This window comes from Cydia amplana, chromosome 11 (genome assembly GCF_948474715.1).
Source record: "Cydia amplana chromosome 11, ilCydAmpl1.1, whole genome shotgun sequence".
Lineage (NCBI taxonomy): Eukaryota > Metazoa > Arthropoda > Insecta > Lepidoptera > Tortricidae > Cydia > Cydia amplana.
In genome coordinates, this window is record NC_086079.1 from 18482288 (window position 1) to 18605246 (window position 122959).

The window sequence follows — 122959 nt, forward strand, 5'->3', positions numbered from 1 at the left end:
TTCATGGAAAAATAGTTTTCAGAAAACCGAAAACCCGTTTTCACTAAAATGGGGTTTTACGGAAACATAACGCGACTGTTTTGTTTATATTAAAACAACACGATTCGTATCGTGTTCGATGCAAATTACAACAGAGGGATTTGTTTTATCCTCGGTATTTTCAAAACTCCATATCTTTTTTCTCGTGTTGGTGTTCTGAGCCTTATTGACACAGTCTAAAGTTACTTTTACAATGAAAGCATGCGAGAGATATCAGATACTGAAAAATTACCAGGTTTTGGTTCGCTTTTCCGGTGTGTTACACTGACAAAATATTTTGTTACAACTTACAAACATCACACATACTCATACATACACACACACACACACACACACACACACATACATACACATACGCGCCCGACAAAAGAAGATACATAGATATGTATAAAATCAATAGCCTTATAATTATTATTTATTCATTGTTGAATTTTTATGTTTTGGTCCTGCCACCATATACCTAGTTTTAGTTTTAGCTTTAGTCTTTTACCAGGCCTCACTGAAAATCAGCGTCACGTTGTGTGTCCTAGGATACACAACGTGACAAAAAGCTGAGTGGGGACCTTTTGGCACAAATATTTATGTAATTGAATCTTAGTTTTGTGTTATTTTATCTTGTGTTATTAATTATTATTTGTGCTAATAAACATTTCTTATTCTTATTCTTACACAAAAACTGGGACTTGTGAATTGCGGGTTCGTAACAATAAAATCGGTTTTAGGTTATTTAACTGATGCTAGTTTTTCATTGAAATTCAAGTATGGGCAACTAAAATATGTATGTACCTATATATTAAAAAACTTGTGTGACCACATATTAGCCTTGATATTTCTACATACATAATTAAGAAAAGTTGTAGACCTGTTAACCGCTTGAGACATAATTTGGAGGAATAAATACCTATTTGTGATAAACACAAATAATTGCCCTCACCAAGATTCGAACACATGGCCTGCTGCTTCGTAGGCAGGGTCCATACCGACTATGCTTGGCGGGTGTAGTAATATACATATACGAGAGTGATGCATTTATTGGCATCAGATATTTAAAAGCACTGAATACGGTTCACAGGTTTTACGATTAAAACTGTGCTGACATACTCTTATTTGTGGTTTTACCTTTTTACAGCGCGTGTTCGGAGATTGCTGCTCACGGTTCTGACAGCTTTTGTGCAGAGATAAACTTTTCAAATCTATTGTTACAATTTTATATAATAGTTTTTGCTGAAAGTGATTCAATAACGTACTATTGCAGTGCATCGTGGTATAAGTGGTATAAAATAGTAACAGTATCTACATACCAACTCGCCACCATAATATATCTAATGTGTTTTCTTTTTCACAACTATGTTCACAATTTAAGTTGGCGTACAAAAATAATCATGATAACTACCTTTGTTTTAAATTCACAGAGACAGATTACATCCACGTACCAAAATTAATAGCCCCCCACTCTGACCTTCACCAACCAATGAACAGGTGCCAGGCACCCAGATATCTTGAGGAGTTTCGTTGCTTTTATAGGTAAATAAGTATAATTATCTTTTTCCGGGGCTTCTAAACCAACATTTTCGTAACATGTAGAGTGCAACGCAACGCAACCCAATTCCTACAAATTAAGTGAATTTAAATAACAAATACCAGGTATCACGTATACTAGTAGGTAGGTACATACTAGAAATTACGTTACAACTCCATCGAATTATGACATTTATTATTAACTCAAACAACGCCAGTATCATGCGCGATGACAATCTAAATGACGTGCCACTCTATTCCGCTCATGCCACGCCACGCCATCGTCATCATCATCATTAACTTAAGAGTTATTCTCTTGTCGGTGGAGTATCTTCCAGCATTCACTGTCTTGCGCCAGCTCTTTGACTTTCTGACTTTCTGATCTTTGACTTTCTGACGCCATCGTATGTAACACATAATATGGAGGCGTATCCTGATTGGAAAAACAGGTTATACACACTACGAAGTGTGAGTCCAGACCGAACATCACTTATGAGTACAAATGCCCTCCCACGCAATCTCGACGCCCAACATGAGAGGGGATGTTCCCTAGAACCGCTTGAAGGATCAATATACTCAGAAAAAAGTATCACGACCACATCACGACCTTTCTTTTAACCGACTCCAAAATATAAAAGTTTCGATTTGATTTATTTCTTTGGTTTTGGCTCTTTTATTTTAACTCCGCAATTATCACCGGATTTTAATGAATTTGACAGTTTGTCAAAGTAATTTTTATAGCTCATGTGACAGCTACAAATGCTACATTTTTTTAACACCTCCGCTAACCTCTCCCAATAAACAGATGCCAGGCACCCCAATCAAGATTCTTCGAAGACGGTTTTTCTATAAATATAGGTCAACAGCCTGAGGTATAATTTAGTCATAGGTAATCATTAATTGTATTTGGGATTTTTTAATAAAACAAACAGATACAAACATTGTTTAAATACAGTATTAGGTAAAAGGTGGTTACAAAAGATTATAATGTAAGTAGATAAATACAATGACAGTTACCTTTGCAAGGTGACATGAATCAAAATTAATAGGTATATAGTAAGCTTACAGATTATTCAATTTAGGTACAAGTTAATAGTATAAATAAATCCAAGAATACACTAGGCGATAAATTTCACTCGACATGCCGGGCAACATCGCGCGACGAGTGTCGCCACTGTCGCCAGTGTATATCATAAGCTCGTCATAAGCATAGGTCTACTACAGTGTGCAAGATATATGTACCTACCAACCAAATATCAAAAGTGTGACCAAAATTGGAATGATGTCATTCTTAGTATTGAATTCAGAAATAATAATTAATTTACGCAATAATATTATGTAATTGTTGCATTTGTATCAGTATATTCCGAGATATGATCAACCACCATATCTCGTGAATATTTACAAAGTATTTTATATTATTATTTATTTATTTGCATAATCATTTACACGGATGGTATTTGCAAAGTAAGAGGTACTGCATGGTACCCTGGTCATATTTCAATATTTTTTATTTCATTCAAAAATATTCAAAATGATAACTGTAGCAAATTTCATACATGCAACATTAAGTTTACATTTTTTTTAACTTATTATTGATATATTTACATATTAGTTCACATATTAAAGTCGAAAGTGGTAGTTTTCCAGTCCGCTAACCTTACGTTTTGGAACATCAGGCACATGCAAAGCATGACATGTTGCCGAGACGTGTCGCGGGTCATTCGTCCCCCAGTGTATCCCTGGCTTTAGAGAACATTTACACAATGAGATTCAATCTCCGAATTGAAGGAAAAAAACAAGCAAATAATGTAGGAAGATTAAGTTTATAATACGCCAAAGAGATTATTGTACCAGTTGTACAGCTACTCTTAAAGGTCTAAAAGAAATGAGCGCAATTGTTATTTGGTCCCATTTCAACAATAATTTTAAATTTTGTCAGAAAAATAATAACAATAGTTTTATTAAAGTTATGATATGGGAGTATAATGATAAAATAACTCTGTATTAGAAGTAGGACAAACATTTAATATTGTTTTAGACTTTATAATATTTACCTACTAGATATTTTTGGCTGTTACGGGCAAAAGAGACTAGTTAGCACATAATTTCTTACTGTGTGGGTGGCAAATAACTACAAGCCTTGCTTGGCAGTAAGCAGTAATCGTAGGTATGTCACGGACGCTTACATCTTTAGGATTTGTACAGTCAAACTTTAAAAAACCGTATTATATACACTTTGTTCTGAAGAAACACATAAATACATACCTAATCCACACGTAGTCCCTTTGTTTCCCATAAAGTTTTAAGTCGTAATGTATAGTCATATTATCATTAGTCATAAAACTGAAACGGTTAACTTTTCAGGATTTTCGTAAGGTTATCCTATAGATAGGTTAGGTTAGGTTTGTTTTATGGCAATCCTGAAAAGTGACGCGTTTCTAAACCAAATGAATTATGACTAACGAAAATGCGGGCAAACAATACATCATGACTTAAAACTTTTTGGGGAAACAATAGAGACCTAATCCACACTCCTATACTCTCTTTTGCCCAGACAACCTTAATTTGTTCCAAAATTTCCAAATTCTAATCTCGTATCCAGAATTACAAAGAGTAAATTGACACCACGAGTAATTGCTACTTTGACGGCCTAGGCCGGAAATGTTGTATGAATATCCATTGCCGACACGTTTCATTAAAGTACCAGGAACATAAGGAGAATACTTTTGCATATATGGAGCCTAAAAATATACCTTCTCCTTCATAATGATTTATACTCGTACATAGGTTCGCCTACTACTAATATACACCAAAAACACTTTCTCAAACTGCCGCCAGTTTACTCTTCCTAATTCTAGACATCAGTATCGCACATTTCGACCTCGACAACAATCAATAATAAACACACACCGTCGCATACCTTATTATAATTATCAAACGGCATTATTAGCAACAAGGCATGTACTGTCTTTACCCTAACAAACCTTCATAATACGTAACAATAGGTACTTAGTATCAACTCGGTTAACATTTCATCAATATATTGGCGGCAGATCGTAAAATCGGGCATATCGAGATATTCCTAGGCATATCATGAAATGCCGCAATTTCATGATCTGACTAGCCACTAATACCAGCCATATCGTTCAAACATCCACGTTGGACGATTAGCCTGGCGACGTTTAGGCATATCAAATAAGTAGGGTGTGATATTCCTAGGCAGATCATGAAATGCCGCCATTTCATGATCTGCCTAGCGCGACCACCAGCCATATCGTGCAAACCTCAACGGGCGATATTCCTAGGCAGATCATTAAACGTTAACAATGCATTGAAAATTACCTGTACCGTGACACGGAGCCAATTTGCCTCTCATCAATTTATAAAGGGGTTATTCAGCTAATGGGGTTTGTACGGGCTATTGTAGTTCGCTCGCACGAACCCTCGTGGGCCGTGATTTCCTAGTAGTCCTAGTACCTATCATTTCATTTTAACTAAAGAGGGCTTGACCGCTTACATTTAATTTCTCCTGACGTTTCGAACGAGACGTAAAGTCTTATTTGCAGGTAAACTGGCTAAATGATGACTGATAAGCAAAAGCGTGAAAAAATATGCCAACCCTAGCGTTATACATATGTGAATAATCAAACCATGCAAGTGCGGGTACTGCGGGTAGTTTGACGCGACGCTGAAGATGTTAATACCTGCCAGTCTTCTCGTGACCAACAACTTGGCGTTAGGTCCAAAACGTAGAAGGGAATAAATAATTATATTTACTAGCGATTAAATCCCGTTTACTTAAAATAATGTGCCAAGATAATAGAAATTAGTGTGAGCACTTCTTTAGGGTAACTTTAGTGAGCCAGTCATTAATTTTTACCTACGTTAAGATAGTCAGGTATCTTCCTTTCTGAATCAATTTATTATATGAACTTCATAGCCATATGTGTGATTTCGATTCTGATTTATTTATTTCTGCAGAAAACTGATATTGATGATCCAGCTTCACCATTTGTTTCCTTATTAAATCTCAATTCAGACATCTGTAATGTACGTATAATAACTGACACATTACAAATATCACTGTACAACGCACGACCTCTTATCATTCTGTCCGCTAGCCCGCACCAGCCGGTTCAGGGTCAGCTTCGGACTCCCACTGGCACTGTCGCTGTCTCCTTTGGCACAAGTCTTGGTTCTCATTATCATAAGGTCTGTCCTGATGCTCGGCCTTCGCACGTTGGGCGCCACAACGCCACAGGCATCCGACAGCCTTCTTTTGATAGATAGTGTACATTTCTTACTCCTATTACTTTGGCTGCTGGTCGGAGGTAAGGTGCATGGGCTGCCGAAGGTTGTGTTGACTCGTTTGTGGTGGTTCGGGGCCATTTCTAGCGGGAGGTTGGCGACGACGAACAGCTCGTAGAAGAGGTCGTCGACGTGGTAGTTCTTCTTGGCGGAAGTCTCCACGAAGACGCAAGAGCCGTCTTGGGTAGCGCAGTAGGCGGTTGCCTCTTCTGGTTGTACAGTCCTGTACAAAAACTGGATTTTAGCAAATTTATACACAACCTGCAACACATTCGAATTCAGATCTTTGGAGGTAACTATAGGTATATATAACCTGTGTTATACCAAAGAGCTAAAAATTTGTTTATTTGTTTATGATAACGGCACTTATAAATAATAAGTGCAAAAACTAAAACCCGACTACTGAAAATCGTGCTCTAAAAACCTGAAGCGCTGAAAGCGCCCGGCATTAGATCGCGTGCAGCGCGCCCTGCGCGCCACGTGCGGCAGGCAATGCCCGCGTCTTTTTGTATAAGAGCGGTGTAGGCGCCTACCGTTAGAATGCACGTAACGCGCCACGTGTACGTCGGGGCCAGTATTAAGATATCACTTTGTATCTCACTCACTTGAGTTCTCTGTCGCACTTGTTGCCCGCGATGGCCATGGGCACCCTGGGCACCTGCCTTCGGCCGCGGCTGCCTCCACTGATGGCGCTGGCTTTGGTGTCCAGGATCTGTTCTCGCAGGCGGATGACCTCCTCGAAAGACTCCCGGCTGTCCATGGCGAACACTAGCACGAACAGATCACCTGGTAAAAGAAATAAATAGATAAGATAGATAAGGTAAACGTATACTAGTGCTCGACATGCCAATGCCCAATAGATGGCACCTTGCTGTCACCTCTATTGACAATGACTTGTTTAAGTTTACTTGCGATATCATTCTTTAAGTTTGGTATGTATAGAAGTACCTATGGCTTTGTGCTAACAGATCATCATGTCGCTGGCGTTATCTCGCCATTTTTCCATGGCCCGCCTGGGAGCCTGGGATAAATCCCTGTGATGGGAGTGAACTCGCAGCCTAGTCCCAAACATCGGCGTGGCACTAATTAACCTTCTAACCCAGAGGGGAAACTAAAGCCTCAGTGGTTAGTTAGGCCGCGGACTGGACACATGCGGCGCGCGGTGCAGCGAACAGCAGATCAAGGCCATTTATCTTCTTTAGGCGGTCCCTCGATACTGAGGTTCGTGACATCATGTCCTTCTGTTAAGACCAGGTTCCTAAATAGTGTTCTGTTCCCCTCCAAGGCCATTTATACACGTACATTAATTGCGCTCGACCCAATGTTTGAACGGCCTTGATATTATGCCGCTTGCCGCGCCGCGCGCCGCTTGCGTCCAGTCCACGGCCCTAAGGTTTCTAAAAAACCCTGATGGCTCCTCTACACGATGGCCCAGCGCCGGCCACTCCAAGGGACGCATTTATGCGTTAGAGGGAGCAAGTGATATTGCTATCTCATTCTACCGCATGGCTTCGTCCTTTGGAGTGGCCGGCGCTAGCCCATCGTGTAGAGGAGCCATGACACTCACCAAGTCCCCTCACAAACCTGACAAAGAACCAAAAATCCTGACTTGTCAGGGGAAATGCTGACGTATGACAACCCTGAGCTTGACACATGTATAGTCTGTCAAGCCATTTCCGTCAGTAGAAAAAAGCGGCAAATTAAAAAAAAAACAAAGGCTGCACTCCGGGAGTGCCGACAGAAGTGAAAACTCAATGACTAGTCCAAAATGTCTGCATGCAGCACTATGTATAATAGACCCATCCTCCTTTCTATTGAAAAACTTTAGTTCCGAAATTGCTGGTCAGTGAACTTGTTTAAAATTCGAAGTTCAAATTTATAGCGTTAATTGTTATAATTCGAATAGAAATTGTAAAGTTACCTTGCAGACCTCGCATCTATTTAAATATATTTGGTCTTGATATTTTGAATTTTATTCACCAGTACCAGAGTTCGCTTTTATTAGCGATTTCATCAAGATGTAGCTTTATTGAATTATATTTGAGTGATATAAAGTTAGAATGTAGCTGTGAGATCCTCGTATTTCAGCCCGTACAAGATTAGAACCTTTTTCATGTAATGTCATTGAGTTTTTCTTTATTGATTTAAATGCCATCTAAATGAGTGGCCATCTAAACCTTACGGTCACGTGATCGCCTTACGGTCACGTGATCGCCTTACGCTGTCTCGAGTTTATAATTTTTTCCCCGCCTCAAAAAGTGCCCAGCGCCGCTAAAGAAGTTTTCACTTCAAAAATAGGCGAGAAGGGTTATCGTCCCATAGCAAATTTGAATTTTGCGCCTTTTTCTACTGAATAAGTTTTTGACAGACTATAGTTAATGTGATTTAAATAATAATCTAGAACATACGATAAGACTACGGGTAAAGGCCAGAGAGACAGCCAACTAACACAAATCATTTAGTATCCGAGTGCTCGCCGCGGGGCTTTGCTTTACCGACCATAATGCATTTACATCGCAGAGGACTCTAGTTGTTCTATGTATATACTATGCACAAAGATGTCGTAAACGAGAAGAAAAACTGGATTTGGCAAAACTCTTTAACCAGTGGAAAAAGGTGTTTGAGATTTGTTGCTAAATATATAGGTCATCGATATTTCATACTGCACCACATTTAATCAATCAATCAATCAATCAATCAATCAATCAATTTATTTTGCTATAATAAGGGATAAAAAAAAACAACGGGTTACACTCCGGGAGTGCCGACAGAAGTGAAAACTCAATGACTAGTCCAAAATGTCTGCAGCACTATGTATAATTGACCCCTCCTCCTTCCTATTGAAAAACTTTAGTTCCGAAATTGCTGGTCAGTGAGCTTAAATTTGTGGCGTTAATTATTTAAAATTCGAATAGAAATTGTAAAGTTACCTTTTGCAGACCTCGCATCTAAATATATTTGGTCATGATATTTTGAGTTTTATTCACCATCAGTACTAGAGTTCACTTTTATTAGCGATTTCATCAAGATGTAGCTTTATTGAATTATATTTGAGTGATATAAAGTTAGAATGTAACTGTGAGATCCTCGTATTTCAGCCCGTACAAGATTAGAACCTTTTTCATGTTTCAATGTCATTGAGTTTTTCTTTATTGATTTAAATGCCATCTAAATAAGTGACCATCTAAACCTTACGGTCACGTGATCGCCTTACGGTCACGTGATCGCCTTACGCTGTCTCGCGTTTATCATTTTTTCCCCACCTCAAAAAGTGCCCAGCACCGCTAAAGAAGTTTTCACTTCAATAATGGCTAATAAGTAGTCATTAGGTATTTAATATTAACAAAAATACTCTGTATCTGTATCTAAATACATGCAGATGTTTTCGAAGCACCTAAGCAGAGATAGGTATACTATATGTCATGCAGGTGCGATAATTAAGAGCATTGAACTAGTATTACTAACGTGTAGAACCGACATCGACACACATAGCCAGTATTTTGCGCAATGTGTTGAGGTTGTTTTGACCACAAACCATAGAAGTGGCCATGAATTTTAGGACGCTTACGACGTTTTGGTCGCGTGATACAGGTTGCGATTGCGACAATTTTATTGTTTAGTATGGCATCTTTATAGTAAAATATCTCAAAGGGTACCTAAGAGAAACCCGGTTTATACCTTATTTTGCTCGGGGCAAGCGGATAGTCCTTCATAAGTATTTTAAAGTTAATTTTAATTAAGTATTTCATTTTTTACACTTTTAAATAAAAGGCTATCAAAAAACTAAACTAAACTTTTCAAGGACAGACTTTCTAATTTGCCGGCTCTGTTGTTAGAGTCCGAGATGTAATAATTTTTCGTCGACATTACGAAACCAGCAAGCGAAGTCAAATCCCAGGCCATCAGAATTCCGCGCGCCGCACTAATGGACTTAGCAAACGGAACGGTTTGCCCCAATTCGGTCATTTTTAACCAAATTCTGATTCCTCGATGAAATTACGTTTCCAAGTCTTTTGAGTTAAATAGGTAGGTAATAGTTTTAATAGCTACGGCCCCTTAACGGCGAAATCGTCATTCTCATTTACATAAGTATTTTTTTTGTTGAGTTTAGTTTTAAGTGTGAATATAGTGAATATAGCGAATATAGGTAGGTACTGGAAGTTTTCTAACTCCAAGTAGCAACTTTGTATGTATTTGATTTCTGTAATTAAGGGTTGTGTAATAGCTGTTATGTAAATAGATGTGTAAAATCAAAATGAACTTAAGCCATCAATGATTCTTTGGAAAAAGTTACTACTCCGAAGTATAAAGGATGTCTGAAGTCCACTGATTAACAGCAGCCTGACACTCGGATCAATTTATAAACAGGCGGCCCGATTCAAATTTTATGATACGTTAAACATTGCTAAAGATACGACTAAAATAGGATATGTCAGTGTCAAAAGTGCCATTTCTTAAAACAAAAACGTCATTAAATACGTAAAATTTTTGACGTATCTTAAAGTTCGAATCAAGCTGATGCTCTTAAAATTATATAACTGCCAGTATAGTAGTACTGCCGGCTATAGCCAGTTCCCCATCTCGTAAAGCTGACACCGAAACCTTTAGAACTAAAAGACGGATATAGTACATTACCACGTACGCCTATACCAAGAAGTCACGTGTAAGCAGGTAATCGTATTACGTAGTGTAACCCAATAATATAATGTGTTCAATAATTTCAGCTCTATCGAACACACGCGCAAAATAGGCTACATTTTACACAATTATGTCTGATTACAGGCCGACAAGTCGTTCAAGTAAGTAGGTATATGCATATAGTCGACCGTACCAATATAAAGCTAGGTACTTATTAGGGATTCGGAGGCATATTCGGAATGTACCTAATAGTCGGTTATGAATTTGAACTTTTTTCGTTACGAGGTTACGAAAAGTTATAACTAAAGGTACGATTTAGGCAAGTTTAGGTACCTTACTCACTTTCAACAACATAAGTAATTATGATTTAAATAGTACAAAATGGTACAACGAAGTCAATGCCAACACGTGAGGGATTTTTGTGTATAATTTTATTTGTGTCGCTACGAGTATAATCGAGTCTGCCGGCGCGGAAGGGTCCCGAGCAGTCCCAACTGTCCCGAGGGACACCTGACTACGGCGCAGTGCCCATGCGGTGTGCGGTGGAGGGACATTTCTCGGGCTATTCCTAGGTATAAAGATTAACAAAAATAGTGCATGGGGAATGGGGATCCGTCTAAGGGCTTATTCGGTATCGTGTTCCGATTAAAAAAAAGGAAAAGAAAAAAATTTGTGTGGGGCTTAAAGGGGCCCACTGATTAACAGTCCGCCGGACGATATCGGCCTGTCAGTTAGAACAAAAAACCGGCCAAGTGCGAGTCGGACTCGCGCACGGAGGGTTCCGCACCATCAACAAAAAATAGTGCAAAACAAGCAAAAAAAAAAACGGTCACCCATCCAAGTACTGACCCCGCCCGACGTTGCTTAACTTCGGTCAAAAATCACGTTTGTTGTATGGGAGCCCCACTTAAATCTTTATTTTATTCTGTTTTTAGTATTTTTTGTTATAGCGGCAACAGAAATACATCATCTGTGAAAATTTCAACTGTCTAGCTATTACGGTTCGTGAGATACAGCCTGGTGACAGACGGACGGACGGACGGACGGACGGACGGACGGACAGACAGACGGACGGACAGCGGAGTCTTAGTAATAGGGTCCCGTTTTTACCCTTTGGGTACGGAACCCTAAAAATTGACAGCTCCGAACAACTGACAGGCCGATATCGTCCGGCGGACTGGTAATCAGTGGTCCCCTTTAGGCTGCCATGAAACCCAGAAAGAAGTAGTTTAGTTGAAGAATTAAATTTAGACAAAAGGTGATTGCAAAAAAAGATTATGAATTAGAAGTACAATGTTCGCGTAAACATTTGGTAGAAGTAAAATATCGACATACCTACATCAGACTTTACACAGCCTCCTAGCCTATTCGGTACCGATCCTGCCTACGAAGCAGGAGGTCCCGGGTTCGAATTCCGATAACGGCATTTATTTGTGCGGTATACATAAGTTTTTATATATGACGACGATAGTATATATCGTCGTATAATACCCACAACACAAACCTTATTGATCTGTGGGACTATTTAGTTCGATCTGTGTAAAATTGTCCTAAAATATTCATTTATTTATATTCTTATGTAATGAATGTGAAATAAAAAAGTTTATATCCATCTAATACTATGGCCACCCTACTGCGAAGGGATATCTAAGCCATTTGGCTTGTTGGGAAGTTTTTGGTCGGACAAGCTTCAGTTTCCCATTTATACCTTCCTCTGATTTTATTGGCTCTTCCAAAAGAAACTATTTGGGGACATCTTAAGGATACTCTTTATTAACTTGATCTTGTTATTGAAAAGGGAATCTACCTAGTTTGCTCTAGCCCACTTCACTCAAATAGAACCGCTGATGTTAACTGTACCAATTACACCTACTTACTAGCTAGAGTAGGTAACTGAAAAGTCTAAAATTAGGAACTAAATTGACCGGGCGAGTTTCGAACTCGCGGCTCTGTGACGTTGGCCTACGTGGTGGCGAACGCATCTTAACTAATGTGAGTGATGCTATCATGTAACGTGTTAATGGCACTCGCCGGGGGCTAGAAGATGACCCCCTCTACTCATTAGTCGGGATCGTCGACCCTGCAACCAATGTAAACAACTAAGATTTATATCTATAAGTATAAATGTATTTACCTACCTACGTAATCACTTAGTGTCGTAAGTTAGAAAATAAGGGTGGAGGTGTTAGGTATTAGATATGGGGTAGATATAGATTTATATAAATGTACTTGAGGGTGGGTTTTAGCTAGGCCGCCCAGTCTGTGAATATACGTACTACTTACCACGCGCCGTCTTTTATTTATCACAGGTAAACTCAACACGCAACCATAGGGCTCCACAAGCATGATTATCATCAAAGCGATGATCGTGTTTGTAATGTTTGTATGCGCCCGGCGCGGCGACGCGCGGCGGCGGCTGCGAGCGAGCTAAACATGGTGCACTTTGACGAGTTTGACGCGGTTAGCTGCAGCTCGGGCGCTCGGGCGGAAGGTTCGTCGACCACAAATTACAGACATATCGCATAGGTACTAGGTACCAGCTGCAGCACTAGAGCTCGTGGGATAAAAAGATCGTGTTTGTGTGCAGGCGGGCGGGGAGCTACATGCTGCACTTTGATGCGATTGCGATGCGATGCGGTTAGATCAAAACCATAACAAGTTGTTAAATCTGATCGGGCTCAAGGTCATGTAGGCTGATTAAATAGAAAGCGTCCACGTGTCGTCCTCTTCGTTAAGGCTTATTGAGGACGTCGCGTCGTTACTCTGCTAGTGTGTAATTATGCTAACTCCATGGCGCCGTAAAACGGGATAACTACGTAAATAACGAGATATCTGAGGAAGATGACGGCAAAATGACTGTCCGCGGTATTCGGAAAACAAGATCATCCGTTCTAGAGAAGAGAACGATACGATTGTACTAGATACCAACCAGTTTAGATTTCAACTAGATATCTTTTGCAGCTCAAATCGGGCAACCAATGTCACTTTTACGTTAAATTATCGTTTTAAGGTGATTTATTAATCTAGACACGCGGTAGCGTGTCCAGCCAAGTTCAAAGAAAAAGGAACTGGCGACGGAGCAACCGAGTGTAATATTACACGAACCATTTCGAGATACTTTTGACCCCTTCACAACTTGAAACCTACTTAACCTACACACATGAAATTTGGCACATGTATTTAAGTCCCTTAGCTTGTACAAAATACAAAATTTCATAAACATAGCTCAAACAGTTATTGATAAATTAACGTTTAAAAACCGGCATTTTTGTGACTGACTGACATATAGATCAAAAACCTAACCCACTTCCAGATGACCTAGAAACTTGAAATTTGGCATCAAGGTAGACTATTAGGTGTATATAGAGAAAAAAATCTGAAAACTGGAAATTATTGATATTTCGATGGAAAAAAATTAATTAATACTTATAGACCAAAAACCTAACCCACTTCTAGATGACTTAGAAACTTGATAGGTATTTGGCATCAAGGTAGACTATTAGGTGCATATAGAGGGAAAAATCTGAAAACTGGAAATTATTGATATTTCGATGGAAAAAAAATATTAATTCTTATAGACCAAAAACCTAACCCTCTTGTAGATGACTTAGAAACTTGATATTTGGCATTAAGGTAGACTATTAGGTGCATAATATATAGAGGAAAAAATCTGAAAACTGGAAATTATTGATATTTCCATGAAAAAAAAAAATATTAATACTTATAGACCAAAAACCTAACTCACTTCTAGATGACTTAGAAACTTGATGTTTGGCATCAAGATAGACTATTAGGTGCATATAGAGGGAAAAATCTGAAAACTGGAAATTATTGATATTTTGATGGAAAAAAATAATAATTAATACTTATAGACCAAAAACCTAACCCACTTCTAGATCACTTACAAACTTGATATTTGGCATGAAGGTAGACTATTAGGCGTATACAACGGAAAAAATCTGAAAACTGAAACTTTTGGACATTTAACCGCGCGTTAGCGAGGATCTCCTTTTCAGCTTAGGCAAACTGCTTTCTTGATAAATACTATAGTAATTTCTGTACAAAAAGTAATTATATCCCAACAAAAACATAAATGTAAAATGAGAGCCAAGTTCAATATTAAGAATGTGTGTCGTTGTTGACTCGCCGACAAAAGAATTGAGATCTATATGGGTGCCGTGTTCTGTGCTGTGTAGAAAATCCTGAAATTATAAAGGATTTGTCTTGGCTAGTTTTTAAAAACTAACCAAATTTTTGAAAAAGTAACATAGATAAATATATATTACCTATATATACGTAAAAACTTAGGTTAGAGCTGCGACCTCCTACAAAAATGAATGGCTGTCAGAAAAATAGGTTAGGTTAGGTTAGAGCTGCGTCCTCCTACAAAAACGAATGGCTGTCAGAAAAATAGATTAGGTTAGATTAGAGCTGCAACCTCCTACAAAAACGAACGGCTACCAGAAAAGTAAGATCAACTGCCATAAAAACAGATTATGTTAGAGCATAACTAGGTACTGCAGCACATTGGTAAGTCAATTAAAACCATTTATAACATCACCTTTAATTAAACTTGATAGCTTTATGCTACCAAAATAGCATGCAAATTGCAATACATTTATCTGCGAAATCAATATTCGTTTAAAATACTATTATCATTATCAACAGTATGCCAAAATATGGTTCTTCTGGATTACAAAACTCTACGAAGTGATTGTATGCTAAATGATACTATGCGAAAGGTAATTCTGCCAAACGACATTTCTGCCAAGTAACATTATGCAATACAAATATATATTATGTCAAAAAACTTTCTGCAACACATTGGTAACTCGGTGTACACACTACACATACATAACACCCTAGTTTGCTCTATTTGTTAAAAATTGCGTGATAAAACGCCTCTCAAAAGCGCAAAAGCGATAGTGATAAATGCACGTGTCCTGACTGACTGACTGAATGATTCATCAACGCAGAGCCAAAACTACAAAACCAAGAAAGTTGAAATTTGCATCAAGTTGCATTTATAAAGTGTAAAGCGATTTTTAGAAATTAAACCCGTAAGGGGGTTAAAAAGGGGTTGAAAGTTTGTATGGGGTTCAAGTTTTATTTTAAGCTAGGAATTTACATTTTTTTATTATGGTGCTGAACCTGCTGTGATACGACCTTGACAGTCGTCTAGGTGATTGAGGCTGAACTTCATTTCGCATGCACCAATCAGCGTGAGCGTATTAAAACAAGATCAAAACCGTACCGAGTTGTTAACTTTGATTGAGGTTTCTTATCCCCCATAGCATCTACATCCAGTTTAATCTAGGTAATACACTTGGATCTCATTCCCACTTAACGTTAAGAAAATGCCAGAACTAAATGCTTCTCGTCGTTAATCTGGCAAAGGAGTCTAGAATACTAAAGAGACTAGACTGCTAAAAATGCTAGAATGCTAAGGAGGTTCCAAGTTGAACGCAATTATTGAGAGAGGTCCTTTGAACACTCGATATAATGAAGTTAAACGCTAATGCATTTTTATGCAGTAGGTTGAAAATATTCTTAGGTACGTATTTTAAAATTCGGTATTTATTAGTCGTAGCTGTTTATGAGCCGCATATGAGCAAAATGGGACGTACGTAAACGCATTTTTTTAACCCTTTTTGACGCTGTCCAAAATACTGGACAAAATCTTTGACCCTCTTTTTTTTGTATTTTTTTCTTAACTACAATCATTAATACGCTCTTGCCTGTCTCACGAGCTTGCCTGATTTTTGCCAAATTAAGGGACCTAAAGCTTAGAATTACGTTCTTACCTGCAAATACTACCTACTTAAATATTATAAAAAATATAGGCTAATTTAGAATGTATAATTGTTTCATTATTTCAATGTATATTCATTTAACAATGTTTTATGGATTTTTTTAATATTCTGAATTTACGATTTTTTTAATTAAATATATTAAGTTCACTCACGTATATAAAGTCGATCCCATCAAAAACATTACATGTAAAGAGATGCAAGTCTCGCAACTCAATTCTTCTACTACAAAAAAGTTTTGAGATGTTATGTGAAACCAAGTCAGTTCCAGGGGGTGTTAATTGTTAAACCGTATCAATAATATATCTTTAATTTTTAATACGTATAATGACTTGGCCATGTCTTGGTCTTACTTTACCTACTATTGTAGGAACTGCAACAGTAACTTTGTAATAGCATATATTTCTATGTGACTACAAACTTACTTATGCAGTTCTTAAATCTATAAAACGTGACTGATATTGCATTATTTTTAGGTTTTCTATGGCTTGATAAGCTATAAACTACTTTTTTAAAATTTGAAGCTTGTGGGTATGCTAGAAGTACCTTAAAATTATGATGATCGTGAGATGAGTGAATGAGTGTGTCAGTGACGAAACTAAGGAACTTTGACGTACAATGTTTTTGAGAATATATCTAAAACATGTTAACCCCTATATGTCACTGAAAATTCAGGGTTCTAGCTTTAAACAGCACAAAATTACAGGACGTCGAAAATGGCCTAAATCGCTTTGAGAAAAGGATGGTACGGCCGTGCGTCTTTGTTTTGACTGTAAGCCAAACGATATCCCCAAAGCCCAACTTGATCCGACTTGTCGGCGGCTCGCGTCACTTTAGTTATAAAGTTATCATAATAATTGGACATTTCGTGAATTTGTTATGAAAGCCAGAGAAGTTGGCATTAGGAGACCATCGAGGAAAGCTGGGTTTAAGAAACTTAAATTAGGCAAAGCCACTTCGGAGACCGTGCCGCACAGTTATCTACGCTCCGATACAAATGCAAAATGCGTAAAAGGGCCTAAGCATTTAGGCTGTATTTTTCTTTTTATTCTAATTCACATCTTAACACAGTAGTATTAAAGTTGTATTTACTATAACTGGCTTTATTTTAAATTATATTTTGGTTTTTGACATAAAAGTTTGATAAGTGGGTACATATTTACTGATCATTTATTACTTTTAAAGCAATGTTCTTTCGCAAAGTTTTGCATATAAATTGCAAAAAATTAAGTAGATTTAACTGCATTTTATGATTTCTAAAGACTAGCTAAAACCTAACTCAGGCCCTTCATGAAAAATGCTGTTGATACATCTAAGTATTACCTATATCAAATTCAAAGTTTCATTTTCACCTTTTTAGGGTTCCGTAGCCAAATGGCAAAAAACGGAACCCTTATAGATTCGTCATGTCTGTCTGTCTGTCCGTCTGTCTGTCCGTCTGTCTGTCCGTCCGTATGTCACAGCCACTTTTCTCCGAAACTATAAGAACTATACTGTTGAAACTTGGTAAATAGATGTATTCTGTGAACCGCATTAAGATTTTCACACAAAAATAGAAAAAAAACAATTAATTTTTGGGGTTCCCCATACTTCGAACTGAAACTCAAAATTTTTTTTTTCATCAAACCCATACGTGTGGGGTATCTATGGATAGGTCTTCAAAAATGATATTGAGGTTCCTAATATCATTTTTTTCTAAACTGAATAGTTTGCGCGAGAGACACTTCCAAAGTGGTAAAATGTGTGTCCCCCCCCCCCCTAACTTCTAAAATAAGAGAATGATAAAACTAAAAAAAATATATGATGTACATTACCATGTAAACTTCCACCGAAAATTGGTTTGAACGAGATCTAGCAAGTAGTTTTTTTTAATACGTCATAAATCGCCTAAATACGGAACCCTTCATGGGCGAGTCCGACTCGCACTTGGCCGCTTTTTTTAAGATAATAATAGTTTCAGCTCAGCAATCCAAATACATATGTTTTCATGTAGGAAATCCGAAATGTTTCCACGTTATTTCCCGCAGCACTCATCGAGTCCCTGGGGACTGCTTGAGCGGGCAGCGTTGCCGTAAGGCTGCTGATTCTACACTTAAAAGCAATAAATACAGGTCTATGTACAAGTTCAATACAAAGTGCGCCAATTTCCGTAACTAAACCGGGCAACGCAGGGAATAAAACGGTATCGCAGATTATATAATAGTTCTTACGGTATTAGGTATATTAATTTGTTGATAGTTATCGATTCTTACTGAAATGGTTTTAATGTAATAGAATATTGAATGTATTCTGGAATAACATATCTGATTTGAGATTCGGTTTTTTATTTTGAGCGATGAATTTTTTTATATACTTATATATTCTTAAAAACGAAATGATTATGCGGTACCATTAAAATATGCTTTGATATGTCTACACTACATGCTCTGCACCAAGTCAAACGTTACCTAAATTATACTTTGTCAACCAGATCTTGACAGTAGAAAAAGGCGGCAAATTTGAAAAATGTAGGCGCGAAGGGATATCGTCCCATAGAAAATTTGAATTTCGCGCCTTTTTTTACTGACAAGATTTGGTTGACCAGCTATATTACTACGGCTTACAAATAAAACCTAAGGACAAAAATACTATTAGGACGCTAATTCGAACCTACCAATTTCATGTTAATTTATTTAATGTAGTTGTTATTCACGTACCTACTCATATAATGTTGTGCGAACGTGATACCTAATAAAATAGAAATAACAAATAAAAATCTTTTAAAACCAAATGTCGCTATAGGCTAAAACAGACAATAAATAAGACAAACGAGCAGCCCCCGAGACCTTTCCGCCATAACCTTTAATTAATATCATTAATTAATATATAATAATTTACGATAAACTCGCCACTTCTTGTTTTGCCTGACTTGATAACGGTCGACAGCAGGTTATTGGGTTGCGAACATGATATTATATTGTCAGTTAATTAGGAGCATGTATTGGATTTAAGTCTCGTGTCGCTAAGAGCAAAGACCTCTCTTGTTTTTTCCACGTGCCCCGTTATTCAGCATCTCATAGTTAAATAGGTATCTAAATCGCAAGGAAAAGCGTCGAGATAGTCTTATTATCTCCTATTTTAGTTACATCAGTGATACTAAATTTTTTTTAAATTATCGGCATAGGAATATTTAGGTTTAATTACGAAGTTCCAGAAGTATTTGCGGTAAATTCGGGGAACGAAAATTCGAGCCAGTCAAGTTGGAATACCTATGTAAATGATTGGAGATGGCGTATTAAGAATAAGAATAAGAAACCATTTATTGCAACACAAAAAGCATACAGGTTACAAAACATAAGGATTGAAAAAATAAGAATAATTGTGCGGCAAAAGGAACGGGCTCAGCATACGCTGCGTCAGTCATTTCATTACAAATTGCCTGCGCAGCGCTGATTTTTAGTCCGTCCCCTTCACTGAACCACATTGACATTTATGCGGGTTAAAAAAAAATCTAAACAAAAAACAACTACAAAGATAATAACATCTCTAGTTAAAGTTAAATCTCATCATAAAGTTAAATCATCTCTAGTTAAATTAGTGACCTAATGGAGATATCGAATGCCTACCTATTTCGTGACACTTTATTTTCACTATGTTCTTTTTGTGTAATTATGTGTATTGTCTGTGTGCTTACGAATAAAAACTATTCTATTCTATTGATAAGAAAAACCTAAACTCTTAGGAAGGGGCCTTCTCAGCTTGGCAGCATGGGTATTTGGTTAATTAGGTGTAGTTCAGAATGCGTACCTGTTAAGAAGGAGAGCCTCCTCATGGCCGGGAAGGGGTGGTTACCCGAAGTGTCCAGCAGGTCCAACTGGTACACCTCTCCCCTGATCCGGTACAGCTTGCGGTGGAAGTCCTCGATGGTGGGCGTGTAGCTGTCCTCGAACCTGGTGCCGAGGAAGCGCGCCACCAGCGACGTCTTGCCCACGCGAGCTGATCTGGGGAAGAGCGAGCTGAATGAGAAATTGAAAGATTTATAGAAGAAAGTGTTGAACTCAAACTTAACTAAACTTGAGTTAAATAAGATATGGCAATGAATGTAGGTAGATAAAAGATACGTACACAAATAATTATGGCTGTAATGTGAATAACTTACATAAATTGAAATATTTAGTGCAAGTGTAATAGGTAGAGGTGTATAGGTACGTTTATATTCATAGCGTTGGTTACGGAAAATAGCTTTGAGTAAATCCTGTCCTTTAGCTTTCAAGATATTCTCGTTAATACTAAACAGACAAGCTTAGCGTATAGTAGTAAACGAAAAGAAAATTAGAACTGCCAGTGCGTGGGTCGCAGTGTGGCTCCTCGTGTAAAAGGAAGTCTCGTAAAAGGCAGAGAAAGAGCAGCTTATAAAAGACGAGAAAAGGGAAGAAAGGTTGTCAACAGGTAGTCATCCCACTGATTAATCTGAACTTCAAAATAATTAGAAAATATTCGAGTCGGTATTGAGTAGCATTTTATTATTTTTCTGTATATCGAGATTTGCTGGCAGACAATTTAACATAACTATATACATCCTTTTAAGAGTCTCACGAACCCTCCGCCAAAATGCCGCTCACGTTTAATCGTAGTTACACTCTCATTGTAAAACGACAAGCTGAAATAACATGAAACTTAGCAAAAACATTTAAATAAAAATATATGGAATAATTAGTTTTTGTTTCTAAAAATAACAAACTATAATTGCTGTAACTAGACGCACTAGCTGAACTATAACTATTTATAACTACATATATACTACATACATATACATACATATATATACTACTATATTTTATTTGCTGAACTATTTATAACTACATTTATAAGTACCTACTCGTGCTTATACTTTATATGACGGCTTTTTCAATCTACATTGTCTAAGGGGCCGCGACCGAGCCGGTGCGAGGGGGGTCGTTGGCTGATCCACTTGCTCATCCCCACTCCCCGTATCCCTTCCGGGCGTGGAATAGCATTCTATGCCCTCTTCCTCCCCTTCCGCCATACTGAGCGCCGGCGAGGCATCGAACGTCGGCGTCGAAGGTCCCGCCGTCTCGCTCCTGAGCCCACTGGTACTCGCTCGCGGCGTTGTAGGCTCAACCCTGGGTTCCGGTGGCAAGTTTGGAGATGGGTTCGTGGCCATTGTCTCACTACTTTCCTCGCTACCTTTTGGACAGACTATAGAACTCCTCGCTCTCCGTTTCAATTGGTCGATATGGCGGTGAATAATGTTACCCTGACAGTCGGTTATGTTATAATCCGTATCACCTAAAACCCCGGACACCTTACCCGGTTGCCATTTCTCTCCTTTCAGATATCTACGATACCAAACGCCCTCACCTATTTCCATTTTTCGTTCCGACCCTCCAGCCAAGCGAGTTTGCCGCTGTTGGTTTTTAGTCACCTTCAAACTTACATCCGGTTTTAACAAATCTAAACGCGTCCGCAATTGCCTACCGGTCATGAGCATCGCGGGGCTCTCGCCTGTGGAACAGTGCGCCGTATTGCGATAGTAAATTAAATATGTGTTGATAGCGTTTAGAATGTCGTTTTTTTCTATGACTGCTTTTTTTATAACTTGCTTTATTACTTTAACCGAATTTTCTGCCGCTCCGTTAGAGGCCGGGTGATAAGGAGCCGTAAAAATATGTTCTACCCCGTCTAAGGCTAAAGAGTTCGAAAATTCTTTACTTGAAAACGGCGGGCCGTTATCGCTTATCAATTGTTTAGGTATTCCCCACCTAGCCCACAATTCGGTTAATTTTTCAATGGTTGAAACGGCGGCCGTGCTAGGAACCTGGAATACTTCGACCCATTTTGACATAGCGTCCACTACTATTAAATAAGTCTTTCCGTGAAAAGGGCCCAAGAAATCTACATGTATCCGAGTCCATGCTCGCGTTGGCCACGGCCAGCAGCGCGGCGGATGTCGCGGCGGGGCGCTCGCCACCGAGGCGCACGGCGCGCACTCGCGACACGCCGCCTCCACCGCCTCGTCGAGTCCCGGCCACCACACATAGCTACGGGCCAACGCTTTGGTCTTAACTATACCCATGTGAGGTTCATGTAGAATTCCTAAAACCTTATCGCGGCACTTCTCCGGTATTACTACCCGGTGCCCCCACATGACACACCCTAGCTCGTCATATAGTTCCGACTTTCTATTAAAGTATGGCTTCAGCGTATCAAAATCACAACTATCCGGCCAGCCCTCGCGAATAAAAGTTAAGACTCTAGCCAAAACTGGATCGCGCATAGTGTAGCACTTTATCTTATTATAATCTAACAGCAACGCGTCTTGCGCGAAATGTAGATATGTTTGCTCGGGAATAGCATCACCTGAATTATTCCGTGTCTCATTGGCATTAGGTAATCTAGACAACCCGTCCGCACAGTTATCCTTTGTATTCACATATTCGATTTCGTAATCATAAGCCGATAATATTATTGCCCACCGCTGCATCCTGCTAGCTGTCATTGTCGGTATACCCGTATTCGGTCCAAATATTGAAACTAGTGGTTTATGATCTGTGCGCAATGTGAAATGACGTCCGTAAAGGTACTGGTGGAATTTCTTTACACAAAAAATAATACCTAAAGCTTCGCGGTGTATCTGCGAATAATTCGCCTCCGCGCTGTTTAAAGTACGAGATGCGTATGCGACCGGGCGTTCGCCGTCCGGTCCAATTTGGGTCAAAACCGCCCCCACCCCCCGTGGTGACGCATCACAAGTCGCTATCAATCGTTTACTTGGATCATAATGCCTTAATACTTTAGCGCTCGACAGCAATTGCTTTACTTGCACGAAAGATTCCCCGCACTCCTTACTCCAGTGCCACTCCGCCTCCTTTTTTAATAGTTTATAAAGAGGTGACAATATTAAACTGAGATTTTTAATAAACCTACCGAAAAAATTTACTGTTCCTAAAAATGACCTTAACTCCGATACGTTACGAGGTTGTGACATTTGCAGAATCGCCTTAATCTTTGTTGTATCTGGTTTGATGCCCTCCCTAGACACTACATACCCTAAGTATGTAACTTCCTTAGCAAAAAAAACACATTTATTTTTCCTTAACTTCAAACCGTTAGTAAGTAAACGCTGAAAAACCGCTTCTAAAGCCTGTAGATGTTCCGATTTAGTTTTGCCCCCGATAATAACATCGTCTAAAAATATTTGTACATTAGGTATGTTACCCAATAAATTCATCATAATACGCTGAAATATCCCTACACTGGATGATAAGCCGTACACCAGTCTATTATACTGAAACAACCCTCGGTGGGTGTTTATAACCGTATAACGTTTAGACTCGTCCAATTCAATCTGGTTGTACGCTTGTGAAAGATCAATTTTACTAAAGTACATATTGCCATTTAAATTTACAAGTACATCTTCTATTTTAGGGAGAGGATACCGGTCGACCAACAAATACGGGTTTAAGGTAGTCTTATAGTCTGCACAAATTCTAAGGGAACCGTCCGGCTTATTAATAGGTACCAGTGGTGATGCCCAGTCCGAGCAGTCGACGGGCTCGACGACGCCGGCGCTCAGCATGGCGTCCAGTTCGGCGTCCACGCGCTCGCGCAGCGCGTACGGCATCGGGCGTGCGCGATGGAACACCGGTGCTGCACCTTCCCGCACCCTCAAAGTCGCCTTGCCGCCCTTGTACCGGCCCAGTCCGTCGCTGAACAACGCCTCATATCTGCCGAGCAAATTCACAATGTCTTGTTTACCTTTTCCGCTAGCCTCATCTATTACGTAATTACATCTTAACTTAGGTATTTTTATGTTTAGTTCGACCAACCACCGCCTGCCCAACAAAGAAGTCGCACCACCCTCAATAATGTACAATTCCAATTGTTTACTACACTCACTGTAGCTCACTATGGGTCTAATAATACCTAAAGGTCTAATAGGTGGCCCAGTGTAATAATTGAACACAGTTCTATCGGGTTCTATATTTATATAGGAAAAGTATCGGTCATATGTGGCCTTACTAATACAAGAAATAGCAGTACCCGTATCCACTTCCATATTGATAACTGTATTGTCTATACATATCGGTAAACTCACCGCCGGGTAGTTATTTAAACATAGGTGATGTAATTCTTCCTCGATGTCTCCGCCGTAATCCTCACTCTGCTCGTGATCGGCCACCCCATAATGCATGGCACTCCGCGCCGGCGCCGCCGCCGCTGCCCCTCCGCGCCGGGCCGGCGCCCGCGCTCCGCCACGGCCCGCGGTGCCCGGTGCCGCGCCCCAGTCCGGGCACACCCGCCGCAAGTGGCCTGTACGCTGGCACTTGCTACACACATAGTCCCGGAACTTGCAAGTCGCGTAATTATGGTTGCGCGCGCCACAGGCCTCGCAGTGCCTCTCTTGCCGGCCATTAAAATTTGCGTTTCGCCGCTGTTGCGTAACTACCGGCGCCCGCGATTGTCCTCCGCTGAATGTACTCGATGTCGCCCGACTCGCAAACATCACGGCCTGCGCATCTCCCGTCCCGCTCGAACTCGTTACCTTTGCCTGCTCCACTAACGCCGCGTCCCGCTCTGCTGCCTCCAATGAGGTTGCAAGTTTGACTGCAGCTGCGAAGGTTATGTTGTCGTCCTCCGCAAAAAGCCGTTGCCTAATTAAGTCGCTCATTAAGCCACAAATGAATTGATCCCTTAGATTTCCATTTAGCTCCGTGCCAAATTTACAATGCTTTGACAGCTTTTTCAACTCCGCCACATACGTAGATACATTTTCACCTGCATTTTGCCGCCTTTGTCGAAACCGGTATCTTTCCGCTAGCGACGACGGTGTTGGCTGCAAATGATTTGACATTAACGTCTTTATTTGAGCTAAGGTTAGCTCCGATGGCTTTGTAGGACTGGCCAAATTCTCCAGCAGCTCATACGCCTCATCTCCCATCGCTGCAATTAATACCGGCACTTTCATGTCGTCTTGCACTTTGTTGACCTTGTAGTACATTTCCACTCGATCCATGTACGACGACCACGCGCCATTGCTGACGTTAAATTCTTGTAACTTGCCGATAGACATTTAAGTTTATTATAACTTATTTCACACGCGAAATGATCACTACCTGTCGCCACTGTAGTATCCTGAAGGGACCAGGGAGCAGATATAGGGATATATAATAATAGGCACCTTACTATTCGAGAGTTTATTCCGGACTGTCACGAGTACCTGGATGACACACGTCAATCGTTAAGTCTATATCTACCTACATACATCACAGTTAACATATAAAATGATTGACACAGCTGATCGGTCTTTAATATTTTCATAAACCTAAAACTTCAATTATTATGTACAAATTTTAATTAAAATAAATACATACAAGTAAATATAATGTATGCATTCAGTAAATTATTTTTAACTAAAAGTAAAATATTCACACGAGAAATCCAAACAACAAACAAAAACTTTAACTAAATCATGTTTCGTAAAGGGCCATAAATTAGAAAAAGTGATTGGCTAAACCAAAGAGGATAGATTGGAATAGAGGGTTGTTGACATGGTGAGTTTGTAGTCACCGTAACTTGGTTGTCATTTGTTGATGTAGCATTGAAACTAAAAACGAAAATGTATAGAAATATCAAAAGAATGTTTATATATGGTTAAATTATTTATATTTGTCTTTATTATTATTATTCTGAATGATTTTGATCTATGTCCTTTCATTGATATGTGTTGGGATTGTTAAATATCAAACGGTATCTTCAACACTTACCAGCCGAGTATAAATTAGGGAGGTGTGAAGCCATCTATTCGAGAATAACTTTTTCTAGATTACCGAAGCACGTATTTCCTTAGACTTTGCGTATCTATTCCGAGTTGCATTGCATCTTTGCTAAAAATACTCAAGAATGGTGCTCGAGTTCAAAGGTAATAAATTACAAAAATCTTATTCTGGAACCACTTCAAGTGCGTCTAACGCGTCAAACACGTCTGCTTAATGGCCTGTTAGGTTATATAAACCCCAAGTTGAAGCTGGGACGGGGGATTCTATTTTTATCCGTCGGATTGTCACGACCTCTGGCTCACCCGTAGACGTTAAAACAAAGGTGATATTTTGACAGTTGAATGTTTGACGTTACGTAGTTACTATGCTGCTTTTTGTCAGACTGTTCAATTGTTAGTTTAGTGTAAATACTTACGTGTGTTTTGGTGATTTTTGTGTTTTAGAGCCAGATTAGTGTCTGATTGCATGGTCAATCAACCGGAAACGCCTAACCTAGCGGATGTTAAACGGGCTTTTCCGGGAATCCAGTAGAGTGTTAGTACCAGGTCGGGAGAAGGGCCTGGCGTCAACCTTTTTACCAACACAGGTGACGAACATACTTCTTACGTTCTCTTCAAGGTCTGACAGAGGGATGTGAGGATCTCGCATGTGGATCATTAGGAGTAATCCTTACTCACTGAAATTTGTTAGTAATTGAAGAAGCGTGGTCTTGTTATATATATTTATATATTCACATCATATATTTGGATAGGGCGCCTTATTCGTCTGCACCCTTGGCTACGGCCTACACAACGGAGGGAGGCAATTACACAGACACTAGGGTTTGCAATACCTCGGTTTTGTCGGCCGAACGCTTACAGCTTAAAATTAGGGTTCCTCTCACACACACTCCTCCCTGTAAAGATAGAGGTTCGCCTCTAGATTTACACATTAGAATAGGTGAAATTGGGGTAGAGTAAGGGTAGAGTCATTATTTGGGTGTTAGGCTTATTTATTTTTCTTTTCACATGTAATTTCATTGCATATGGTATTAAAATCAGTAGAGTGTTAATTGTTTTAAAGTACAAAATATATTAAAATCTAGTTTCAGTAGCATATGGATGGGTTGCTGGGACTCGTACGTTAAATATGATTTAAAGGTAACATATTTTTATATTGGGAAAGATAGGGGAACAAAGTTATTTGAGGACATACTAAATAATTTTGTTATAGGGAGCTAGTGACAGGCGGAGCAGTTCACTAGTGACAATTGAGCTTTTCTATTATTGGGGTAAATAAGGGTAATTAAGTCATATTTGATATACGATTGTTTCAGTAATTCATACATTAAAAATATATTCAGATGAGTTTCTTGGCGTTTCTTCTCGTCTGAATTTAGATAACGAAACGCTATTAAGTATATTTTACATAGTGTTTAGGAATACCTATTAAAAATAAAACAAAATAAAATGGGTATTATTTAGTCTAGGGACCTGTCTTCATCCGGGCGTGACAGTAGCTAAAGTATGTTTGTACGTAATTATTAAAATTTGCCATGTTTACATAAACTTATTTTCCTTTAGCGAAGGGATATATGGAAGGAAAATATACAATTTAAATTACAAACAGCAAGGGCTTACTACTGTTCACGGTAACTGGTCACGGTAGGGCCCGGTAGGAGATAAATTCTAAAAAAAAATATATAATTTATTATTTATTAATCTTATGATAGTATTGCCTTTTATAAGGAGATGTTTTACAGTAGCTATATTTATAATTACATAGGGTATTTATTTATGTAGGGTTAATATTTCAAAATCCAAATCTAATCAGTCTGCACATAAAAGACGATGGGTACTAAGGTTCACAACGTATTTAATACACTAGACGATCACATGGCCAAATTAATTTATGTTTCTTAATTTTTTTTAAATAATTCTGGTTCATTTTTATTAAAGTAGTTTAAATAGTAGAGGGTTAAGGTACATTGCAAAAAGTGTGGAAGTTTTGCGATACGTTTACTGGCTCTATTTTCTTTGTATTACAATTCCTAGCAACTAAATAAACTAGTACCAGACATATGTAGATACATATATGTCATTTCAGCAAGTCGTTTTAAAATGAGCTACGATTGTATGTTGTTCGTGTGACTCTTACGTTTAAAATCTTACGAATGTTAAAATTATGAAAGCGAGTCTAATAAAATATCAGATACTCATTTGCATGAAATTACATAAGAAATCTAATATATCTGTAATTTTCCCAAAAGATAAGCGCTATTTATTTAATAGGACTTCAAAAGAAGCAATTTAAACACCCTTTTCACATTAATTGAGAGCGAGTTTTCTCCAAAAGTCGGGACCCAAACATTAACGGGCAGTTAAACATTTCGTCGAATTAAGGTGTTCCGTCAAACACAGTTCCCTTACCCTGAGTTTCTCGAAGCCATAATAGCCGGTTTTATTCTAAGGTTACCATCACGAGTGAGACGCAGTCGTTAGCGAATTGGCTGTGTTAAAAACTCATGGTAAGGGCACTTGTATTATTTGTTTAGGATCCGCCAAGTTTTTAGCATCGGCTGAATGTTTACAGGAAAAACATGAATCTCGACAAGTATGTTAAACGTGTTTTTATATTGGCATTATGTGTTTAACTACGTCCATGTTTAGGTATGTGTATTTTTTATGTCAATTCGGAAGATTACTATGAGCTGGATAGAAAGGCTACGCGTCTACTGCGTTACTTAGGTAAGTGGCTAAAGCAGCCTACGGACGCCAGGGAGTATTAGTTTATATATTATTTCTAAAATAGAAAATTAGAACCCAGAATATCATCAAATCATTCAAAGAAGCCTCTCAAATTCCATTAGGTGAACCGAAAGTTCAACTGACCCCGAGAATGACTCGCGATTCGAGTCACCAAGTCTAGGAAATTCACCAGCCACACGAATATTCACAATTAACAATGCTATATTGAAATGATCTATTACTGTGTTATAGGTAGCACATTGGCGTGATCGAACATGTAATCGTAAAACATAGGTATATTAGGTTGAAGGAACGAGAGTTGAAGTTACGCACTGTTGAGTGCGTTAACAAGAAAATCATCTAATGACAGCTAGATTTAGAAATTAGTATTCTTTTTTCGTACCCATAGCAAGATGATCCGCCAACTGCAAGATGGACCCAAGAGTTTCTACAAAGTTTTTATTTGAAGTGAAAACTTCTTTAGCGGCGCTGCCGCTGGGCACTTTTAGAGGTGGGAAAAAAATGATAAACTCGATACTGCGTAAGGCGATCACGTAACCGTAAGCCCCGTAAGGTGGCCACTCATAATTTACATGGCATTTAAATCAATAAAGAAAAACTGAATGTTATTTGACATTTATGTTGCGGACTCCTTTTCAAAACCTATACTTACCTTTTTACACACTCTTTACCTATGTTCAAATAATTTGACGTTATCATGGCAGTATGTAAATAAACATGTCAATGAAAAAGTGTGATCTTATTTGAGATAATAATATATAAGAAATAAATAGAATACCTCCGCTAAACGTATGTATCGTGTTACCGGACGTCGGTAACATAGTGAGGTAAGTTTTCACTTCTATCGGCACTCCCGGAGTGCAACCCGTTGTTAGGGTTCCGTAGCCAAATGGCAAAAAACGGAACCCTTATGGATTCGTCATGTACATATGTATAATCATTATCAGAGTACTGCTGCTGTCGCTGTTGCACTGACATCAGATGCAGTAAGCCGCTTACGAGGCCTGCCGCCGTGTCGAGTCGAACATAAGCCCGGCCTGCTTCATTACCAAGATAGTAAAGTCAAATTATCGGTTTTTCACTAATTAGTGTTTTTGGGAATTTAGCACGTATTTCCACTTAAATCCGACATTGCGGTCGTTTCCTATGTACCTAGTACTGGTAAAAAAGATAAGACGCAACTTTGTCTTATAAACTCATGCAAGTTTTAAAATTTTTATAAGTAAAGTTAACTAGATAGAAAATGTATTTCCATAAATTGGCGATAATCTTAGACGGTTATTTGTCTGCGTGTAAGCAGGGTCTCAAATAAAAAATAATATGTTGACATTAGATAAAAAGAGGAATCTTTTTATCTAATGTCAACATATTATTTTTTAACTTGGATAACTCTGATAATGCGGGACTGGCTTGTCTATTAGACCGCTTCATTTAAAACCGCTCCGTAGTCGGATTCATAATTCGTGTTTATACATATAGCCGGAGTGGCGAGATTGGCAAACTTGAGCAGCGATTTGTCGTCGTCAACGAAACTAGAGACGGAAACCATTCAATATTACATACCAAACTTATCCGTTTCTATTAGATAGCTGAAAATATGTATAATTTACATAATAACCTGATTTAGTTACTAAGAGCCAACAGGAGTGGTCATTTCTCCATACAAACGTACTCGACTGTTTCCTCCGTGGGTTTTGAAGCTAGAGCAATGATTTTTTCAACACAGATTAATAATATTAATATTGTCAATATCTGTGTCGGACCGTTTTGCTTTTTTTGATATTTTTGTTTTTTAAGGCGCTAGAGCCCTAATGCCAAAATGGCCTAATTGACTATGCCGCAATGAGAGGCGTGCTATTCAAAACTGACATCAATTAGTCAAAATGTCAAAATGATCTAAAGATTTCCAAATTTGGTTACGATTGGTTAAGTTTTGGAGGAGGAAACAGTCGAGTACGAAACCTCGATTTTTGATATTTTTACGCAGGTTTTTTCGCCTTGTCCTTATCGCACTAGTTTTAGGAGCCGCTTCCGTTAGCGAGACGGGTATATTTACCTAAAATATTTAAATCTTAGCTCCTGTTGGCTCTTAACATACTTTTTTATACCACGTCATCAGTAAACAAGCATACAGCCCGCCTAATGCTAAGCGAATCATACTGTAGTACCACCCGTACCACCCTTCCAATTCGTGATACCGTATGTTATTCGCCGATCGTTTACTAATAAAGTCAAATCTTTTTTTCAAAAACCGTAAATTCACCCGACTGTCGGTTTAGTACTACATCTATCATAATGGTCCACATAGGTAATTAGATAAGATACGATAAAAGATAGTTTATTCAAGTAGGCATAATTACAATGCGCCTTTGAACGTCAAATAAAGTTACACCGGCTCCAACCCTACACCTCTGCCCCGAGAAGATTTAAATCCCCCTCAATTGGAGGAGGGTATCCCATAATGGGACCGGCAACAAACTCGGCGGGACACATCTTTATAAAAAAAAACATCTTATAATTAACATGCATTACGAGAAAATAAGGAAAAAATACAATTTAAATTACTATAGAATTCATGCAATTACGTATACACATAAGGTGTAATAGAAATTTGGTTTAAAAAATATTATACATATGTACATGGAATCATACAAATACGTAGCTCTTTCAGAAAACATATAAAATTCTTACAAAAGGAAAAGAAAATAAAGTTATTAAAAGAAATGGGAAAACATATTATACAACCAACCAGCGTCCAGTACAACAATGGGTTCAGGATGCTGTTGGGACTGCCTCGTTTTTGCAGCGCGTCCGGTATGTTCGCGGAGGCGCACACTGACAGCTTCGGTGCGATAATACGCAAAAGAACTGCCTCATTGATGCGTCGCGTGCGTGACAGTTCTAACAGCCTCTTGCGCCTAGTGTTAGAGTCACCTGCTTGCGCCTTCTGGAAACACTGGGACGAGGTGCATATGGCTTCCAGAGGCTTAGTATATAAGTTGTTATAATTTAGTATAATTTGTTAATTTTGTTATAATTTAGTATAGTTTTAAGTAATTAACATAATATTAAGGGAATGTATACTAACACTATGGACATGGTCTGAATTAAATAAGTTGAATTGAATTGAATTGAATAAATCTGATTAATTATTATGAATTACCAACATAAAATATTTGATGTGCTTTCTTACCTGAGCTGTGTCACCTATAATAACATTAATAACGCTATACATAATACAATGTTTTTAATTGCTACTAGTTTTGATTAGTTTCTGGTTTGGACCATATATGTTTGTCTGCATTAGGTATTCAACACGTAATTTAAGTAGGTATCAGTACTATTAGTAATCTAATTTTTGGTGTTTAATTACTTATAGCAGTTATAGCTTTTAATAAGGAACCCTTAGGTTACCGTTCACGTATCGTTAAATATCCATACATCTAATAATCCGAACCGAACCGAATTACATATCTCCCAATATAAATGTCTATTCTTAGAACCCACTGGAACCTTTAATAAAGTTCCATACATAGGTCCAACCCTAATTAATAACAAGTACCTAATAACAACTTTGGTATATTAATTATGTACATTTAAGAATCGAAGAATTATTTATGCAAACACAAGTAAAAGCTAGTATTGACAAACATAATAATAACTTCATCGGTTTTTTAGATATTGTTTTATGGCTTGGCTTTTATATCATTCATAAAATAAATTAACTGACAATATTTAAGATTGGCAACATTGCGAGCTGTTAAAACACAATGTGGAATTGAGCCCCTGGGCGTCTCAAATTGCAAATTGGAGTTGCAAATCGATGTAGAGTTGCGAAGTAAACCGAAGTAGATGCAAATGTCGGACAAATACTTGTTGACGCGCCGCGCCGCGGGACCCGACTGGGGTAAACTTTGCCCACCGCCGGGTATTACGAACTCCGCCAAGTTTAGTTTCAAAATACATTCAACTCTAATACAATAATAAATACTTTTATTATTTAAAGTATTAAATAAATCAATGTTTCCGAAATAACAAACTACTACACTAAGCACAGTGAGCTGCGAAATTGCATGGAGAAATTATGAATGAATTCGATCATTTATAAAGTCGCCGTGCACGTTTGGGGCTGATGGTACCTAAGAAAAGAAGAGAAGTATTCCAGGTGCAACTAAAGTGCGCTTTGTACGAGCTCTTTTCAATATTTCAGTATGTTGCCGAAACGTGGAGCCACAAATAGGTAGACGTGGTAAGGATTGACACTTTAAGATGTAGTGTTGGCGAAGACTCCTTCGTGTACCTTGAACAGCTAGAAGAACCACCAAGCTGTCAATTTTAACAGAGCACAACATTCTACTCGGCTCTCCACAACGTACCATGAGCGAACCCTTAGATTCTTCGGACATGGGTATGCGGTCTCCGACGCAAGATGAACATGTTCCCGTCTGAGATCGTCGAACACTATGGAGAGGTCGGCTGGCGGATCTTCATGCGTGATCCTACTTGTGATGAACATCATTCACAAAGTCCGTTTCGCTTTAAACTTCATTACGTGCAAACCAGATCATTAACTTAAGCAGCCTATAACAAACAGACCTGTTCCAATCCCTACCTAACCGATCAACCAAACCAGTTAAATTCAACATCAGTACCCATAACAAGTATGTGTAAGAAGGGATCAAGGTTATAGTGGGTGGTTAAGCGGTCGGTACGCGTTGGCAATTAGCCTGCAGCGCTGAGGCTCGAGGCTCGAAATTGCCACGTTCCTGCAAGACAAATTAGTCGGCAACAACCTCAGACTGACTAGGGGCGCCATAATAACACTACTATTTTGAGAGACACAATGAAAAGTTAAAAAGAGAACAGCGTCTAATGTATTATTTTTGGAATTTGGAATGAATGGCCTTCCATTGAACAGTGAATGTAAATTGCAGCTTTTGATTTGGAAAAATGAATAAACAATTATTACCTAAGTACACTCAGCATCAAAACTATGGTATCGGACTTCACGTGAAAAGTTTCAAGCATTCTCTTATAACTTAAAAAAATTGGTGAGTCTTTAAATGAAGAACAATTACACACGTCTGTGACAGATACTTTTACACGGGAACTGCAGAGATCATACCTTGGATTATACATTTGGAAAAAGTAATCTAGGATCGCAGACGCTTTTTTTGTTTCACTCGCTACTATTGATGATGACTGTAGGTACCTACTGTAAGACTGTAACTTCATAAAACATTGATTAAGAATTTGCGCATATGTTATTATGAAACCCAAAAACCACCGCCGTATGCTAATAGATTAGATATCAAAAGCTTCAGACTTTGATGTTTATTTTCATCAAATATTCTCTTTACCTCGAGTTTGTATAATTAACAAACATATTTTTTAATATTAGGTTTTACCTATTTCGACTTCGATTACAGCATTCAAATCATATTGCCTGGTTAAATATCACATTTAATATCCATTAGATGCTATTTATTTTCAATAGTAAGTATATAAATATCTAGCAAAATTATTTGATTATGAGACGTCTTATAAAATTTAGGATACCTCATGGTAATCCTAGTCTCAACCGATGCTGTGGACTCCTTAGAGCACCTAAACACACTTTACCTGAAACATGGATACGTTTCGAAACCTAAGTCCGGGGAGCAACGTTCAATATAGGCAACAAATATTCCAGACTGGCAACAACCTATGTTTGGCAACAGCGCTTGAAGTGGCGGCGACGTGGAGAATTAATCAAATTGGAATATGAAAATAGAGGAATACATAGTAACGTAGATCGTTGAGCTTTTGAAATAGCTTATGAAAGTGATACGCAGAATCATTTGGTTTCATAAAAGTAATAATGTTGCCAGGCAGCGTGATGGCAGGTGGACCAAAATGTTAACGGGTTCTGGGTGAAAGAATAAGCGCGTAGCGTCATTTAGCTCTTTGGGTGGACGACATTCGGAAGATCGCGGGGAACTTCTGAATGAGACTAGTCCAGGACAGGGATAAGTGGCGCACACGAAGAGAGGCCTATGCGATAGCAGTGGGCGACAAGAGGCTGAAATGATGATGAAAAGAAAAGTTATAATCAAAAATGCAAAAAACGCCTTCTATCAACTTCTACCTGAATGCCTCTAGACTATTATATACTTAACATTTACCTAGTAAAATGTGCACCAGCAGCTGCCTATTATCGATTTCAACGGGTTGACCCGTACCTACACTTCCTTGCGATCGTGCATTGACTCTAACACCAATTTAGTGTGGCGCGCTTTGATGTGGCTAGCCTAGCCAAACATATGTAAGGTAACTACCGTTATCGCTACACTGTTACCGTCCTCCACATGTTTAAAACAGTGATATAACCCGCTTTGTAATTTGTAAATAGTCAATTTCGAACCCGTATTGATAAGACATAAGGCTCCAATGATGGTCAGTGAAGAGTGTTCCAGTTAGGGCCCCCCACATCTAGCGTTTCCCGAACGTCGACGCCTCACCAACGCCCGCGCGGCGTCGACGCCGCGCTCCCGCAGCGGCGACGCGACGCTGCGGCGCCTCTCGAACGTCAACGCCGCAACAACGGCCGCGCGGCGGCGACCAACGTCCAGTCAGACGCTCCGACGCTCGACAGCCGCCACTGACGTCGAGGAGGCGCGGCGCTAACGCGGCGCCGACGCCGCGCGGACGTCACTGCGACGTCGACGTTCGAGAGGCGCCGCAGCGTCGCGTCGGCGCTGCGGGAGCGCGGCGTCGACACCGCGCGGGCGTTGGTGAGGCGTCGACGTTCGGGAGACGCTAGATGTGGGGGGGGGCCTTAGTAGTATAATATAAAGAGATGCCTTCAGGTGCCTGATAATTCTACCTAAAGACCATTTTCTGTCTTTGCATATAATTCCCGGGGGAACGATTTAGCTACGACTAGGTATATAGGTACTCTAGCTGGAGAGATAATTACAGTACATAGAATATTGTTAGATAATTGTGATGTTAGAGCTATCTACAAATATGTAAAAAACAGTTGTCGAAAAAGTATTTTATTTCCATCGTTCCAAACAACATACAATTTCAGGAATATTTATATTTGTAAGCAAAATAAAGTTTCGTTTTGGTTACCTGTAACCTTTTCCAACTTTCTACTTGGGTAAGGTTATGGTCTGGCAGACGCAGGGGTCCGAATAATTAACATAAATCCGCAGGCATATGGAAGCACACGAGTCGGCCTGTAGTAAAATAATTACTTTCTTTAATTAGTTTGGGTTAATGATCCTTAACTAGCTTTAAAGAGATTCTAAAAAAAAACTAATTTAATTTCTTTTATTTTAGCTTGTACAAATAGATTATTTCTAACATATTATTCTTTGAACATATTAGCGAGCGTGATGGTTACCTTTGCGTCGGGGGCAGCCCGGGACGGGTTTTAGCAGGTAGTTATTTTTTATATATTTAGTTTGTATTTATATTTAAGTTTCTACAATAAATATCAAAGTGTATTAATAATTAAAATATTATTTGATCTTATTTTTATTTTTTATTTTATTTTATTTATTTAGAAACAAACAGTCTCGTATTGCTACATTGGATACAATAGCATTTAGTAATATTGTAGACTTACAGTTTTCTTAATTGGATTATATAAACCTGAACATCAAAATATGAAAATACATAAGAATACATAATACATAATACATAAATCTTATCTTACGTTAACGTTTTATGAAAGATACTAGTCTTAATTAAGGCAAGCATCTCTCAGAATATGTAAACCCCACCAAAACATTTTAATGTAAAATGACGATAACATTTGGCTCGCCCTGTCAAAAAATTATCAGATCTCATGTAGAGCCAAGCTTCTAACTCTTCTACGCCCGTACCTCACAAACTCTACACCTTAGCCAAATTATACGGCTTGGCCGTTTTGTTTCGTTACCTACTACAAGAAAAGAACTATTGTATGTATAACAGAAAAGTAATGAATGAGGTCAATAAAATTTCACCTCACGCCCATGTGACGATTTCAGCTCGTATATCATAAAAAAACCAATGGCTTAAGTTTAAAGATGACATGTGGTGTGTGACGAGGACTGCGACGTCCACCTTACCAATTAAAATATCTAGTTCTAGACCCGATTCTCATTCATGAATGCTTGTTATGTTAGTAACCAAGTGCCATCGTCACCACTTGATTACATGCAGTGGCTGGCCGTAGTGGCCGTTAGTAAACGTATCTATTTCGCGGCTCGCTGATCAAAGGCATGACGGACTAATCCGGTATACCTACTGCCTACCGATACTACTATAGTGTCGCTGCAAATTAGGTGAAATTAGAAGAAGGTTAAGTCTAAAATCAGTTAACATTACGACCCACATACAGCTGTGTGCAATATGTACAACAACAGTCGATGAGAAAATTAAAATTAAGGGAGACCTATTACTTTAGATCCATCACGCTGAAACTAGTTTTATTAGTCTTCTGCTTTACTTATCACTAGTGATCGGTAACAACCTTTTAATTTCAAGGCAGCGAGGTCGAGTAAAGGAAAGTAACAATTTTGAAGCAAACTTTCAAGTAAAGCACACATAAAGGTTATAATAACCTTAATTAATGTATTCAGCTGAGTTTTACTTTGCAGATTCGTTTAACGCAACAATGTCTCCGAAGCTCTGGAGGATTCTGGCCGGAGCCGTACCGCTTCAACCTGGTTCTAATACCTACTTCTAATGAATTACTCAACATTTTGGAACTTGTTCACGGGTACTAAGATTCAAAATGGTTTAATTTTATGTCTCAAGCCGTATTTAGATAGGTTTCTTTCATTCATTTTGTTTATGGGGTTCTTTGAATTATAAAATTTCTCAAATCCTTAAATGTTCCCGCCAGTCGGCTAACAAGTAATATTTAACTATTTTCTAAAAGTAAAATTTATTTTAATACCCAAATTAGGTACTGCTAGTAGGCTGAACAATATTTTTAAATGTAAGGTATTTATATTTTAATATTCAAATAAATGGGTACTTACTTCATAATTAAATTCTTAGCGTAAATTTAATATTAAAATGTGATAATTTGTGTCCAGGATATGTTTTGTAGGGCCATTGAGTGTCTAACGCTAACTGCATTTTTTGGATATCGCAAGTTTCAAATTAAGTTGCCGAGTCAGCGTGTTTATTTCATGCAGCAACGTATAGTTCCTAAATTAATACAGCATCAAAGTAAATAAGTAAGCAAAAATTATTCGAATATCGATCTAGAATTACTACAAGATATGAATAATTTACTTTAGTGGCGTGATTTCAAACTACATTTGTATTTTTTTGGTCGTTATGTGTGTGTATTCTCAACAACTTGTTTCATGTATTATTATGGTGGAAGTGTAGTCGAATGGAAGATTATGCAGCTCGCGTGCACTTATTCATGAAGCGAGTGGTTTCAGCTCGAAGCAGTGCTGCATTAGTTTTTGGTGTCAACACGTACTATTTTATTTATTGAAAAGTATGAAGAGAATTTGTTTTGATTCGAGTTACCTATTTAATATTATTTGTAACAATATAGGTAAGTATTAGAACGGGTTTTTGGGATCTGCAAGGGTTATTCTATTGTTTTAATTAAAGGAATAATGGGCGTACACCCCATAAGGCTATACTTGAATTTACAGCCTTTTAGAGCGATGCGCGATGGTTCAATCGCTCTACTCTTAACCCACTGAGCTACCGAAGAAGCGTGCGAATTATTCGATACTTACCTTCCTTTTGCTTACTCGTCTTCAGGAGGCGCATTATAATAAAATAAAATAAAAAATGTATACCTATCTATATACTTAATTATTCAATTATGTTCGGGGGAGTTAATTAAAACTGATTTCCAGAATTAGAGAAGACATCAAAATTATAAAAGTCTTGATTTAGGTGAGTACTTATATAATATATAAGTACTCACCTAAATCAAGACTTTATATATAATATATTTGTATATTATATTTGTATAAAATGGGATTGAAAAGTATGAAATCTAAACGATAATATGGTAATCTAATTTAATGGTGTACCCTTATTTTACCGGCCAATTCTTTGCCGAATTTTGTTTTAAAGAAAATTATTCATAGAATAATCAAATCAAATCCCACATTTTTGTTACAATTAATTTTGTTTCTTCGATTATTCATTTTAAAGAAACATACTATATGTAACTTTATTAAAATTCAGAATACTGATTGAAAGATTTTAGAATAACTATACATTGAGTAGGTATTATTTGTGCGACACTACAGTTCACAGAATATTTATTTCAATTTCCTACTTGTATTTTACTGCAAGAAAAGGAACTGTTGCCAGATACGAATAATTTTGATGTCATTAAATCTAATTCCAATCATTAATCAATATGAATCATCTTTCTAATTGTTATACATAATATCGATGATTCTGTGAAATGAAATTACATGGATAAATTATCCTTAAAACGAAACTATTTTTTAATTTTTTCTGTGAAATGTAACTAAACCGAACTAAAATTGTTTGAATTAAATATTCTGCGTAATGATTATTTTGAAAAAAAATCTGTGAAACAAAAATCTACAGAAAAAATAGCGACATAACAAAGGTAAACCCTAATTTAATACACCCACCTGTCAGTTTACGCTTTCCGGTCTCGGATTCGAGATTGTCAGTCAAAACGACTTACCCGAGCATAACGAGCCGGAAGCAGTTCTTGGGCGGCGGCGCGGAGTCGTCGCAGCCCTGCGGCGCGCTGGGCCCGGGCTCCGGGTGGGGCGGCGGGCCGGCGCCGGCGCCGCGGCGGCACAGCCAGCCCGCCGCCGCGCCGCACGAGTCGCGAGCCTCCTCCGCCGGCGCCGCGAACTGGCAGCGCCGCGGCGACCGCTGCCGGCCCGCCGCCGCCGCCGCCGGCGACAGCGACGACTTCAGCGGCGACGGCGGCGGCGGAGCCCGCACGCCGCTCGGGGACGCCCGCACGGGCGACGACTGCGGGGACAGCCCCCGCTCCGCCGTCCCGTTTAGCATTGTGTGAGCACTACAGTTTCATTGTTTGAGACACTTTCACTCTATCGAGATCATTTCTGTTTGTGCCCATCACTCCCTGGAATAATAGATTAGATAAGAACAAAAGAGAGAAAGTAAAACAAACAAAAACATTATGCAGGTCATCTTGTCAGACACATTCCTGACACTGTATTTACGACACAGTTCGGTCTTTTTGACTTCTCGTGCGTGACTTTTGGATTTAGTAATGCGCCCACAGTTTTCAGTTGTTATAATATATAATATGTAACTTTGGCGAGGACTTGATTTCCGTTTCCCTTGTATTTTAGATATTAATTCATTAATAAAAGGTTTTTCATATATATGTACTCATACCCCTTTCCAGAAAAATAAACATACTTAAAAGTCGTGTCTACCTTATTCATTTTTGAACTACAAAATGTTGCTGTATGAAATCAAAGCAATTTTTTTTTTGTTTTTACAAATAGGTAAGCATTTGACCACAATCTCACCTGATGGTAAGTGCCGATGCAGTTTAGGATGGAACATACTAACCTAAAAGATGTCTATTCACTCTCGATTTAAAAAGATCCAAGTTATAGTGGACTGGGAATAGATTTGCAGAAAGTGAATTCCATTCCTTAGCCGTTCGCATGATAAAGCTGGATACATAGCGTTTAGTACGAATCAGTGGCAGAGTAACGACGTAAGGGTGAAACGCAAGTCCGCGTCTAGTCCCACGGTGTCAGAACGGAGATGGGGGGATTAGATTATGTAATCCCATCGCACACTCTCCGAAATGTATCCTGTAGAATACCGATAAACAGGCTACCTTTCTACGGTGTTCAAGGCTCTGCAGTCTAGCCTCTACCAATCCCGCATCTCCAATAAGCTTCCTAGCGCGTTTGTCTATGGAATCTAAGCTGATACTTGGCGGATCCATACCAAAGGTGGCTGCAGTACTCCATACACGACCGGGCTTGAGCTACATAAAGCTGAAGGAGCTGCCGCGGTGTGAAGTACCGCTTGGCCTTAGAGAGGACGCCTAATCGTCTAGCTGCAGATTTGGCCAGAGATTCAATGTACGCCCCAAACCTCAGGTTAGATGTATGTAATAATTAAACTCTACTAGACTTGCATGTTATGTTAATGATTTTGGATTGTTTACTAGGTAAAGTTTGACATTGTAATAAAGTGTTTTTTTTTTTTTTAGCTTTAAGTTTGCATGCCATATTTTGGCTAAACATGTGATACTAAATTAATTTACTTTTGTCATCTGTGTGCAATTACCATGTTTAAGCAAATAAATATTTCTATTCTATTTCTAAGAAGAAATACTCGTGCCAAGTAGGTAGCTGAAGATGGTTGGATATCGGTACCTACGGATACATCCCGGAAAGTCGGAGTCAGGTCGAAAGGACTCCGTTTCGCAGATTCATTAATTTATCCCATTTTTAAGCCAAAACCCATCCAAAACCATAATTATCTTAGACAAAGCAAATTGCCCGTACACTTGTACAGCCTATGGCTATAAGCCGTAAGCCTTTCTCGTCGCGGAGTATACTAACAATTCGGGGTTTGCCGAAAATTGTTGGTGCTGGCATAATACATACAAATAAATGCTGCATTTTGAATGAAACACAATATGTATGCCACAATATATGGATATTCCAACAAAGCACACTTGGTTATTTGACAATAACTAACTACAATGAGATTCTTCGGATATGAGTAAATTTTGTATCCTGCTCTAATTAAGTAAGTAAAAGCCTCCTACGGAAGAAAACATAATAATATTCTAAAACATCCTACAGTCGAGTTCATAAATATTTATACATTATTTCACCTTATTGGAATGAATTATGGTGAAGAAACGTAGGTATACATCACATATGACATGAAATCGACTGTACATCTACACATACTCAATACTCGTATAATAGTTGCTAAGTATAATTATGTACCTCTATATTGCTGTAAACGAAAGTAACTACTAACTTCATCTATTATAGATCCAAGTAATCGTTAAATTAAACACGTGGTAGAGACTTCTGAAAATACCTTTATGGGCATCATAATACGTCACCAATTCCATTATAAGCGGACAATGAGTGACTTGTAATGCCCCGCACGAGTAGGTATTGTTATATTTATTTTGTAATTAGTTACAACGCCGGGAGCGGGCAGGTGTTGACGAAACTTCCTAATTCTTTCTCACGAATGTGTTCCTGCCGCCCACGACTATCGAGGTTACTAAACAATACGGTATTGACTTTAAGAGCCCGTAGAGAGACAATAAAATTTTATCATTATTTCTTAAAAGTCACTTCCAACAATATCAGTGATAAAGAATATCACGAATTTTATTGAATTAAGTAATTATTGTAATTAAGGTCTGTAAACTTTTATGAATACTTATAGGGGATTGCTGGGGAGCCGATGCGAAGCGCTTCACACGCGACGGACGTCGACTCAGACAGAAAGGGGAAGGCCGGCTCCGAGTCGTTCCTCGTGCAAAGGCTGTCCGTGGTGATCCAGCGTGGCAATGCTGCGTGCATCATGGGCACCTTTGCACCAGGAACGACTTGAAGCATTTTGTCTTTTTAGGGTTCCGTAGCCAAATGGCAAAAAACGGAACCCTTATAGATTCGTCATGTCTGTCTGTCTGTCCGTCTGTCCGTCTGTCTGTCCGTCCGTATGTCACAGCCACTTTTCTCCGAAACTATAAGAACTATACTGTTGAAACTTGGTAAGTAGATGTATTCTGTAAACCGCATTAAGATTTTCACACAAAAATAGAAAAAAAACAATAAATTTTTGGGGTTCCCCATACTTCTAACTGAAACTCAAAAATTTTTTTTTCATCAAACCCATACGTGTGGGGTATCTATGGATAGGTCTTCAAAAATGATATTGAGGTTTCTAATATAATTTTTTTCTAAACTGAATAGTTTGCGCGAGAGACACTTCCAAAGTGGTAAAATGTGTGTCCCCCCCCCCCTGTAACTTCTAAAATAAGAGAATGATAAAACTAAAAAAAATATATGATGTACATTACCATGTAAACTTCCACCGAAAATTGGTTTGAACGAGATCTAGTAAGTAGTTTTCTTTTTATACGTCATAAATCGCCTAAATACGGAACCCTTCATGGGCGAGTCCGACTCGCACTTGGCCGCTTTTTTTATTTATAATTTTAATTTTAACTAAGTAAATAAATAAAAAAAATATTTGTTGAAAATATGTATAGGGATTATATTTTATTTATGGGCACATAATTATATCGCATTGAGTTCTTTAACGTATGTAAAAAAATTGTTCTACATATTATAAGTATTGTATTTTATGTAATATATTTTCTTAGCTTAAGCGCAAATGCACAACATTTATCAAAATTCCTTTTTTAGCAATGCATTGGAGGCTCGCAACTCGCAAGTAATTTGCAAATTGTTCCGACAGTGAGATCATAGCCTCAACTGTCTATTTATCTGCCAACATTCATGCCAACTCCGGGCCTCAACTGTCAAAAACGTCATATTGTAAAGTATGTAATTCTGAATATGCGAGGAAATGAATGATTTGCACAGAATTTTGGCTTTCTGCGTTTTATTCGTCAATTATTATTATTCAAAGCAAAGTGTTTCTTATGCCTTTTTATCAAGAATTTTTGAAGTGAAAACTTCTTTAGCGGCGCTGTGCACTTTTTGTGATGGGGAAAAAATGTTAAACTCGCGACAGGTAAGATTCGTAAGACGTAAGACGGACACGTGATATGATCGAAAAACTGTTACAATGTCATTGAGTTTTCCTTTATTGATTTAAATGCCATCTAGTGAGTTTCCCTCTAACTGGTACTAATATAACTTGAGTACTAACAGTGATGTGCTTAGGGGTTTCAAGTAATGCGACGAAATAACGCTAGATGGCGTTAACCTCAATTATACATAGTGCTGCAGACATTTTGCACTAGTCATTGACTTTTCACTTCTGCCGGTACTCCCGGAGTGCTTGGCTGGCGTCCTCTTCTCCCACTAACTGATGACATCTGCCTTAACTTAATCCTCAAAGTTTGTTTCATTTGTGATGTTTAATAGTCTTTATAATGTAAAGTTCGTTGCTCGTTATATTGTAATGTTTAGATAGTTATTTCTTCTCTGATATTTTTTACTGTAGCTATAATATGGTGTTAATTAGTTTGTAATATTTCCGCTAAATTGTAAAACGTGCTGTGTACACTTGTTTTGGATCTCGTGCTAGATTTAAGCCATAATGTGCAATTGTATTACCCATGATATTGTACGACAGCGGTTCTCAATCTTTTTTTTTTGACGGAACCCTTTTGGAAAGCGATATACTTGATGGAACCCTACAATAAAACAATAGTTTTTCGAAGTGTATTTTTGAAGTGAGAACTTCTTTAGCGGCGCTAGGCACTTTTTGAGGTGGGGAAAAAATGATAAACTCGAGACAGAGTCGCGGCGATCACGTGACCATAAGGACCGTAAGGGGCCAGTGTTGGCCGTAATGTGTAATTCTAATTAACAATTAATCATTTAATCCGCAATTAGTCAATTGCATTACGCATCAATTTAAATTAAGTTAATTAGAATTGAATTTTGAGACGTTTAATTACATTGATTGTCAATCTAAATTAACGTTCAATGCAATTAAATCAATTTTTTCATAAACTAATAATTAATGTTACTATTGCTTAGAAACTTGGAGCTAGGTATTAAAATTAAAAATAAGCATATGAATACAAGCTTCAGTGAATTATCAGGTCGTGATATTTTAAAATGAGACAACAAAATGACCCTGAAACCTGGCAGTAGGTACCTACTGGAACTCAGGTTTGGTGCAACATAGACATACGCCGTTTAGGCTATTCGACTCGTCACAATGAGCACTTGGGAGAGCAGTACCCAGGATGGAGCTGATGCTGAACCTTGGCTGTACCTAGTGGAACTCAGGTTTGGTGCAACATAGACACACGCCGTTTTGGTCATCCGACTCGTCTTGATGAGCACTTGGGATAGCAGTACCCAAGATAGAGCTGATGCTGAACCCTGGCAATACCTAATGGAACTCAGGTTTGGTGCAACACAGACAAACGCCGTTTTAGTCATCCGACTCGTCTTGATGAGCACTTGGGAGAGCAGTACCCAAGATAGAGCTGATGCTGAACCCTGGCAGTACCTAATGGAACTCAGGTTTGTTGCAACATAGACAAACGCCGTTTTGGTCATCCGACTCGTCTTGATGAGCACTTGGGAGAGCAGTACCCAAGATAGAGCTGATGCTGAACCCTGGCAGTACCTAATGGACCTCAGGTTTGGTGCAACATAGACAAACGCCGTTTTGGTCATCCGACTCGTCTTGATGAGCACTTGGGAGAGCAGTATCCAAGATAGAGCTGATGCTGAACCCTGGCAGTACCTAATGGAACTCAGGTTTGGTGCAACATAGACAAACGCCGGTTTGGTCATCCGACTCGTCTTGATGAGCACTTGGGAGAGCAGTACCCAAGATAGAGCTGATGCTGAACCCTGGCAGTACCTAATGGAACTCAGGTTTGGTGCAACATAGACAAACGCCGTTTTGGTCATCCGACTCGTCTTGATGAGCACTTGGGAGAGTAGTACCCAAGATAGAACTGATGCTGAACCCTGGCAGTATCTAGTGGAACTCAGGTTTGGTGCAACATAGACACACGCCGTTTTGGTCATCCGACTCGTCTTGATGAGCACTTGGGAGAGCAGTACCCAAGATTGAGCTGATGCTGAACCCTGGCAGTACCTAATGGAACTCAGGTTTGGTGCAACATAGACAAACGCCGTTTTGGTCATCCGACTCGTCTTGATGAGCACTTGGGAGAGCAGTGCCCAAGATAGAGCTGATGCTAAACCCTGGCAGTACCTAATGGAACTCAGGTCTGGTGCAACATAGACAAACGCCGTTTTGGTCATCTGACTCGTCTTGATGAGCACTTGGGAGAGCAGTACCCAAGATAGAGCTGATGCTGAACCCTGGCAGTATCTAGTGGAACTCAGGTTTGGTGCAACATAGACAAACGCCGTTTTAGTCATCCGACTCGTCTTGATGAGCACTTGGGAGAGCAGTACCCAAGATAGAGCTGATGCTGAACCCTGGCAGTACCTAATGGAACTCAGGTTTGGTGCAACATAGACAAACGACGTTTTGGTCATCCGACTCGTCTTGATGAGCACTTGGGAGAGCAGTACCCAAGATAGAGCTGATGCTGAACCCTGGCAGTACCTAATGGACCTCAGGTTTGGTGCAACATAGACAAACGCCGTTTTGGTCATCCGACTCGTCTTGATGAGCACTTGGGAGAGCAGTATCCACGATAGAGCTGATGCTGAACCCTGGCAGTACCTAATGGAACTCAGGTTTGGTGCAACATAGACAAACGCCGGTTTGGTCATCCGACTCGTCTTGATGAGCACTTGGGAGAGCAGTACCCAAGATAGAGCTGATGCTGAACCCTGGCAGTACCTAATGGAACTCAGGTTTGGTGCAACATAGACAAACGCCGTTTTGGTCATCCGACTCGTCTTGATGAGCACTTGGGAGAGCAGTACCCAAGATAGAGCTAATGCTGAACCCTGGCAGTACCTAGTGGAACTCAGGTTTGGTGCAACATAGACACACGCCGTTTTGGTCATCCGACTCGTCTTGATGAGCACTTGGGAGAGCAGTACCCAAGATTGAGCTGATGCTGAACCCTGGCAGTACCTAATGGAACTCAGATTTGGTGCAACATAGACAAACGCCGTTTTGGTCATCCGACTCGTCTTGATGAGCACTTGGGAGAGCAGTGCACAAGATAGAGCTGATGCTAAACCCTGGCAGTACCTAATGGAACTCAGGTCTGGTGCAACATAAACAAACGCCGTTTTGGTCATCCGACTCGTCTTGATTAGCACTTGGGAGAGCAGTACCCAAGATAGAGCTAATGCTGAACCCTGGCTGTACTTAGTGGAACTCAGGTTTGGTGCAACATAGACAAACGCCGTTTTGGTCATCCGACTCGTCTTGATTAGCACTTGGGAGAGCAGTACCCAAGATAGAGCTAATGCTGAACCCTGGCTGTACCTAATGGAACTCAGGTTTGGTGCAACATAGACAAACGCCGGTTTGGTCATCCGACTCGTCTTGATGAGCACTTGGGAGAGCAGTACCCAAGATAGAGCTGATGCTGAACCCTGGCAGTACCTAATGGAACTCAGGTTTGGTGCAACATAGACAAACGCCGTTTTGGTCATCCGACTCGTCTTGATGAGCACTTGGGAGAGTAGTACCCAAGATAGAACTGATGCTGAACCCTGGCAGTATCTAGTGGAACTCAGGTTTGGTGCAACATAGACACACGCCGTTTTAGTCATCCGACTCGTCTTGATGAGCACTTGGGAGAGCAGTACCCAAGATTGAGCTGATGCTGAACCCTGGCAGTACCTAATGGAACTCAGGTTTGGTGCAACATAGACAAACGCCGTTTTGGTCATCCGACTCGTCTTGATGAGCACTTGGGAGAGCAGTGCCCAAGATAGAGCTGATGCTAAACCCTGGCAGTACCTAATGGAACTCAGGTCTGGTGCAACATAGACAAACGCCGTTTTGGTCATCTGACTCGTCTTGATGAGCACTTGGGAGAGCAGTACCCAAGATAGAGCTGATGCTGAACCCTGGCAGTACCTAGTGGAACTCAGGTTTGGTGCAACATAGACAAACGCCGTTTTAGTCATCCGACTCGTCTTGATGAGCACTTGGGAGAGCAGTACCCAAGATAGAGCTGATGCTGAACCCTGGCAGTACCTAATGGAACTCAGGTTTGGTGCAACATAGACAAACGCCGTTTTGGTCATCCGACTCGTCTTGATGAGCACTTGGGAGAGCAGTACCCAAGATAGAGCTGATGCTGAACCCTGGCAGTACCTAATGGACCTCAGGTTTGGTGCAACATAGACAAACGCCGTTTTGGTCATCCGACTCGTCTTGATGAGCACTTGAGAGAGCAGTATCCACGATAGAGCTGATGCTGAACCCTGGCAGTACCTAATGGAACTCAGGTTTGGTGCAACATAGACAAACGCCGGTTTGGTCATCCGACTCGTCTTGTGAGCACTTGGGAGAGCAGTACCCAAGATAGAGCTGATGCTGAACCCTGGCAGTACCTAATGGAACTCAGGTTTGGTGCAACATAGACAAACGCCGTTTTGGTCATCCGACTCGTCTTGATGAGCACTTGGGAGAGCAGTACCCAAGATAGAGCTAATGCTGAACCCTGGCAGTACCTAGTGGAACTCAGGTTTGGTGCAACATAGACACACGCCGTTTTGGTCATCCGACTCGTCTTGATGAGCACTTGGGAGAGCAGTACCCAAGATTGAGCTGATGCTGAACCCTGGCAGTACCTAATGGAACTCAGATTTGGTGCAACATAGACAAACGCCGTTTTGGTCATCCGACTCGTCTTGATGAGCACTTGGGAGAGCAGTGCACAAGATAGAGCTGATGCTAAACCCTGGCAGTACCTAATGGAACTCAGGTCTGGTGCAACATAAACAAACGCCGTTTTGGTCATCCGACTCGTCTTGATGAGCACTTGGGAGAGCAGTACCCAAGATAGAGCTGATGCTGAACCCTGGCTGTACTTAGTGGAACTCAGGTTTGGTGCAACATAGACAAACGCCGTTTTGGTCATCCGACTCGTCTTGATTAGCACTTGGGAGAGCAGTACCCAAGATAGAGCTAATGCTGAACCCTGGCTGTACCTAATGGAACTCAGGTTTGGTGCAACATAGACAAAGCCTAAACGGCGTGTACTGCTCTCCCAAGTGCTCATCAAGACGAGTCGGATGACTAAAACGGCATGTGTCTATGTTGCACCAAACCTGAGTTCCACTAGGTATAGCCAGGGTTCAGCATCAGCTCTATCTTGGGTACGGTCTCCCAAGTGCTCATCAAGACGAGTCGGATGACCAAAACGGCGTGTGTCTATGTTGCACCAAACCTGAGTTCCACTAGGTACAGCCAGGGTTCAGCATTAGCTCTATCTTGGGTACTGCTCTCCCAAGTGCTCATCAAGACGAGTCGGATGACCAAAACGGCGTTTGTCTATGTTGCACCAAACCTGAGTTCCACTAAGTACAGCCAGGGTTCAGCATCAGCTCTATCTTGGGTACTGCTCTCCCAAGTGCTCATCAAGACGAGTCGGATGACCAAAACGGCGTGTGTCTATGTTGCACCAAACCTGAGTTCCATTAGGTACAGCCAGGGTTCAGCATTAGCTCTATCTTGGATACTGCTCTCCCAAGTGCTCATCAAGACGAGTCGGATGACCAAAACGGCGTTTGTCTATGTTGCACCAAACCTGAGTTCCACTAAGTACAGCCAGGGTTCAGCATCAGCTCTATCTTGGGTACTGCTCTCCCAAGTGCTCATCAAGACGAGTCGGATGACTAAAACGGCATGTGTCTATGTTGCACCAAACCTGAGTTCCACTAGGTATAGCCAGGGTTCAGCATCAGCTCTATCTTGGGTACGGTCTCCCAAGTGCTCATCAAGACGAGTCGGATGACCAAAACGGCGTGTGTCTATGTTGCACCAAACCCGAGTTCCACTAGGTACAGCCAGGGTTCAGCATTAGCTCTATCTTGGGTACTGCTCTCCCAAGTGCTCATCAAGACGAGTCGGATGACCAAAACGGCGTTTGTCTATGTTGCACCAAACCTGAGTTCCACTAAGTACAGCCAGGGTTCAGCATCAGCTCTATCTTGGGTACTGCTCTCCCAAGTGCTGATCAAGACGAGTCGGATGACTAAAACGGCATGTGTCTATGTTGCACCAAACCTGAGTTCCACTAGGTATAGCCAGGGTTCAGCATCAGCTCTATCTTGGGTACGGTCTCCCAAGTGCTCATCAAGACGAGTCGGATGACCAAAACGGCGTGTTTCTATGTTGCACCAAACCTGAGTTCCACTAGGTACAGCCAGCTGTTCAGCATCAGCTCTATCTTGGGTACTGCTCTCCCAAGTGCTCATCAAGACAAGTCGGATGACCAAAACGGCGTGTGTCTATGTTGCACCAAACCTGTGTTCCACTAGGTACAGCCAGGGTTCAGCATTAGCTCTATCTTGGGTACTGCTCTCCCAAGTGCTCATTAAGACGAGTCGGATGACCAAAACGGCGTTTGTCTATGTTGCACCAAACCTGAGTTACACTAAGTACAGCTAGGGTTCAGCATCAGCTCTATCTTGGGTACTGCTCTCCCATGTGCTCATCAAGACGAGTAGGATGACCAAAACGGCATGTGTCTATGTTGCACCAAACCTGAGTTCCACTAGGTACAGCCAGGGTTCAGCATCAGCTCTATCTTGGGTACTGGTCTCCCAAGTGCTCATCAAGACAAGTCGGATGACCAAAACGGCGTGTGTCTATGTTGCACCAAACCTGTGTTCCACTAGGTACAGCCAGGGTTCAGCATTAGCTCTATCTTGGGTACTGCTCTCCCAAGTGCTCATTAAGACGAGTCGGATGACCAAAACGGCGTTTGTCTATGTTGCACCAAACCTGAGTTCCACTAAGTACAGCCAGGGTTCAGCATCAGCTCTATCTTGGGTACTGCTCTCCCAAGTGCTCATCAAGACGAGTAGGATGACCAAAACGGCATGTGTCTATGTTGCACCAAACCTGAGTTCCACTAGGTACAGCCAGGGTTCAGCATCAGCTCTATCTTGGGTACTGGTCTCCCAAGTGCTCATCAAGACGAGTCGGATGACCAAAACGGCGTTTGTCTATGTTGCACCGAACCTGTGTTCCATTAGGTACTGCCAGGGTTCAGCATCAGCTCTATCTTGGGTACTGCTCTCCCAAGTGCTCATCAAGTCGAGTCGGATGATCAAAACGGCGTTTGTCTATGTTGCACCAAACCTGAGTTCCACTAGGTACTGCCAGGGTCCAGCATCAGCTCTATCTTGGGTACTGCTCTCCCAAGTGCTCATCAAGACGAGTCGGATGACCAAAACGGCGTGTGTGTATGTTGCACCAAACCTGAATTCCACTAGGTACACCCAGGGTTCAGCATCAGCTCTATCTTGGGTACTTGTCTCCCAAGTGCTCATCAAGACAAGTCGGATGACCAAAACGGCGGGTGTCTATGTTGCACCAAACCTGAGTTCCACTAGGTACAGCCAGGGTTCAGCATCAGCTCTATCTTGGGTACTGCTCTCCCAAGTGCTCATCAAGACGAGTCGGATGACCAAAACGGCGTGTGTCTATGTTGCACCAAACCTGAGTTCCACTAAGTACAGCCAGGGTTCAGCATCAGCTCTAACATGGGTACTGCTCTCCCAAGTGCTCATCAAGACGAGTCGGATGACCAAAACGGCGTTTGTCTATGTTGCACCAAACCTGAGTTCCATTAGGTACTGCCAGGGTTCAGCATCAGCTCTATCTTGGGTACGGTCTCCCAAGTGCTCATCAAGACGAGTCGGATGACCAAAACGGCGTGTGTCTATGTTGCACCAAACCTGAGTTCCACTAGGTACTGCCAGGGTTCAGCATTAGCTCTATCTTAGGTACTGCTCTCCAAGTTCTCATCAAGACGAGTCGGATGACCAAAACGGCGTTTGTCTATGTTGCACCAAACCTGAGTTCCATTAGGTACTGCCAGGGTTCAGCATCAGCTCTATCTTGGGTACTTGTCTCCCAAGTGCTCATCAAGACAAGTCGGATGACCAAAACGGCGGGTGTCTATGTTGCACCAAACCTGAGTTCCACTAGGTACAGCCAGGGTTCAGCATCAGCTCTATCTTGGGTACTGCTCTCCCAAGTGCTCATCAAGACGAGTCGGATGACCAAAACGGCGTGTGTCTATGTTGCACCAAACCTGAGTTCCACTAAGTACAGCCAGGGTTCAGCATCAGCTCTAACATGGGTACTGCTCTCCCAAGTGCTCACCAAGACGAGTCGGATGACCAAAACGGCGTTTGTCTATGTTGCACCAAACCTGAGTTCCACTAGGTACAGCCAAGGTTCAGCATCAGCTCCATCTTGGGTACGGTCTCCCAAGTGCTCATCAAGACGAGTCGGATGACCAAAACGGCGTGTTTCTATGTTGCACCAAACCTGAGTTCCACTAGGTACAGCCAGCTGTTCAGCATCAGCTCTATCTTGGGTACTGCTCTCCCAAGTGCTCATCAAGACAAGTCGGATGACCAAAACGGCGTGTGTCTATGTTGCACCAAACCTGTGTTCCACTAGGTACAGCCAGGGTTCAGCATTAGCTCTATCTTGGGTACTGCTCTCCCAAGTGCTCATTAAGACGAGTCGGATGACCAAAACGGCGTTTGTCTATGTTGCACCAAACCTGAGTTACACTAAGTACAGCTAGGGTTCAGCATCAGCTCTATCTTGGGTACTGCTCTCCCATGTGCTCATCAAGACGAGTAGGATGACCAAAACGGCATGTGTCTATGTTGCACCAAACCTGAGTTCCACTAGGTACAGCCAGGGTTCAGCATCAGCTCTATCTTGGGTACTGGTCTCCCAAGTGCTCATCAAGACAAGTCGGATGACCAAAACGGCGTGTGTCTATGTTGCACCAAACCTGTGTTCCACTAGGTACAGCCAGGGTTCAGCATTAGCTCTATCTTGGGTACTGCTCTCCCAAGTGCTCATTAAGACGAGTCGGATGACCAAAACGGCGTTTGTCTATGTTGCACCAAACCTGAGTTCCACTAAGTACAGCCAGGGTTCAGCATCAGCTCTATCTTGGGTACTGCTCTCCCAAGTGCTCATCAAGACGAGTAGGATGACCAAAACGGCATGTGTCTATGTTGCACCAAACCTGAGTTCCACTAGGTACAGCCAGGGTTCAGCATCAGCTCTATCTTGGGTACTGGTCTCCCAAGTGCTCATCAAGACGAGTCGGATGACCAAAACGGCGTTTGTCTATGTTGCACCGAACCTGTGTTCCATTAGGTACTGCCAGGGTTCAGCATCAGCTCTATCTTGGGTACTGCTCTCCCAAGTGCTCATCAAGTCGAGTCGGATGATCAAAACGGCGTTTGTCTATGTTGCACCAAACCTGAGTTCCACTAGGTACTGCCAGGGTCCAGCATCAGCTCTATCTTGGGTACTGCTCTCCCAAGTGCTCATCAAGACGAGTCGGATGACCAAAACGGCGTGTGTGTATGTTGCACCAAACCTGAATTCCACTAGGTACACCCAGGGTTCAGCATCAGCTCTATCTTGGGTACTTGTCTCCCAAGTGCTCATCAAGACAAGTCGGATGACCAAAACGGCGGGTGTCTATGTTGCACCAAACCTGAGTTCCACTAGGTACAGCCAGGGTTCAGCATCAGCTCTATCTTGGGTACTGCTCTCCCAAGTGCTCATCAAGACGAGTCGGATGACCAAAACGGCGTGTGTCTATGTTGCACCAAACCTGAGTTCCACTAAGTACAGCCAGGGTTCAGCATCAGCTCTAACATGGGTACTGCTCTCCCAAGTGCTCATCAAGACGAGTCGGATGACCAAAACGGCGTTTGTCTATGTTGCACCAAACCTGAGTTCCATTAGGTACTGCCAGGGTTCAGCATCAGCTCTATCTTGGGTACGGTCTCCCAAGTGCTCATCAAGACGAGTCGGATGACCAAAACGGCGTGTGTCTATGTTGCACCAAACCTGAGTTCCACTAGGTACTGCCAGGGTTCAGCATTAGCTCTATCTTAGGTACTGCTCTCCAAGTTCTCATCAAGACGAGTCGGATGACCAAAACGGCGTTTGTCTATGTTGCACCAAACCTGAGTTCCATTAGGTACTGCCAGGGTTCAGCATCAGCTCTATCTTGGGTACTTGTCTCCCAAGTGCTCATCAAGACAAGTCGGATGACCAAAACGGCGGGTGTCTATGTTGCACCAAACCTGAGTTCCACTAGGTACAGCCAGGGTTCAGCATCAGCTCTATCTTGGGTACTGCTCTCCCAAGTGCTCATCAAGACGAGTCGGATGACCAAAACGGCGTGTGTCTATGTTGCACCAAACCTGAGTTCCACTAAGTACAGCCAGGGTTCAGCATCAGCTCTAACATGGGTACTGCTCTCCCAAGTGCTCACCAAGACGAGTCGGATGACCAAAACGGCGTTTGTCTATGTTGCACCAAACCTGAGTTCCACTAGGTACAGCCAAGGTTCAGCATCAGCTCCATCTTGGGTACTGCTCTCCCAAGTGCTCATCAAGGCGTGTCGGATGACCAAAACAGCGTGAGCCTATGTTGCACCAAACCTGAGTTCCACTAGGTACAGGCAGGGTTCAGCATCAGCTCTATCTTGGGAACTGCTCTCCTAAGTGCTCACCAAGACGAGTCGGATGACCAAAACGGCGTTTGTCTATGTTGCACCAAACCTGAGTTCCATTAGGTACTGCCAGGGTTCAGCATCAGCTCTACCTTGGGTACTGCTCTCCAAGTGCTCATCAAGACGAGTCGGATGACCAAAACGGCGTTTGTCTATGTTGCACCAAACCTGAGTTCCATTAGGTACTGCCAGGGTTCAGCATGAGCTCTATCTTGGGTACTGCTCTCCCAACTGCTCACCAAGACGAGTCGGATGACCAAAACGGCGTTTGTCTATGTTGCACCAAACCTGAGTTCCACTAGGTACAGCCAAGGTTCAGCATCAGCTCCATCTTGGGTACTGCTCTCCCAAGTGCTCATTGTGACGAGTCAAATAGCCTAAACGGCGTGTGTCTATGTTGCACCAAACCTGAGTTCCACTAGGTACAGCCAGGGTTCAGCATCAGCTCCATCTTGGGTACTGCTCTCCCAAGTGCTCATTGTGACGAGTCGAATAGCCTAAACGGCGTGTGTGTATGTTGCACCAAACCTGAATTCCACTAGGTACACCCAGGGTTCAGCATCAGCTCTATCTTGGGTACTGGTCTCCCAAGTGCTCATCAAGACGAGTCGGATGACCAAACGGCGTGTTTCTATGTTGCACCAAACCTGAGGTCCACTAGCTAGATAAAAATTACGGGCGCCTTTATAAAATTACGATATATTTTTGTTAATTGATAATTATCAATAATATTTTTAATTGTCATTAAAAATTGATTTAATTTTTAATGGTTTGTGAAGCATTAACCATTAATTCTTTTTAATTTTTAATGGTTCGAAATAAATTAATATTAATGCAAATTGATGTTAATGCGAATTGACAATTAATTTTCCTTCAATGGTTAATGGTTAATTCGAATTAACCTTTTCAATGGTTAATTTTTAATGGTAATTGGGATTAACGTTCGGCCAACACTGTAAGGGGCGTAAGGTTAAGATGGCCACTCATAATCGGGGAGCGGTGCTCGGGCCCGGCGCCCTGGCGCGGAGGCGGGCAGCCTCGCGCGCCGCGGTAGGGTGCCGCGCTTCAATAGGATAGGTTTGGTTAGGTTAGGTTAATTTAGATGGCATTTAAATCAATAAAGAAAAACTCAATGTTATTTGACATTTATGTTGCGGATTCCTTTTCGAGACTCTTTACCTATGTTCAAATAATTTGACGTTGTCATGGCAGTATGTAAATAAACATGTCAATGAAAAAGTGTGATCTTATTTGAGAATGATAATAATATATAATAAATAAATAGAATACCTCCGCTAAACGTATATATCGTGTTACCGGGCGTCGGTAACATAGTGAGGTGAGTTTCACTTCTATCGGCACTCCCGGAGTGCAACCGTTGTTGCTTGTTTTATTAATAAGCATAATTCTAAATTCTTGCGGAACCCCTGCAGGGGTGTCGCGGAACCCTAGGGTTCCGCGGAACACACTTTGAGAATGGCTTTTGTACGATGTCTGTTTAGTCTACCTAATAAAGTAAAATAAAATAATAAAAATAAATTATTTCCTTATTTAGACTATTTAGAGTTAACATCATAACATCAAAAGGTTTCGAAAAAAACTTAGGTACTTTAGGCTCTCGACATCCAGTATAAAACGCACACGTAATTCGGCAAACATACAATACAAAACAATACAAAACAATACAAAATTCTTTATTTCATTAAAAACCATTACATATTTTTAACAATGGCTGGTGTCTCCCTGTAAGTTATTCACAAAATAACCTGTGCTAGGAGGCACCGCTCTTCCATATCTAATTTACAATTTATTAAGTATTATACTATTAATTATATACTTAATTATAATGTGTGTGTGTGTGTGTGTGTGTGTGTGTGTGTGTGTGTGTGTGTGTGTGTGTGTGTGTGTGTGTGTGTGTGTGTGTGTGTGTGTGAGTGAGTGTGTACTTGTGTGGCCTGGCTAGGCTACATATCCTAGCAAGTCTTCCACCTGATCGTAATTTTTATCTTCTAACCAATTTATTATCTTATTTTTTACATCGTATTGTAGCTTTGGGTATATATCTAGTGATTTGTTTAAAATATTATATAGGTGCGAAGAACGTTTATTATATTGTCTATTAGCAAAAGTGGTGTTGGTTTTAGGTAGGTGCATGGCAATATCTTTCCTCCGTCTTGTCAAAAGATTGCGATCAAAAGTTGTGGTTTTATGCTTTCTCAGAACAGTAGTTAGTATATATAGTTTTCTAACAGTAAGCAACTTACACATTTGATATAGTTTATCAGTTGAGAACCACATCCTCTTAAAGTACATGATTTTGAGAAGACTACGCTGAGCTCTCTCCACGTCTATAAAGCGAGTCTTAGCAGCGCCACCCCAAACAGGCAAACAATAGGTTAACACAGACTGAACCAACGATGTGTAGATTTCTTTTAAAAGGTCTCTACTGTGGCCATGGGGACCCGTAACGCTTCTTGGCACCACATGTCTTAAATTTTTAAAAATCCAATTAAGCTTTCGTAAACGTAATATAACATATTCGAGATGTTGGTACCAAGACAGTCCCCGATCCACAAAAACACCCAGATATTTGGTGCTATCAACTTTTAGTATAGTGGGACAGGCTTGCTGGGAGCAGTTCAGTACATTCTTACAACAGCTATGTATTTTAATGTCAAAACTATTATCAGGTTGTGTATTGCTGTATATACTATGACATATATAATTTGTTTTGGCAGTATTTAACGTAAGTATATTGTTCTTAAGCCATTCATTAATAATTTCAAGTCCAGTCTCCGTGAATTTCTGAACATCTTCCCATGAAGTCCCAGTGAAGACGATGGCGGTGTCGTCAGCATACGAGAATATATCTGCGTGGGGGATCTTTAAGTCACACAAGTCATTGATATAGATTAGGAATAGCGTTGGACCAAGCACAGATCCTTGTGGTACACCGTACGTCACGTCTTCATCTTCACTGGTACAACTGGAGTCACCCAATTTCACCCTCTGTTTCCTATTTGTTAAATAGTCCTGGAGAAGACAAAACGGAATATCTCTTATCCCCATTCTTTCCAACTTGTGTAACAGTATGGGGACAGAGACGGTGTCAAAGGCCTTTTTGATATCTAAATACACAGACATACATTTCGATCCATTGTCAAGATGGTCAACTATTAGTGAAGTTAGAGCAGATACAGCATCTTCAGTAGATTTTCCAGGTCTGAAGCCGTATTGAGATGGGGAAAGTAAGTCGAATTTATTTAAGTACTTCAGTAATCTGGTATTCAATAACTTCTCCAATATTTTGGAAATTGCTGGTAAAACAGATATGGGTCTGTAATTATTGACATCGTCTCTGTCTCCATTTTTATAAACTGGTGTAATGATTGATTGTTTAAGTGGAGCTGGAAAAATTCCTTTGTCAAAACAAATATTTACTAAATGCGTAATTATTGGGATCACCACTGGCTTTGCAAGCTTAAGAAATTTGTTTGAGATATTATCCCAGCCTGATGCACTATTGTTCTTAAGGCTCGATATTACGGATTGAACTTCATCGTGGTCAGTATGGGACAGTATAAAGGAGTTTGGTTGAGACCGAAGGTTTAGAAGGTATGTTTGTTGTACAGTTTTATCCGGTTTAATATTTGTCGCAAGCTGCTTTCCTATATTGGAGAAGTAGCGATTGATGTAATTTGCAGAAGCAGTAGGAGTTGATTTTAGATGAAGGAGTTCAGAATTTGTGCTATTATTTTTATTAGTGTATGTAATATTTTTTATATTTTTCCACAGCAATTTATTGTTTTTAAAAGATTTACTTAATAGCTCTCTTTCGTAATTACGTTTTAGTTTTTTTATTAATTTATTACAATTATTTCTATATCTTTTATATGTTATTTTTAGTATTTCGTTGAAAGGATCACTTTTTAACTGCTTTTGCATATTATCCCTATTTCGTATACAGCGTAAAATTCCTGGTGTAATCCAGGGTTTTATATTTCTGTATTGTTTAGGTATATTTTTGATTGTAGTATGTTTATTTAGAACCGATGTTAATTCAAAGATTAGACTATCTATAACTATGTTTGGATCGCTGATGTACAGGAGATTTTCAAGATTATTATGTTTTAAGTCCTCAAGAGCTGCATCAAAATCTACTACAGTTTTAATCTTTTTTAAGCTGACATTATTTTTCATTTTAGAAATACATAACAACACAGTAAAATGGTCGGTAGTAGTAGTTTGCAATACACCTACTGAGGCTTGAAATTTGGATCTATTTATCTTTAGCATTATGTGATCGAGGCAGTTTTCTTCCCTGGTGGGCAAGGTATGTGCAGCTAGAATTCCATGTAAAGAAAGCATATCCAAGTACTGAAGTCGATTATTACGCTCTTGTGTGCGTTCATCAGTCTTAAGTTTTATGTTTATATTAATATCCCCAGTGATAATGACGCTTTTGCTAGTGGATTTAATAGTATTTAAATGACTATTTAATGATAGTATAAAGGGGTCAGCGTTTGTGTTAGACGGGGATCTGTATATGCATAAGATTGAATTATTCAATAGCTCTACCTGCAAACAAGATGCATGTGATAATTTTACCTCTTTTACTTTGTGCCTAAGAGCATTTTTTACATATACAACTACTCCATCATTCTGATTCAGTTGATGTGTGGAAGAGTACATGTTATAGTTGGGCAATTGGGGGATGACTTTGTTTGAGTCAAGCCTACATTCCGTTAAAACGATTACATCTGTTTCAAACTTAAGACGTGATAAAGATAACATAAAGCTATCAAAATTACAGTATATACTCCTTATGTTTTGAGTAATTAACGTAAAATCATTTCTTTTAACATTTAAATAGTTAGTTAGGTTCAAAGTGTCACATTCAAAAGAGTGAGCTATCTCTAGTCTATCAATTTCATTTATTGTTTGTAGTATATCAGCCATGAGAGTATGTGGTATGATAAAAGCACTTCATTTTTAGCTCCGTGTTATGTATGTTTTTTATGCATAATGTATAATAAGAAATTAGATGAGATACAAATCCAAAAAAATGAATAATAATGATTATATTTTTCCTATAAGCAAGTTGGTCGTGTAAATTATGTATATATGCAATTTTAATTTGTTTTGCAGGTGATGGTAATAAAATAGAGCCGCGATCGTGTTGTGTATAATTATTTGTAAAGGTGTGTGCTGTTTGTGTATGATGTGTTAACAATATGTGCAAGTTCAATACTAGAATTAAGAGCAAAAGTCTTAGAAACATGCTACAATTTAAGTAGACAAAAAATGAAATAATTATTTTGTACAATAATTGTCAATCTCCTTGTAGTAAGTGATGTACTTGATCCTCATGTTTTATCAGGATAATTGGCGATTGATCGCTTTTCCGGACATACACTTTACCGTACGACGTCCAGCAATATTTATAGTTCTTGGACCTGGACAAGTCACGAGCCAAGAAATGCAGGCGCGCTGCCTTAGAGGTAAGGTTTTCAGAGAGGAATATAGGTGTGTCTTCCTGAGTTTTAAGTCCTAAATGCTTAGCACATAGTTTGGATTTATTCCTTACATTATATGACTTTGCCATTTTAAGGAAATCGTTTTTCAACAGGGTGGAGTTGGTCTCAACTACAATCGGTGCGTTTTTCTGAGCGGAGTTTTTATAACGAACCCTGTAAATATCATTTATGTCACTTTTTGTGACCTTGCAATCAATGGTTTCTGACAAGGTAGTGACCATTTCAACTAAGTCCTGCTTGCTCTCATTTTCCTTCCTGGGGACATTTTTAATTTCAAAGTTGCTTTTCCGGCTCATACATTGCATTTCATCCAATTTTTCTTCCAAGAATGCTATGTGCTCCCTGTCTTCCTTTATGTGGTTTTCAAGTTCAGTAATTTGTTTTCTCAGCTCTTGATTCTCCAGGTGTAAGTCATCCAAAGAAGCTTCTATATTGTTGGTTGAATGTCTTATGTCTTTGACAGTGTCTTTCAAGTCGGAGATATCTTTCTGCTGACAGCCAGAATAGTACCTAATTAAATTTCTCATCTCCTCTTTAAACTCATTAAAATCTGTTATAGTTATGTTATCTGACTGTCTTTCCTGTTTTTGTTGCCTTTTTGTTACAAAGTCTGGCGAGGTTTTGTCATTTAATTCAATCGACATGTCGTCCATTGACACGTTCTCATTATGTTGATCGGTCATTGTACTAGGGTAGCAGTAGTCGCGAAGAGATAGGACAGTAGGTAACAGCGGGTGACGCGTAGCTGATGACGTACACGCACTCACACAATGTACTAGCGCAGTACCAGGAGCGCATAAATGCACAGTAGGATGTCACACCACCGGGCGCGGCGTAGCAGATGCGGCGAGGTACGGCGTAGCAGCGTAGCACTCGGACTGCAACGTATCGTAGGCGTGACGTACTACAGCGGTACGGCAATTGGAGCTCTTGAAAGCTTATGCACTCCTAATATTTCACTTGAATTAAATTAAGTAAATTGATTATTTTTTTAATAAATAAAGTAGCGCGGAGATTTTAACACGTTTAACCCTTACGGGGGTCCGAGGGGAAGAGGAAACATCATGTTTATGCCAGTAGGTACCTTTTGTACCCTGCGTTTGTATGGATATGGACTAAATAAATGACGTCACATAACCTCCCTCACTTCCTCGCACGAACGCCGCCTCATAAACAAGACATAACCTAATTTATAAAAGATCTCCCATGCGCTATCTTCCAAGATGGCATGAAAAAATCATAGGCCTTTTGCGCACTCATAACAAGTTTACACAGACGTAAACCTAGGGAGTGTTGATTTTTAGGGTTCCGTAGCCAAATGGCAAAAAACGGAACCCTTATAGATTCGTCATGTCTGTCTGTCTGTCCGTCTGTCCGTCTGTCTGTCCGTCCGTATGTCACAGCCACTTTTCTCCGAAACTATAAGAACTATACTTGGTAAGTAGATGTATTCTGTGAACCGCATTAAGATTTTCACACAAAAATAGAAAAAAAACAATAAATTTTTGGGGTTCCCCATACTTCGAACTGAAACTCAAAATTTTTTTTTCATCAAACCCATACGTGTGGGGTATCTATGGATAGGTCTTCAAAAAATTTTTTTCTAAACTGAATAGTTTGCGCGAGAGACACTTCCAAAGTGGTAAAATGTGTGTCCCCCCCCCCCTGTAACTTCTAAAATAAGAGAATGATAAAACTAAAAAAAAATATATAATGTACATTACCATGTAAACTTCCACCGAAAATTGGTTTGAACGAGATCTAGTAAGTAGTTTTTTTTTTATACGTCATAAATCGCCTAAATACGGAACCCTTCATGGGCGAGTCCGACTCGCACTTGGCCGCTTTTTACATTTGATTTCATTATGATATTCTTCACACTGTTTCTCGCTCGGACCAATACAATTATCTAATGTATAAAAAAGTACGAGATGCACGTGACGTTAAAATGAGATCAAGTGTGAAGATCGAAAGGCGCTCGTATAACGTCGGCAGCATATTAAATGTCAGGAGCACTCGGGAATAGGTCTGAGTGAGATATGTAATGTATAGCGAGATTAGCGAGTAATAAGGGAGATAAGAATATAAGAATAAGAATAAGAATATTTATTTACCCAACATATTCACATTACATACAGAGCTGGTTGCTACACTAGGGCTTGCCTGTATCGTAGGTAACCAGAACAGAAGAAAAAATTACAGATTACACCATGGACCTAGAATATTACGGACGGACTGTCAGCTAAGACAAACTGTGACACTGCAATGGCGGACGGGTTGAATGTGTGCGTGTAGACGAGTGTTACCATGTAACACAAATTCTCCCCTAATGGTGAAACAATTATTTTTAATATCGTCCTTGTTTTCAAATAAAAAAATTAGGACAGTTTTACGTTAGACAATAAAATATTGCACAATTACTTTGTGCAAACATTATTTTCAATACCTAATGATATTTAGCATCGTAATGAAATCAGTTCGTCATATTTTTTAATTTATACATTTAACTTGAAACATATCTGGTTCAACAAAAAAATTATAATACATAACAAACAAACGTTAACTATCAAACATGCATGTAAGCGTCTAATCTCCTTAGTATCGGGAAATTACCATACCGACCTAGTTTGAAATGCACAATCAATAGTTTAACCATTTACCTAAATGATACATTAATACATAATGATTTAATAAGAAGGGTATCCATTACCCTACTTTCGGGAAATTACCCTATTCATGTTACTGGTCATACTCCTGTTTTGCAGTTTGATAATTTATAAACAACAAATTATCGTGATTTTACGTACTAATTGATAAACTTAAGTATGAAAAGTTATTCCGTGACTTTTTTTCTTTCGATCGGTACAATTCTAGCAGGATTTAACTACGCATGCCGGCATATTTTATATTTTTCTTCGACATGTTTACTTCAATGACGTTTCGATTCGTCTGACGGCAAACTGGTGGATGTGGGCTGTCAATGTGTGTGTGTCACGCGTAAATACTATGAAACTGGTGGATGTTAGAATCACAGTTGTGTTGTAAGCGAAACTCTGTCCGTACAGTCATAAATCTACAAATTACACATAAATCACATAATGCGCAAAAATATACAATAACCTAAGAATAAAGTTAAAATGGAAACTAAAAATAGAAATAGAATTAATTAAACACTTATTTAACAATCTAACACTAATTATAATACAAAGTAAGTGAAGTGAATGCCCGTGTGTTCGGGTGTATGTAAGAGTAGGTATATATGTGTGTGGGCGTTGTGTGTGTTTTTTTATTTTATTGAATTACACTCAGTAAGCTCTCGATATCCTCGTAATAAAGGGTTTTGAGCCAAGTTTGCAATTTTAATTTTGCTTCTCTAATACCCGAATATTCTTGCAAGGGAATTTTCTTACATATTTTGTTGTATATGAATGGGTGTTGAAAGATTGAGGAGTAGTTCCCTACTATAAAGTATTTCTTCTACATATAACTTTGAGTCTCACAGAGCCATGTGGAGCATGAGAGAGTCATATAGAGACTGTGAGTGTACAAAATGTAAACATAAATACACTGAACTTTAAGAGTAATTAAATACTATTAGTACTACTAGTAGTTATAAAGTCGTACGAATTTTCGCGCCGTATAACCGTGGCGCGGCGTATTTATTCTGTGGCGAAGCCACGACTTCGCAAATTCGGGGAAGTTTATAATTCGTCGGGATATTCGAAAATGTACGAAGTAATAAGAAAGGTTGGTTACAAAACCAACCTTACATATATACAAATATATTCTCCGAAATTTTCAAAGATAGCAAAACCAATTTGGACCGTCTCAAGGTCACCCGAATGGGAACGGTTCAGCTCACGTCAGCGCCGTCGCTCCTCCCTCGTTAGTGTCGGACCTCTGTCACTTAGAAACAGTTCATCATTCCTATACCGAACCAAACCATTCAGTCCTATAGACTCGATCACTGAGTACCAGCGTACATTTGACCTTGCAATCTTCACTAAGTGTCTTCCGTAATTCTTCATTTATGGCTGGCAATTATATATAATTTTGTTGGTGTTATACGAGATAGTGAGTAGTAGGTACCTCACGCTCACTATGACTTAAGTATGACAATACCAATATATAGGCGGGAGCATGAGCAAAGTGTAAACGACGTATCATACTAGGAGGTCGATTCGGAGTTAAACACACTTGTCATGGTTTTGATCTTATTTTGATACGACCTTGAAGACCGCTACCGATGATTAGTGCATGCGACTTGAAGTGAAAGTCGTGCGTGACATATATGCGTGCCAATCACCAAGACAAGATCGTACCAAAACAATAACATAACAAATTGTAGAATTAGAATATACCTCTGGGTTGCCTGAGTGATCGACTCGCGTGCGTTTGACTATTCCATTCATATCAATATCCGAATTGGACAAGATCTGAGTTCCCTCGCACATTGAATATTAATCGGAGAGGTAAGAATGGTCTAAGTTTATACGACGGTGCGGTGGTGGCAAGCAAGTACGCAGAATGCATAACACAATCCACGTTCATTACCACCGCGTCGTGTTTACATGCATAATAGGTCTCCTTATATGTAGTGCTGCTGCTTTTGTAAATGCAGGGGAAGTGCCTTGGCTGGGTTCCCCTCATCTGGCATAATATTGTTTGTCAGAAATACATTTCGCATAACATGTATCGCAGAAGTCGAATGATAATTTTGCATAACTATTACTTGGCATTACTATTTACTACGCATACAATACATTTTGCAGCATATCATTAAGCAGAAGATTACTGTTGTCGATTTTCGTTTAGCATAATTTTATGTACCATAACCATCCTGCAGTATACTCTTATTATGGCATAATGATTTTTTCTACTAGCAGAAAAGTGGGTTAAGTTAAGTAAGAACTGCGACCTCAACAAAATTGGACGTGTGCCAGAAAACAAGGTTAGGTTATGTTAGAATTGCGACCTCCTACAAAAACGAATGGCTGTCAGAAAAATAGGTTAGGTTAGGTTATAGCTGCGACCTCCTACAAAAACGAGTGGCTGTCAGAAAAATAGGTTAGGTTAGGTTAGAGCTGCGACCTTCTACAATAAAAACCGGCCAAGTGCGAGTCGGACTCGCGCACGGAGGGTTCCGCACCATCAACAAAAAATAGAGCAAAACAAGCAATAAACGGTCACCCATCCAAGTACTTACTGACCCCGCCCGACGTTGCTTAACTTCGGTCAAAAATCACGTTTGTTGTATGGGAGCCCCACCTAAATCTTTATTTTATTCTGTTTTTAGTATTTGTTGTTATAGCGGCAACAGAAATACATCATCTGTGAAAATTTCAACTGTCTAGCTATCACGGTTCGTGAGATACAGCCTGGTGACAGACGGACGGACGGACGGACGGACGGACGGACGGACGGACGGACGGACGGACAGCGGAGTCTTAGTAATAGGGTCCCGTTTTTACCCTTTGGGTACGGAACCCTAAAAACGAACGGCTATCAGAAAAGTAACATCAACTGCCATAAAAACAGATTATGTTAGAGCATACTAGGTACTGCACAGCACATTGGTAAGTCAATTAAAACCATTTATAACATCACGTTTAATTAAACTTGATAGCTTTATGCCACCAAAATAGTATGCAATACATTTATCTGCGAAATCAATATTCGTTTAAAATACTATTATTTATGATCATCAACAGTATGCCAAAATATGGTTCTGGATTATAAAACTCTGCGAAGTATGCTAAATACTATGCGAAAGGTAATTCTGCCAAACGACATTTCTGCCAAGTAACATTATGCAATACAAATATATCAGCCATATTCGAACTTTAAGATACGTCAAATACTAGAGATTGAAACGATATGGAATGGATATGTCAGTGTCAAACAAGTGTCAAAAGTGACGCGTTGGTTTGAAGAAACGTCACTTTTGACACTGACTTATCCATTCCATATCGTTTCAATCTCTAGTATTTGACGTATCTTAAAGTTCGAATATGGCTGTATGTCAAAAAACTTTCTGCAACACATTAATAACTCGCCTTGGCTCCCTTGCACCAAATAGTTACTTTGAAATTTAGGACAAATACATACAATGGTAGAATCTGTGCGGAAAGAGAAGAGTCGTGGAATGTATGGGGCTCAATACATTCCACGACTCTTCTCTTTCCGAACAGACTCTATTCAGATAATCAAGTACAAAATGTTATTGATTGACAGCATTATCGCCCTTTGCAGCAATTATCTATGTCTTGAGCGATAATTAAGGAGGTAGAATAGACTCGTTGTCCTTTGTCACTGAGACAAGGGAAGTCGGAACGTCAGTCAAAAATGAGGCCAGGCCCGAAACAAGCCGGGGCCGTGTTCATGCAAGTTTTAATTGGATCCTTTACGACTCCTCAAAACTCGTTTTAATTGCTTACAGATCGCATGCCTCAGACGAAACAAGGGAACTCGTGAAGCATAATATGTAAACTTTACAAATCGATATAGTACCTATACTGTGCAATGTGCAATAGTACCTATACTGTGCAATGAGGACGGGAAGAACGGATTACGAGAGGCTACATTTGCGAAGAAAAAAAAGTTTAATCGTTTTTTTTTGGTATTTCTCTCGGTTGCAAACAAGTGTGATGACAACATTTTAATCTCTACTAGCCCTACTAATATTACATATAGAGGTGAATGCGAACGCCTGTCTGTCTAATACATGTTCACGCTTACCCAAAAATTTACGTAGATAAAGTATTTGGTATGTATGGGGGATAGTTTCAGACCTTTGCAAGGACATACGATGTTTATTATTCTACCGAAGAAATCGCGAGCAGAAGCAAGTTTAGACATAATTCGAAGTGCGCCTCTGTCCCGCGGTGGACTCACAACCCTCATATTAACAGCGGTACTTAAAATCCGAAGTTTTTCAATTGTTGTTACAGCTGTGTGATGTGGTTGTGGGGGAAGGGAATAGTTCTCGTCAACTAAGTTGTTGGAAACAATCGAGAACTCATTATTGACCAACCTAACTAGTCTAACTACCAGACTCACGCCCAATCAATTTCAAATTCAAACTTTTCAATGGAAGTTACGTGTGATGCGTGGCGTGGAGCAGATTGAGGCAATTATTCGGTAAGTATTGACAATAACGAGAATGATGTAATAGCGTCGCGGATTCCCGCCATGCCGGCCATGCCGCGAATGAAATACGCTTCCCTCCATTTTGCGCCGACTTCTTTTGTGCTGGGACAGTATTCTGAATACGAATTCCAATAGATGTAATAAGTATCAAGTTACACACTCACACACAGACAGGCAAAGTATGTGACACACCTCACATCGCTCGCTCATGTTTAATACGAAGTCTCTCTCTAATAAAAGGGGTTAAAAAGAGGCTTCCGTTCGTAGTATAAATAAAACATACAAACATTATATAATTAAGACTGAATCATGGACCATCAAACATACAGGTTTTTATTAAATAACTGCCAAATGCCTCACGTATGTTTACTTATTAATTATATTTTTATTAAAATCACTTCCATGTGTTTTATTATAAGAGAGCGTATGCTTTCAAATACTTTCAATATGTTCTACGAGTACTCGTAGTACTAGATACATCAATTGCGTGTTTGAGATGAAAAGCTTCAAGAAATATGTGGTTATTTTTACATGATTTATACGCAATTTATACATGACTTATATATACCTATATCAATATTAATTTGTGTGAGCTAGCGTTTTATTTCATGTGATAGTCAGCAAACCAACAGACGTGCCGCCTGATGGGAAGCGGCCACCGTTGCCTATGGACATAAACAATATCGGAGGAGCCAAGAGGAGTAGCTGTAAGTAATTCTCAACGCAGTAATTTAAACGGAAGCGACAACGAATAGAACTTAGCATACGCATGTACCTATGTGCGAAATTAATTACAAGCAGGCTGACGTAAATAGCTCTCACAGAGTTCGGCCGAGAATAGTCGGGTATGCCGCGATTTAAACTCGCCTCCTTAAGGCTCGTCTCCTATTTTTAGGAATTACATTTTAACGATCCAAACTTTTACAATCGTCTCATACGACGTTTAAGATTGGTTGTAAATGTTATAATTTGTAAATATTCGTATGTATTTTAATCTCAATAATGTAAATATGTAAAAAATCTTGACTTGTAAAGCCACAAATTTTACCAATAAATAAATCAATCAATCAATAAGCTATTAATAACTTGAGGTTCTATTTAGATTCGAATATCTGAAACAAACTATTTTTAACTTTTGAACAGGACTTTGATGGATTTTATTAAGAAAGACCTTGAGTTCTAAAACTGACACGTCTAACACGGTAAAATGGAAGAAGAAAACCAGGAAGGCAGTCACCACCATCACATAGGTAGGAATATATTAAATGCAAAGAAAACAATGAGAGAAAGAGGTCTTTACAATATAAATACAATTCGATCTCATGCACCAAACGTTTACCCGATTTTCGTGCAACAACAAATCCCTAATTCAAATTGGTTTTTGTAATGTCCGTTACGGCGATTATGCATGGTGGGATATAATTCTTTTTTTCGTTATTATTCGAGCTCCAGATATTCTTTAGACGTATTTTAATAGCCGCCGTGAGAATAATGTATTGAAATCTTTTGTCAAACTTGAATCCCGATTGGCGTGAGCTTTCTTAAGACGAATAAAAACCGGCGCTCAACTTAATTGAGGAAATCCAATCTGTCTCCCGGACTTTGGTTCCGACAGAGACAACTATAAAATATACACTGCCAAACAAACTCCATACTAGTAAACTAGAATTTATTATCACTAGACTGGACCCATATTTTGACCTCCAAAGCGGTATATAAAATGGTCAAAGTAGCTTTGCCTACGGTTTCGCCCACGTAGAATTCTCTGCTCTAGATTATCTCTCCTATCCCTTAAAAGTAGATTAATAAAATAGTACTCTTATGTCCATCCGGGTTTAAGCTTTCTTCAAGCCGTCAAGGAAATGGGCTCAGCAAGCCCGTTTCTCAAAAGCTTGTAACTTATAATACAAGTGAAAGTCCCATTCTAACAAAAGCTGTCAAAAAGTGGCATCCGCTTGTACCTATTACAAGTTACAAGCTTTTGAGAAACGGGCCCCAGGAGTCCAGCCGTGAAAAGGTAATAAACACTTACACGGAATTAATTTGATATTGTAGTTACGAGTATGTATCATACCAGACAAATCTGCTAACGAAACCGAAATGATGTTTTAATTAAAGGACTTCCAGAGTCACTTCTCAGGCAGTGTTTTTAACTGTACTTCAAACATAGTATAAATTAACTACTTAGGTAGGTATTTATTGTGACTGGTGTAGATAAATCTTATGGGACAATAATCATAATCATTTTTATTCGTAACACCAGTTTACATGTCAACATTTTTATTAGTTACTATTAGGTACTTATACTAGATACTAGACAAATTCTGAATTAAGTAACAAATGTTTTTAATTCGTAGGACTGCATTTTCAGTTGAGGATTAGCAATCTCTATTAAAGTTTATCTTTAAGCAAAGGGAGGTTGTAAAAATATATAATTCAGAGTAGCATGAGCGGGGATTTGTCCGATGATGGAGGCCAGAGGCCTAGCTCGCCTTAATACTCTTTTAATGGTGCACTGGCTTAAATAGGACATCGCTTGTTTCTGTTGGGTCCTTGGCTACGAAGCGGATATTTTTACTTGTTCATGTTGCTTTACTGCAATTCGGATGCTAAATGGACATTAAGTACAAATCTGTTTTCCCTGATGTTAACTTAAGCTGATATACATAGTTGGTAATTCGTAATTATTTATTCGTTTATCGCCACATGCAAGGGACTTCGGGTTCACTTTCATGTTTGTGATTCGAATGATTGTTATACTTTGTTTTCAAGACCTACATAAGTAGGCCTACTAAATAATGAATTTGATTAAGCAATATACTACCTAATTTATTCTGGTTTTGTACTTAAAATGTTAATTACCTAGTAGGTATCTCAGATATGAAACAGATTTTAAACAGACCAGGCGTATTCTGATAGGCGTATTCTGATAGGCGTATTCTGTTTCCACCAAAAACGTTACTTTTGTTGTCGCTGACAAGTTAAGAAACTTATGTAAATCTGTATTTATTACGCCTCCATTAACTGCTCTTAAAATAACACAGTAAATAAATACAGATTTACATAAGTTACTTAAGATCGACTCGGTACGAAAGTCATTATTTTGTATTTTGTATAGTATCTAGAACTTTCGCGTTTTACATACGTATACTCAATTTTATAGACGGGTCTATCGCGAAACTTATTTTATTTCCTTTATTTACCGACGTTTCGACACAGGTTTCACTGGTCGTGGTCGCGGCTAACTGATGTCCCAGCAAAATGTCAAAATGTATGAAAAAGTTTGAGGTAGACATCACATTTTCAAACCACCCACAGTCCGACACGCAACACTCACATTATCCACGCACACATCCGAAGATAGATCCCTTAATTGGCTTTAACTTCTGTATCACTGGTTCCCAAGTTGTCGATCCTCCCTTATAAATTAAAATATATAATTAAATAAATTTGGCGATAGACCCGTCTATAAATGTGAGTTAATATTTTGTATAGTGTTGGAAAAAGGATAACCAGGGATCGGATACCGGTATTTTTTGTATGGGAACGGAAACGGTATTTTTTCGTTCTTTGCTAATTACTTCATTTCTAATTGGGCAATCTAATAATACGAAGTCGTAACCTAAAAACACAACTGAGTGCTACATTTCGAGTATAAAATAATTCGAAAAATATGGTTGTTTCTATGTTTTTGCAAAAAACCGGTTCCGATCCCTGAGGATAACTTCGAACGGAACATGCAAAATCATCGGCAATTTGGTACGTAATGGCTTGCCTATTAGTCTAAACGTTAATACCGCAAAGCCAAACCAAGCACTACAGGATGATTCATGAGACGTGAGCAGGACTAAGCCTACACAATCAGTAAATGTAAAAGAATCGTTCGCCACAATATTTAACTAAAACAATCACGCTTTTTTTGTGTTGTTATACTTTTTGGTAAGGACAAATTTCATTATCTACAATCATGGATAGCCTACAACATTTAATTAACAAAGATAAAACCTTTTTAACAGTTATGACAGCACTTTGAGTATGAAGAAAATAAAATGTCACACTTGAGTGAGATACGATTTTTCAAAAGTAACCAGACTTCGATGACATTCAATTTGGCACTTGTTATGGATAAAACAAAGAGGGTGACCATATGTGTCGTAAATAAATTTAAACTTTTTTTTAAAAGAGAATAAAATAAATTAAAGTTAATCTCACAAATACTGGTACGAAATAGTTGTTTATAACTTACTGTATGCGTAGGCTTGATCCTGCTCACGTCTCCTGAATCACCCTGCATATGTCGTTTAAGAAGTGAAGTTATCCTTTTTCAAACACTATATTTGTGCCTTTACATATACCACATACAATGAAATGATATTGATCAGTTGGGATCAATGCATCGAAGAAAATTATCTTGATAGTCTATATATGTATACTCTATATGTAGACCTCTTGCATGTACCTACCTAATGAAAATTATATCGCCTCGGACCGAGTCGGAGCATTATGTACCAATACACAGTTCACACAGCCTACATTACATACTTACTTGAAATACGAATAGATATAATAATGTCAAACAAACAACTGTAAAAGTGCTTAAAATGACATGTCACCCAAGTCGGCCTGATAAATAAAGGCGGCCAAATAAAGTAGGTAACCTTCCCTGCGCCGACTCCATATTGCCTAATTGGGCACTGTTTACTTTCCAACATCTGGGAATTCTGGCGCCATCTGTCGGCTATTTAATTACTCTGATATTTTTGTGAGAATTAGCATTTTGTATTTTGTAGCAATTAGCTAATGAATTAGCGTCAGGTAGGGAGTTTACGGCGGAGTTACAATTTACATATGAGGTTAATAACGTTCTGTCGTAACATTGTTGCCTCATACAACACAGGTAACGCTTTAAAAAGGCAACCACAATTAAAATGGGATTAAAGGAGCTACTTAGCTATCAACTCTATAGGGTTGATGAAGAAGATGTATACATCTTTATGATAGACGCCAGGATTATTCAACAGTATTTTGAATTTAGTAGGTAGGTTCGCTTTTTACATTTTGTCTACAGAGTGGCCCAAAAATACGTTGACAAAGTTTTTTCTATACGTAACTAGTACAAAATAAGGTAAAAATTTGAACTAGGTACCTACACTCTTTTTATATAACAAAAAAATAATCGTCTTCAAAGTAGCCTCCTTTGGCTTTGATACACATACGCAAACGCGAGGATATTTTTTCCCATTCTTTGGTAAGTGTTGATGCTTTTAGAGCGTTTACACTTTTGTGTTTAGTAGCTTGTCTCTAAGATTGACCACAAACTATAATCCATTGGATTTAGATCAGGCGAGTAGGGTAGCCACTGTTTTGAACTTATGAATCCGCGAAAATTATCTTTACACCACTGTTAATTTGTAATCCCTGTGAGTATTAGAAAAGTTTGTGCATATTTTAAATTTAAAATTTTTATGTTTCACAGCCTTATGAGCCATGTTGTCGCTTGAATAAATATATATTTATTATTATTATTTATTAATACAGGCAATACCTCAGGAACCCATTTCACTTAACATAAAAGTAAAATATGAATGTGATAAGAGTGATGAGCAAAACGCATGTACAGTATAAGTTTGACCTATTTATCTGCACGTTACAAAGTTAGGCAGGAAGTTGTGTGCAGATACGCGGCCGCTGCACGCGGCTGCACGCTGCAGCGGCGCAATTCGCGCGCTCTACTTTACAGGTAATTACCGAGCGCATTACGGAGCTAACGGAACTAAAACCTAGTTTAAAAGGGTATTCTGCTACCTACACAAAGAAAAGGAAAAACAAGTACCTAAAGTTTGCTACTAGTGATGTAAAAGCTACTTTTTTTTCTCGTAAATTAAACTTTGCTTTTGTACCTACATATTTTTAAAGTAAAAGTAACTAATTAGGTAAATCGAAATAAAGCACTCCATGAAGTGGCGTGCTCCTGAAGTATAGAAGGGTAGCCAAAACTACCTGAGGAGGCAATATCTGTTGGCCAGAGTCCGGTCACTCAAACTTATAAAACCAAGTCGCGGGGCAACGGGAGCCAACGCTGGTGGTTACTACAGTCATAGGTGGTGGGATTATTCCTGATACGTTACGATTACTCATTAATGCTCAATCATGCATGTTTTATGATTGCTAATCGGAATTAATGGAGTCGGACGGGAGTCATCCCCTATCGCCGGTGTTCCACAGGGCAACGGGATTCTGCATAAATTAAGAAAATAAGGAATTAGAATTCAATAAGTGAATAAAATGGAGAGGATTTTATGAATACATGTAACATGTACATATTAATAACATCACTACTCCAACCATCTCCAACTACGTCCGTTTCAGTCCATTGTAAAATATTTTGTTTATAAAATTGTTGCCTGCAATTGAACTGGGGTACGGAACTCGCTTGCAAAATATAAAAAACTAAAATGTACACGAGTCAATGGTTACTTTTGCGAACTCTATTTCACAAATATGTTCTCTATAACTAATATCGTCACCCTACATAATGATGATGTAATGGGCCTGTCGTGCGAGTTTCTGTCCCGAGGGAAACCGCCAACCGCCTATTCCGCCAAATTCAGTAAAAAGTTAATGTGTAGGTATCTACTTCCGTATTCCGTTGAAAAGCGGCGGATGTTTTACGATAGGTATAGTATAGATATGTAACTATATTTCAATATTTTTTCTGGTGGCGGCTGCCGGTGAGCGTCACTTTCAGCTACGCTACGCTAAATGTAGTTACCGCTTTCCGGCCCCGTCGAACAGAAAAATAGTAACACTTCGGCCAGTAACATACGATTAAGAAAGCCTCAGAATACTTGGGCGTGACATGACACTGAGAATTCAATGCTAATTAAATGTGTCCGTGTATGAACAAGACGAACGAAGCAGGTCACGAACAAAGAGAACCTTAACATCAGTTTCAGATGTAAAGTGCCATTGATGAAAACACATTTCAGTGCACGAAAAACGCTCTACATACCTAGTTCTACCTAGAACTGTTGATGTTCGATGTTCGCGTTAAGCACTCAGAACTCCGAGGAGTCCGCAGAAGGACAGTCAAGACGAGCACATAACAAACACATGTACCTCTACATTTTTCAACACACAATATAAAAGTTAGGCTGCCTTTCCACTGGGGCGGAGGTGAGAGGAGACTTGCGGGATTACCCCAATAGTATCGAATGTAATCCACATAATATGCTCCGCTACACTGAATTAAAACTAATGCTTGGTTCTAAGCTAATTACACGGCTCAACATGTCCGTCTTTGGGTCACTAATTTACATATGTGTACCAAATTTCAACATAATTGGTCCAGTAGTTTCCGAGAAAATAGGCTGTGACAGACGGACGGACAGACAGACAGACGCACGAGTGATCCTATAATAAGGGTTCCGTTTTTAGGGTTCCGTAGCCAAATGGAAAAAAACGGAACCCTTATAGATTCGTCATGTCTGTCTGTCTGTCTGTCCGTCTGTCCGTCTGTCCGTCTGTCCGTCTGTCCGTCTGTCCGTCTGTCTGTCCGTCCGTATGTCACAGCCACTTTTCTCCGAAACTATAAGAACTATACTGTTGAAACTTGGTAAGTAGATGTATTCTGTGAACCGCATTAAGATTTTTACACAAAAATAGAAAAAAAACAATAAATTTTTGGGGTTCCCCATACTTCGAACTAAAACTCAAAATTTTTTTTTATTCAAACCCATACGTGTGGGGTATCTATGGATAGGTCTTCAAAAATGATATTGAGGTTTCTAATATAATTTTTTTCTAAACTGAATAGTTTGCGCGAGAGACACTTCCAAAGTGGTAAAATGTGTGTCCCCCCCCCCCCCTGTAACTTCTAAAATAAGAGAATGATAAAACTAAAAAAAATATATGATGTACATTACCATGTAAACTTCCACCGAAAATTGGTTTGAACGAGATCTAGTAAGTAGTTTTTTTTTATACGTTTTAAATCGCCTAAATACGGAACCCTTCATGGGCGAGTCCGACTCGCACTTGGCCGCTTTTTAGGGTTCCGTAGCCAAATGGCAAAAAACGGAACCCTTATAGATTCGTCATGTCTGTCTGTCTGTCCGTCTGTCTGTCCGTCTGTCTGTCCGTCCGTATGTCACAGCCACTTTTCTCGGAAACTATAAGAACTATACTGTTGAAACTTGGTAAGTAGATGTATTCTGTTAACCGCATTAAGATTTTCACACAAAAATAGAAAAAAACAATAAATTTTTGGGGTTCCCCATACTTCGAACTGAAACTCAAATTTTTTTTTTCATCAAACCCATACGTGTGGGGTATCTATGGATAGGTCTTCAAAAATGATATTGAGGTTTCTAATATCATTTTTTTCTAAACTGAATAGTTTGCGCGAGAGACACTTCCAAAGTGGTAAAATGTGTGTCCCCCCCTCCCCCCTAACTTCTAAAATAAGAGAATGATAAAACTAAAAAAAATATATGATGTACATTACCATGTAAACTTCCACCGAAAATTGGTTTGAACGAGATCTAGCAAGTAGTTTTTTTTTAATACGTCATAAATCGCCTAAATACGGAACCCTTCATGGGCGAGTCCGACTCGCACTTGGCTGCTTTTTTCCTTTTGAGATACGGAACCCTAAAAAGGAAAAAACGGAACCTTATAGGATCACTCGTGCTTCTGTCTGTCCGTCTGTCACAGCCTATTTTCTGCGTAACTACTGGACCAATTAAAGTTGAAATTTGGTATTATTATTAAGGGAAAATGTAACGTAAACAAATGAATTTTAAACATAGGGGCCAGTTTTTGGAGGTAAATCAGAGTTATCTCCAAAACTGCTGGGCCTAAAATTAAAAAAAAATACTCAAAATAGTTCTTTATCTATAGATGACAGGAAAATCTATTAGAAATGTGCAGCAAGCGTGAGTCGGACTTAATTACTTAGTTTTTGATCCGACCCCTACGGGTTTTTAAGACATTTCACTCACGTTTCACATAAAAAAATACATTATAAAAAATTGTGTAATGTACGGAACCTTGGAACGCGAGTCCGACTCGCACTTGGCCGGTTTTTCTGTTTTTAAGCATGTACGTCACTTCATTTAGTTGTTTTACATGTTCGGGTTAGTTACGCTGTTCACCCGCTGAGGCTGGCTTGCTTGCCGTTAGTAGGCGCAAGGAACATGCACAGCATGCAGCAACAAGAGCAAAGGTGATTCGCTTTGTAATGTGAGCACAATCTCGCTCCACTGCGCTTCGTTTGTTTCCGTGCTCGCCTCTCACATGCCACATACGACATACGATACGACACGGAAATCCGATTTAGAAAAATGCATTTGCTATTGGAAGGAAGATAAACTGGTTTACAAATGTAATTTATTGGGTAGATTTATTATAGAAATATACACTCTAAAAAAAATTTGGTTGGCCCTATCAATATCTTGATAGTCGTAATCAAGCATCTTGATTCCATACGAGCCTAACAAGAACTTAGACACATCAAATAAGGTAATTCTGATTGCTATTACTATATCTATGTAACTGAACCAATTAAGATCTTGTTCAATATTTACACGAAAAATAATTATGCTAACTAATTGATCCTAGCAAGATCAACTAAGGGCTTAATAATTATTATCATGATAAGTTACTGTACCAACTAATACAAACAAGTCAGTTTAACTAAGATGTAAGTCAATATTAACATGAAGAATTACTGTATTAACTATTTGACCCAAATAAGTTCAACTAAGAACATGATTACATCGACTAATGCACCTTATTAGCCTGAACTAAGATATTGTTAAATTTGAATCTCAATTGTTTAATCATTTCAACTAAGATGTAAATCAATGTTAACATGAAGAATTACTGTATCAACTATTTGACCCTAATAAGTTCAACTAAGAACATGATTGCATCGACTTATGCATCTTATTAGCCTGAACTAAGAAATTGTTAAATTTGAATCTCAATTGTTTAATCAGTTCAACTATGAAGCTTGTCTAGTACAATATACCAATCTTCTTCAATTGTACTATGACTCTTTGTCTCATTTACTAAGACATTTCTTTCAGATCTCTACTTTTTATGCGCACCGTGCTAAATAATGCTGATCCTCGTACTCATATTATACTCAAGGTCTTAAATGATAAGATGTACATTTATTTCAGATCTTTTTGGCGATCGACCTAGACCGGTTTAGCTTTACAAACACGGGAAGAGGCGTGCTCGTGAAACCGGTCTAGGCCGATCCTCAAAAAGATCTGAAATAAATGTATATCTTAGTATTTAAGACCTTGAGTATAAAATGAGTACGAGGATCAGCATTATTCAGCACGGTGCGCATAAAAACTAGAGATCTGAAAGAAATGTCTTAGTAAATGAGACAAAGAGTCATAGTACAAATGAAGAAGAATGGTATATTGTACTAGACAAGCTTCATAGTTGAACTGATTAAACAATTGAGATTCAAATTTAACAAAGTAAAGTTTTATGAAAAGGGGGAAATGAATAAAACAAAAAATATATATAATAAGATGTTATTTATTCATCTAAACATTTAGACAACTAAACGTTTTACATTTAAAAATCGAACTTTCTTTTACATACTTTACATATATATTATAATTAACATTTAACACTCTTAGAGAAGTAAAGGGAAACAGTTCCTCCGAAGTCGAGTCCGCAGTTCGGACAGCCGCTGGCGGGGTTTCGGAAGCATGGTCCCGATCGTTTCCCGTGCCTCGCCTTGAGGCGGCCAACAGAGGGGTTTTACTGGGTGGACCTGGGGTCTCATTAGCCCACAAAAGGGATTCCCACATAACCATCCCGGCCCGTCCCCGCGCCGGGTGGTATGCGTAACGCATTTGAACTGCTATCAGTTAAGGCGTTAGGTTAGATTAGCACTTCCTCCATGTTGCACATACACTATTATACATTAGGTACACAAAGCAAAGTTAACACGTTCACTGTTCCAGGCTTGCCGTGAAATAAATGCACAAGTTTATTTCGTTGACGCGTACTTGAATGACTAAGTAGTTGAATGCTGAACGTTGAGGCTGAGACTAGCTAGTCCCCGCTCGCATCGCACGGTCTCAGACGCCGCAGGGGCGCGGGCGGGGAGGAACGCGGGTGCACCGGCGCCCCCCTACTTATCTCTTGATTGAACGGATTACCTGATTATTTAATTTAATTATGAATAAAATCGATTTAACAAATAATTCTTAATAGAATGGAATATTAGTTTCGTAATTAATACAATAACTTGATCATAATGGGATTGAATGTTTTATCTTCGTTGTTCTAAATATTATATGTTTAGTTGATTAAAATACCAAGTCTTATGTAAATCAACAAAGACAAAATAATCACATAAACTATTAAAATGTTCACAACTATTAACATATTTATCTGTTTTAATTAATTTGTTAAGGATTGAATCAACCTACGTTACATAATTATGCCAACATGTTAATGATAGATGCAAAGTATACAATTGTTAGGATTAATAACATACCTACTTTATTAGTTCAATCACAGATACACTTATTGTTTTAAGTAATCAGCTTTCTTTGATTTATATAAGATCGTTATTGTTATAATTAACTTAACGTCAACTAAGAGAAAACTGCTCTTAGTTGGTCTTCGTTTTTTAGAGTGTAAGGTCCGTATTTTTACTTTACTTACAAAGATGGGAAGATATTGTTTGTCATAAGGGATAGCAAGTGCTGTGTTTTAAAAGGGTTTCATACTCGAATGGTGAAAAAGACAACCACAAGACTAAGCTTTGCGCTCTCAGTCCGTCCTTCTATCTGTCTTTCTATTCTTTTTTCTTTCTTTCTATTCTTTCTATTTTAAAAATTTTAATAACTGGATCGATAACAAATGTTATACAATTATCGTAGGTAACTAGGTACTCGCTTACCAAATTTCCAAAAATGGGTTGAAAAAAGGCTACCTGTACATAGACGAGAACATCCGGTCCGGCCGGACATACGAAAGAGTGTTTGCCCGAGCTATAACGGAGGTCTTCGCTTTCGCTCGATTAAAAAGTAAGTGATCAAGCGTTACACGGAATTCAGGAAATAAACTATTGTAAAATATTGTATAGTGGTAATGGATGGAAGCTATTGAACTCCCAGGTGCTACATATAATTCGCACATTACATGACTATGTCGAAAATTATGTAAAGGGTCATAAGGGCTATATAACATTGTATGCATACATATGCGAATTCGTGACCATTTAAAACACTCCCTTCGGTCGTGTATTAATTTGTCGCCACTCGTTTCGAATTTCCTATTTTTTCTATTACGCAATCAATAAGTAAATTTTTCCAATGTAATACATATATGCTTCTGTCGAGACGTATCAACAAGGCAAGGCACCGCGCTCGTGTCGTAAGCGCCGCATCACATATTGAGCGAGTCTCGACCTCGCCGGTTATCGTGTGCAGCGACCATTATTGCCGACACTTCGACACTTGATTTATTCATGCGATTCTACCGCCATGCCACACTATGAGCCGCTAACTTTTAGCTTTTACAACATTTTACGTGTTTGGTATTTTAATGTATAATACTAGTATATTAAACTAAATCTTATGTATATAATAATTAATAATGATTTGAGCCTATATACGTCCCACTGCTGGGCACAGGCCTCCTCTCATGCGCGAGAGGGATTGGGCTATAGTCCCCACGCTAGCCCAATGCGGATTGGGGACTTCATACACCTTTGAATTTCTTCGCAGATGTATGCAGGTTTCCTCACGATGTTTTCCTTCACCGACAAGCTATAGTGGTAAATATCAAATTATATTTCGTACATAAGTTCCGAAAAACTCATTGGTATGAGCCAGGATTTGAACCCGCGGTCTCCGGATTGAAAGTCGGACGTCATATCCACTCGGCCACCACTGCTTCTGTATAATTAGCATAACCAAATTTTATGTATAATTAAATAGCATAAAACAAGAGGTGTAGCACGCACTATGTAGACCCTTTAAAAACTTATAAAGAAACTTTACTTCTTTTTTTAAGAACCCCATGCTCCTTCGTCTTCGAAACTTACCGTTAGGTGGGTACCAATAGTGAGCAAATATGACTAACTCTCCTACAAAATAGGTACCTACCAAATACTTATCAGTTCCCGTCGTTGCATATTTCCCTGCTATAAAATTCATACTGCGTTATAAGTACGTCAATTAAGTTAATTATGATGTTAAATGATTCGTGTAATGGCTTTTTGCAGCGAGTGTGAGCGGAATAGTTAATTTAGACATTACATCTCATTATCATAATCGGACAGTTGAACTCATTTAATTAGTGCCAGTAATTAATTACCAACACCTGTAATTGTGCAATGGTGTCGTTTCTAACCCTTTTTGTAAGGAATTCAACGGTCGCGTTTACCTATTTGGTATAATTATACCTATTGGTAATAAATAAAACCCTGCCTCCCTTTAGGCCGTTGTTCACTTTCGAGTTAGGTTCACGTTCTGAGGACACTTCCAGCCTAGAGATAGGATAGGTCACAAGGCTCCTAACTCGTAGACCCTGAGCTCCTTTAGGATATAATCAAAAAGCCTAAGACTCCTCAAACTGACCAACATTTGTTCAGCGACATTGAAAAATAACTTATGTTTTGATTTTTATTACCTACACTTCAAAGTTTACTCTAAGACGCAATGTATTGCTGTTATGTTTAAAACGTGACAGGCAACGTCAAAGACATTGATTACATTGAAATAGTTATTTGTACAACAAGAGATCAAAGTTTGATATTTCTTCGAGTGCTTATTTTGAGTCCCGTGCAAGCGAAAGATTCTATACTAATTTAGAATCTTGAGCGTAGTAAGGGACTCAAAAGCGCACGAGATGTAAATAACTTTCATCTCGTGTAGTTCACAAAACTTTTCAACTCAGCAGTTCCTTCTTCATCACTTACCTCTATTCACTCATGTTTTCTTAAGATATACCAACAATTAAGTTTTCACCTCAGCAGCTCGAACAAGGGTACTTTGCTACTTAAAAACAGTGAGCAAAATCGCATTTTGTTCACTGTTTTTAAGTAGCAAAGTACCCTTGTTCGAGCTGCTGAGGTGAAAATAATATTTAATTTGTATGAAAAAGAGAAAAACTATAGATTTCATAATTTTTAAAGTTGTTTGTCAAAAGTTATTTATTTTAATAATAATTATTATTTGCTCGTGTTACAGGAAACACCCGGTATAAGTACAATTAAGACCGGTACGAATTATATATTTAACATAAACCTAAATAAGTATAGGTACCGTAAAATGGGGTGAGTAGGCACAAAACTGACATTCAAACCTCGATAAAACCTTATTTGTACATGTGGCAAACTGATTTATATAGATACATAATAAATGTACCGGTCGTTTGTATTTTGATATTTTTATGATTTTGTGTAGTTCCATTTCTTAACTTTAAAGATAAACACGAAATAGTAGGAAATTCCAGCTCACCCCGTAGTTGGGGTGAGGAGGGATTTCCTTGGGGTGAGGTGAGTTTTGAAAATTGTTGGATCGACACTTTGGGATTATGAACATTATAATAGCTTGATTTGTTATTAGAATATATAATTTACGTAGCAGTGCCAGTAGCCTGTAAAAACCAACTCACCCCTCTGTCATCCCTTCTCTCCCCGATCATAACCCAACTGCCCTCGTAATCCCTACTCACCCCATTTTACGGTAGAGTCTGTGCGGAAAGAGAAGAGTCGTGGCAGAAACGGGAACTAACATTTTTAAAAAAATTATATGGCAATCAAACCTTTGACACCTGTCTTGTAAAAAGTAAACAAACTTCTGTCATTGTATATTTTTATTAACAAAAACCGTAAGTTTTATGTATAAAATATTTTCAAAACACGATAAAACCGAACATAAAAACAAGGAAAATTATATTTAACATTATTCGGTTTTGTCAGCGGGAAGAAAACGGCTAAAAGCCGACTATCGACTTACAAATAGTCGCGGAACGTGTTTCCGCTATTCACGGGCATTAGTAAATATTAAATAATTACTTATTTAATAAGCCCCCTAAGTAACTTGTCTCCGGTATATAAATATGTTAATTTTCATAAATATGCAGGTCATTCATGATCTTTAAAATAACTGACAAATGTTCTTGATACTTTCCATTTTATGCATATTTATATGTAATTTTTTTTCAGGATTGTGTAATAAAGTACCTACGGTATCTCGAATAAAAAGCGGCCAAGTGCGAGTCGGACTCGCCCATGAAGGGTTCCGTATTTAGGGGATTTATGACGTATTAAAAAAAACTGCTTACTAGATCTCGTTAAAACCAATTTTCGGTGGAAGTTTGCATGGTTAATGTACATCATATATTTTTTTTTAGTTTTATCATTCTCTTATTTTAGAAGTTACAGGGGGGGGGACACATTTTACCACTTTGGAAGTGTCTCTCGCGCAAACTATTCAGTTTAGAAAAAAATGATATTAGAAACCTGAATATCATTTTTGAAGACCTATCCATCATACCCCACACGTATGGGTATGATGAAAAAAAAAATTTGAGTTTCAATTCTAAGTATGGAGAACCCCAAAAATGTATTGTTTATTTTTCTATTTTTGTGTACAAATCTTAATGCGGTTCACAGAACCTACCAAGTTTCAACAGTATAGTTCTTATAGTTTCGGAATAAAGTGGCTGTGACATACGGACGGACAGACAGACGGACAGACGGACAGACGGACAGACAGACAGACATGACGAATCCATAATGGTTCCGTTTTTTGCCATTTGGCTACGGAACCCTAAAAACCGCTAAGTAGGTGATATGAAAGAATTTGTAATCTACGTGCCGGATTCAAGCATATCCATTTCAGATGAAGATAGTTCTATGAGTGTCCCTGGTTGTTCTGAAGCTAGCTCAAACATAAGTGACATCAAGGACCATAAAAGTAATTTATGGTCCTTGGTGACATTTAATATTTTAATTCAAACTTCGATTACAAAGAATAAAACTTTTTCTAATAAAGTATTTCTTTATTTGAAAGTTCGTTTACCATGTTCTGTTAGTTACGAAATTATATTTCATATTTAGCAGTGACTTTTCGGCGAAGTAAAATATCATGAGATGAGAGACCCGGACATATCCCAATAAGGCCTACCTACTTATGCACTATTTTTTTATCCCAGATAGTAAAATTACAGTTCTATTGCCCAATTTCTACCCAATCTACCCGGTTTTGTATTAAAATAACTGTTGAACTGCACAGATTAGGCAGTACTCGTGGGCTATCAGAATATACCCCATGTATATTAGCCGATTTTTAATAGTTTTCGAGTTATGAATTTTTGAAGTTTTTTTTGGTGGAAATTTTGGGGGTGAAGTAATTTACTCATAAAAAAAAACTATTAGATTTTTTAAGATGTTTCTTCTTGTAACATACTCCTTAATAAATGACGTAATTATTAAAAAAATCAGCGTCCTCACGTTGATACAAGTTGTAAAAAAACATGACAGAAATATTTTTTTTACGCTTAGGCATGTCAAGCTTAGATTTTGCGCTTAAATAAAAAAAAATACAAGCTGTTACAAGGACTTCTGCTGATTTTAAAAACTGATAGACCCTAAGTGTTTTACAAAAAGGTAAAAAAAAGTGACACTTAATAGTCGAAATTTGACAGAATCGGCACTCAAAGGAGCTGAGGGCTGAGGTCGAAAGTTCCCAAATTAGTGAATCACAAAAAAATACGGTTTTATTATTCCTAACTTTAATAAAACACAGAAATGACCACGATGCATCAATGTTGTGACATGCGATGAGCGAATCATCATTTGGGTAAGCTTAATCATTATCTTAACTGGACCGGTGTCGCGGCGGGTTGTTATCTACAAAGGGTTCATTTTTACCTGCTCCCACCCCGCCGACTACTGTCTCCATACACACTATTGTTTAATAAGTTCACCTCTTTACACACCCACACACACAAACCCACTCACACTTTAATGCGCGAACAAACGAACGAACGAACGAACGAACGAACGAACGAACGAACGAACGAACGAACAAACAAGAATTGCTCGTTTAAAGGTATTAGATAAAATCGATTGGTTAGATTTCTGTTACTCTTATATTAAGTATTAATAATATTTTGACGACCGCTCTTTATTAACATCCTAACGTTGTAATAAACCTGCATGATAAACATTATTAATATCGAGTCTTAATTCCGAATCATCGGACCGGTCCATGTGGTCTAATTCCCTAAATGTCCAGTCTGTCCGTTAGGTCTAATTCCCAAAATGTCTATTCTTCGAAGGTCTAATTACCCTAATGTCAATTATGTCCATTTTGTCCATTTCCCCTAGCATCCAGTGTTTCGGATAGGTCCAATTATGTCCATTCCGCGAATGTCCGATTTTTACATGCACAGTCGCCATCAGACGCAAGCGCTGGTAGCCTAGCGATAAGAGCGTGCGACTTGCAATCCGGAGGTCGCGGGTTCGAACCCCGGTTCGTGTTCGTACCAATGAGTTTTCGGAACTTATGTACGAAATATCAAGTATCGTTACCATTTACTACCGGTAATAAGCTATTTTTATGATTTTAACGTTAAGTAACGTTACTTTATAATGTGAATTGGTAACGTTAACAAGCCCTGCCTCTAGGTATGGAAATCAAATCGAATTCAAATATTAAATGTCCTCTCGTATATATGTAGGGTGTACAAAACACGTTGGGACTTTACATAGGTACATATACCACATGCACTTTTAAATATTTACATAAATATGCACAATAAGCTACATAAAAACACTTTAAACATTTTTGTTACTAAAAACAAACGGGCTCTCTCGACATAAATGAAGCTTTATACAGTAAGTACTTACATACAACCCGCGCTTCGGTAAAAAAAATAAATTTGGTAGATACAACATATTCTACCTATACTACCTGTACAAACAGACGTCATCGTCAAATTGTTGTCACCCTGTTGGTTTTGGTGCTAACACACTGGCTGTTATTTAACGTTCTACATATAGCATCGTGGGACAGGGACAACTTGATAGTATTGATAGAATTTTATTGTGTCCCTGTCAAACAATGGTATATAGCGTTATATTATATCAGCTAGTGTGGGAGCACCATTAGTCGGGTAACAATGATATACTTATATCAGGTCGTAAATCTTTTCCTACGTCAGCATAAATCGCTTTAAACACACATTCCGTAACAAGCGAAACCGGCTAATTGGCCGCGGGTTTCATTCAAATTAATTAACTAGAACCCTCCCGTGTATCTAACACATTGAGATTTATCTCCAGGATATAAGATTCAAATTAGCGCAGATGTAAAAGCGTCCAATACATAGGTAGTTCCGTTGTTGTAGGCGTAGGAGTAGGCGCAGGAATGAAACGGTCGGGATTGATACGCGGATGAATTATGCGAACAACAGTTCAATTAAGGTGTACCTATGTGCAGTTACGAATTAAACTGTGTTGCGTTCATTAGTTTTACACTTGATTGGCTAATTAACGTGTTGTGGGCTACCTGTGCCTATTGCACGTAATGGGCTCGGAGGTACCAAAGGCTTGCTATTGCTAACTAAACGTAGGTACATAATACTTATACACGCGACTGCCAGAAACGAGTGTAAGGCTCTCAGACTCCATATTTCAATACTACTGTATGTTGTTCTCGAAAGTAGGTAGGTATAGATGGCTCGTTTAATTACAAATGGCATGAAACTTTTGAAATTGGTTTTTGCCCGCAGTAAATATAACTATTTATAAATATACCTTACCAAACATGGGATTATCTACTTGGTTGTTTAAATATTGATGTTAACCTTTTCGACGCGTATGAAGCATTTTTGTAGTAAACGTACCTTATACCTTAAGTACCTTGTAATAGCCGATGAAAACGTTGCAAGAATACTCAGATTCGGACAAATAACGCATATTATTATCATAATTTTAATTATGTATAACAAAAAAAGTCTCTAAAATATATAAAATAAAATTCATTCGCATAGGTATAGGACGTAAATATAGGAACGTGACGTGGTACATGCGTAGGCTTCAGCAACCGCAAGAGCCTCAGGGCAGGGCTGTTTTATTATGGCGGCGATTAAATTGGGGCATTCTCCGGAATATTCAATTCAATTTATGGGAATACAATGTCTATAAAATGGTGTCTCCCGTGGCCGTAAAGTTAACGGTAAAATAACAATAAACTCCGATTACCGTAAAATGGGGTGAGTAGGGACAAAACTGACATTCAAACCTCGATAAAACTTTATTTTTACATGTGGTAAACTGATTTATATACATAATAAATGTTCCGGTCGTTTGTATTTTGTTTTTTTTTATGATTTTGTGTAGTTCCATTTCTTAACTTTAAAGATAAACACGAAATAGTAGGAAATTCCAGCTCACCCCGTAGTTGGGGTGAGGAGGGATTTCCTACTAAGGTGAGTTTTGAAAATTGTTGGATCGAGACTTTGGGATTATGAACATTATAATAGCTTGATTTATTATTAGAATATATAATTTACGTAGCAGTGCCAGTAGCCTGTAAAAACCAACTCACCCCTCTGTCATCCCTTCTCTCCCCAGTCATAACCCAACTGCCCTCGTAATCCCTAATCACCCCATTTTACGGTACTGCTTTCATAGGTAATTCCAAATCAGTAAATAATGAAAGCCTTTATACTAAACAAGTTTCATTATTCTCTACTTCAAAATCACGTTAAATGTTAATAAAAAAAGCGGCCAAGTGCGAGTCGGACTCGCCCATGAAGGGTTCCGTATTGAGGCGATTTATGACGTATAAAAAAAAACTACTTACTAGATCTCGTTCAAACCAATTTTCGGTGGAAGTTTACATGGTAATGTACATCATATATTTTTTTTAGTTTTATCATTCTCTTATTTTAGAAGTTACAGGGGGGGGACACACATTTTACCACTTTGGAAGTGTCTCTCGCGCAAACTATTCAGTTTAGAAAAAAATGATATTAGAAACCTCAATATCATTTTTGAAGACCTATCCATAGATACTCCACACGTATGGGTTTGATGAAAAAAAATTTTTGAGTTTCAGTTCGAAGTATGGGGAACCCCAAAAATTTATTGTTTTTTTTTTCTATTTTTGTGTGAAAATCTTAATGCGGTTCACAGAATACATCTACTTACCAAGTTTCAACAGTATAGTTCTTATAGTTTCGGAGAAAAGTGGCTGTGACATACGGACGGACAGACAGACGGACAGACGGACAGACGGACAGACAGACAGACATGACGAATCTATAAGGGTTCCGTTTTTTGCCATTTGGCTACGGAACCCTAAAAAGGCATCGGCCTTATTTACCAGACCCTACTGTCATTTCAAATGCGAATGATTCATAAATCACACTTTTGCGCAGATTGGACTGCTGTCTGTACTCGCGCGGGAACGGTCAGGTCTACGGTCGGCAGAATAGGTTCATCCCACGCACATTTCATATTTGAGAACACAGTCTGTCTGCATTAATTTACATATTTAAGCTCATTTGTATGGTGTTTTGAGTAACTTCTGTCGTATTTTTAAAGCAAAAAAGATTATTCTATTATGGACCTAACTATGCTCAGAGTTATGAAGTTCAAGTATAATTTGAGCACCATTATGGTAACGATGTTTGGGAAGTTGAGTGCAAGAGTATTGCAAAATAAACATCTAACCAGGAAAACCAAGGTTGTCTATCAAACATGCATCCTGAGCATACTCTTGTACGGAGCTGAGACCTGGACATCGTATGCCAAGCACGAACGTCGTCTCAACGCTTTCCACATGCGCTGCGTCCGGAACATATTGGGCATATCTTGGAAGGACAGGGTCACGAACGACAGGGTTCTTGAGATTGCTCAGCTGCCCAGCCTCTTTGCGCTGCTAAAGCAGAGACGCTTACGCTGGCTGGGGCATGTGCATCGAATGCAACTTTTCGTTTGCCGCGGCGTGTTTTGCTTGGCGCCATAGCTGATGCCAAGAGAAGCGTCGGTCGGCCGATGCTACGGCACAAAGACTGCGCCAAGCGAGCCATGCACTCCTTCAACATCCCGGTTCATAAATGGGAGGAGTTTGCCGAGGACAGAGACAAAGTGGCGCAAACTGGTGTTCGACGGGCGTAAAATTCACGACGACGCTTGGTTTAAGACACTCGCAAGTAAGCGAGCCAAGCGTCATCAGCCCGACACTTGTTCGCCACGGGTAAATTACACCTGCCAGGCCTGTGGTCGTGTTTGCCGCTCCCGTATTGGCTTACATAGTCACGAAAAACGTTGTCGCCCTACCTGACACTGTTTCAATAGTCTGTAATAGACTTCAAGGCCAATGATGATGATGATTATGATATATGCCGTGCCATTTCTAACATGTTAAATATTTAGTTAATAGCTGTTATTTAGGATGGAATTTATGAAATGACGCGTACTTTTTAAACTCAACAACAATGCCGCCATTTAATGTCCCATCAAAAACATTACATGTAAAAAGATGCAAGTCCCGCAACGCAATTCTTCTACTAAAAACAACGGGTTGCACTCCGGGAGTGCCGACAGAAGTGAAAACTCAATGACTAGTCCAAAATGTCTGCAGCACTATATATAATTGACCCATCCTCCTTTCTATTGAAAAACTTTAGTACCGAAATTGCTCCTCAGTGAGCTTAAATTTGTAGCGTTAATTGTTTTATCTACACACATGTCATTAGTGCTCTATAATGCGCTCTTTGTAGGTAGTCCTTCTTTTCGGATACTACTTCTTGTACGTCAGCTACCATCACTCTTCTTAAAGCTCATACTCATACCCATCCCACATTATACTCGTATTTATTTATTTATTTATTTAAACTTTATTGCACAATACACAAAAATAATGTACAAATGGCGGACTTAATGCCTAATGGCATTCTCTACCAGTCAACCATCTGGCCAAACAGAGACATGTAAAATTGGTGCAAGGAGAAAAAGGAATTTACTTATTAGAACTCAGTAAACAACTAAACAATTAATCATTCTGATAAACTACATGTAGAATACACAAATAAAAATACTAGAATATACATAATTCATATCCTACTACATATTTCATAGAGACAAACCAAAGAAAGTCTGCAGCGCAATAATTTGACATCGAATTAAAAAACTACATATGGCAATGTTTTTTAAGCAGTCAGTAAACGTCATGCACTATGGTATGTGTTTGTCAAAATCGTTTAAATATTCATTGTGTTTTGTGATGAACGGAATAAACATGGTGAAACCTTACAAAACCGGCGTGCGCGAGTTACTTTTCCGCATGACGAATAATTTTACACTTGTAAAAAGTCAGCACGAGGCGATTCAAGCTGAAAAACGACAATGTTTACAAAATTTGGAGTTGATGACGGGTAAGTGGAATGAAACATCTTAATACTTCACCATATGTACCTACTTAGATAATATAATATTGGTTTAGACTAAGGTCAGGGGGGTGTCACTCCGCAGTTTAGGTACATTTCGCCGGCGCGCCCATCGGACAGGCGTACGGCAGTGGGCTGCCGCTCGGCGTGCACGATAGTCGTGTCACGTGGCGCTCGCGCAAAATTGAAAATACACAATGGCTTCGAAACTTACTTCCGTGAGAATCAGACATACTATCTCCGGATAAAAAATGTATGTTTACATAATCAACGTTTGTAATTCCTATATTTATCTTAAAAATAATAAATCAGTGGGTATAGGTATAAAAACTTGCAAGTGATAACCCCGTGCCGACACTCACAGCTCGGTCATAAAACTGCGGCGCGCAAAGGAGATTCACGGTTCGTGCGCGGTTATAAGTTTCAATTTTGCTTGCAGGCGGCGATAGGTGTCATTTTATACCTAAATCTGACTTTTGTAAAGGAGTGAATTTTCTGTACGGTAGTACTATTAGTTATTCTGTGCTAAGGTTTCACAGCAAATTGAACACACCTAATAGGTATAGGCATACTTATGAACTTCCTCTAACATTTCGAGAAACTCATTGGTACTAGCCGGGTTTTGAGCTCGAACCCACAACCTCCATGCTTATGCTCACGGCATGGGTACCTACTAGTTAAAGCTAAAATTAATTTTTGATATATGTTTATTGTTTTAATGGTTTATTTCGTTTTTCCGAAAACTTTAGTTCGCAAATTGCGGGCAATTTCTCTGTCAATCTAATTACGCCTTAATGGGAGTAAAAGAGAAAGATGCTCGCATATTGAGAACTTCGGTGTTCGCGGTAGGCCCTCTGTACCTATTTACCGCCGTCGCGGATATTACAAAAGCTTATTAATTTTGATGAAGCCAAATGTCACATTCTCCCAATATTATTTATCAATATTAGTATATGTCTACATATTAATAGTGACATCTATTGTTGGAATGAAATTTATTTTACCATAAAAATTAAGCTGTGCATACAGCTTGATATAAAAATTAAGCTGTGCATACAGCTTAATTTTTTCATAGACGGTAAATATGGTAGAAATTTCACAAGTATCAAGACTATTTAATCTATTTTCTGTGGTGTTGTCGCATACTGATTTTTAAAAACTACTTTTAATCTAGCGCTGCAGACTTTCTTTGGTTTGTCTCTACATACTCATAATATATAATATAATGATGAACGCTACTCGAACTCTTGTTTCAGCAGACACTTATGTAGCAACCGCTTAAAAGCTAACTTGCTCGGGGCTTATTTTATATTGAGAGGGAGTGAATTCCAGAGACGACTCGCCTGGACAGCTAAGGAGTTAGTCATAAACCCAGTGCGGTGAGCAGGAATTGATAGTTTGAGAACACGAGATGTACGCAACTCAACGCCAGGGCGAGGGGTATCAAACGGGAACTTATTTCTTAGATATCCAGGAGCAGAAGGCTCAAACAAGATTGAAAATAGAGTACAAAGTAATTCGAAGTGATCTACGGCGACGGATGGAGAGCCAATTGAGCTGGCGACGGTAATAGGAAACATGATCGTACCTATTTACGGAGACGTTTAAATTTGTTGAGGGACTCTTGAGTGGCATTCGTTGTACACACGTCACCATAATCAATAATTGGCAAAATCAATGCCTGTACCAACATCTTTTTTGTACTTACTGGGAGAAAATTCTTAAATTTATACAGAGTTCTTAGTGTGCCTGAAACCTTACGACTTACATCACCTAGCTGGCCGCTCCAAGAAAGGGTAGAATCAAAAATTAATCCTAAATTCTTAGCCTTAGTGCACACGGGAATGACAGACTCATCAAACAGGATTGGTGTGATAGCGACTGAACTAAGCTTTGAGATTTGGCGCTGGCTGCCCAGAACTACGGCTTGACATTTATTATGGCTCGCGTATTCATACCTATACAATACTCATGCCCAGAGATCGGCGGGGGTGAGCTATTTACCTTATAATTTGACAAGTCATACGACATATTATAAGGAAAATAGCTCACCCCCGCCGATCTCTGCTCATGGCCATACCAAACTATACTTGTACACATACAATACTCATACCCAAGTACCCATCTCACAACTCCCACACCATACCTACCCGCACTCATACCTATGCCATATTCATATCCTTACCATACTCATAGCCATACCATACTCATACTATTACACATATAATAACTACAAGTACACACATCATCACAAGACCTTTACTTTACCTACTATTTGTAGGAACTGCATCAGTAACTTTGTAATAGCATATATTTATATGGGACTACAAACTTACTTATGCAGTTCTTAAATCTTTAAAACGTGACATATTGCAATAATTTTAGGTTTTCTATGGCTTGATAAGCTGGAAACTAGTTATGTTTAAAATTTGAAGCTTGTGGGTATGCTAGAAGTATCTTAGAATTATGATGATCGTGAGTGAGTGAGTGAGTGAGTGTGTCAGTGTCAAAACTAAGGAACTTTGACGTACAATCATTCTTAAACTACAAGTTCAAATTGAATGTTTTTGAGAATATAATTATCTAAAGCATGTTAACCCCTATATGTCCCTGAAAGTTCAAGGTTCTAGCTTTAGCCAGCACAAAATAACTGGACGTCGAAAATGGCCTGAATCGCTTCGAGAAAAGGATGATGTTTTGCTCGACTTGGCGGGGGCACTACCGTGCCCCCAGATACGGCCGTGCCTCTTTGTTTTGCCCGATTTGGCGGGGGCACTGCCGTGCCCCCAGATAATACCTAACCTATTTGCGAAATAAATATTTCTGTTAAAGAGCGATCCACTTTAACCTTTATCATCTAAACAAGCAACAACGGTTGCACTCCAGGAGTGCCGATAGAAGTGAAAACTCACCTCACTATGTTACCGACGCCCGGTAACACGATACATACGTTTAGCGGAGGTATTCTATTTATTTATTATATATTATCAATTATTGTCATTCTCAAATAAGATCACACTTTTTCATTGACATGTTTATTTACATACTGCCATGACAACGTCAAATTATTTGAACATAGGTAAAGAGTCTTGAAAAGGAGTCCGCAACATAAATGTCAAATAACATTGAGTTTTTCTTTATTGATTTAAATGCCATTTAAATTATGAGTGGCCACCTTACGGGGCTTACGGTCACGTGATCGCCTTACGCCCCTTACGGTCACGTGATCGCCTTACGCTGTCTCGAGTTTTATCATTTTCTCCCCGCCTCAAAAAGTGCCCAGCGCCGCTAAAGAAGTTTTCACTTCAAAAATTCTGTCCGACGACGGTAGGTACTTACTCGAGAAAATTAATATTCTTTTCGTGTGGACAACAAAGGAACAATGGCAGTCCTCCGATCGTAATTAATCCCAACACAAATAAACCGGAGTGTTCGTCTGTCTGTGTCGGAGCAAACTTCGCTGCTGGGGCCCGCATTACCACGACCTTCACGCCCCTGAGTTTACTGACCCAACCAACATCACTTTATGCTTTATTTTGGATGATAATATTTTAATGGCATAACTTAAAGTACTTACATGAAATGCTAAAAAGTTTCTGTCTAAAGAAATATAAACTTTTAATGTAATCTAAACTCACCCAGTTTAGATTACATTAAAAGTTTATATTTCTTGTAAGTAAGTTGGACCACAGTTACCTAACTCTGCATGACATTTGCAGGGACAAAGTGCAATATCATCATTAATGACAAATGTCTATGAATATATGACGCTTGCTCACATTGTTCTATTCAAATCTGTGCTAAGTTAGCTTAGTCGGAACCAAAATATAAAATAAAATTATTGCGTTGGGTAACAAAGTAATTTATAGGTAACAGTTATGAATGATTCACGGTTAAGTTGACTAGACTTATATCGACCGGGATATGAACCTTGACAATACAAAAGGTAATCACGGTTCATATCCCGGTCGATATAAGTCTAGTAAAGTAATTTATGTTATATGGCATGTAAACACAATAAATCGTATTTGCCGCGCAATAACATAGTTTTATCACCTGCACGTGACGCGTACGCTTATCGCAGTGGACATTATTTATTCTGGACCTCCAACTCATTTATGTATCCGCCACCAAATTAAGGCCACGCGATAATCATTGCGGAAAATGAAAAGTATGTACTCGTACTTACAGCGTGAAAAAAGCTAAATGCGTATGTCCTATAGTTCGAGCCATTACTGCCCCATTTGGATTGCTTACCCTGTATATTGGGCCGAGTCAAGCGCTCAGTCGACGATAGTTCCTTTGTCAGCGTCCGTCGCGGCGCCCGACTTCAGCAGATTGAGGTCACTGAACCCGACTGTAGGAGGGCAAGGTGTACACTTTTGCGCGGAGATAGTGTTGTCAAAAGTTTATCCAACCGACGACTAAACATTCTGGAGCGACGGTAACCTTTTATATTTCACTATTTGGGTTCTTTCCTTTATAAGGGTTCTGAAGTTTGTTTTATAAAACAAACATAAACTGACCAAACTACTCGTACTTAGGAATCTTAGGATTAATAACAAAGAACTGTTAGAGAGAACTATGCATGAAAGTTATGCATTTCTTTAACCGAATGTTACATTCAATTAAAGGTTTTACTCGTAGATTAAACGAAGGTAGAGTAAAGGCAATTTCATAATAAACGCCTGTGTGTTTACGCTCACATCTCAATGTGTACACTAGTCATAAGTGTAAGGACTTTTGTTTAAAAATATATACATAAGTACATAACGTTTTGTTGTAGTATTAAGCAAAGATCAAGTGTTCTTGTAAATAGAACTCCTAATTTAGAATAAAGAGTGCGGGATGAATAATAAAATAATGATTACTGAATATACTTGAATGTTTACGTCTTATTTAATCAATGTTTGTTAAGTTTTAATTCCTCTTGCTAGTTGAAGTTTTAACAAGTGTAAACTTAGCTAGTTATATGTATATATATATAATGTATGTCCTCAGACATGCAGTAGATTCGTTACTGGAACGCTTGAACTGAAACCGCAGTCGAAGCCACAATAATAAACAATGTAAAGTTCATCCCAGCTAAGCTAATTACGCCAGAATTAGATTTAATTTTTACTCGTGTTTCTTCTTTATATTTAAGTATAGGACCATGTCCCTAATAAAATTATGTACCAAGGTAAATTAATTTACGTGCAATTTAGGTACAAGCGAAAAACTTTCACGCCGGGCCAGATGGATTAATTACACGTATAAGCCCAAAAATATTGCTTCAAATGTAGTTTTCTAGTTTAACCTAAATTATTTTATAGTTTTCCCATAAATGTAATGAACGGTTTTACATTACAGTCCAGAGCGTTACATTTTAATTTATAACTAAGTTATTTGAAAACTAAAATTAATTGTAATAGCTTAGAACTGTCGGAACAAAAGGATTCCGAATTAAGATTTCCTGAAATCTGTAAAAGTCGAGGAGAACAGAACTAACTAAAATAACTTAAAAAAACCCGTTGAATGTCGTAATAAACTGTGCGTCTTAAATTTCTACTGTGAAGGGGACACTTTTTGCAATAATAGTAGGGCGTTAACGCAGGCTTTAGGTCAGTTCCCGTTCATGTCGTCTCGGATATGGGTGAATATGGTATGGATGCATTCAGCGTAATGCCCTGAACACAAATACCTATATGAGATGACAAGCGCGAAAATGGTGGGGGTAGTTGCTGTGACGTCATAAAATCGCCAGTATACAAACTTTTTTTTTATTTACTTTTAAACATACCATGTGGTGTACTAAATAAAATAGAATAGAAGAAGAATAGAAATAATTTTATTCGTGAGCACAAACACAAAATAGAAACAGTTGTAACAGATATAACAGAGATATAACAAGAGATAACAAGAGATATAACAGAGAATAAAAGGATAAAGTGCCACGAAATGGTCTCATCTCAGCATGTTGCTGGCGACTTCCAGCGCTGATCTTCCGATGAGACCATCCGGTGAAACAATCACGACAGGTAGCATGAATACAAAACAAAATTAATATATAACATACAAAAGACAAAGACAGCAAAAAGATAAAAATACGTTACAATAAATTATAAATTACTATGTACAATGTTGGGTCGAACTCGTCTTGGCCGTACATTGCGCCTGACAGCTAGCGCCATGCGGCAACTATGCAAACTAAACTAAAAAAAATGACAAGATGAAGAAGACAGGTCGATTTCATGAGCAACATCAATATTTTATCGATCTCACAGATTTAACTACGTACAAACAGACAAGTGACGGCGATTTCTAAAGTAATGTGCCATGGCAATGCAGAGGGAACGTAATCTAAGTGGTAAGTACTTACAAGCAGAAACTACAGGCAGCTTGTATCGTGTAAGCAGGTTTCCTGGCAAATGCATACCAAATGAAAGGGCTTTGTGAGTAGATCACAAATATATAACATTGGGGATTGTTTTTTTTTTCTTACTCTAGCAATATGGGTACCAAATGAAAGCTAGTGAAAATACCATTTCAATAAAATATAAATGTAAACTGCCGGGTTTTTTTTATAGTTTTAATAATAGTTGCAGTTTAAGGTAACAGAATTTTATACTTTTTCAACTTGATGTACTTAGATAAGAATATTTTTTGATATATCTGGTTAATTATTTTTTAACATTACATGGAGGATATTCACAGTCACTTGGTATATATTTTGGACTAATCCATTCCTCAGCCATTTTCAATTTAGAAGTCAACTGTGGATTGTGAAAATTTTGAAAGTTTTCTAATAATTAGTTACACCAAGTATTGAAAACGGTACAGTATGTTATATATTTGTGATCTACTCACAAAGCCCTTTCATTTGGTACCCCACATGGTATGTTTAAAAGAAAATAAAAAAAAGTTTGTACTGGCGACTTTATGACGTCACAGCAACTACCCCCACCACTTTCGCGCTTGTCATCTCATATATTTGTGTTCAGGGCATTACACTGAATGCATCGGTACCATATTCACCCATATCCGAGACGACACGAGCGAAAATCGATTTCTAGAAGACTTTTCTTTCGTTAGACACTCTACTATAACTCAAAAACTATTAAACTGATAATTTTCGCTATAGTTTTCAGTAAATACGATACTATCAATTTTTTGGACCCACGGTTCAAAAGTTAGAGGGGGGGGGCACATTTTTTTTCCTTCTGAGCAATTATTTCCAAAAATAATTACTTCATCAAAAATGTTTGTTGAAGACCCCTATTCGTTTTGAAAGATCTATCCAACGATACCCCACACTATAGGGTTGACTAAAAAAAAATTACACATCCACTTTAAGTGTAGGGGAGGTACCCTAAAAATATTTTTTATTCTTTTTATTGGACGACTTTGTCGGATTTATTGATTTATATATTCATGCCTTTCATCTTTCTAGCAGGGATGTTGCGGATGCCAATTTTTTGACATCCGCGGATGCGGATGCGGATGCGGATTTTTAAAGGCTCACATCCGCGGATGCGGATGCGGATGCGGATGTCAAGATTAGGTACTTAGAAAACGTCAAATATTACATTTTTAGTTTTTTATTTATTTAAAAAAAACGAAACGTTCAGTATTTGAACAAGAATATAGGTGCGTTATATAAACAGAATAGAATAGAATAGAATAGAGTGAATAGAGAGGAGTCTGTGCGGAAAGAGAAGAGTCGCGGAATGTATGGGGCCCAATACATTCCACGACTCTTCTCTTTCCGAACAGACTACTATCAGAGAGAAAAATACATAGATTTCTCACTCCATACATCAGTTTTAGTACCAAAAAGACTATTAGCATCTAGCATCGAGTAGCGGAACTCTCAGTACTGCTACTTGATAATAGATGTAGCACCGACCGGAAAGTCTTATGCTGTTGAGATAAGTAAGACTTTCCGGTCGGTGCTACATCTATTGTCAAGTAGCAGTACTGATAGTTCCGCTACTCGATGCTAGATGTAGACACTGAAATTAATAGTCTAACTGATGTATGGAGTGAGCACTCTTGTCGCCGCCGCTAAGACGTTCCTGTACCGACTTGTTCGACATCCGCATCCGCATAAGCTCCGCATCGATTTTATGCGGATGCGGATGCGGATGCGGATGTTGAAAATAATGCGGAAGTTCCGCGGTTGCGGATGCGGATGCGGATGTTCGCAACATCCCTGCTTTCTAGCACTAACTATCACGGAGCAAAGCCTCGGACAGACAGATAGACGGACAGATGAACATGGCGAAACTATAAGGGTGTCTAGTTGACTACAGAACCCTAAAAACATTAAGGAATGAATGCATATATAAAGTCATATACTTAAAGCGTTTGTCGTAACAACACATTCGATCAAAAGTTTAATAGGTATGTAACACGAGGGCAGTATTAGGTAGGGTCCACCCATTCATCCGCGGGAGCTGTTATTGATACCAGCTCAAACATATTTAATCAAATGATCGTGCTCATGTCGTGAGTACTGAGATAGAAAAGGTCCGGGTATATTTCATGTGCATGTCATAATGTTCGGTATACTTACACTCGTAAATTACTCTTGTTCGCGAAGTAGTAACCGAGGCATGGGAGCTTGGCAGACCTGCAGGCTGACAACAAACATTTATACGTATCTACAAATACATTTTCATTTTATTTCCTTTAAACATATACTAAATAAGTTTCCTACCCCTACTTTTTAGCTAAAACAGTGAGACGATAGTTAAATACCTAAGCGATAAATACTGCAATGGGTTTTAATATTGAGAAGTGGAAACATAAATATTTTTATAATAAAACTGCCTAATATCACCTTATTATATCAACAAAATATTATATCTTTATCTTAAGATACTAAAGTTTATAGTACCTACAATAAACGGAACGGTTTTTCCTAAAAAAAAAACAAAGAACGCACGTTTATTGGCCAAAAAATCCCAAGCCGTGCTAGGGCTAAACCCGTAACCTTTCCAGATCCGGCTCAGACAATTCAGCTTGACCTCCGCCATCTCATACAGCACAGACATAAATTAATAAAACCCTTTATTAACCTACAAACCCGGAAACCATGTGCTTTACCTGTTACATTTCACTCGGAAAATATGACAAACAAAAGAAAGTTTAAACGAAAACAATAAAGACAGTTTGTAAAGTTCCCATTCAGTGCACAGTAAATGTGTCAAGCGCTAAGCGCTACTATTCACTCGAGAATCGTAGCTCGCGGCTACGGCGTAGCGGAGCACGCGTCGCGGGCGCTACGCGCGGCGGCGGACGAGCACTGCCGTGCCGGCGCTACGGGGCGGGGATGCCAGCTACGAGCCGCGCGCGCTACCAACTAATCTTTGCCTAGATTTACTTTTGGGTCGCGAATTAATAAGTTATTTCGTTTCATTTTTGTTTGCGGTTCTTGGGAGTTGTTTTTAGAACTAATATCAGTTTATATAATGTGTCCTTTATACCTTTTATAAGATTTCGCCTTTTTACGTTTGCATTCTGGATGATAGACGATTCCTGTCTTCATCTCTATTAATTATATCTTAAAATAATGATTAAGTACACTGAAATTTAAATTAATCTTATTTCGGATATTAAGTAATTATATTATAACTCTTATAACTTTGCCTAATCTGTTCACTGTTCAGGTTATATTATAATACTTACCTACCAAATACATGTAGCAAAATATAATAATTTAATATAATTAACAGGAATTACCTTTGTTAAATTAACGTGACCAAAGAAAAACCAATTACGTAAATAAGTCCAAGAAGAATTATATCAAATACCTCTCAACGAGAATTATACCAATACCAATATTACCAATGCTACGCAATGCAAGTGCAAGTAATAGAAGCAACAATATTTATTGCCATAAAAGTGGAGTTGATCTGGCAACCCCCGGAGCCGCAGCAACAGATAGGTATCTGTTGCGCGCCCACCGAACTAGGTGAACCGCCGGCATACCACCCTGGTCTAAAAGAAAACGCACTCTACCACACTGTAACAAGGTCTCTTCTCAACTGCCGCCGATGTAGGTGAACTGAGAACGAATGCAGCTAAATGAAAATGCACTCTATGTTATAGCATTAAGAAGTTTGATATATGGAACATTGTTTTAAACAGAGTTTACGTCGATTCCATTGTTTGTGAATGGTCATGTCCGGCATTAGAGGTTTGCTTTCTATTCTCTAATAATTTTATGAAAATAATGCTTAGTCTGTACATACTTACGTACCTACCTGTTTGGCAATTTAACCTGTCAAATCCCACGATATGACGTCACCATATGCGTTCTGGCTCATATATGAGCCGTGGGAGCTGACAGATTAAGAAGTTAAATTTAATATTAATCACCCGTGAATAAGTTTTATACTTAGTAAGTAGTGTAGATAAGCAGAGCCTGCCAACAAAATTGTAAAAACTATGAATAAACGTCACTGGCTAAAGATTTATTACAACTTTCATAAAAACTTGTTACAGTCCTAGTGAGACAAGAAATGTTGGGTACTTACGAGTTACGTGACTAAATCACCACATGAAACAATACATATCAGCCTCCCCGCAGATTAATGGTACTTTTTGCGACAATCCTCACAATTAAAAGTGAGCACTCATTAGGGTAGTAATGGATCGGATTATTTTTTCCTCATTCAGCCTTTGCGGCAGTGCTCTGCTCCAGACCCGCGCCGCGGGACACTCAGTGTACTCTGCGGCATCTATTTATGACACAGCATTCATCACTAGATCCTTATTCTTTTGATAATAGAGTCGCAGTTCGCTTGGCTGCTTCTGACGTCGATTGCTTCCTTAATAACTGAAGAACAAAGGTAGGTTTTTGTGATTTTTGTGTTCCCGTGTGCGATGTTTTTTAATGTCTGTCGTCAAAATGTTGAGTAACACATAATAAGTACATAATATAATCAACATTCCTGTCACAAATGTTTAACTGTCTGTGATTCACTTGGACATACAAGGTTCTTATTGATGATCTCTCAGAGATAAATGAAGTTTCATCGATTGTCGGCGCGGTGGGATTTTGCGTTTTTACACGACTGCCAAAAAAAAGGAGTGTATTGTTTACCAGCTTTTGTTTACTCGTAACTTACCCTGTTAGTGTTAGTAAGTATGTATGTACCTACTTATGTTAGTGTATTAGTTAGTATGGGTCATATCATGAAAGCTAAATTTGACCTATTTCCTGATTCCCGATTAAGCTGAAAATTTGCATAGGTACATAAGTAAGTCGGGTGACAATGGAATATTATGGTAACATCGAGCTGATCTGATGATGAAGACAGGAGGTGGCCATAGGAACTCGGTGATGAAACAACGCAACCAAGTGTTTGGGGTTTTTAGAATTGTTGCGATGAGTATTAGTTGCCTGTCGTAAGAAAAGTACAGTCAGCGATAAAAGCTTGTATCAAAAATGAAAATGTTGAAGCGCAATTCTGGTGGCGTCCTATAATTATGTTACCTAGGCAGTTTTCAAGTATTCTGTCGCTTGTTCTATTGGTCGTATATCATATCACTGCGTCTTAACAGCTGCAGTATCGTTGTAAAGTGTCACAACAAGATGACGGATCATAACTCACAGTTTCATGGCCATTCGTTGCTGTAGCAGTATAATAACGGGTATAACGTCACATCCATGCTTCGCTCCGGTTGTAACACATTTCTAGTAGAAGATGTCATATGCTCCAGTCCAGGTGGGAGACAGTCTTATAAGATATCGTTCTTATTTGTCATCGAGCACAGCGAACATTACACATCTTGCTATTGTATACGTCGTTGGTTATACACTAGTATAGGTAATAGGTATTTATCTTCAATCATAAAATCCCTACTTTAATATTATACACGCGAGACTAACTCTGTCTGTCCGTTGCTTAAGCCGCTGAACGGCTTTAGATGTTAACATAGAGACTGAGTCCCGAGGCAGGACCTAGGATATTAGTTTTTATCAATCATCATCAAGACCAAGTTGCGGGCAGAAGCAAGTATTCTTACACTTAGAGTTAGTTAAACGATTTCAGTCGACATCCAGGTAAATGAGACAGCAAAGTAGGATCTCACGGGGATAGGATAGCTAGGTATTTTTTCTATAATTTGGAGTGTTTGAGGGCCGCTCGGAGTTACTCCTAAGTTTCACTTAATGGAAAGGTTCCAACAATGAGCTACGGAATTCGAATTTAATAACTCCGGGAAAAAACGATTCCGAACAATGCGTACCAACTTTAAATGAAGGTACCGAGAAATGTTAATATGGCAGATGTAATTAATTCTTTACAATATAACTCGTGATTAATCTTTACTTTTTCCACAGACGATGAAAAACGTGATAAAAACGCTTAGTTGTCCGAAGATAAATTTATTCTACGTATTGGTAGAACTTTCAGAAACTGAGCGATTGATAATTCCGAATCCCGATTGCGGTAAGTATTGGATGGATGTTTTGGCGATTAAGTAATAATCAAGTACACGTCCGACGTTTCGTATTAACAATAACAATATCTTTATTTGACAATAAAAGATGAACAGTGCCTACATTGCAGATTATTTGTATACTGAGATATATGGCAATTTCTGACTTTATACAATCATGATGGGTAACGTACTACTTTTGACGCCAGTAGTCTAAAAATGTTTAGCTGTGTTTAGCTTACATAAATGTACCTAACATTATAGCCAATAAGCACTCAAACTGTGAAGCCTGCCTAGATCCTCAAGAGTAAGCAGAACATACAATCCCACCAAAAACATTTTCATGTAAAATGTTGCCAAGACGAAACCATAAGGCTCGCACTGACAAAAAGTTATCAGATATCTTGTAGAGCCAAGCTTCTAACTCTACAGGCCCTACCTTCACAGACTCTACACCTTAGTCAAAATATATGGCTTGTATTGTGGCTTTTAAGGGGCGGCCTTCCTACTTTTTAGGGTTCCATAGCCAAATGGCAAAAAACGGAACCCTTATAGATTCGTCATGTCCGTCCGTCTGTCTGTCTGTCTGTCTGTCTCTCTGTCTGTCTGTCCGTCCGTATGTCACAGCCACTTTTCTCCGAAACTATAAGAACTATACTGTTGAAACTTGGTAAGTAGATGTATTCTGTGAAAGTGTGAACCGCATTAAGATTGTCACACAAAAATAGAAAAAAAAAACAATAAATTTTGGGGGCTCCCCATACTTAGAACTGAAAATCAAAATTTTTTTTTCATCAAACCCATACGTGTGTGGTATCTATGGATAGGTCTTCAAAAATGATATTGAGGTTTCTAATATCATTTTTTTCTAAACTAAATAGTTTGCGCGAGAGACACTTCCAAAGTGGTAAAATGTGTGTCCCCCCCCCTGTAACTTCTAAAATAAGAGAATAATAAAACTAAAAAAAATATAGATGTACATTACCATGTAAACTTCCACCGAAAATTGGTTTGAACGAGATCTAGTAAGTAGTTTTTTTTAATACGTCATATATCGCCTAAATACGGAACCCTTCATGGGCGAGTCCGACTCGCACTTGGCTGCTTTTTTGGAGTGTGAAGTGGCGGCAGGCTTTGCTAAATCTTCTGCATTAAAGTCAAGATAATACTTAGCCACAGTTAAAGGGAACTCTTGTTTGTTTATAATTTCACGAAATTTCCGTTCATGGATTATGAAGGCAGTTATGAAACATATTTTCATCTAAAGAAACACTCGCGGAACTTTCGGTACCTACTCAGATACCGATGTTTTTATGAAACAGGTTCAGTGTTGAATGTTGTTGACGGAGCTCCGTTTGCCATTCGATCTCGCCCACTCTCGCCGAGTCGACACCTTGGAGACCAGTGTTCTACACCCACTCCCATATTACTGTGCCTGCTGTTGTTGTGTGTCCTCAAAAACCCCTCACGTAATTAATAGACGCCCCCCGACCTGTTGGAACCTATGTAGGTAGATTCATAAGCGCTGGTTCCGAATTTGTACTGAACTTCTCAAATTCTCATAGTTTTCAATCTTCGCCAGCTTTCATTATTCCACCACTTCATGTTCTACTTTCTAGATTAAGTACGTATTGAGTCGTTGTTTATATAGCATGTTAATGTCATTCACGGAATATACACACATTTTATCCAAATCAAGTGGTTTTCCTCCTTTCCTATATATTTTGCTATTTAGAAACGCTTTTTTAATTTACGTAATTGTAAGAACATATACCTATAACATTCTTTATCAGTATAATAGACCCTCATGTGTTGTAGGTATGTATACTTAGGTAAGGTGTAGGTAGTATGCAGTAATCCATTAAGATCTTACGGGGAGCCATGAGAACTACTTTGATCTTTGCATCTAAGCACAATTTTATGTATGTACATTTTTTATAGACTTATACATATTGATATATTACGTAATACATCAATATATTTTATACCTAACTGTATAAAAGTATTTTGCCATAAAATGGATTCTTCCTTCAGTAAGATCATTGGATCACTAGTAGGTACAGGGGGCAAGCCAATATAACAATAGTTGATAATAAACGCCAATCGAATCTTAAAATAGATAATGCATGGTAATATTATGTATTTAGTTACATCACGTGAATTTTCGTATTATCTGTTATCCCGAAACATTTTTACTTTTCGTTTAAAAGAATAGAATGGCGTACCTATAGACAAGACAGGTATTTTTCATACTTACCTACATTTCTTAAATATACCCATCATAAGTATTTAGATTGCTATAACATACTTGTAGGTACGTATATGAAGTATGAAGCGTCCCCTTCCCCGTGGACGAGTCATGGTGTCGGCGAGCTATTAGCCTGAAAATTGTTGATGTATAAAAGGTTCTCAGCGGAGCCCATTAGCCGCGGCGGGGGCCCCGATCACTCTCCGCCGCCGCGTCTGCGCCCTCTAGACATTGTACCTATTCTGCTTTCAACAACAATTCATAATTTATATAAAGTCTGATAAAAGCCTGTTGTCAGGTTTTCTTCACGTGCAGACGCTGGATTAGATTTAAGCAGAAGACCATCGGTTCCTTGCGCGTCCAATATAATATAATGACTTCAGGATGTTGTTGGGGCTGTCCCGATTCTGCAGCTCGAATCGGGTATGCTTGCACAAGCTCGTACGGATGTCTACAATACTGTTTCCGCAAACAAAATGTACAAAAGTGTTACAAATATACGTTAACCTTATGCTAACTCAATCCCCGACGCGCATTATGCTTGATAATGCGGAATCTATCGAGAGCAATCTGTGAACTCCTGCAGACCGGCCTCTAGGCGCCAGATTAACTCTATAGTATGTACTATACTATATATACATACGAGAATTTGTTAAGTACATCTAATATTGTGTTTCGCCCACGATCGATCCCACAATATTTTCGATACTATTTATTTTGAGAAACTATAAGTCTCATCAAAATGCCAGTTACATATGGACGACATACGGTCATGACAAAACTATGAAGTTTCTGTTTTTGCCATTTTGGCTAACGTTCCCTAGATAGTAAAGGATGACTTAAATGCCTACCATCATGTATTAGATACATGTACAGGTACCTATTTTAACTTACTCCCCGCTCTAACTTCACTCGGTATCCGTAAAACAAACATTTCAGACGTAACGAGCCAGAATAATTTACACCAAAACCAATATAGGTATACGCCGCGCACGACTCGAACATGACTCACCGACCCGGGAACCTGGCGGCTCATCGGACCTTTGGCTACCGAGGCAGCAGTGCGGAATACAGTCCGATTTCCTTTGAAACAAATTAGAACGTTGTCGTAATAAAATTGAGTGCAAATAAGGCTCCGCCAGACGTTTGTTTTTATTGGCGAAATAAAATTTGTTTGGTTTACATTTACGAACAACGTTGTCAATAGGTAATGTTGGCTGTTTTAGGCGCCAAAACCTTGAATGAATAAACTCCCGAGTTTAGTTTGGAACAATCTTCCTCATAGAGGACTGCATAGTGCATGCTAAACTGCACTGTTTTGGTGCACATCCGGGAATCAAATTAATGATTACTACTCGCCATTAAGCAGAACGTACTCGTACGTTTGTTTGTCACCAGCATGACCCTCAGTAGCTAATCACGTGAGATAGTATCTTCCGTCTCATTTACATAGTAGTAATTAGAAATAGAATTGGTAAGGTCATATCGCACGCGACTCTTGTTCGAAGAACTGAGAACCTTGCGCTATTCATCAGTATTCATCTGAAAACAAACGACTTAAAGCATACGTGACTGGTTTAATATTCGCATAAAAGATCTAAGAATACTGCCACAGCAACAGCATACACCAAAACAGTCATATTGCATAAAAACTCCTACCTAAGCTAAATATACATTTCATTGTTCACGTTGCCGATCAATCCAGTGATGCCAGTGATGCTGTCTAAGTTGCAAACTTGGCCAAATCTTGGCCTACTTTGTTATTTGTCACTGATGGTACGTAGTGAAATAGTCTCAATAAACAACCTTGAAAGAATCCAGTAACTTTGAACCTCGTATCATGTTGAAGCTTACTGTAGCTGTTTTTAGCCCAATGCTCGCTCTGTGTGTGCGGAGTAATCCATACCGAACTATGAGTTCACAGCGATCTGGATTCAGCGCGCGCGCGGAACTAGACGCAATATGTCTTAGGTATAATATAACCACCCGTGATGGATGACGGGATCATCGCATGTTTCGCGAACAGATCTATGTAGGGCATAACCGGCTGAAAGTGAAATGCTCGTGTTGTCACGGAGAGGTCTGTCTCGCGTATAAAATTTACTGATAGAAATAAATGTGCATAATTTATAAGCATTTTATTAAAATGGAGATGATGGATGTAGGATATCCTTTGGTACTAAATAATAATGAATGATTGTAGAGGATTCAATAAAATCCCACATAAATAATGAGTTCCCCAGAGTGCTATCGGGATGCACGAATGACGCACAGATGATTCGATATTTAATTGAACCCTAGGTAGGTAGTAGGTTAAGCTATCTACAGAATATTAATTATGCTACGGTAGTGAATGATGGGGAGATATTCAATTACATATTGATTAAAACTAATGGAGTATATATATATTTCCTGATTTGTATGTCTACGAACCCTTTATTGTTTAATTTTTAAGCAAATACAGACTGGTTACTAACGCCATCTAGGTGTGTGATCGGTAATACTTTTGTTTCTCTATTCACCGCTGAAGGGCACGAGATATACGGGTTTTGCTGGAGTATTTATCAAGTTCTTGTATTATATTTTGATAAACGGCTGCATATGAATCGATTTGAAATAATATATTTGTTATTTGGTGCCCTTATTTAACATGTTGTTCATATGTGTAGATAGAATATAAAATATAAAAACTGAATTTAACTGAGAACAATCGATTTCTAAGCAAATACAGACTGGTTACTAACGCCATCTAGGTGTCTGATCGGTAATACTTTTGTTTCTCTACTCACCACTGGAGGGCACTAGATGTACGGGTTTTGCTGGAGTTTTTATCGAGTTCTTGTATTAAATGCTATCAACATGTAGGTATTCAATACTATCGGCATTTGAATCTAATTACAATACTATTTGTTTTTTGATGCATTTAACAGGTTGTTCATATTCGTAAAAGAAAATATTGAAACTGAATTTTAATGAAAAGAGTCAAAAGCACATTTAGGATTATTTAACCGCCGAGTTTACTAGCAGTTTAGCTAGATGGCATTATACAACACGTTAAATTTTAAAGTAATCGAATAGTCAACTTATTTTAAGTCAGAGTTACGGCATAATATGTATAAGGAGACATTTACAGAAAACATTTTTTTTTTTAGACTTGATGGTACAGGTTGAAGTTTAATTGATTTATTAAAATTATTTTACAATTAGGTGCTCGAATTTTTTTCCCCCCGACTCGTATGCACTCTTGGCAACGTCTTGTTTTACTTTTAGTTATTTTCCATTAATTCCACACGAAGCAAGAGAAGACCGGTCCCAACACCAATTTAAAATTAATTTGTGGACGGGAATATTCGATGGCCAAATAATAGGGCCGGTCGAGTTACCAGCTATTTTGAATGGCAGAAATTATTTTCAGTTCTTGCAAAACGATCTGCCTCTTTTACTTGAAGACGCACCGCTCGCACTCAGACGGAGGATATGGTTCCAGCAAGATGGCTGCCCAGCACACTACGCTCGCGATGTCCGCGACCACCTCACGAAGAAGATGTATCGGCCGATTGGGACCTGGCATGGCCGCCGCGTTCCCGGACCTAAACCCATTGGATTTTTTTTATTGGGGATGCTTAAAAGATAAAGTTTACTCCAAGCCAATAAGGTCCCAAGAGGAACTACGGCGTCGTGTGTTCGAGGAAGCACGAAAGATATCCGAAATTAATTTAAGGAAATTAACTAATAATTTTACACGTCGGTGCCAAGCGTGCATAAGAGCAGGGGGAAAACAATTCGAGCACCTCTTGTAAAATTATTTAAATAAATCAATCAAACTTCAACCTGTATTTTATTTTCTTTGAACCTTTATCAAATCAATGATATCCTTAAAAAGGGAGTTAAGCACTTTCCATCTCTTTCTTTTAGGCATTCGACAATGGGCGTTTTTCTATTTCTGTATCCATAATCTTAACATTAAATCGTTATTTTTACTAAGTAGCACCGGATTGAAGATTTCCTAATTTTAACTTACTTTTTATGAGGCATTCGAAAGATGATAATAATTCCTATTTTATTGCAGGAAGGTACATGTATTATACCATTTTTGAATCTGCATGACATGCTTAATAAAGAGACGTTATTTGCTTATTACTTTTCTAGTATTTTTTTTTCACGACAGGTGTTCAAAGTAGAAATTAATGTTTCGCTGTGATTTTATTTCAAGATTAAACCAGTATTTTATTGCATTTTGTAAAATGTAGATAAACAATGTAGTTTATCGACAAAATACCTCTTCAGTTATCTTAATTAACTATTCATGATGCCGTACACATAAAGAAAAACTAACTTTGAGACCTTTCCGAGTGCACACTGACACTAAAAATGTTAAAAAAGCGGCCAAGTGCGAGTCGGACTCGCCCATAAAGGGTTCCGTATTTAGGCGATTTATGACGTATAAAAAAAAACTACTTACTAGATCTCGTTCAAACCAATTTTCGGTGGAAGTTTGCATGGTAATGTACATCATATATTTTTTTTTTTTTTAGTTTTATCATTCTCTTATTTTAGAAGTTACAGGGGGGGGACACACATTTTACCACTTTGGAAGTGTCTCTCGCGCAAACTATTCAGTTTAGAAAAAAATGATATTAGAAACCTCAATATCATTTTTGAAGACCTATCCATAGATACCCCACACGTATGGGTTTGATGAAAAAAAAATTTTTGAGTTTCAGTTCGAAGTATGGGGTAAAATTTATTGTTTTTTTTCTATTTTTGTGTGAAAATTTTAATGCGGTTCACAGAATACATCTACTTACCAAGTTTCAACAGTATAGTTCTTATAGTTTCGGAGAAAAGTGGCTGTGACATACGGACGGACAGACAGACGGACAGACGGACAGACGGACAGACGGACAGACAGACAGACAGACAGACAGACAGACAGACAGACATGACGAATCTATAAGGGTTCCGTTTTTTGCCATTTGGCTACGGAACCCTAAAAATGGGCAAAATTCATGAAAAACCTTAATTTGGCAATAACTCGAAAACCGTGCCACTTTTACTGGGGTCATGTTAAGTTGGATTGGGTCCTCTTGGCCTGGTCTACCTCCAGTGTCGCTGTGACGTGTCACTTATGGGACACCCTGTATCTTATTACCAAACGAAATTGATGACGGGATCATCGCATGTTTCTCGAACAGATCTATCTAGGGCAGCAGTTGGCAACCTTTTAGCAACTAAGGGCGACATAGTAGTTAACGAAGTTGACGCGGGTCGTACTTTGTTAATATTCATGACTTTGTCAATAATGCTTACAAACAAAATAGCCTCGCGGAGGCTCGCGGGCCGCAAGTGACAGGTTCACGGGCCGCAGGTTGCGACCGCTGATCTAGGGCATAACCAGAAGAAAGTGAGATTCTCGTGTTGTCTCGAAGTCAAAAAAAAAAAAAAAAAAAAAAAAAGTCTAATATTTCGCTCGTGGCGTCGATAGCATAAAGCTTTACGTCTTGCAAAAAGCGACAGATGGCGCTTACAAACTGGAAAGCCCCTCAGATAAATCGCGCTGTTAAGATTTTCATGGGAAAACCAGGTAGTTCATGGGAACTACCTGGTCATTTGGATAATACATAGGTTAGGTTAAGTTTTGAGTTAGGTTAGGTTTTGAGTTAGGTTAGGTTTTGAGTTAGGTTAGGTTTTGAGTTAGGTTAGGTTTTGAGTTAGATTAGGTTAGGTTAGGTTAGGTTTTTTTTTTTTTTTTTTTTTTTTTTTTTTTTTTTTTTTTTTTTTTTTTTTTTAACTGTGCTCCTCCAACATGATCGGAGACTTTTTCTAACTACGTTTCCATTCATACTAGTTCTCGCTTGTATACCTCTCGTACTTGCATACTTCATACAATTCTTTCATTCATCCTTCATCTTTTTTACTATCCTGAGTGGGATTCTCAGCTAACTATATATCTTTAAATTTATATATTATTTCTAGGTGTTGAATAAAACAAGGGTGGACATGAGGGGTTTTTTAGGGATTATCTTGGGGTTTACATTTTTATTTCTTATTATTTGTGTTTTTATTTACATTTTACTTTTTATTATACTTATTTCTAGTTTACTATACTACATAATGTTATATACTTCATACATTTTATTTTATGACAGTTCCCCTATATTTGTCAAAATATATGACTATCATATTTACTTATGCTATTTGTTTCTTTTGCGTACAATATTTATTATCTTTTTACAGTATGTTATAAACATATTTCTTTCTTTTTCTAACATTATGGTGGCTAAATTTTCCAGTTTAATTTCAATTTGCATTTCCTGCTCTAGGTTAAATCGTTCCCTGGCAAATACTGGACACTCGGTTACCAGGTGCAACACCGTCTCCTCGACTCCCGGGTCGCAGATACACGATGGATTGTCCTTACACTTGTATTTGTGCAAGTATGAGGAGAACCCACCGTGTCCTGTCATAAGCTGGGTGGTTTCAGCCTCCGTCTTAATTTTCTTTACTACCCTATACGCCGCCAGAGCATCAGGAAAGAAAGTCTTTGTCACCGACGCCGTTTCTCCCGTTACGTACCGCTGATTCCATTCCGTCATGGTAATTATCCGCAGGTTTCGTTTCACGAAGGAGACAGGGCATAGGCTGTAGTCAGGGCTTTTCTTCAGTTTTAAGGCTGCAGCTTTAGCCAACTCGTCCGCTCTCTCGTTTCCTAGCAGTCCTGCGTGTGCCTTGATCCAGAAGAGGGAGACATTTTTGTTTTGGGCTTTACAGCGCTTTATCGTCTCCCTACTTTCGACTGCCAGGGGATGTCGAGAGCTCGGGTTTACAGTGGTCTGTAGTGCCGCCATTGAGTCACTGAAGATTCCGATTTGGGTAGCAGCATTTCCCTTTTCTACTTCTTTTGTCGCGCGATTTAAGGCTAGAAGTTCTGCCTGATATACTGTGCAGTAACTTGACAGTGCAAGCTTGATGGTTTTCGTTTCGTTGCCGCCCTCCCATATGGATAGCGCTGCGCCTACCTTACCATCAATCTTGCTACCGTCCGTATATATGCGCGTTTGTAAGCTTTCACAGTCCTGGTACTGCTCCTCACTACATATGCGCTCAAACGTTATTTCTTCCCGTTCCGCTGGATGTGGTGCTTTTACAGCTGGTGTCATAGTTTCAATTTCCCTGTCCTCTAGCGTCGCTGGAGCCCGGACTCCCTTCTTGGTTTCATATAATGAAGCCGCCTCACGGACTCGGAGGTCTAGGGGGAGCAGTCCGGATAACAGCAGCGCTGAGTTCAGAGAGACCGTGCGGTATGCTTTACACAGCTTTTGTGCAAAACCCCTTTGTACCGCATTTAATTGCTTTATAACTCCTTTCTTTTTCACGGCAGGAGCCCACGCGCTCGCTGCGTACAGGATAGTTGGCTCGATTGCTGCTATATATATTAATTTAATAATTTCCGGGTGTAATCCCCATCCTACGCGGGCAGTTCTGGCCAGCATCTTATATCTATTGAGTGCCTTACTGCAGATGCTTGCGACGTGTTTATTGAAAGTCAGTTTATCGTCGATGGTGAGGCCAAGAATTTTAATATCTCTGGATATCGCGATTTCCACCCCTCCCATACAAAGTCGTGGTTCGTCATAAACAAGCCTTCTGGTTATCACCATAGCGCATGTTTTTAGGGGCGCAAACTTAAGCTTGTTTACGACTCCCCAATCCAGCGCATGGCTGAGTGCGGCATTTGCCCTCGTTTCGATCTCCAGTGCTGTCTCACCATCGAACACCATGACCACGTCGTCTGCGAATGCCTGGCAGTATACTTGTTTCTCATCGAGCTGTTTTAACAGAGGATCCAAAAGAAGGTTCCATAAAATGGGTCCTCCTATGGATCCCTGTACGCATCCTTTGCTGGTTTTCCTATTGCATTCTTCCCCGGCATACCTAACTCCCACTGATCTATCCTTGAGGTAACTGTCGATGACTCTTCTCAGATTCACCGGTACTTGTTCTTCAGCAAGCCTGACACGGATCGCTGGCCACCAGGCACTGTCGAATGCCCCCTCTATATCCAGGGACACCAGTGTCACTATTTTCTTTTTGTCCAATTTATTTCTTATGTGTTTTATCAGAGTATAGAGGGAGTCTTCGGTGCTCTTTTGTGGGACAAATCCGTACTGATGCTTGCTGGTTCTTGGCAAGAGGTGGTGTCTGAGGCGGGCCACTATCATTTTCTCAAAGATCTTACCTAGTACCGGCAACAGCCCGATCGGCCGGTAGGACTTTGGGAGGGTGTAGGATTCTTTTCCAGGCTTCCTCAGGACGACCACCGTTGCTTTTTTCCATTTTGTTGGGAAATGGCCGAGCCTTAGGCATTTGTTCATTAGTACTAAGAAAGCCTCCGGGGCGCAGGATATCGCTCTGGTACAGATATCTGAGGTAAGGCCGTCCTCTCCCGGTGCTTTTTTCGGGTTGAAGGACTCCAGGGCCGTCTTCAGCTCATAGGGGGTGAACGGTGGATCGCAAGTCTCAGCTTGACTCCACTCGTTGACCTTTTTGGCTTTTCGTCTTATATGACCCTGTTCGTCCGACTCTCCTTCCTCTTTGTCTTCGGGGTAGAATGTTTCTGCCAAGAGTTCCACTGATCCCTTTGCGTCCAGAAGCTCGTCACCATTTCTCAGCATTTGGTCCTCTTCCCTTTTTGCTGCTTTACCCAGGACTCGGTATATTCCCTCCCAGACCCCTTCTCTCTCCTGTTTGGAGCAGAAGTCTCTCCAGCTGTCCGTCTGTGCATTTTTTACTGCGGTCTCATATATCTCTTTTTGTTGCAGGTATTGTGCCACCACCACCTCCCTACGGACCGGGGCTGCGTTCCTTATTCGACGTTTGTAAGTGGCGACCATCTTCTTCATTTCGGCAAGCTCATCGTTCCACCATGTCATGGTAAATGACTTTGTGTTTTTTAGTTTAGGCATAGTGTTTTTGCATGTGTCCGTAATTATGTTATTAAGTGAGTTTACTGTTGTGTCTATTTGTTCTGTAGAGTGTATGTTTTCTATGTGTTCTGGTGTGAAGTTTGTGTTCTGCATAGCCTGGGTCAGTTTCTCATGAAATTGGTCCCATCTTGCTTTTCGTGTGTTGTAAATTCGTGTTGTTCTGTGTATTTTGATTCCACGGGATTTTTGAATGTTTATACAGAATGTAATGGCATTGTGGTCTGAGCTGGTGAGGTCGTCGCTTACTTTCCAATATTCAATACGCCCTAGCAGGTCCGGCGTGCAGGTAGTGATGTCGACGTGGCTGGTGAATCTTCTGTTTCCTCGGATGGTGTCAAAGGTTGGGGTGGTTCCTGTGTTGAGTATTTGCAAGTTTAGTTCCTCGATGGTCCCGCTCATCTGCTTGGGTTAGGTTAGGTTTTTTTTTTTTTTTTTTTTTTTTTTTTTTTATTTTTTTATTTATGCTCCTCCAACATGATCGGAGACTTTGCTATGCGACTCATTCATACTAGTTCTCGCTTTTTCTACTGCTCGTACTTCCATTCTTCATACTATTCTTTCTTTCATACATCTTCTTTTGCATCTGGTCTGGGTGGGATGCCCAGCTATGCTTTCTATCTTAGGTTTTTAAGATCGTGGGTTTTTTATTTCAATAAAAGACAAGGGGCCAAACGCGCTTACGAGGGGTGGCTTCTGTTTACATTTTTTACATTTCTTATATTTTTCTATATTTACATTTTGATTTCTTATATTATGCCTTAAGTCTATGTTCACAGTACATGTTCTCAACTACTTTGTGCTACTATTTTTCTCTCTTATTTCTATATGTTTATTACATTATACTTATTATAATTTATAAACATATTTTACTTACACCGTTTTATTTCTTTTTATTACTATTTGGGCAATTTTTTCGCAGTATTTTAGGAACTTTTCTTTGTCTTGACTTTGCATAATTTCCTGGATATTGTTTAGCGTCATGTTTTGTCCAATACTCTGTTCCAGGTCGAATCGTTCTCTTGTGTGGGCTGGGCATTCGAGCAATATATGTGGGACAGTTTCTTTCGCTTCCGGATCACAGATGCATGATGGGCTCCCTTTACACTTAAAACGGTTTAAGTATTCCGAGAAACCACCATGCCCCGTCATTATTTGTGTCCTTACATATGATATGCTTTGCTTTCTTATTGTCCTGTATGCCGCAACCGCGTTTGGGAAAAATATCTTCGTTATCGACGCTGTGTCACTGTTCATGTACCTATTGTTCCATTTGTCAAGCGTATCCAATCTAATGCTCCGCTTGACAAAAGATACCGGGTACAGGTCATATTCTGGTTTTCGTTTGGAGTCTAAAGCGGCCTCTTTCGCTAATTGATCAGCTCTTTCATTGCCCTCCAATCCTGCATGTGCCTTTATCCAATGTATTGAGATAGATTTCCCTTGGATGTTACATGATCTAATGTTCTCTCTTGCCTCTACAGCTAGAGGATGAAGGCAGTTGCTGTTTTTTAGGGTTTGGAGGGCAGCCATAGAGTCGCTGTAGACTCCAAACGTTTTCGCCTTGTGTTTTTTGATTTCCCGTGTTGATATACACAGCGCCAATAGCTCCGCCTGGTAGACAGTACTGTAGCTTGGTAGGGCAAGCTTGCGAACCTTGGTTTCGGCCGCCTCGTTCCAGATGGACAGTGCTGCGCCCACTTTGCCTCCGATTTTACTTCCATCTGTAAAGATGCGGACTTCGTGGCCACTGTGCGCATCTACTTGCTCTCGGTCTACCAGGCTTATAATTTCTACCTCGCTTCGTTCTGCAGGGTGCGGGGCTTCCGCAGCTGCCGACATGCGCTCAACCTGCCTATCTCTCAGTTCTGGCAGGGGTACTCCCCTCTTAGCTTCATATAGTGAAGCTGCCTCTCGGACTCGGAGGTCGAGAGGCAGTATCCCTGTCAGCAGCAGGACCGAGTTTAGTGACACTGTACGGTAGGCTTTGCACATTTTTTGCACAATCCCCCGCTGAACAGTTGCTAGCTGTTTTATTGTTCCCAATTTCTTTGCTGCCGGTGCCCACACGCTTGCGGCATGGAGGACGATGGGTTCCACCGTTGCCACATATATCGTACGTATTATTTCTGGGTTCAGGCCCCAGCTCGCCTTTGCCGCTCTTGCTAATCTCTTATGCACTCCAATCGCCTTTCTGCAGACATTCGCCACGTGTGAGTTAAATGTTAGTTTATCGTCGATGGTTACTCCCAATATCTTGATTTCTCTTGACATCTCTATGCTCACTGCGCCCATGCTCAGTCGTGGTGTGTCGTATTTTAGTCTTTTGGTAACTACCATTGCAACAGTTTTGTGTGGGGCAAATTTCAATTTATTTTTCACACCCCACGCCTGAACACGTTCGAGTGCTGCATTGGCCTGTCTCTCAATTTCTATTGCGGATTCCCCATCGAAGATTAAAACCACATCGTCTGCGAATGCCTGACAGTAAACTCCACTTTCATCTAGGCTCTTTAGGAGTGGATCAAGCAAGAGGTTCCACAAGATCGGTCCACCTATGGAGCCCTGCACGCACCCCTTGTTAGTCTCTGTGCAGTGCTCCTCTCCCGCGTACCTTACCTTGACCTTTCTGTCTGTCAGGTAACTATCAATAGCTCTTCTCAGGCTCAGTGGGCAGTTTTCCTCTGCTAGTCGGACTCTTATTGCTGGCCACCAGGCGCTATCGAAGGCTCCCTCTATATCCAACGATATTACAGTTATGATTTTCTTTTGATCTAATTTCCTTTTTATATGTTGCATCATGGTATAGAGGGAGTCCTCGGTACTCTTTTGTGGCATAAATCCAAACTGTCTGGTACTCATGCGTGGGATTAGATAGTATTTCAGTCGAGCTACTAGTAGTTTTTCATAGATCTTACCCAGCACTGGGAGAAGTCCGATTGGCCTGTAGGATTTTGGTTCCATGTAATTTTCTTTGCCAGGTTTTCTTAGGGCTATCACGGTTGCTTCTTTCCAGGACTTGGGGAAGTAGTGGTATTCAAAGCATTTGTTTAGGAGCGTTAGAAATAGGTCGGGGTCGCTTTTGATGGCTTCGCAGCATATATCAGCTGTGAAGCCGTCCTCTCCTGGCGCTTTTTTGGGGTTAAAAGACTTTGTGGCCCAGTTTAGTTCCGCCATTGTAAATGGAGGTTCACAAATTGTACTTTGCTCACTTTCATTCACTTTTTCGGCCTTCTGTCTGATATGGCGATGGTGTTCGTTGTCATTATTGACAGGGTCCTTTTGAAAAAAGGTCTCTGCCAATAACTTCGCGGAATCAGCGGCGTTCAGTATTTTGCCGTCCCTTTGGAGTGGCAAGTCTTCTTCCCTTTTTGTTACCCTTCCTATGACCCTATAAATGCCCTCCCACAATCCTTCTCTGTCCTGTTTTTGGCAGAAGTCCTTCCAGCTTTCGACCTGGGCTTTAGCTGCTCTTTGCTCATATTCCTCTTTTTCTTTTAGGTACTCTTCGATGACCTTCGATTTTCGTACAGGGGCTGCGCACCGTATTCTGCGCTTCCTGGTGGAGACTCTTCGTTTCATCTCGGCGAGTTCCTCGGACCACCACGGCAAGGTAAGTTTTTCATTGTTTTTCTTTTTGGGTATGGCTATTTCGCATGTTTTTGTTATTATTTCGGTATAAGCTTGGATTGTTGTTTCTATTTCATTTGTGGTGTCTATTTGTTCTAGCTTTATCTTGGTGATTTGGTGTTCCTGGGTCAATTGTCTAAATTTCTCATGAAATGTAGACCAATTGGCTTTCTTTGTGTTGTACTTCCTAGTTGTTCTATTGATCTTTATTCCTGCGGATTTTTTGAGATACACGTTAAATACTATGCCGTTATGGTCCGAGCTCGTTAATCCTTCGTCCACTTTCCAGTCATCCACCAGGTCCAGCATATCGGAAGAACATGCTGTTACATCGACGTAACTGCTATATCGTACGTTTCCCCTAACGGTATCGAAAGTCGGGATTTTTCCTCTGTTTAGGATGTTTAAGTTTAATTCATCGAGTGCACCCAGCATGTCCTCTCCCCTATGGTCGATTACTGGACTGCCCCACCATGTGCTTTTTGCATTTGCGTCCCCTCCAATAATCATTTTGCTCTTTCCAATTTCCCTCTTAATCCTTGCGAGATGTTCTAAATAGGGGTCAATTGGCTGGTCGGGCTCAAAGTAAAATGAGACGAGCGTAATCTCCCAGGCGTTGGTGCTGATTCCCACCACAACGATGTTTTTCGTGTTGAGTTTTGGGTACTGTATGACATTGAGGTCTGTATTAAAAACGGCTATTGCTGCTTTTACAGTCCCGTCCCCAGCATTGGTGTCCTGGAAGACTCGCACACCTCTCTGACTCCTCATTTCCTTTGCCCCTCCAACGTAAGGTTCTTGCAGAAGAGCTACTGCTATCTTCCGCTTCTCTGCTTCTACAAGAATCTCACTTGTTGCCAGCTTTTTCCTCTGCAAGTTTGCTTGGGCTACTCGATATAGAGTTTGTTCGCCTTGGGTGCCTTTAGCAATACGCTACAGTTGATCGCGCCAGGTCATCCCACTTGCGCCGTATCGGACATACTAAGTCGAACGCGTTATGTTCTACATCGCCTAGGTTTGCTTTTTCGCAGTTACAACATTTGGGTGGTTCTCTTGCGATCCATTCGGGGCACTGAGCCTTCAGGTGGGGTCCGCCACAATGACTGCATAGGTCCGCCGGCTCTCTGCAAAATCGTTTTCCATGCCCAAAACCCAGACAGCGCGTACACTGCACCAGCGGTGATTGATCCTCTACCCTGATGCGTTGGAGGTCTATGTGGACGCTACCCTGTTCCAGTGCTCTCTGCCATATTGTGGCCGAGACACTGATGACGATGTGGTTCGTGAGTGGGTTTCGGGCCTTCTTCCTAAACTTGACTTCCACCCTGTCTTCCTCCTCGCCGAGGCCGCGAAAGACGTCCCGATTCTGGTTCCTAAGAGCTTTTAGAACGTCCTCATCTGTATTCACTGAGAGGACGCTCTTAAGAACCAGAAGCGGGTCCTTGTTCTTCACTTCCTCGACGGTGAGGTCGACTCCCTGGCTCTCCATCCTTTCTCGGAATTTATCCCTCTCCCCTTTTGTCCCGAATCCCATGAGTACCTTTCTATCCTTCGCCTTTCTTACCTTTTCCACCTTTATCCATCCCTCTTTAGCATCAGCCGCCTTCCTTACTCTGTCCAGGACTTCCTCACCTGTTTCGGTTTCATTTTTAGAGGTGATGACAACGGTGTGTAAGGTACTTCTTACTTCCGCCCTGACTTTAGGGACCGTTCTAGGCGGTCCTGCCGTCACGCCGGCGTATGTCGCCGTTGTCACCATCCTATCGAGGGTTTCCCGTTGAGTCTCCACCGAGGCTCTCAGCTCATCCATTTTCCTGCCGTTCTCTTCTATGAGCTTAGTTTGCTCTTCCAGTTTTAACAGGAAGGTGTCATTGTCCGCTCCGGCCGATGTCTTTATGGCCTCTTTGGTTCCCTTTGGCACCTCCCTGCTTGCTACTGGTTTACCTTTCCTTGTGTCGGTATCAGTCTCCTTTTTTGCCTCGGTTTCAGCTTCCTTCACGAGCTGGTACAGCCGGTCCAAGGCCTCCAGGACGTCGTTTTTGATTGACGTTTTGACATTTCTCCCTTCTTTTATGCTTTTGACCGCCATGTCATGGAGGACCCGGGCCTCTGCCGTCCTGCTCGAGTAGGCTTTTTTTGTTTTTACAGGTGCGACGGTATTCGTTTTCGCTGGTGATATAGTTATCGTATTTTGCCTTATCGGGCCTGAGGTTGCTGTAGTTTTAGTTGTATCCTTGTTCTCTTGCCCCGAAGCTTCCTTTTGCCTTACCGGGCCTGACTGGCCGGGCATTGTCGTATTGGCATTGGGGGTTAGAGTGGGGCCATTGTCACTGCTGCTCGCTGCTTCCCACTCCCCTATGCTCCGTCTCACGCTCTTTTCCGGGGTTTTTTGTTTGGGGGGAGCTGTGTCCCCCGTTTGTTTGACCGGGCTTCTACCGAGGATCATGTCGAGGTCTGTGTCAGTCAATAGGGACCAACCTAATATACTTAATTAAACTAATTGTTTTCCGCCTCTGTAAAGGGGGGGCGGCGCTCTGGTAATGTACTTACCGTCAGTGTAAATTAAAAGAGAAGAGTGGGAAGAAGGAAATAAAGAAGAATAAGGGAAGATACAAGAGTTAAAGACACCAATATTATTTTTACAATTATAGAGTCGCAGACTCTACTATCACTTAACACCTATATTATTTATGCGCTACGCGGCACGAGTCACAGACTCTGTCAACTTACAATTGTAATTTTTTACTCTATGTAGAGCCGTAATAAAGCCTCTGTACAATGGAGGCAGTAATATCTTAAAATTAGTGGCGAGTAGAGTCCGTCTGCGCTTTCAAAAGCCGAAAAATCGATTTCCCCAGGTCCTTACAGGGAAACCAAAATTTGACTCTATATAGAGCCGTTTTCTTAATGCCAGTTGATAGGTCTCCCCGAGCCCTTTCCAACGGTACCAAGCACGACCCTGTACCCCTACTGGTTCCGGAGCTACGACGGTCCGAAGTTTCTGGTTTCCGTCCAGAAACCGGTTTCTGGATTCGGTATCCGCCTGTATCTCCGGATCCGCTGGCCCTACAGACCCGCGCCTGGGCTCGTTTTTCTGGGCTCGATTAGCTCTATCCAGCGGAAACACTTTCAGATGAGGAAAATTTTCAGTTTTTCAGTTTCCTGAAAAGTCCTGAAATCGGCTGAAACCTTTTTCCTCACCCGGAGTTGCGCCCGCTGATGTCCTTGGAGGAAACCCCAGCTCTCTACGACTTACCGATTGGGAGATATCTCGGTTTAAACTTTTCCAAGATGGCGGCGAGAACTGTCAAAGTACAACTTTGACCGCTGATATCTCCCGTTCCCGGAGTCGCAGAAAGCCCGGATTTTCGACGGCTCACCTAAACTTAACCTAATCTACCGGCTAAGACCACTCGACCACTTTCAGGCCTCGGAATTTTTCAGGAATTTTCAGGTTGAATTTCACCTGAAATCTCCTGAAAAGGGTCGAGGATGGTAGACTGGCCTGCTCTTTTCTTCAGGAAAGAAACCGCGAGTCTCTAGGCCCCTGGGTTGCCGAGATATTGCCACTTGAATAAAGGCAAGATGGCCGCCGAACTGTCAAACTTAATGTTTGAGGGCCAATATCTCGAGAACCGATGGTCGGAGGAAGTTCGGGTTTCCTTCCCTGCCTTTCGCCTTATCTCCTCTGTCACTTAGAGGTGGTCTCAACCTGTAGAAGTTTTTGTCGAGATTTTCACCTGAAACCTGAAAATATCGGTTTCTGCTCAGAAGACACTATCAACGGTGAAAATCCGACTTTTCTATGTCAAGCGGTTACTGAGTAATTGCAATTTGAATTTTGGAACCAGAAAAAACAAAATGGCGGTTTTTTGGTTTCTGGCCAATTTAAAAGATACAAGGTCCGGGTTTCTGGTTTCCTAATGTGAAATAACAGTTATAAAGCTGATTATGATGAGAAAAAGTAATATTTTATATTAATTTAGAATATATTGCCAAAAATAGATTAAAATTTAATAACTTCGGTACCGCTTGACATAAAAATACACAAAAAATTGTAAAATTAACAGAAAATACACAGCTATAATACACAATAATAATCTTAATTAGTCACGAACAAAAAATGTACAAAAACAGTATTTAAGGAGATTTTTGGAAAACTCAAAAATTTTCTATCTTAAAATGTCCAAAAAATTTTCAAACTTGAGAGGTGTGGTCTTCCAACTAGCGCGCACAAGATTTCACTTTAAAAAGTATATGGTCTGCCTGAAGTTTTTGAGATATAACCGGTCGAATTTTGAATTTTAAAAAGTCAATTTCTCAAAAAATATAAGTCCAAAAATTTTGTTTCAAGTACCGTAATACTCCAGGCGATGCGCCGCTTCTTGGTGTGTCGTCAGTTTTTGCCGCACGCCTCTGGATCGCTGACCACGCCACCACGTGGTACTTGTTTTTTTGGAGATTGTGCCTCGACGGTGCGTCTCCCAGATGTCGTCAAGGTGTCGTCGTGTAGGGCTCGTCGAGGCGCTTCTGACGACGTATCGCACGTGTGGGTTGCAGCGACCAGGCGCGCCGCAGACAGCGTTTTTGTGGTTCCTAACCTCTAAATTTGAGGTTTTCAGTCGTTTTTCTTTCGCACTGTGATCCGTGGGTTTAGCACTTTTGTACACTATATAGGCCTTTCGATTGCGCGCACTTTGACACCACTTTCACTGCGATAGGACGAGAATTGCCACTTCTATGAATTTTTTACCGCGGAGCTTTGCGGAAACGCTGTTGCTTCGACGCTGGGGGGTGCGTGACTGGTTAGGTTAGGTTAGGTTTTTTTTTTTTTTTTTTTTTTTTTTTTTTTTTTTTGCGGTGAGGGAGAAAATACTCATGTCTACCGCCGGCCCGTACCGACGGTTATGTCCGACTCAGCTGGGAATGGTGCCCAGCCGCCTACGGACTAAAAACTCCCCCACTTCATGTTGAGTGTAGTATGTTTTTATTAGGTGTGTGTTGAGTGTAACTGGAGTGTTTGTTTGATTTTAATTTAGGGATAACCGGCCCTCGCTAATAATACGGGCGACCAGCTATCCTAAAATGAAGTTTTGGGGGGACAAGTTCTGCCGCCCGACCGCCCGCCCCATGACAGAAAATAATGAGTGCGGGCGGCCGCCCGGCCACTGTCCCCCTGCAAGAGCTTGGATATTACTATGCGAGTTATTTTAATTGAAAATTTAGTGTTCATGTGATAAAGAGAAAGATGGTGCATAGATAATTTTAAGGGGACGCTAAGTGCCGCCCGACCGCCCGCCTCACCACAGTCAGTGAGTGCGGGCGGCCGCCCGGCCACCGCCCCCTTGCAAGAGATTAGAGTTTAATTCTAGCATTTAACAAAATTCTTGGTTTATATGGCATGTGATAAGACAAATAACTGCAATTTTTATCAGCGTAAACCAATAAATACGATAGTTCTTATGTAAAGCGAAATGGTGCAATAATAGATACAATAACAAAGGTATTTTACAGATAGGATCGGATAGGATCTACTAAAGTTACAATATGACACTATCGTTAAAGATTAAAGTTACATTTGTAAGTTTTAATATGTTAAATCTTAATTAGGTTGATAATCAATGCGCGATTTTATTCTCTGTATCATAGATCGCATTCGGGGGCAAAAAGTTGATGTAGCGCTATGTGCTGTATTTAGCTTGTGTTGGTCCTCAGTTACTTGTTTATTAAATGCATCGCAGGGTTAGGTTAGGTTAGGTTAGGTTAGGTTAGGTTAGGTTAGGTTAGGTTAGGTTAGGTTAGGTTAGGTTAGGTTAGGTTAGGTTAGGTTAGGTTAGGTTAGGTTAGGTTAGGTTAGGTTAGGTTAGGTTAGGTTAGGTTAGGTTAGGTTAGGTTAGGTTAGGTTAGGTTAGGTTAGGTTAGGTTAGGTTAGGTTAGGTTAGGTTAGGTTAGGTTAGGTTAGGTTAGGTTAGGTTAGGTTAGGTTAGGTTAGGTTAGGTTAGGTTAGGTTAGGTTAGGTTAGGTTAGGTTAGGTTAGGTTAGGTTAGGTTAGGTTAGGTTAGGTTAGGTTAGGTTAGGTTAGGTTAGGTTAGGTTAGGTTAGGTTAGGTTAGGTTAGGTTAGGTTAGGTTAGGTTAGGTTAGGTTAGGTTAGGTTAGGTTAGGTTAGGTTAGGTTAGGTTAGGTTAGGTTAGGTTAGGTTAGGTTAGGTTAGGTTAGGTTAGGTTAGGTTAGGTTAGGTTAGGTTAGGTTAGGTTAGGTTAGGTTAGGTTAGGTTAGGTTAGGTTAGGTTAGGTTAGGTTA

The 122959-nt window shown here is 39.5% G+C and overlaps 3 protein-coding genes across 3 annotated transcripts; all 3 read right to left on the reverse strand.

The window, feature by feature from the left end:
* Positions 1–5572: 5572 nt before the first annotated feature.
* Positions 5573–98635, reverse strand: LOC134652092 (GTP-binding protein Rhes). Its single transcript, XM_063507255.1, has 5 exons — positions 98455–98635; positions 39524–39937; positions 20103–20296; positions 6474–6654; positions 5573–6091 (listed from the first exon to the last, which is right to left on the reverse strand). Exons 2-5 carry the CDS (start codon positions 39859–39861, stop codon positions 5641–5643), a joined length of 1164 nt encoding a protein of 387 aa, XP_063363325.1. The 5' UTR covers positions 39862–39937; positions 98455–98635; the 3' UTR covers positions 5573–5640.
* LOC134652521 (uncharacterized) lies at positions 23923–25459 on the reverse strand. Its single transcript, XM_063507719.1, has 2 exons — positions 24415–25459; positions 23923–24043 (listed from the first exon to the last, which is right to left on the reverse strand). The coding sequence occupies exons 1-2, from the start codon at positions 25387–25389 to the stop codon at positions 24038–24040; spliced, it is 981 nt and encodes a 326-aa protein (XP_063363789.1). The 5' UTR covers positions 25390–25459; the 3' UTR covers positions 23923–24037.
* LOC134652358 (uncharacterized) lies at positions 59553–60440 on the reverse strand. Its single transcript, XM_063507530.1, has one exon. The coding sequence runs from the start codon at positions 60438–60440 to the stop codon at positions 59553–59555; it is 888 nt and encodes a 295-aa protein (XP_063363600.1).
* Positions 98636–122959: the final 24324 nt, after the last annotated feature.

Excerpts from the sequence above, each read along its gene's own strand:
- LOC134652521 (XM_063507719.1), bottom strand. The coding sequence starts at position 25,389 with ATGTCTATCGGCAAGTTACAAGAATTTAACGTCAGCAATGGCGCGTGG.
- LOC134652092 (XM_063507255.1), bottom strand. The coding sequence starts at position 39,861 with ATGCTAAACGGGACGGCGGAGCGGGGGCTGTCCCCGCAGTCGTCGCCC. Across the intron at positions 20,297-39,523 it reads TTCCGGCTCGTTATGCTCGG|ATCAGCTCGCGTGGGCAAGA; the intron begins GTAAGTCGTTTT and ends GCTCTTCCCCAG. Across the intron at positions 6,655-20,102 it reads GAGGCTCTCCTTCTTAACAG|GTGATCTGTTCGTGCTAGTG; the intron begins GTACGCATTCTG and ends TTCTTTTACCAG.
- LOC134652358 (XM_063507530.1), bottom strand. The coding sequence starts at position 60,440 with ATGACCGATCAACATAATGAGAACGTGTCAATGGACGACATGTCGATT.